At 39.4% G+C, this 106,021-nt stretch overlaps 2 protein-coding genes across 18 annotated transcripts; one reads left to right on the top strand and one right to left on the bottom strand.

Annotated features, from left to right (window-relative positions):
- Positions 1–10,222: 10,222 nt before the first annotated feature.
- Positions 10,223–43,293, bottom strand: NDUFAF5 (NADH:ubiquinone oxidoreductase complex assembly factor 5). 14 transcript variants are annotated; one of them, XM_069547132.1, is made up of 13 exons: positions 42,212–42,904; positions 41,769–42,067; positions 41,232–41,293; positions 39,805–39,845; positions 36,101–36,164; positions 34,170–34,217; positions 32,750–32,853; positions 32,051–32,090; positions 21,288–21,485; positions 17,726–17,786; positions 10,915–10,998; positions 10,497–10,579; positions 10,223–10,334 (listed from the first exon to the last, which is right to left on the bottom strand). In XM_069547132.1, exons 9-13 carry the CDS (start codon positions 21,441–21,443, stop codon positions 10,242–10,244), a joined length of 477 nt encoding a protein of 158 aa, XP_069403233.1. In that variant the 5' UTR covers positions 21,444–21,485; positions 32,051–32,090; positions 32,750–32,853; positions 34,170–34,217; positions 36,101–36,164; positions 39,805–39,845; positions 41,232–41,293; positions 41,769–42,067; positions 42,212–42,904; the 3' UTR covers positions 10,223–10,241. The 14 variants fall into 14 exon arrangements, 12 of the variants coding, with proteins under 12 accessions (XP_069403233.1, XP_069403229.1, XP_069403234.1 ...); XR_011248059.1 differs by lacking the exons at positions 41,232–41,293; positions 41,769–42,067 and adding an exon at positions 13,365–13,461 and having other exon boundaries at positions 42,648–43,293; XM_069547128.1 differs by having other exon boundaries at positions 41,769–42,914.
- On the top strand, positions 42,348–105,522 carry ESF1 (ESF1 nucleolar pre-rRNA processing protein homolog). Of its 4 annotated transcripts, none has more exons than XM_069547104.1 (14): positions 42,348–43,061; positions 44,077–44,761; positions 48,516–48,943; positions 49,519–49,632; positions 52,552–52,652; positions 53,661–53,813; positions 56,432–56,546; positions 58,178–58,322; positions 61,540–61,701; positions 83,413–83,534; positions 91,669–91,756; positions 101,143–101,225; positions 102,633–102,779; positions 104,709–105,522. In XM_069547104.1, exons 2-14 carry the CDS (start codon positions 44,119–44,121, stop codon positions 105,000–105,002), a joined length of 2,595 nt encoding a protein of 864 aa, XP_069403205.1. In that variant the 5' UTR covers positions 42,348–43,061; positions 44,077–44,118; the 3' UTR covers positions 105,003–105,522. The 4 variants fall into 4 exon arrangements, with proteins under 4 accessions (XP_069403205.1, XP_069403207.1, XP_069403206.1 ...); XM_069547106.1 differs by having other exon boundaries at positions 43,040–43,103; XM_069547105.1 differs by having other exon boundaries at positions 43,042–43,285.
- Positions 105,523–106,021: the final 499 nt, after the last annotated feature.

Genomic DNA, 106,021 nt, shown 5'->3' with positions numbered 1-106,021 from the left:
CATCTCACAGGTGTCTGGAATGCGAGCACATCAGAGATGGGATAAATGCAAAGAGGGGAGTGTAGAGTCGGTGAGCCCTGGCTCCAAGACCGGCTGAAGAATGAACTCCTTCGAGGTGGAGCTTGTGAAAATCGCTGCAGATGGGGCAGAAAGGAGGACGACTTGGCGGTGAGCTGTGTCGAGTGAACACTGCCTGAACCCTAGGAGCGGGACCAGGGTGAGCTCATCACGTCCCTGTTTCAGCTCATTGCTCCAAGTGAACACGAGCCAAAGGCTCTGAGAGCAAGCGTGGTTGAGGGTGTTTGAATCATTCAAACGTCTGTTTCTGGGCTTCTCCTCCAGAGCCGGGGCTGTAGCAGCTCCCTCACCCACACCTGGGCGGCCACGTGGTGACTGACCACCGAGCTCCACACAGGGCCTTCCCGCACGTGTCTGTCAGAGGACTTTTGGTAGCAAGAAAAGATGCTGTGTCAGCTTCCCTGTGGCCTGCGGCCAGTCCAGCTGCACGTGAGCCCTGTGAGGGCAAGGGATCGGCCTTCTCCTCCCTGAGTACCCAGGGCTCCACATACAGAAGGTCCTCAGACAGCACTGGGTGACCAACTTGTCCACAGCCCCCTTCCTCACCCCCAGCCCGGGCCAGCTCACCCCCTTCTCTCAGCACAAGCCTGGCACGAAGTGCACAGTGACTCATGGTTTTATATCCAGCACTGCAGCTGGCCCTTCAGAGTTCCCAGCTACAACACAAGGGAGGTTACAATGGAGTTTATCTGTGATTCATAGTTTTCTATCCTTAGGAAAGCTGGTGCTCTATAACTTTTAAAACTCCCAAGGCTGAATTAAACGAAAATCTCTGAGGGTGGGAGCCAGGCAGCAGAGCCTAGGTCGAGGTCTACTGTAACCCACAACATGGAAGTATGCTCTAAACAGATTCAGTGTAAGGTGCTGACTCTGGGTTTCACTAAAGACTCGGTGCTTGGATGGAGAGCTGTGCTGCGGACATTCACAAATGCACCTCCAGCCGGGTGGGTGCGATGGCTGGGCCTTGGCTCTGCTGGGGTTGTGTGAATGACCAGCCCTGCCTCAGGTTGCTGGACAAGATTCGGGAACACCTTTGTTCCAGGCCTGTCTCTCCAGGGCCAGCTAGTGACCTCAGGCAAATGAGTCTCTCTGTGGGACTCAGTTTCCTCGATTGCAAACCAAGAAGACTTCTCTAATGTCTTACAGCGCCAAAGTTTTATAATTCCAATCCAGACTCTCAGTATAACATTAAGATCTATACCAGAAAACGTCTTAAAATCTTTCCATATGTGGCAAGAATAATTTTTTAGGCTGTGAGATTACTTTAATTCTTAGCTTTCTTTTTTTCCCCTGCCACCTAATTAATTTCATTCAGCAATTGTGCCTGTGATTTGATATGGAAACATTATTTTGTGGTGTGTGCTTATGTGAAATGATTTATCCTAATTTGTGTTTTATTAATCAGAAAATAATTTCTAGGTGAAGATAAAGTGCTTCTGAAAAAAGGAATATTCAATCTTCACCTAATAGAATATTTGAGCAAATCTCTTATATTTCAGGTTTGGATTTTGCCATAGACGCAAAACAGCTGTCTGAGGTCCTATGACATTTTTCTTTAAAAAAGGAATAATGACTTTAAGCAGTATCTGTTTATTAATCAGTCTTTTTGTATGAGCAAGAGGAAATTTTATGTAAGACAAATGGTAAGCTATTCAACATCATAATAGCTATCAATAATTTGTTCTTGAAAGCTTCTCTAAAATTCATTCTGTCTGGGATAATAATAGCCAACATATCATGCTTACAATGTGCTAGGGACTGTTCTAACTGAATGTATTATTAACTCATTAGATCTTTACAACTACCTTTTCTGAAGGGTAATGTATCATCTTCCCTCTTTTCCAGAAGAGGAAACTGGGGTCAAGTAACTTGTCCAAGGCCACACAGCCAGAACAACCAGATCCAGAGTCTGTGCTTTTAATCTCGGCACTGGACTGCCTTGAGAAAGTTCATAAACAACTCTTGCCAGTGACTGCATTCTCATAGCTGAACATTAAGTTTTCCTGCAACTATTCAAATTATTCAAAAAGCCTTCACAATGCCAGGAGTTGTGCTAGGCTGTATTTTCCCAAAACATGTTCACAGTCTTGCAGGGTGCCCCTTGATAAAGGGGTTATTGGGTCATTAAATCTGGAAGATGCCATAAGGTATAGCCTCCTGTGGGGCTTCCCAGGCGGCACTAGCAGTAAAGAATCTGCCAGCCATTGCGGGAGACATGAGACCTGGGTTTGATCCCTGGGTTGGGAAGATCCCCTGGAGGAGGAAATGGCAACCCACTCCAGTATTCTTGCCTGGAGAATCCCATGAACAGAGGAGCCTGGCAGGCCACAGTCCATAGGGTTGCAAAAGTTGGACACGACTGAAGTGACTTAGCATGCATGCACACATAGCCTCTTGTGGGAGATTCACAATGTGGGCATAGTAAAGACTCTGAAGCATCTTACAGGAAAAATACCCACTGAATCTTGTGTGACTCAGCTTTTCCAACCATAGTTACCTCTGGAAACTCTTCCTCTCCCCCCTACTCCAATGCTTATCTTCTTTTGTAGGACCTAGTAACACTGTAATTTGAGGGCTATTGTACTGCACATGTAAGTCATCTTATGAGTTTGGCTTTCCAAGCTTGGCACTTATTCTCTGCTGGGCATCATACAACCTAAGAATGGTTCATGTCAGCAGATAACTGACACAAGATAAGCTGGTTAGTGATGGATTCAACAGGCAGGTCTGATTTCAGAACTCATGCTGCCCACTCTCCTGGGCCACCCTGATGTCTAATGACAGCTGGACGCCTTGCCTGCACCAGAGCCTATCATCCCACAGTCTAAGGCCCAGCCATCCTGGTGCAGCCTCGCTGCGGCCTCACATCATGGGTCTTATTTTCCAGCACCAAGCCCTTCCCTGTACCCAGTTCACCTGCCTCCTGCAGCCTGTATCCCCCTGCTCTGTGAGACACTCAGGCTCCACTGGAAACCCAGCCAAGGAGCTGATCCCTGAAATTTGAAGCTGAACTTGCCTGGTGCCCCCACTGCCTGTATTTCCAGGGTCTCATTGCCTCTTGTGCTCACGGGGATCCCCCTGTTGTCTCCCTGGCAGCAAGTCCATCTGGGCCATCTCCGTGGCTGATGAACCCTGATTATAGTAGTGCCACTGCTTAAAGGGTTAACACTTAGCTGAAAGGCAGAAGCTGTGGACAAACATCAAATGAAGGGCTAACAGAGATGGAACTCAGAGACGTTCAAGATGGCCCAGGAGAAAAAGGCACGATGAAGTTGAACTGGATGAAGGTGAGTTTAGAGCGAAAGGGACCCGGAAGAGTTTGAGGGCAGGGGATTCCAAGGGACAGATTCTAGTGCAGGGCTAAGCGTGTTGGAGACCGAGGAGGTTCCAATACACTGGCTGGTACACACTACACTTAAAAGGGGAGAAGAGATGCAGAGAAAAAAGACTAGGGCATCACACAGAAGGCTCTGACCTCCAAAAGAAGGCAGTGTGATAAAATTAAATGCTTCGTCCCATACAAAACCAAAGTCACACTGGCTCTCCCATGTATGTGACCTTGGGGAAGTCATCACAGTCTCTCTGAACCTGTTTCCTCATCTGAAATTTGAGGCAACAGTACTAGCATCTATCTTCTGGAGAGCTGAGATGAAAAGAGAATTGAGCATACTAATCAGAGCCTCAGCACATTGCCTGGCAGAGGTGTAATACCCTCCGGTTTAAAAGGAGGGCTCTGCCAACCCATAGCACCTTGGTACAGGTTAAATGAAGCTGTTTTGGTTGAGAAGTTAAGCTGGCTTCAGTTGAAATCCAAGTTAATGTTGAAAAGACAAGTCCCCAACTGTTAACATGAAGACTGAGCAACTGCAAGGGTGAGAGGGCGATCATGACTCCTCCTGTCTTGGGACCCAGGTCCTCGGACCAAGCTGAATGTTTCTGAACTCACCCTGCTCGAGGGCTCACAGCCATCTTCCCGCCATAATGTGGTGGGGGATTCTCCTGCTCCCCTCAGGGACTCAAGTCCTTATGGCCTTGACTCTCAACCAGTAGGAGGAAGGTGGGAAAAAATAGTTTGAAGAATCCCCTCAGGGACTTGGGAGGCAGGCCTGTGGCCTCCCTTGAGATTGAGAGCCAGACCTTTATTCCACAGGAGAAAACCCTGAGGTCCGAGATGGTGCTGGCCCACGTGTCAGGAACCAGTATGCCAGGACCAAAGCCAGACCCCCCAGCTCCCACTCCCTGCCCTTCCCTCCACTTCCAGTTTCTTGGCAAGGCTGTCCAGTCCTACTCTGGAATTCTCTTCCTCCCCTCCTTCCACGCCCAGCGTCAGCACAGGCTCCTGACCCTGGGGCCTGGGCCCTGGAGCCATTCCTGATTCTTCTTCTGCAGGCCTGGCTCTGACGCACACGCACGAGACTCTGGACAAGAAGTCCAGAGATGGGCCAGACTGCGTTTGGACTACACGCAGTTTATCTTTTTTTGGCAAAGGCCAGCCAAGACCAAGACAGGATTGACTCTGGCTTTTAGATTACCCGTAACCATTTAGTTCTTTAAAAGAACTAAAGAGAGCCTCTTGATGACAGTGAAAGAGGAGAGTAAAAAGTTGGCTTAAAGCTCAACATTCAGAGAACGAAGCTCATGGCATCCGGTCCCATCACTTCATGACAAATAGATGGAGGAGTGGAAACAGAGGCTGACTTTATTTGGGGGGCTCCAAAATCACTGCAGATGGTGACCGCAGCCATGAAAGTAAAAGACGCTTACTCCTTGGATGAAAATTTATGACCAACCTAGACAGTGTATTAGAAAGCAGAGACATTACTTTGTCAACAAAGGTCCATCTAGTCAAGGCTATGGTTTTTCCAGTGGTCATGTATGGATGTGAGAGTTGGACTATAAAGAAAGCTGAGCATCGAAGAATTGATGTTTTGAACTGTGGTGTTGAAGAAGACTCCTGAGAGTCTCTTGGACTGTAAAGAGATCCAACCAGTCCATCCTAAAGGAAATCAGTCCTGAATATTAATTGGGAGAACTGATGCTGAAGGTGAAACTCCAATACTTTGGCCACCTGATATGAAGAACTGACTCATCGGAAAAGACCCTGATGCTGGGAAAGATTGAAGGTGGGAGGAGAAGGAGACGACAGAAGATGAGATGGTTGGATGGCATCACGGACTCGACGGACATGAGCTTGGGTGGACTCTGGGAGGCCTGGTGTGCTGCAGTCCATGGGGTCGCAGAGTCGGACACGACTGAGTGACTGAACTGAACTGAACTGAACCGTTTCCACAGCCTTGTGCCCACCTGAGAGCCTATAACAAGCCCACAGCATCAATAGTCCATCCTGATAACAAGCCATCAGCAGCTGAGGCAGGAGGGACTGAGAAAACCAGGCCGCCGTTGCCTCACTGAACTCCCAAGGCAAGAGCCAGCTCACTCTCTCTTGTTCTTTATGGACTCACTCCATCAGGTTGCTAGAAAATTGATCCCAGGACAGTATTCCTAGGAAATAAAATTTGAAGCCTACTAAATTTCCAACCTAAATTTGAAGCCTACTAACCTTGGGAGGTTAGTTCTACTTCCAGATACCATGGACTCAAACCTCAAGGTAAGCGGATCTCAGCCCCAGGTTTCCGAGGACAAAGGTAACATAGTTTGTGTTGACTTTACACAATTTCAAGTAAGCAGGCTATGTTCAATGCTTTAAGGAACACCGTGGCACACCCTGGGCACCTCTGAAGACAGTGTATTAGTTACCTACCGCTGCCTTCCCGCGTTCGGGAATGGCTTAGCTGGCTGGTTCTGAGTCTGTTGTGAGGCTGCCGTCAGGGTGTCACCTGAGGGTCCGACTGGGGCTGGAGGATGTCTTCCAAGCTGGCTCGCCTGCTGGCAGATCTCAGAGTCCTCTCCAAGAGCTGCCTGATGTCCCTAAGAACGGCACTGTCTCCCAGGGAAGGGATCCCAGACACGGAGAGGAGGAGGTGGGGCCTCTGACTACCTCCTCAGAGGGACACACAGCGCTGCCATATTCTACTTGTTGGAAGAAAATCCCTGAATTCCACCCAAATTCACAGGGAGGAGAATGAGGCTCCACCTCTTGGAGGAAAGAGTATCAGAGAATCTGCAGCACTGTTTCCCTATTTGTTAGCAGCAGTACCTCTGTTACCTTCAAATTAATTTTTTTTTAAGCAGCAAGATAAACACCTGTCAAGTATCCAGGCAGAGAATTAAAGTACACCAATTTGAGGAAGCTCAGTGGTAAAGAATCCACCCAATGCAGAAGTGGGTTTGATCCCTGAATCGTGAAGATCCCCTGGAGAAGGAAATGGCACTCACTCCAGTATCCTTGCCTGGAAAATCCCATGGACAAAAGAGCCTGGAGGGCTACAGTTCATGGGGTTGCAAAGAGTCGGATATGACTTAGCAATACAACATTTGTGAAAAATAACCTGCTTATTAGTTTTCTAAACTAATAAACTTCACATTATTAACCACCACAATAACAACCACCCCACCTTGAGACCCCCTCTATTAAAAAAATGCTCAAAACATTTCTTAGGCAAGAGGCTAAAATAATAATTTATGAAGGAATAAAATATAAGCAGTATGCCAACTATACTTTTCCCCAAATATCTTTTTTTTACATGTTCATTTCTTTCTTATGCAGAAGCCAACTGATGGTTAAATACATAATTTCATCCTTATTTAAGGGATATATACTGAGTTATAAAACCTATGTCTTCAGTATAATGTGAGTCATTCAGTCATGTCCGGCTCTTTGCAAGCCCATGGACTGTAGCCCGCCAAGCTCCTCTGTCCATAGAATTCTCCAGGCAAGGATACTGGAGTGGGTAGCCATTCCCTTCTCCAGGAGGCCTTCCCACCCAGGGATTGAATCCAGGTCTCCTGCATTGCAGGCAGATTCTTTACCATCAAAGCCACCAGAAGCTTGTCTTCCGTAAAGGCCGTACTGTAATTGTTTCCACCTAGTGGATAAACATGGTACTAAAAGGGTATGAAAAACAAAACTGGCTTCACAGCTACTTCATGAGATAAACATCTTTCTATAGTTATAACTTTTTACAATCATGTAACAGACTTGAGGGTCTATGGGTAGCTTCCAGAGCCCTGTTAGACTGACAACTAAGAACAAAAAAGAGTCGGGAGCCTGGCTCATGGGCCTCAGTGGGGTTTGTTATGGGAACCAATTAAGCCCATGCATTTTACTCCAAAGGGGAGTCGTTCTTGTAGAACCTCCTTCCTCTTTCCTACCTTAAACACTGTCCTCAAAACTTCCAATCTAAATTCTAATCTTACACATCAGAAAAGGCAAGAAAAACTGATCCAGCAAGTTAATTTCTGTCAGGCTACTGAGATTGACAGCAAGCGAGAGAAGTGCAGGGAAAGAGACAAACCACATGTTTCTTAGGGTCAGTGCAAGAACAAGCAATGCAGTACAAGTTGTGATAGTAACTGTCAAGTTATAAAGACAAAAAGTTACTAAGTTATTAAGAAAAAAGTTGAAAAGAAATGGTTATGTTCCTATACACTATTTAAGAATGAAACCTATTTTGGAAATACTTCTGATAAGACATTTTTTTAAGTTCTGTGACCTGAAAGGAGGTCCTTAATCACTTGGAAAACATAGCTATTCAGAAAAATTTATTTTCTGAGGGTTCCAAACAATTAAACCTTAATAGATACTTCAAGCAGACATTAACTAAAAAATAATTTTACAGCTGTCACTCACATTAAACAGTAAGTGTCCTCAATTTGTTGTGCTAATTCCTTTTATTTTTGTAGCTTATTTCTAAGAGCTCAAGGTAGAGTCCTCCCCGGCCCCACCCCACCATCCACATATTCTCTGTGGGCATGAAATAAATGAAAGTTAATACCCTTGGTAAGAAACCTCAAACTTTACAGAAAGATTAAAAAGTGAAAGTACAAGCCTCTCTCCTTGCTTCTGCCCACTTCATGCACCTTTGACAGGTGTTCAAACACCAGGACAGGTGCAGACACCTGGTTCCTCAGTCCCTGTCCTCAGCATGGACAATTCTGCATGCATTCTTCAAAAACAACCAACAAACATAAACGTGCATCATTTAGGAACAGACACTGTGGAATGTATCCTTTCCTTAGGGATCTATTTACAATTTAATATGCAAGGGGGGGTGGTTCACTGTTCTCTTCTCCCTTCAAATCTGAGAATTGAACTTAAAAAAAAAAAAAACTCAACAAACAAACAAAAACTTCCCCAAGTTCTGCTTCCTAGGTATTCTTTTTCTTTTAACAACAACAAAAAAACGGACGGTTATCAAGAGTATCCCAATTTCTAATATCAATGAATGTCCCAACTAAACAGAGCAAGAACAGTAATTTCTTTTTCTCCTACAAAATTCTGCTTTTACTGTAACTCAGTCTCTGAAAGGGCACATTATCCACATAGTTGTTTTCTTAAAATTAATTTATTTTAATTGGAGGCTAATTACTTTACAATATTGTAGTGGTTTTTCCATACATTGACATGAATCAGCCATGGGTGTGCACGTGTTCCCCATCCTGAACTCCCCTCCCACCTCCCTCCCCATCCCATCCCTCTGGGTCATCCAAGTGCACCAGCCCTCAGCACCCTGTCTCATGCATCAAACCTGGACTGGTGATTCATTTCACATATAATATACATGTTTCAATGCCATTCTCCCAAATCGTCCCTTCCTCGCCTCTTCCCACAGAGTCCAACATCTGTTCCTTGGGGAGGGAGGTGGGGGGGGGGGGGTTCTGGATGAGGAACACATGTGCACCCGTGGCTGATTCATGTCAATGTATGGCAAAAACCACCACAATACTGTAAAGTAATTAGCCTCCAATTAAAATACATTAATTAGAAAAAAAAGTCTGTTCTTAATCTCTGTGTCTCTTTTGCTGTCTTGCATACAGGGTCATCGTTAGCATTTTTCTAAATTCCCTATATATGCATTAGTATACTGTATTGGTGTTTTTCTTTCTGACTTCACATAGTTTAATTTGACTCAAAATGGAGCTGAATACCTACCGTGTGAGACCCAACCCTGACTGAGGGAGAGCCTGGTGCTTACTGGTAGAGGGCAGGCAGGAGGGGAGAGAGACAGAGAGAAGCAAAGCCTGTAATAACCCCCCAAGGCTGAGGAAGCGGTGGCCTGTGCCCCCGGAATGAAAAGCGCGGCAAGTGACTTGGCACCACCTGGTGCGAACACACCTGGAGTCACTCTGGGTGCCTCGCAGCACCGCCCCACCTGCCCCGCGGCCCTGCAGCCGCCCTCCTCCTCCTGTTCTGCGCTGCTCCCGGTCACTTGGGTCATGACGGCAGGACGGTGGACTTAGATCAGCAGAGCAGCGCCAGAGGCCTGAGACGGCAAAGTCCGACAGCACTGCTCACCACTGCGCAGGTGCCTGACGTGGGATTTCGCCTTTGTAATCCTTCAAAATCCTCTAAAAAAGGACTTAGTTAAGTTCTCCTCTTAACTAAGGTAGAGTGTGAAACGATAGGACTCTCACATGGTGGAGGTGAAAAACAAATAAGATCAGAATTCCGATGGTTGTAAAAAGGCAAGGAAGGATTCAAGAAGATGCTATTCCAAAGTACAAAACTACTCAATAGCTCTAAAGAGGTTCATCATCCTCTGTTCCTCTTTAAAGAGCAAGGAAGACAGTATCACAAATAATTCTGGCTTAAGTATCTTAGAGTAGTTGTTATAAAAGTCTACAATTTTATGCCAAAGAACCAGAAAACTAAAGAATCTACCAACTTGTCCTTCCCCTCATCCCCTCTTCTCCACTGCTAATGTCCTCTCAAAGAAATAACAAAAGCTCAGACAGAGGAAATGTTCATTTATATACATGAACATCTTTGGATTTTTCAGAGAAATACCTTCTTGCTTTTAGGTTGATTCTGCAAACTAGTCTCTCAAATTACTAGATAATAATATCCATATTAAAATAGGAAACATGTGAAATTGAAATCACTACTAAACATAGATGGAGTATTAGGCGATTCTAATTATTAGAAAAGTCTGATGGTAAATAGCTTATATATTGCTTCTTGCTTCAGAATGCAGTAATTTTAGATGTGAGAGTTACCAATCACTGATGAGAAATCTGGACTACATTAACACTGAATAAAAGATTTATTGTGACTTCTTCCCCTGTGACATAAGATCGTTTATTTTTCCAAGCTCTCCAAATGATACGGTTGCCGAACCTCTTTCAGCTGGTTTCGCCTGAAAATAATAAACAGAAAGGCCGTTACGAATAAATATCTATAGCTCTAATTAAACCCTTTAATGCTAGCTTATATTAAAAAAAAATCCCCCACTGTAAGTAAATAAATAAAAAGAAAATGGAAACATCAACACAGGAAGAAAAGTGATCAATATTAATACCTGTGAATCATGATATTTCCATCCTATCATGTAATAGATCTGATATGTGGCAGGCACAGAACCATCCTCATTTCTGTACATTTCTATGAAAACAAATCATGGTTAAATTTTTTTAAAAATGCAAGTAGGAAAAAAAAATCTGTTCAAAAAAAGTATGTCCTCCAAAAGAGAAATGAATATTAGAATACTCATGGGTTTCTGAGAAAGGCTCTTGTGAAAAAATCCTCAACACTGAGAAGCTGACAGTGAAGAAATAGGGCTTTGGGGGAAAAGGATAAACAGTCACAGGATCTGTGTTTTGAGAAAAGGACAAGAAATCTGAAGGTAGCCTAGAAAGGACAATGCGATTTTAGGGGATAAGGATGACAGGGCACGGGACAGTAGTGAGCGTGGCTGGGAGAACGGGCAGCCTCCTTACCTCGGTACACTGCCGCAGCTGCCAGCATCGTGTCTCGGTGCAGGAGGGCTTTTCTATTCCAAGCACAGTTACTCTCACCCATCCCTAAAAACACACTAGAGGTTTGAGATGATTCAGCAAACACCCGAGCAGCTCAATAGCCCAGATTTAATCTTCTCTCATCCAACGGAATACCCGTTTCCCCACCTCTGACAGTCATGTAAGATAATCTCCTTTTGCTCTCAGATCATAGGTAGTGACCCTCAGGCAAAGCTACTTGAAGCTTCTGGGTAGTGAGACAAGTCAAATTCCAGGAGGCAAGCCCCATAAGCACACTTTATTTGGCAGCAATGGACTATGGTAAGCCAGCTGGACCAAAGCAAGGCCACAGGCCCTCCACGTGAGTCATCAGGAGCTGGCAAGTGTCTTTCTAGTGATGCCACGTTTCATGCCCTTTTCAGCGGCTCTTTGAAGAAGGATAGGACATTGGTGCAACACATCACTCCTTCTAAGCCATAAATCTAAGTATGAACGTGAAATCTGCAAGAGGGTTTGAAGACTCATTGAACTGGGGTCTCCTGCGTTGCAGGTGGATTCATTTCCAGCTGAGCTACCAAGGAAGCCTCAAGACTCATTAGGTCGTACCAAAACTGCGTGTTCTCAGATTTTACATTTTACTGATCCCAGATTAGGAAACAATTATGTACATTCTCTTCAGGGGCACTTTTCTTAATGTTTTTAAAAAAGAAATTTTTAGATTTCTTTCCTTCAAATTGATAGCTAAAAGCTAGGATTACGTTATCTTCTTGTTCACTAAAATCTAATGTTATATATTTAATATTTTTAATGAATACAGTCGAATGAAATTACTTTGAAAGCCCACATTTTAAACTAGCTTGCAAAATTAAAAGAATCAAAATTAAAAACCCTTTACATTTATTCTCTATATATTATATGATCAAAAATCAGTTTCTTAGTTTTGTTTTTCTACTTTTAGAAGAGATACCGATAAAATTCCCAATGTCAATGTTCTTTAGTTATTTAAAAGTAATAATCTCCCAGGTTTCCAATGGCCTTATGAAAAACAATCAACAAATTAGGTGGAATGAGTAAATCTGTTTGGTTTCTCCAGTCCCCAAAAGGTCCTTATTATTCCCTAAAATAATAAAACTCTGATACTAAAAGCAATGTGCCATATCCTGTGAGTAAAACAGTCCCAATTCATTAAGAACAAGAGAAATATTATACAAACTAGTATCAAGAGATGAATCGCTATGAAGAGGGTGGATCTTACTCTTGCAGTCATGAAGTAGCTAGATGACCTTAGATCCATCGCTCTGGGGCCTCAAGGTGGCCAGGCTAGATGATCTCTAAAGGCTTCCAACACTAAAATTTTAATGCATTACACAATCCAATATAAAAAAATTATCCCACATAATGACTATCAACGGCAACAAGAGGCCAGAGGCAAACTGGGACTCATATTGGAAGGATTTATTGCTGACGACAATACATGGCGCAGTGGTGCTTTCATTTAACTTCCCACTTGCTATGACTTACACAGTAGAGGCAACACCAGTGAAAAAAAGGTTTAATTTTTTTACTGGAAATACTTAATGCACCAGAAATTCTAAATGCCTTCTACATAACTGGTATTGTGCTGTGCTAAGTCACTTCAGTCATGCCCAACCTCTTTGTGACACTATGGACTGCCAGGTTCCTCTGTCCATGGGGATTCTCCAGGCAAGAATACTGGAGTGGGTTGCTCTGTCTTCCTCCAGGGAATCTTCCAAACCCAGGGATAGAACCCAGGTCTCTCGCACTGCAGGCGGACTCTTTACTGTCTGAGACACCAGGGAAGCCCAGGAATACTGGAGTGAGTTGCCATGCCCTCCTCCAGGGGATCTTCCTGACCCAGCAATCGAACCCATGTCTCTTATGTCTCTGGCATTGGCAGGTGGGTTTCTTGACTACTAGCGCCACCTGGGAAGCGTGAAGAACTGATATACTGGATATACTAATTAAGATTATTAGGTACATTGATTTCTGATACAGAAACTCAAAGACACTAATGTGTTACTAACTGTTGCTAGGGACACCTACCCTTCCCTCACATGAGAATCTTCTCCTTAGAGAGGCAGTGTCATATGGCACACAAAGTCTAGACTTTGGGATCATAATTCCAGCTCTGGCCCTTAAATAACCTGGGGCTTAGCTCTATTAAACTCAAGTTTTAACACCTGCATAACACAGCCTGGTTGACCTTTCCTGGAGATCACCTGGGAAACACATCTGGGGACTTCTGACCAGCTCTGGGCCTTGGGATAACAGAAGGATTTGGGTAACTGTTTAAGACTCTCACAGTGTTTTTAAGGTTAAGTTCAATTGCTTATTTAAAAAAAGGTCTGATTTATTATGGTTTATTAGGAACAATACTGAGTATTGTCTAAAAAAATAACAACTGAACTTACCTTAAAACTACTGTGAAAGCCTCCAAAACTTCTCATATGTTCCTCAGCTGATACACAACTTGTTTTGCAAAATTAGGTCAATGTTCTGGACTTTCTTCTGTGAATGAATAATAGCAGCTTAAATGAGAAACATCACCACCATCAAGAAAAAAGTGTAACATGATGTAAAACGCCGAAAACCCACCAGACGGTAGTACCGTATTCCGGTCCGCAAAGCAGCACCCCTGGGAGTCTGCCGAGCGTCCCCCTCCGGCACTCGCCCCTCAACCACCCTTCTTGCCACGCCAGCTGCCTCGGGGCTCTCTGGGGGACAGTGGCCGACGTCTCAGGATGTGACTGATGCTGCGACCCTGGGCTTAAGCCCTGGCTCTAGCACTTACCCAAGCTCTGCACCTTGGGCTAGTCACTCCTCTGTGCCCAGTCTCCTCACGCAAAACAGGAGAGGGTAACCATGCTAGCCGGTCTCTTCCTCATGAACAGGCCTCATAAACGATGCTGGAGGGTGAGCTTGCTCTCACATCAATCTGACTGTCCCTCCTCCACACGAAATTCTCCCCCCAGACTGCAGGGCTCCCCTGATAAAGTCTAGAAAAGCCTCTGAAGGACTCGCCTACATCACTTCCCATCATCCTCCCATTCTACCTATCTGAGCAATGCTGAATTACGATGCAGTTTCCCAGTTAGGAAAGTGGAGGCTGAATGTCCCCTCTGGAGTCTCCGTGAGTTTACACAGGCCTTTCCCTTGGCCTGGAATGCAAGGCCTGACCCCCAGAGGGGCACCCACCCCTTCCTTCTTCCAGCATGAACTCGCTTCAGCTTAGGTGCTACCTCTTCTGCAGAAGCATCCCTGATTCTGTAAGCAGACTTAGGGATTTTTCTGTGTTTCTCCCTGCACTTTTTAAAAAGAATTATCCCACTTTACAGTTAAAAGCATATGTCTGTCTCTGCGTGTCTCTTTCTCTACTAGAGCGTATGTTCCCTATGATCAGAAACTGTTATTTCCACACTGGCTCATGGTAGATGCTCAACAAACAGTAAGTGAACGAATATAAAATCAACCATTTAATCTTTCTATCAATGTTGATAAATATTATTTTTACAAGTTATCTTTAGATAATTCCTCTTAATCCTCTTAAGAATAAGAAACATTAAAGACTAAAAGACACGATTTGTGTAAAAGGCTTTACAGTAAAGAGAAAAACTCGCAAAGCCGCTTAAAGGTGAATATTAGGCAACAGGTCCTCAAAATATATGACTGATTGAAACCAGCAGGGGGAGGGAAGGTGGGGTTATCAACTGGAAAGGGGCATAATGCAATCTTCGAGGGGCTGAAAAGGTACTAGTCTGTGGTTTATATAATACTTGAAAATACAAGCAGCTGTATGGTTACAATTAGTGCATTTTACTGAACACCTAGGCTAACCCCGATGCTCTGTGAAGACCCAGACCATTTGGCTGGAACCCTCTTCCACTCCGGCTGTCAGACATCAGGCTCCCAGGCCCTCCTCTGATTCAGCAAAGGGTCTGGCACCTGGCTCAGGTTCCCTCTGTACCCCACGTGGTGCCACCACCCTGGAGGACTTCAAGGTTAATAACTGGCAAGCACCAGGGCCTCTAAGACTTCTGAGGCTCTTTACCACCCGTGGGATTCTCCATCACACCACCTCTGCCATCACACCTGTAACGTGTCCTGGACGAGTCAGCACTTCTAAAATCACCAATCCAAACGTCCTATTTTCTGACCATATCCTCCTTCCTTCAAGCGTGTTCATGTCTTTCAACTACGGTCATCCTCTGACCTCTTCTACTTTCTCCCAGTTCATCAGCTCCTCCTCCCCCTTCTTTTTTTCATTACTTCCTTTTTCTTCCAGCTTAGATTTTGCCCTATTATCTCAGTTACATTTTTGGAATTCTTTTTTGCCTTTGTCTTCTTGTTATTCTCAATTAGTAAAGCCCCAAGCCAGACTGATACAACTCTGTTTTGTGCCAGGTCCCCAGCTGCCAGCTATTGTCAGAGAATGTCACAGATGCATCTGACCAACTTCAAATGCATCCTTCAAATTCGACAACTCTCCCTGATCCATTCACCTTCCTATTCTCTACAGTGACTATATAAAATCTCTACTCATTTGCAAACCTCTGACCCTTTGAGTCTCAGTATATGACTTTACAGAGAAGGCAATGGCACCCCACTCCAGTACTCTTGCCTGGAAAATCCCATGGACGGAGGAGCCTGGCGTGCTGCAGTCCATGGGGTCGCTCAGAGTCGGACACGACTGAGCGACTTCACTTTGACTTTTCACTTTCATGCATTGGAGAAGGAAATGACAACCCACTCCAGTACTCTTGCCTAGAGAATCCCAGGGATGGGGGAGCCTGGTGGGCTGCCGTCTATGGGGTCGCACAAAGTCGGACACGACTGAAGCGACTTAGCAGCAGCAGCAGCAGCATATGACTTTACACTCTGCTTGAAGGAGAGTGTCGATCCATCAGATGGGAACCTCCTGTTATCAAACCAAACACCCGTGACCACTGCACTGTCCCTCTTCCCTTCCATGTGGGCCTGTCCAGTCTTGTCCAAGGGCAGCCCTCCTCCTCTGATCTCATCCCCTTCCACCTTCTCGGGTACCTGACCTGATTAATTGTCCTCTCTCTCTCTTCTAGAGTCACTTCTTCTACGGAAGCACTTAGGTTCTTCTAATCAACTGTTCAATAAATTCAAGTCTTAAGATGAAACATAATAAAAAAACTTCAGCCCATCTCCCATCCCTCTCCCCCACTCACACCTGTAACCCTGCCCTCTCTCCCCTCTTCTTCATAATCAAGTTTCTTGAGAAGATGGATGCCTGCTGCCCTAGCCACCCCCTCCATAGGTGTCAACCTACTCCCCTTACCTCCGCCTCTCCCACCAAGCCCATGCCAACAGCAGAGCGCTCCCTGTGGTCACCAAAGCTTCCTCATCTTCCGTCAGTGGACTTTCCTTTCAGTCCACATCGTGCTTCCGAGCAGCATTTGACGCTCCCTTTGCTTTGAACTCTTTAGGGTCTCTTAGTCTAGGTAATACGATCCCTTTCTGCTGTTTCTCCTTAGCACCCTGCTAGCTACACATCCTCAGTCTCTGCAGGCTCCTTCTCTTCTTATGCACTCACTGTGCATTAGGTTTCTAAAGGCTCCAGACCAGGCTGCTTTCTCTTCTCGCGTCAGGCAGCTGCTTCTCATACCACCTATTGACAGTGACTCACAATGTTTACCTGGGCCACTTGCCTCCTCTGAGCTACACAGCCACGCACTCAACCCCTACCTGATGTCTCACCTCAGGGATTTCAGAAGCATTTCCCACACAACATGCCCAGGTATGAATTCAAGAGCTGTGCCTGCTCACACTTGGCTGTCTTCTACTGTTTCTCTATCAGTGAAGGGCACCATCTATCTGGCTGCGAGAACTAGAAACTCAGTGCCAGGTTGGAAATGCCTCTCTCCTTATCAGCCCACATGTAATCCACCAGCAGGAACTGTCACGTTTATCTCCTAAATGTTTCCTGAATCCAATTCATTCACTTCTCACCATCTCTACTGTCACCACCTTAGTCCAAACCACCGTCATTTCTCAGTAAGCTTTACAGCAATGTCTCCCTACTAATTTATCTGCCAATCCACCTAAAAATACAAATCTGACATCATGACCCCTCCCCCATTAAAATATCTCAAGGGGCATTTTAAGAAAAAGACAAACGATCTTAACAAAGGCTACAAGGCCCCCATTTACCTCCCAATTTAATCAGTCCTCTCTTCTTTTCACTCCCTATATTCCGGCCACAATGCCCCTCTTTCGGTTCTCACCATGTTCTCCCCTGCAACAGGGCCTTTGCACATGTCCTTCCTGCTTCTCCCAGTGGCCTCACTTCATTTTTCAGGGTACAGCCATCGCTTCCTCAGACAGGACTTCACTGACTCTCCCAGACCAGGACCTAGCCCACCTAACCCTCTGGCAACCCCCAGTCCTACGGTAAGCCAGCTACTTGCTTTCTTGTGCCTGGATCCGAGCTGCCAAGTGCTGCTCGAGAAAGTCACTGAGGTGTCCTGCCATCCTCACGCACTCCTTCAAGAAAGTCCTGCTGGCCTTTCGTGGGCAGTCACCAAGTTCCCCTACTGCACAGCACCTACCACAAGTCTAGTTTAACATTTATCGTTGTGGCCGCTGCCTCAGGTTGGCTGCACCCAGCTTGTATTAAAAACTCCATCAAGCCAGTCCACTTTCTCCTTACCCAGTGTATCTCCAGGGCTTGGCCCCAGTGCCTGCACAGTCAGCTCGCAAAATACGACTCTCAAAAGGGGCCGAAAAATTCCTTAAAGTGTCTTACCTTGTAAATCTTCCATCAATTCAAACATCCCAGGATAGTTAACTTGAATTTCATCAGTGTCCTATTTAAAAAGAAAGCAGAATCTTCATTTGGCATTCATTACCAAGGATCTAGATCAGAGAAGAAGTCGCAGAAATTCCCCAGACTGATCTCTCACAGTAAGCAGGAATCTTCTTTGCAATCCTCTTTGCAGGTATTATCTCGCTTACACTTGATTTACAAAGATTTCAAATTGCAGGGTACATGCTTGCTATTTTAACAGTAACCTTCCTATAACGTCATCAACTGCTTCTAATTCTCTCCTTGGGATTCACACAAAGTCTGTTCTGTACTCTGTAAACGATCCTTTTCTTCCAGTCTTTGAAAAGTCTTCTAGGACACTATAACTTTTTAGGGGGAGGGTTAGGCTTCTAGACAAAATCTTTACACATGCCAACTTCATTTTTCTCTACATAGTCAATACTAATCTCTCTCTAAATGTGACACCCAGAGTCAAACAGGGTCATCTCCCAAGATGCTTCCATCCTCCTCCCAGTGCTGCAGCAAAACCGCATGGACTAGTTTAGGAACGGACACACAGCTTGACAGACACAGTTTATTTCTTGAGTGACGTGGTGAGCAATGTGTCCCGCTCTTTCTCAAGTTCGATACAGGAGTTCACTGTTGGGACAGTGGCAGAGAGCACTGATGCTCCCCAAATATCCAGGTACTCCTGGACATGTCACAGCCCCACACATGTCTTCTGGCAAAAGAAAAGTGAGGTGGAGGCAGGTAATAAATAGCTAGGGAGCCTTTTCCAGGGCATGTCTGGGGCAGTGACCTTATGGGACACAAGGCCCAGATGGCACAACCATAGGATGGAGATGAGCTGCCCAACCAGAATGGCTGGGATTGATAAAAATTGTGTTAGCCACTCAGATGTAGGAGTCTGTCTGTGATGGAAACTAACCCTGAATATAAAACACTTCCTTTTTTCCCCTGTGCTATCAAAATGCTGCACGTAAGTCAAATTTCATCATATTGGCACTACTTTTGAAGCATCCAGATCTTTTTGTGTTCTGTAGCTTTATCTAATATCTGTCCAATTTTGGACTTAATGTTGCACAGAATCAAGTACAAAACCCTAAAGAACAGTTATCAAAAATACCCATTTTAATTCCTAAAGAAACATACAACAAAATGACCAATTACCATTTTTTTTAAACATTAGAGACACAAAATTACTTAGAAGCAGGAAATTAACATATACTGTTGATGAGGCATGTCAATTAATGCTACCTTATAGACAGTGATTTTACATGTCAAAATCTGAAATGCATAGATTCTTTGACTCAGCAGTTTGACAGATGTGCAGAGATTATGTGTAAAAGAAAATTCATGGCAACAGTTTGAAAGAATATAAAAAACAAACAAACTGAAAACAATCTAAATGTCCATTAACAGAGAAAAGGTTAAATGAAGTGTACCTGTTCAATGAAATACTATATGAAAAGTGAAAGTGAAAGTCATTCAGTCATATCTGACTGTTTGCAACGCCATGGACTACACAGTCCATGGGATTCTCCAGGCCAGGATACTGGAGTGGGTAGCCTTTCCCTTCTCCAGGGGATCTTCCCAACCCAGGGATCGAACCCAGGTCTCCTGCATTGCAGGTGGATTCTTTACCAGCTGAGCCACAAGGGAAGTCCAAAATACTATATAGCTGTCAAAAAAAAAGAACATGGTAGGTATACGTTTGTAGTGGAAGATCTCTAAGACAAGTTATTGACTCGGGGAAAAAAAGACTTTACATAGAAAAAAGAAAAAGAGTATCTATATTGTTGTACATGTATGTTTAAGCAATGTAACTGCACTCCACTCTGTGAGGAAGAGCGTCTGAAAGGACACACACGGCAGCTGACAAAAGGCATCCAGGTGGAGAGGGACGGGGGCGGGGGCGGGGCGGTGTCAGAAGGCAGGAGACCTCCACTCATTTTCGACCTGCTGTGTTCCTCTCTGTCTGTTTTTCTTTTTTTTTCCAAACACATGCATGGATTAAGTTGTATGTGCACTTTTTAATAAGACCATCTCTGGATAGTCCACTTTTCTATGTATTTTCCTACATAGGGAAACTATTTTTAAAAAGAGATTTTAAGATGAAAAAACAAAAGAATTCCTTCTAAGCTGATGCCTACCATTAAACAATACCCTGTGAAAACATTTCAATGAAACCAACTAAAAGCACCATCTCCTTCTCAATCAAAAGAGTACCAAAATAGCCTTGTCAAAGGTCTTATTCAAATCAAGATGAAGGATAATATTCACAGTTTTCTCCTATACTAGTCTGGAGATGATTCTGAAGGGAGATGAGTTTCACTTAGAATGCCAACTAATTAAAAAAAATAATTCATTAAGAGGGTCATATGTGTAAATATAATTATATGATATTAATTTAACTTGATTTCACTTTAAAGATAAAAATCCATTGCAATATAGAAGAAATATATCTAATGTTATATGCAACATAAACCTGCATAATTGATTATATAAAAGCTTATTTGCATAGGAGTTTTTGAAAATTAGTCAGGATGCAATGTAAATATAGCACTTTGGAGACAATGTATATGTCTCCATGAATAAATCTGCATAAAGTTATTATTAAATTACCCTCTAATTTTAAAACTATAGAGAAGATCATATACCAAAGGGAATCTTTCTGGAACACATAACCCACTTTACAACTTAGAAAACTGCATGTTGTTAACATAATTTAGCTTTCTTTTGATGACTCAGGATAGAGGTTTCATCTTTTTCCTCACAGGCGACAACCTTTGAGTCCCCTAATATTCCTGCTGAGCTGTCTGACCAGGCACGCGCTCCTCACATTGGCCCATGAGGGCTGTGTCACCTCCAGTCTAGTGTCTCTTCCCTTCCCTCTCAGCCCCTTCCCAACATCAGAGGCCCTGCAGTCTGCGCCCCTTGCTTTCTGTCAGAGCGTGGACGGATATGACCAGCCATTTTGGTGGGCTGATTTTATGACATATACTCACACTGCTAAGTTGCTTCAGTCGTGTCCGACTCTGCGACTCTAGAGACAGCAGCCCACCAGACTCCCCCGTTCCTGGGATTCTCCAGGCAAGAACGCTGAAGTGGGTTGCCGGTTCCTTCTCCAATACTCACACTACACCTCCTTAAAAAGTTATTTTAATTTTGAGCCTGTCTAACCTGATCTAACCCTGGGCCTCATGAAGGCACAATCTCTCACTTCCGCCTCACTCGACACCACTTTCCTTGAGAGCGGGTGGGAGAGGCCCTGCTGTGAACGCTCCTGACACTGCCTTCCTCCCCATCAGGGATGCTCTGTCTCTCATGGTACACCCAGCTCTGGATCTGAAGGGTCTGATGGACAAGCAGGTCTTAGAAAATAGCCTCCCTGCTAACTGAGGTCCTTTTCTTTTTGAGTTACTTATTTAGGTAACAGATAACTAAAAATTTTACATTCCTACCTTGTGTCAATCAAGATAAAAAAAGATTATTTCTGAACAGTATGATTAATGGGTTACTCGATTCTCTTGATAGTTACCACAGTCAGAGTATTAAAGCCAGCTCTCCCAAGCAGATGTCCTAAGTCATTGACAGCAGTGAAAGGGGAGACGTGCGGAGAAAAGCCCCCTTCCCTTTCTGTTTCCGCTAATTGTAAGGAACACCGGAGTTCAAAGAGCGTGTCACCTCCAAACATTGCACCAATGAACACTCCATCTGGTTTTAAAACATAATGAATCTGTAATAAATACAAACAACAACACGATTCAAAATTTCAGACACAAAATGTTAAAAGAATAACTACATGGAATCTAGATCAGTATTTCATGATTACCATTCTTATTCTGTCAAGTTAAAAAACAGACAATTTAATAAATAATACTCAGACAACCAACTATCAGAAAGACTCTGCAGGATATTATCCTAAAGAAAGATAAACATTTACTGATGGTGTTAATATCTATAAGATACATTATATGCTTTCAAATTTTCTAATAATAGACAAAACTTACTTTTTCAATCAGCAAAATATTGAAAGAACAAGATTTTTGATGTGGTAGGTTACAGAAATCACTGTCCTCCCTGTATCTGTGCCCTTAGACATGTCACTTTGTAACAGCCCCCATTGGGAGAATCTGGACCAGCCCCACGGCTTGCTCTGACCCAAAGAATGCAAAGAATGGCAGTGCCAAGCCGAGGGCTTGATGGCCTTGCTGCTTTCTCCTGCTCTCTAGGAGCCCCGTGTATGGGCCATGCTGTGAACAAGGCTGAGCCGGCCTGCTGAAGGATGACAGCAAGAGACATGGGAATCAGCCAGGAGTCCAGCTGAAGCCATCTGACAGCTCTTGGGCAAGCCACCCCCAGGTCAGACACATGGGTGAACCAAGCCAGACCCAGAAGAATCTCCTAAGTCTGGCCCAAATCCCTAACTCACAAAATCGTGACTTACTTTTTTAAAACACAAAGTTGAGGTGGCTTATTAAGCAGAAAAAGCGAATTTATAGGGAAGCCATTATGATTCACAACTAAAATGTCTAGTAACATTTTAGTTAAATATTAACATATCAGTTAATTTAGTTACACACAGAATTAAGGAAAAGTAACCAACTTATTTTTCAGCTGTAAAACAAAAAACATTTTTAATTGGTAACTTAAAACAGTAGCAACGATCAATTCCAGAATCATAAATGTTTACTCAATCACTCTTGGAACTACAGTCTGTAACTCGTTTTGACTCTACTTTCATATAGGGCAAGGTGAACTCTGAAGTAAATCTGAACCCACATCACGGTAGGCTACTCTAACTCAAGTATATATCTTTTTTAAAAAATTGTTTTTTTTTTTTTTTTTTACTTTACAATACTGTATTGGTTTTGCCATACATTGACATGAATCCACCACAGGTGTACATGAGTTCCCAATCCTGAACCCCCCTCCCACCTCCCTCCCTATACCATCTCTCTGGGTCATCCCCGTGCACCAGCCCCAAGCATCCTGTATCCCGTATTGAACCTAGACTGGCGATTCATTTCTTACATGATAGTACACGTTTCAATGCCATTCTCCCAAATCGTCCCACCCTCTCCCTCTCCCTCTGAGTCCAAAATCTGTTCTATACATCTGTGTATCTATTGCTGTCTTGCACACAGGGTTATCGTTACCATCTTTCTAAATTCCATATATATGTGTTAGTATATTGCATTGGTGTTTTTCTTTCTGGCTTACTTCACCCTCTGTATAATCAGCTCCAGTTTCATCCACCTCATTAGAACTGATTCAGATGTATTCTTTTTAATGTCTGAGTAATACTCCATTGTGTATATGTACCACAGCTTTCTTTTCCATTCGTCTGCTGATGGACATCTAGATTGCTTCCATGTCCTGGCCATTATAAACAGTGCTGCAATGAATATTGGGGTACACATGCCTCTTTCAATTCTGGTTTCCTCGGTGTGTATGCCCAGCAGTGAGATTGCTGGGTCATAAGGCAGTTCTATTTCCAGTTTTTTAAGGAATCTCCACAACTCTTCTCCATAGTGGCTGTAGTAGTTTGCATTACCACCAACAGTGTAAGAGGGTTCTCTTTTCTCCACACCCTCTCCAGCATTTATTGCCTGTAGACTTTTGGATCGCAGCCATTCTGACTGGTGTGAAATGGTACCTCATTGTGGTCTTGATTTGCATTTCTCTGATAATGAGTGATGTTGAGCATCTGTTTGCTAGGCAACCATATGTCTTCTTTGGAGAAATGTCTATTTAGTTCTTTGGCCCATTTTTGGATTGGGTCATTTATTTTTCTGGAATTGAGCTGCGTAAGTTGCTTGTATATTTTTGAGATTAATTCTTTGTCAGTTGCTTCATTTGCTATTATTTTCTCCCATTCCGAAGGCTGTCTTTTCCCCTTGCTTATAGTTTCCTTTGTTGTGCAGAAGCTTTTAATTTTAATTAGATCCCATTTGTTTATTTTTGCTTTTATTTCCAGTATTCTGGGAGGTGGATCATAGAGGACCCTGCTGTGATGTATGTCGGAGAGTGTTTTGCCTATGTTCTCCTCTAGGAGTTTTATAGTTTCTGGTCTTACATTTAGATCCTTAATCCATTTTGAGTTTATTTTTGTGTGTGGTATTAGAAAGTGTTCTAGTTTCATTCTTTTACAAGTGGTTGACCAGTTTTCCCAGCACCACTTGTTAAAGAGCTTGTCTTTAATCCATTGTATATTCTTGCCTCCTTTGTCGAAGATAAGGTGTCCATAGGTGTGTGGATATATCTCTGGGTTTTCTATTTTGTTCCATTGATCTATATGTCTGTCTTTGTGCCAGTACCATACTGTCTTGATGACTGTGGCTTTGTAGTGAAGCATGAAGAAGTCAGGCAGGCTGATTCCTCAGGTTCCATTCTTCTTTCTCAAGATTGCTTTGGTTATTTGAGGTTTTTCATATTACCATACAAATTGTTAAATTATTTGTTCTAGCTCTGTGAAAAATACTGCTGGTAGCTTGATAGGGATTGCATTGAATCTGTAGATTGATTTGGGTAGTATACTCATTTTCACTATATTAATTCTTCTGATCCATGAACATGGTATATTTCTCCATCTATTAGCATCCTATTTGATTTCTTTCATCAGTGTTTTATAGTTTTCTATATATAGGTCTTTAGTTTCTTTAGGTAGATATATTCCTAAGTATTTTATTCTTTTCGTTGCAATGGTGAATGGAATTGTTTCCTTAGTTTCTTTTTCTACTTTCTCATTATTCGTGTATAGGAATGCAAGGGATTTCTGTGTGTTGATTTTATATCCTGCAACTTTACTATATTCATTGATTAGCTCTAGTAATTTTCTGGTGGTATCTTTAGGGTTTTCCATGTAGAGGATCATGTCATCTGCAAACAGTGAGAGTTTTACTTCTTTTCCAATTTGGATTCCTTTTATTTCTTTTTCTGCTCTGATTGCTGTGGCCAAAACTTTCAGAACTATGTTGAATAGCAGCAGTGAAAGTGGGCACCCTTGTCTTGTTCCTGACTTTAGGGGAAATGCTTTCAATTTTTCACCATTGAGGATAACGTTTGCTGTGGATTTGTCATATATAGCTTTTATTATGTTGAGGTATGTTCCTTCTATTCCTGCTTTCTGGAGAGTTTTTACCATAAATGGATATTGAATTTTGTCAAAGGCTTTCTCTGCATCTATTGAGATAATCATATGGCTTTTATTTTTTAATTTGTTAATGTGGTGAATTACATTGATTGATTTGCAGATATTGAAGAATCCTTGCATCCCTGGGATAAAGCCCACTTGGTCATGGTGTATGATCTTTTTAATGTGTTGTTGGATTCTGATTGCTAGAATTTTGTTAAGGATTTTTGCATCTATGTTCATCAGTGATATTGGCCTATAGTTTTCTCTTTTTTGTGGCATCTTTGTCAGGTTTTGGTATTAGGGTGATGGTGGCCTCATAGAATGAGTTTGGAAGTTTACCTTCCTCTGCAATTTTCTGGAAGAGTTTGAGTAGGATAGGTGTTAGCTCTTCTCTAAATTTTTGGTAGAATTCAGCTGTGAAGCCGTCTGGACCTGGGCTTTTGTTTGCTGGAAGATTTCTGATTACAGTTTCAATTTCTGTGCTTGTGATGGGTCTGTTAAGATTTTCTATTTCTTCCTGGTTCAGTTTTGGAAAATTGTACTTTTCTAAGAATTTGTCCATTTCTTCCAAGTTGTCCATTTTGTTGGCATATAATTGCTGATAGTAGTCTCTTATGATCCTTTGTATTTCTGCGTTGTCTGTTGTGAGCTCTCCATTTTCATTTCTAATTTTATTGATTTGATTTTTCTCCCTTTGTTTCTTGATGAATCTGGCTAATGGTTTGTCAATTTTTTTTATCCTTTCAAAGAACCAGCTTTTGGCTTTGTTGATTTTTGCTATGGTCTCTTTTGTTTCTTTTGCATTTATTTCTGCCTTAATTTTTAAGATCTTTCCTTTTACTAACCCTGGGCTTCTCCATTTCTTCCTTTTCTAGTTGCTTTAGGTGTAGAGTTAGGTTATTTATTTGACTTTTTTCTTGTTTCTTGAGGTATGCCTGTATTGCTATGAACTTTCCCCTTAGCACTGCTTTTATAGTGTCCCACAGGTTTTGGGTTATTGTGTTTTCATTTTCATTCATTTCTATGCATATTTTGATTTCTGTTTTGATTTCTTCTGTGATTTGTGGGTTACTCGGAAGCGTGTTGTTCAGCCTCCATATGTTGGAATTTTTAATAGTTTTTCTCCTGTAACTGAGATCTAATCTTAATGCATTATGGTCAGAAAAGATGCTTGGAATTATTTCAATTTTTTTTTTAATTTATCAAGGCTAGATTTATGGCCCAGGATGTGATCTATCCTGGAGAAGGTTCCATGAGCACTTGAGAAAAAGGTGAAATTCACTGTTTTGGGGTGAAATGTCCTATAGTATCAATTAGGTCTAACTGGTCTATTGTATCATTTAAAGTTTGCATTTCTTTAATTTTCTGTTTAGTTGATCTGTCCACAGGTGTGAGTGGGGTATTAAAGTCTCCCACTATTATTGTGTTATTGTTAATTTCCCCTTTCATACTTATAAGCATTTGTCTTACATATTGTGGTGCTCCTATGTTGGGTGCATATATATTTATAATTGTTATATCTTCTCCTTGGATTGATCCTTTGATCATTATGTAGTGGCCTTCTTTGTCTCTTTTCACAGCCTTTGTTTTAAAGTCTATTTTATCTGACATGAGTATTGCCACTCCTGCTTTCTTTTGCTTTCTATTTGCATGGAATATCTTTTTCTAGCCCTTCACTTTCAGTCTGTATGTGTCCCTTGTTTTGAGGTGGGTCTCTTGTAGACAACATATATAGGGGTCTTGTTTTTGTATCCATTCAGCCAGTCTTTGTCTTTTGGTTGGGGCATTCAACCCATTTATGTTTAAGGTAATTATTGATATGTATGATCCCGTTGCCATTTACTTTATTGTTTTGGGTTCGGGTTTATACACCCTTTTTGTGTTTCCTGTCTAGAGACTATCCTTTAGCATTTGTTGGAGAGCTGGTTTGGTGGTGCTGAATTCTCTCAGCTTTTGCTTGTCTGTAAAACTTTTGATTTCTCCTTTGTATTTGAATGAGATCCTTGCTGGGTACAGTAATCTGGGCTGTAGGTTATTTTCTTTCATCACTTTAAGTATGTCTTGCCATTCCCTCCTGGCCTGAAGAGTTTCTACTGAAAGATCAACTGTTATCCTTATGGGAATCCCCTTGTGTGTTATTTGTTGTTTTTCCCTTGCTGCTTTTAATATCTGTTCTTTGTGTTTGAGCTTTGTTAATTTGATTAATATGTGTCTTGGGGTGTTTCGCCTTGGGTTTATCTTGTTTGGGACTCTCTGGGTTTCTTGGACTTGGGTGATTATTTCCTTCCCCATTTTAGGGAAGTTTTCAACTATTACCTCCTCAAGGATTTTCTCATGGTCTTTCTTTTTGTCTTCTTCTTCTGGGACTCCTATAATTCGAATGTTGGAGCGTTTCATATTGTCCTGGAGGTCTCTGAGATTGTCCTCATTTCTTTTAATTCGTTTTTCTTTTTTCCTCTCTGATTCATTTATTTCTACCATTCTATCTTCTATTTCACTAATCCTATCTTCTGCCTCTGTTATTCTACTATTTGTTGCCTCCAGAGTGTTTTTTATCTCATTTATTGCATTATTCATTATATATTGACTCTTTTTTATTGCTTCTAGGTCCTTGTTAAACCTTTCTTGCATCTTCTCAGTCCTTGTCTCCAGGCTATTTTATCTGTGATTCCATTTTGATTTCAAGATTTTGGATCATTTTCACTATCATTATTTGGAATTCTTTATCAGGTAGATTCCCTATCTCTTCTTTTGTTTGATTTGGTGGGCATTTATCCTGTTCCTTTACCTGCTGGGTACTCCTCTGTCTCTTCATCTTGGTTATATTGCTGTGTTTGGGGTGGCCTTTCTGTATTCTGGCAGTTTGTGGAGTTCTCTTTATTATGGAGTTTCCTCACTGTGGGTGGGGTTGTATCAGTGGCTTGTCAAGGTTTCTTGGTTAGAGAAGCTTGTGTTGGAGTTCTGGTGGCTGGAGCTGCATTTCTTCTCTCTGGAGTGCAGTGAAGTGTCCAGTAATGAGTTATGAGATGTCAGTGGTTTTGGAGTAACTTGAGCTGCCTGTATTTTGAAGCTCAGGGCTGTGTTCCTGTGTTGCTGGAGAATTTGCGTGGTATGTCTTGCTCTGGAACTTGTTGGCCCTTGGGTGGTGCTTGGTTTCAGTGTAGGTATGGAGGCATTTTATGAGCTCCTATCAATTAATGTTCCCTGGAGTCAGGAGTTTTCTGGTGTTCTCAGGATTTGGACTTAAGCCTTCTGCTTCTGGTTTTCAGTTTTATTTTTACAGTAGCCTCAAGACTTCTCCATCCATACAGCACCAATGATAAAACATCTAGGTTAAAGATGAAAAGTTTCTCCACATTGAGGGACACCCAGAGAGGTTCACTGAGTTACATGGAGAAGAAAAGAGGGGGGTGTTAAAGGTGACTGGAATGAGATGAGGTGGGATCAAAAGAGGAGACAGCAAGCTAGCCAGTAATCACTTCCTGATGTGTGCTCCACAGTTTGGACCACTCAGAGATGTTCACGGAGTTATACAGAGAAGAGGAGAGGGAGGAAGGAGACAGAGGTGGCCAGGAGGATAAAGAGGGAAATGAAAAGGAGAGAGACAGATCCAGCCAGTAACCAGTTCCCTAAGTGTTCTCCACTGTCTGGAACACACAGAGATTCACAGAGTTGGGTAGAGAAGAGAAGGGGGAGGGAGGAGACAGAGGCAACCTGGTGGAGAAAAAGGAGAGTCCAAAGGACGAGAGAGTGGTCAAGCCAGTAATCTTGCTCTCAAGTAAAAATGGGTACTGAAGATTGGGTTTTTAAAGGTACAAAATTGATAACAAATACCAAAAAGCAAAGATTAAAAATCTAGAGTAGAGGTTGGATTTTCAAAAATACAATATTAAAGAAAAGAAGAAGAAGAAAGGAAAAAAGTCACAAGAATTATTAAAAAACAACAACAACCACAAAATATATATATATGTGGTGTTTGCTTTAAAAATAGGGTCTCTTTTTTTTAAGTAATAGTAGGTTATAAAAATAAAAATTAAAGGAGAAACAGAGGACTTAAAAATTTTTAAATGTTAAGAAAAAAGAAGAAAAAACAAACAAACAGAATGATCGTAAAAATAGTAAAGGTATATTTGGGACTTTCTCTGGTGTTGTTGTGGGCAGTGTGGGGTCAGTTCATTTTCGGATAGTTCCTTGGTCCGGCTTATATTTCCCAAGACCTATAGGCCCCTTCCTATGTAGTTGGTACTAACGACAGGGTTTTAATCTATTGCACCTGTCACTTCCAAGGCGGTTCCCTCTGTTTTAGCTTCTTCTGTTTGCTGGTCTCTTCAGTGTCTGTTTTCTGCCCTGACACAAGGGGGGTGGTGGTGGACACATTTTTTTTTAGCCTCACTTGTTCAGTCGCGCTGTGGGGAGGGAGGGCTGCTGCAAACAAATAACGCTGGCGTGTGCTCGCAGTATCTCAGCCACCCTGGGCCTGCCCCCACTCATGGCGCACACCGCTCAGGCTCTAAGATGCTCCGCCAGGAACCGTCTGAGGCCAGCCCTGGGCTGCATGCACCTCCCCGGTCTAAGCCGCTCAGGCTCAGGCACTCAGGTAGTCCTGAGGCACAGATTCGGTTGGGCCTGCATTTTGTGCCCTTCCCAGGTCCGAGCAGCTCGGGTGTTTGGCGAGCGTGGTCGCTGTGACTTATCACCTTTTCCGTCCCTGCTGCTCAGTTTTCTGGGTGTACAACTGGTGCCCCTTCTTAGGCGGATGGTGACTGTCCAGAATCCCAAGAAGTCTTAGTTAGCAAAGAAGCCTGCTTGCAGTTTGGTAGTTAATGTCTCTCTGGGGCTGCGATTGCCCCCTTCCAGCCCTGGCTGCCTGTCACCGGAGGGGGATGGTCTGCAGCCCGCTAGTTCTGTTCAGTCCTTTGTTCTGTGCACGGTCCTGGTGGTGTCTTATGTTAGAGCTTTTCGTGTGGTAGCTATCCCACAGTCTGGTTTGCTAGCCCAGTTAGTTCGCTCTGGTTACGCTCGGGGCATTCCGTCCCAATTCTTAAAAGGCACTGCGCCTCCCTGCCCAGCCCCCGCTTGCTAGTGGCAGATGCAGGCATCTGAGCTGCTTCTCCGCTGGGGGGGTTACCGTTGGGCTGGTAATCTGTTGGTTTTAATTATTTATTTTTCCTCCCTGTTATGTTGCCCTCTGTGCTTCCAAGGCTCGCCATAGACTCAGCAGCGAGAGTGTTTCCTGGTGTTTGGAAACTCCTCTCTTTTTAAGACTCTCTTCCCGAGACAGAGCTCCCTCTCTACCTCTTTTGTCTCTTTTTTCATCTTTTATATTTTTTCCTACCTGTTTTTGAAGACAATGATCTGCTTTTCTGGGTGCCTGATGTCCTCTGCCAGGATTCAGAAGTTGTTTTGTGAAATTTACTCAGCGATGAAATGTTCTTCTGATGGATTTGTGAGGGAGAAAGTGGTCTCCCTGTCCTATTTCTCCACCATCTTAGGACCGCCCACCCCAAGTATATATCTTGAATGCGTATTTAAAATATTATGAAACAATTTTATATAAAACAGTATATAAACAAACTGACTGTAAAAACCTTTTTCCTTCTGTCCCTTCAGTGTTACTTCGTTCTCTTGCCACCAAACTCTCATAGAACTAAAGTACTGAAAATTATCAGTTTGTTTCTACCTCAGAAGGCTTATCAGTTCCCGTGGATTTCACAAGAATGACTTCCCAATCTCTACCTTGAGTCTGGACAGCTTCCCAGGATCCTATATTTATCTTTTGGCTGCTGGTGCCATAGAGATTTGTCTCTTGGCAAACATACCCCCTGCCCCTCCCCTCAGCATCCCACATACAGAACACATATTCTCAAACCAACTCCCCTTTCCAACTGCTATATTTCTGTTAATTACCATCTTCTAGTCCCTTTATCTGATCATTACCATTCTTTCCCCTACTCTTACTAATTATCTCCAGTCATCCAGACTCAAAACTTGAAGGCAAGCTTTCACTCCTGACTCTTCAATCTTCAGTGCTAACCAGCCACCAGACTGTTGATTCTTACTTTGCAGAGTCCTGAAGACCTCTCTCTTCCTTTTATCTCCACAGTCCATGGGGTTGCAGGGAGTCAGGCACGACTGAGCAACTGAACAACAACTGCCACCTAGGTTCAGTTTATTTCATGCTTGGACCACGGAAACAGTCTCTCTTCAACTTAACTGACTTTCTGCATCAGTTTTCTATTTAGCAAGATGAAGCCGTCTTGCAGCATTATTTCACATACATAAAACAGAGCAGAGTGACTGGCAAACAGTACATGCGTAAGATACGGTAGTTACTCTTCTGCCTAGCAGCTTTTTAATCATGTCACTTTCCTCTTCAAAATGTGCTAGTGGCTCTGGACCACATAAAGAATAAACTCCCAATTGCTTACCCTGTCACCAAGTCCTCTGACTTTGGTCCCGATATTTCTCATCTACACCTGGCACTATACTCTCCTCCCCCAGGCTTCCTCTCTGTCCTTTTGGGCTTCCCAGTCACTCACATGTCCCATCTATCCTAGGATCCAGCCTTCCTGGAATGCATGCCCACTCCAAATACAACCTGTCCTTTCAGGCCCTGTTCAAGAAACTTCTTCCTTTTGAAGCTTCCCTAGGCAACTCCAAGCCACAGTGATCTTCTCTCCTCTGAACATAATGCTTTTACCCACCCCTTCCTTACCTGATTGCTGATAAATATCAACCAACAAACATTTATCAGCACTGTCTTAGTATAAAGCATGGGCGAAGTACAAATGGGTTCCTACCCACAGAAAATTTATAGACAATTAAGGAAGAAAAGAAAGCCACACATAAAATTTCTTATGATAGCAATACTATTTTGAATAAGTTTTAAACATTTATGAAAACTTTAGTAACATCTCCATAATTATATTTCTAGAATTCTCTGGGAGCGGGGAGTCACTCATATACTTCTTAACACGGCAAAGGGTGTCAAGTGTATCCAGCCCACAGAAGATAATAAATTTTTGATTTGCTTCCATTTCCAATTGTCAAAAATGTGAAATAGAAACCATCTATAAGTTTCTGTGTAAAAACAGGCACATCTATAATTTGCTAATGATAAACAAAATAACATAGGCTATTAGAAACAGCACTAAGTTTCTTACCTGTTCAAGTGCTCTAGGAAGGTCATTCACCCAGTGCAAACTAAAATACGAAAGCACATATCTGTTTTAGCTTAATCTGTATAATTAATTAGTACAAGAATCACTAATATAGCAAGCCACAGAAAAGGTGTAAGTTTGGATGTTTGAAAGTGCACATCAAAATTCACGGATTGTTGGGACTTCCCTGGTAGTCCAGTGGTTAAGGCTCTATACTTCCCATGCAGGGGGCCTGGGTTCAATCTCTGGTCAGGGAACTAAGATCCTGAATGCAGTGGCCAAAAAATAAATTCCTTAAGAAAAAAAATTCACTGACTGTTTTCATATAAGTTTTAAAATAAAAATATTAGAGGATGACCTTCCTTTTGTCACAGGAGAAACTTTTAATATTACCTTATAACTTTAGAGCATAACATACCTATTTTGAGGGCTTCCCAGGTGGCACTAGTGGTAAAGAACCCACCTGCCAATGCAGGAGACTTAAGAGATGCGGGTTCGATCCCTGAGTCAGAACTCCTGGAGGAGGGCATGGCAGCCCACTCCAGTATCCTTGCCTGGAGAATCCCATGGACAGAGGATCCTGGTGGGCTACTGTCCATGGGGTCCCACAGAGTCAGACATGACTGAGGTGACTTGGCACACACACATGCATATCTATTTTAACATACATATATTTTTTTAAAGTACAAATGGATTACCAACCTTAAACTGCTAACCACCAGGTCAAATGTATTTTCTCTGAAGGGAAGAAATTCTTCGTCAGCTAAAACGCTGACAGTAGGAATTTCTGTTTCTAGGGCATTTTTCTAAGGTTAAAAATAAAAGTTCATAAACACATTTATATAACATCTTAATTATTAACACAATCATTGTTTGTTAAACATAAGTCATGTTGTATTTACTTGACAGTTTCTAGTTCTTAAAAATTGAAGAAGCAGCCAAAGAGAAAGCACTAAAAAAATATATCTTAAATGACACTTAAGACTGGCCAGAAAAAATGGCTATCTGGTTGGAAAAACAAATGGGATAACGACACCACACCAAACCAAATCTCAGAAAGCTGAAAGTCTCAGTGGAATAATCAAAGCTGAAAAAAGTACTAGGAAAATATGGGTGCACACTTTAGACTCTCAAACGAAAATGCCAAAGTAAACATGACTCAAAAACCAGAAACTATAAAAGGAAACACGGATACACTTACTGATAAACTGATCAAAAACTTCTAAGAAGCAATAAACAATGTAAACAACATGTTTGGGAAAAAATTTACAAAATACATGAAGAAAAATTAATATCCCTAGAAGACACGTTCTTACAAACCACCTAGAATAAGAACAGCCAAGTAGAGAGAGGACCAAGGGACAGGCACATCACAAAATTACTGACAAAACGCACAAATTAAAAAGTACTCATAGCCAAAAGATATCAACAGCTACTTGGTTGCTCTAGCAATCGGAGAAATGCAAATAAAAAGGACAAAACTCTACTTTTCACCTATTAGACTGACAAAGACAAAATAACTGGCCTATGGTTGCCAACGAGGAGGAGGAAAGAGGGCTTTCATTTAATACTGTTGTTCAGTCTTCAAAGGGCAGCCTAGAGGTGGATATTCAAAACTGAAAGGTGAACACCAATGAATCCATATACTCCACTCTTGGGAATTTATTCCCAGGGAGAAAAATAAATCAAACACAGAAAGTTGCTTTATATGAAGATGCTCACCACAGTGTTGGTTATTGAGAAGCTACAAATTTAGTAAATAAAGCATGGAATATTCCTACACTGGAATACTACATGTGTGTGTGCATCCATCACTCACTGATACAAAAGAATGACGTGTTAGCATAATACTGTTTGTATAAAGCTGTGATGGGAGACAGCTATTTGTCCACAAAGACACAGATGAAAATGTCACCAGCAGTTGCCTCTGAGTGGTGGGATTAATGGTGATTTTTCCTTTCCCTTTAGATTTCCCACACTGTTTAATTCTTCTTTATTTGTAGTATAATCAGAAAAAAAAAAAAAAGAGCTCATTTCATTCTGAAGGAAATAATAATAAAAAGTACAGAACTAAAAACCAAACTAGGAGATCAGAAACCAGTAGCACTGAAAAGCTACCTACCAAAGCATTTTCTGCAATGTCTGTTTGGAAAAACTTTCCAACAGCTTCCTGCAACGCAATAAAGTTGATCAGATAATACAAAAAGACAAGCAAACAAGAGAACCCAGTAACAAAACAAAACAACTGTTGAAACTGCTGAAGGAAAAAGTGATTAATTTGATTAATTTTCACCTCTGTAAGGGTATTTTTCTGAATATAATTAGTATGGTACACAAACACCTTTAATAACACATATTATGTTACACAGAATTAAATGTTTGCAGCCAACCATATATGTAACATATTTAACAGTATTTAATAAAATAGAGAACATAGGTGTGAATAATCAGCATCTTCAGTTTACTCCACTGGGATAAGGTTTTACATGTTAACTTTTCCATAATACGCTAAGAGCTAGTCCTCATTCTTGTGACACAGAAGATCTGGAATGGTTTTCCTGCCTTTAGTTGTTATTGCAAGAGACTGCAAAGAGTAAAGAAAGACCTAACTAACACAGATGCTTGGGAGGGCCTCAGTGGTTTCACTCTCCCCTCTGTTTCACGCATCCTTTCTTCCTTCCCAAAGCAAAGGGCATCACAATACTTCTTGCCCAGCTGGCTACTTTCCACCATGCCCTCTCTTCTCCAGGAGCCTGCTCTTCCCTCCACTACCTCTCCAATCTTCAGTCTCTATCTTCTGCTGCTTCTTGCCTCACCTTACAACAGGAATAAGCTTCCCAATCTTGCAAACTCCTCACCTCGACCCACCTTACGGCTGTCTTGTTTGTAATCCACCGCACTACTTCTCGCCGAGTTCCCCTCGGTTCTTGGTGATCTGTTTCTACCCTCACTGCTCTACTCACATGCTTTGTGGAAGATTCCTTTCTATACACTGGCCCCGAGAGCTTACCTATCACCAAGGTCTGTAGTTCTACCTGGCCTCCTCTACATTGCTGCCTTTATATCCTGCTGTCTCCACACTGGCGGCTGGCCTTTCTCTCTCATGCCTACACTTGCCTTTGACACAGCCCTCTAATTGGTCTGTTTCTCTACACTCTGTCTTCTTCAATCCCTCCTACACACCATCCCCAAACCAACCTTCCTTAAGCATCACTGATCACACCCTACAGCTTGCCACTTCTGCCTTCCCTCCAGCCATGCCTTACATTCCAATCGCTATGAGCACCATCCCAGATTCTATCAAACCTCCGGTCAGATGCTGTGCCTTTCAGAAGTCTCGGTCATATGAACTCCACTGATTTTCCTTTCCCTTAACTCCTGTTGAAGTTTAATGACTGTACCAATTCCACAGCATTTATTATTATCAATGACAGTGTTTTCAGAGACTTATCACATAGCCCTCCCCTGTCTTGGTGCAAGTGTACACTTTTTCGTTAAGTAGATTTGATATAGAAATCCCACTTTGATCTGTGTCCAGCATAGTGTCTATTTAGAGAGGCTAAAACAATTAATGAATGTTTTTTGGTCTGAATTACAAAGTGAAAAATAAAATAGTATACATATTAATAAAGACTATTTATACTTAACCACACACAAAAACTTCTAACCAAATGATAAAGTGACTATTTTTCATAGCTAAAAAAAAAATAAGCTTAATCACTTGTCCCAAATGAATGTCAATGTGATTTTTATTGTGATTTATAAAAAATATTTGAACAAAGTGGGAATCACACGCAGTGTATCGTATATAGACTTAGAGAAACTACCAGTGGGAATGCTGTATAAAATGGATTCAAAGAAAAAATCATTTAAGAAAAAACACAGGAGTAGACATAAAACAAGCTTTGGTTCTATCACTTAAAAAATAACAAATGAGCAATTCTGATGTCATCAAAATCTAAATATGATACAAACTTAATATTTTATTAAGAAAGTTTTTCCTTAAAATTGGCCAATTTTATTTCTCTAAGTTAAATCATTCAATAAATATACCTTATTCAAGTGTTCTGCTATATAACCTCGTCCACAACCAACATCCAAAGCAAGATGGAAATCTCTGAAAAACAGACACACAAGTTATGCTTTGTCTCTAATAATACAGCCCCCATAAAGTAATTATTAAAGACAAATTTTTCTTAAGAAAAAAGATTCTTGTGAACACAACTGTCAAACAAGCCCTATCATCTGCCTGCTCCCTCACATCACCAGATGTCTCCAGCAGAGAATACACTGGGCATGGCAAGGCTGTCCAGACAAGCCGCTCTTAGGGCCTCCCAACCAATGGCTTTCCACAAGGTTGCTCCACGACATGGATCTGAAGAACTGATTTAGTGCAGGTACTTAAACAGATGGGGAAACAATGGAACCAGTGACACACTTTATTGTCAGGAGCTATGTTAGGCATTACTGACAAAATAGAGGCACGGCCCTAAACCCCCTCCCTTTGTTCCGTAGGCACGGACCCAGAACGAAGAAGTTAGGCTTTGTGGTTCTGACTTGTTTTTTCCTTTCCTCAACTGAGTTGACTGAAGAGAATATTAAGGTGCTTATTGTTTTTGAGAGGAGCAGGGAAGGCATAAAGCCTTCTGCAGCTGTGCTCAAAGAATAATTCATAAAGTTAATCACTGACATTTGTTCAAGGACCTTTACAAAAGAGTGTTCCAGGGTGAGCACAGAGGCCGCAGCTTGAGACCATGATAGGGATTCCTATCTGAAGCCTATTTGTGAGAAAAGTGTTTATGGCAAAGGAGTTTGCTGAATTTAGGGCTTAGAAATAATTAAGAGTTAGAAGCTAAAGATTTAAGGATTGCTGTAATGTTACAATATTCTACTATAGCTTATAAAAATTAGGGACTTTAGAGATATTATTAGCTAGAAGCCCTTTCTAAGAAATAGTGAACTTAGGATACTAGGGGAAAACGGGACTTAGAAAGATAAGAAATAAACTGAGGAAAGTGGTATGCAGCCCAGACATTAGCCTGAGTTACAGTATATTCACAAGAACACATGAGAAAAAGTAGATAAGAGAACCGCTGAGGAAGGAACTCCTTTTGAGAGGCAACAATGATTTTTGGAGAAAAATAAATCTGGGTCAATGGGAACTAAAAATATCAAACCTCTGACCTAATGCTTTTGTAAAAGTATAAAAGAGAATCATAAGCTTGAAATAAACAGGCAGTCCAAGAAAACTGAGAGGCTGCCTCAGTTTCTCTCTCGCTGACACCACCCATCCCTTCAGGTTGAATCCCTGGCTGCTGGAGCTGGACTCCGGCACTTTATTTTCTTGGGCTCCAAAATCACTGAAGGTGGTGACTGCAGCCATGAAATTAAAAGATGCTGCCTCCTTGGAAGAAAAGCTATTACCAACCTAGACAGCATATTGAAAAGCAGAGACATTACTTTGCCAACAAAGGTCCGTCTAGTCAAAGCTATGGTTTTTCCAGTGGTCATGTATGGATGTGAGAGTTGGACCATAAAGAAGGCTGAATGCTCAAGAACTGATGCTTTTGAGCTGTGGTGTTGGAGAAAGACTCTTGAGAGTCCCTTGGACTGCAAAAAGATAAAACCAGTCAATCATAAAGGAAATCAATCCTGAATATTCATTATAAGGACTGATGCTGAAGCTGAAGCTCCAATACTTTGGCCACCTGATGTGAAGAGCTGACTCACTGGAAAAGACCTGGATGCTGGGAAAGCCTGAAGGCGGGAGGAGAAGGGAACAACAGAGGATGAGATGGTTGGACGGCATCACTGACTCAGTGGACATGAGTTTGAGTAAGCTCCAGGAGATGATGAAGAGGGAAGCCTGGCGTGCTGCAGTCCATGAGGTTGCAAAGAGTTGGACATGACTGAGCGACTGAACAACAATTTTAATATGATAATATACTCAGACAAAGAATGAAGAGAAGTTAATGTAATTAACATGAAAATATGCGGCATACCTATCAGGAACTTACTACTTATCCCTATTTCTCAAATTTGTTGCGGCAGCAGATAACTTAGAAATTACTATGTGAAATACTATGAAATATAACACGATAAACTAAAACCCAAATAAACCATCAACTAAATAACAGCTTTTACTGAAATCTTATCACGTTCAAATCAGTGGGCTAAGCGTACAGTTAAGTATGTCAATCCAAGGTCATTCAGCTAATAAGCAGCAGTCAGACTTGAATTCAGTCAGAAAGAATCCTGACTAGAATTCTTATCCACTATGCTATGCTGTCTCCTCCAAACATATCGTCTCATACTAAATCACTTTACATATCCAATTGTGAATCACACGTTTAGGAAAAATTTGTGACAATTTTTAAAGAAACTTCATGCACTAATAAATTTTTTCCTATTGGAACTGAGAGTCCCTTTGTTATTTCTATTAAAAACCTATGTCACAAATATAGAACACCAGTACACAGCTGGAGAACCACTGGTGAGAGAATGTCTAATATACCTAATGCCCTGTGTCTTGACTGTGAACACAGGCAGTGTGACCTGGGAAAGCATACAGCCTTTGCAATCACAAAGACATGAGTTAGAATTCTAGGCTTGCAATTTACTGGCTCTGTGACCACAGACAAGAGATTTAATCTTGCTGGATCTCAGTTTCCCCATCTATAAAATGGGTTGGTATGAGAATTTTATCCAGCATGTGAAGTATTTAGCACAGTATAAATGTTCAACAATAGTTAGGAGTTATTAATATTATTATCATGGATTCTAACAGTATTAAGTGAGCCTGAGATAGCACAAATAAGACATTTAATAATCTATTGTGTTAGTTTTAAAATATAAACATAAGATCAGTATTGACAATAAGCTATTCTTGCTAATAATAGAAGGTCAGTGTAAGACATTTTAGATTGGTATTTTTAATAATTTAATACCAAAGAGTTAACTGTTATTTTAAGACATGCTTTTCTAGCTGCAATCACAGTTTTCTCCACAGACTTGTGTTTTGCTGAGTATTATGACGTAGAAAGATTACAAAATTCAATCTGATTTGGAAAATGTAATGTTTCATTTATTAAATCACAAATGACCTAAAATCCAGGCAAATGAATGACTACATCACAAAGAATTAGCTACTTTTCGGATTTTTAAAATAATGAAACTAATGAAGCAGATGAAATGAAGGTGGCTTTTGCAACAATGAAGAATTTTCTTTAATTTTATGAAACTGATTCACCTCATGACTCTTTCAAGTAGCCAGGATATATCTAAAATATGAGTGCAAGAGTTTGTGATTTTACAAAATTTCTCTTTTTTAACATAGACAAATGTAATAAATTCATCCCATATTGGTCTAATTTAATGGATGTCTTTTACACAGAAGAGCACAAAAAGTGATTTGCTAATATCACAGAGCAATTCTATAGCAAAACCATTATTTAACTGGGGTTCCTGCCACCTGTGAAAGTGAAAGCATTTAAGTCTCCAAAAGTTGTGTTGAAAGTTAAAGTGTTAATCGCTCAGTCATGTCAGACTCTTTGTGACCCCATGGGCGGCAACCTGACAGGCTCTCCTGCCCATGGGATTCTCCTGGCAAGAACACTGGAGTGGGTTGCCATGCCTTTCTCTGAGGGATCTTCCCAACCCAGGGATCCAACCCCAGTCTCCCACACTACAGGCAGATTCTTTACCATCTGAGCCGCCAGGGGAATTGATTGTATTTTATTATGACAGTCATCACTTACCTGGCTATGTCATACACTCGATCTGCAATCCGACTTCCAACCTGACAGATTACAAGAGGGAATGATGTACAAAAGTAAAGATGAGTATGTTTAACAGAGAAATAACACTTTTCCCAGTAATCAACAAGCCATAAGTTACTTATATTTCAACATGCTGAGTTCCCTTTATCCCTTTTTCAATTTGACCTCAGCAACTTTTAAAATTCTGAATGAAGTGAAGTGAAGTGAAGTCGCCCAGTCGTGTCCGACTCTTTGCGACCCCATGGCCTATAGCCTACAAGGCTCCTCTGTCCATGGAATTTTCCAGGCAAGAGTACTGAAGTGGGTTGCCACTTTCCTCTCCAGGGGATTTTCCCGACCCAGGGATTGAACCCAGGTCTCCCGCAATGCAGGCAGACGCTTTACCATCTGAGCCACCAGGGAAGCCCCAAATTTTGAATAGGAATTCTGAATAGGAACATATAAATAAAAATAACCAGGGAAACACATTGAGTTAATTACCTCAGAAGTCAATTCAAGGAAAGAAGACTAAATTCTGTATATCTATGACTTTATATTTCATGTGCTGCAAGAGTGCAAAGACAAAAAGCAACAGGATACCCTAACTTAAAAAAAAAAAAGCAACAGAAACATAACAAGCATATCATCCACAGACATTAGTGTGAGGTGCGTGAAAGTGAAAAATTAGTTAGCTGAGGATTATTACAGATCAATGTATAAGTGATAATTTAATACAACTAATTATTTGTTAACTATTAACAAATTTTGTGGAACTCCTAAATGAATAAATAACTTTTCTGAGCAACATCTGCAAATTAGAAATCAGCCACATTTAAAGAAACCTCCTCAATCTCAAGCCAATTTAAAAGAGGTCATAAGGCAGGTGCCTCCTTTTGCTCGGCTAGCTTCATGCAGCAGGAATAAAGATGTGGGAGACTAATATTCCCCACATTCCACTCATTCCCTGGTAAACATCACAGTTTCTACAGGGACTTGAAAGTTCAGAACAGAATATATGTGTATTTTCTTTGGGAGGTGAGGTAGGGAGGAAGGGTAAGGGAGAAGGGACAGCAGAAGTCTTTTCCCAGAGGAGTCCACTTTGTGCATCATTACTGATATGAATACCTTTTGTTTATTATTTTAAAAGACTCTCGTATACTTTATCTCATTTATTCTAGTCCTAAACAATGGTGAGGCCTCAGTCAAGTTGTAATCCAGGTGCCTTTCCTGGAAGAGAGGGTCTGGAAACTCACATCTTCTGAATATTTATATGTGTCACCCTGAGAACAGAATCAGTCATTCGATTTGACCAGGACCTGCACAAAGTTCTGTCCAAAACAAGAGCTCAGTAAGTGTTGGCTGCAATGGCTTCAAAGGGCTCATCACACTTGATTTCAATTTTGGTCTATCCCTGAAGAAGCACTTACATAGGCCTGAGCTCTGTGCTGCCTGTTCAGAGAGTAGAAACTGGCTCAAGTTCCTCGTTCACCTGAGTAAAGAGGAAGAGGTCTCTCAAACCAGCACAGATAAATCAGAGATCTTAATTCATAAAAGATGAATCAGATTCCATCACTTCATTGCTGAAAACCATTCAACAGCCTCCCATTCCTCTAGACTCTAGAGCTATGTTGGCCAAGAGAAAAACAATCAGAGCCACATGAGCAACTTAACATTTTCCAGTGAAAGTGCTGAAAGTGTTAGTCACTCAGTTGTGTCCGATTCTTTGTGACCCCATGGACTGTAGCTCACCAGGCTCCTCTGTTCATGGATTTCTCCAGGCAAGTGGATTGCTATGCCCTTCTCTAAAGATTTTCTAGTGGCCATTTTAAAAAGAGTAAAGAAGTTGATTTTCACCCAAAATATCAAGAGTTTCAACGTGTAATTAATATAAAAATATATTAAGGAAATATTTTACATCCTTTTTCCATATTAATTCACTGAAACCCACTGTATTTTACACTTACTGGAGGGAGGAGCCTGGTAGGCTGCAGTCCATCAGGTCGCTAAGAGTCGGACACGACTGAGCAACTTCACTTTCACTTTTCACTTTCATGCATTGCAGAAGGAAATGGCAACCCACTCCAGTGTTCTTGCCTGGAGAATCCCAGGGACGGTGGAGCCTGATGGGCTGCCATCTATAGGATCGCACAAAGTCGGACACGACTGAAGCGACTTAGCAGCAGCAGCAGCAGCACATCTCAAAGGGCCATTTCAAGTGCTCAAAAGCTGCATGTGGCCAGAAATTACCACATGGAATGTACAGCTGAGATAGAGAAGAAAATCCAAAGTTCTTACCCATTAAGGCCCTCCTGACCTGGACACTCCCTTACCTCCCACTGGAGCTTTCCTGGAGGCCTTGACAAGGCCCTTTGGGCTTAAGGGCCTCTGGGTTCGTCTTCCCCTTTACCTGCAAAGCTTTCCCCCGACATCTCCCAGATCCCAGCTTGATTAATTTCTTGCCTCGTCGTGTGCCCCCGACCAGCGAAGTCGCTTTACTTCTTTACTTCACTACCTGGCTTTACTTCATTAACTGAAATTACGTTTCCGGTTCACTGTCTCGTCTCTCACAAGAATGAAATCTCTTGAGGGCAGCGGTCTTGCTTTGCCCCAGGTACACCTGTAACTCAAGTATTAATACTATCTGCCAAGGACATGAATGAATGAATGAATCGCACCTTGCAAACACCGGAGCCCGGCCCCTGCGCGGTTACAGCAGAGGCCCAGACAGGCAGGGCGGCCTCTCAAGGTCACACGGCGAGGTGGGGGCGTTCAGGTCCTGGCCGGAGCTCCGGGACCCGAAGTCAAGGCGCTGAGCCACCCTCCGCGCCGTCTCGCAGACTCACCTCCTCCTTCAAGTAGTCGAACTTCATCGGCTCCGGCTGCCGGGCCGCCCAGTTCTTTTGCTTCCTCTTCAAATCCCGATCGAAGATGTTGAAGGCTTTGGGCGAGGCACCACTCGGGGAAGAGGCGCCAGAGGCCACCGTCCTGAGGCCGAGGTTCTTCACGGGGACCCCGGCCGCCGGCAGCCGCCGCCACGAGAACCGAAGCGGGGTGAGCAGAGGCATCTCCAGCGCCTACACCCCTAGCCGTCTCAGTTATCGAGCGCATGCGCCAAGGCTACGGCGAGGACGCCGGAGCACTTCGCGGAGGGAAAGCGGAGGCAGTTTGGCCCAGTTCGCGTGCCATCACGGCGGCGTGTCTCGCAGAGGATTGTGGGTGTGGGGCCCCATGTGACGGCGTGAGAGGATTCGGAGTCGGTGAGTGGAGTGGGGCTCCAGGAGAAGAGGGACAGAGCCAGTGTACGACAGATTCTCCGGGTTTACGAGCCCCGCGCTTTTCCTCCTTGCCTTTACGACCCCTCTCCTCAAGCTTCTTTGCTCCTCCTCCAGATCGTGTTGAGGGACTTGAGCCCCAAAGCGTCTCTCAGGTTTGGGAGCTGGGAAGGAGGTCCTAGTTCCCTGGTGTTCTCGGCTTTACCCGGGTGGGTAGGAGGGGCAGGTGGGCACCGGAGATGAGGGCGGGCGACCGAGATGAGGTCAGGTCGCCTTCCTGTCTCCGAATATTTGCCGTAGATCAAGTGGTTTCGTTCTAAACATCTATACGCTTTACCTCTGATAGTTGAATGAAATATTGTTTACCCCACAAGGCTGTTCTGAGGGTCAAATGGTTAATGGTGCGTCATAGTCAAGCCTTGCTTTTGGAACAAAACACTGCTACTTTGTATTTGTTAACTAAGAGAGAGGCTTTACCTGGTTCACGAAGGGTGGTCATATACAAAGAGGGGGAACTTTGTGAACTAAACCTGAATTCATTTGGTTCTGTTAACAGCCTGGTCGAAGTAAAGGCTGTTCTGAATAAAATGAAGTCAGGATTAACGGAGAGAATGGGACCAGAATGTGAAAAAAAAAATAAGACCGAGACTTAAGGATATTTTAATCATATTAGCTTTTACTTGTAACACATACACATATAAAGTAGAAATATGGGATATCTAAATGAGGGCAGTTGGCTAGTAATCATTTGCCTCCCTCCATAAAGACCTGGAATTCTGCTTGGTTTTGCGTTAAGTTTATTTCTTCAAATGCTGTACTCAAAAGAAGATTTTCTGATAGTTTTTCTTTTCTGCATGTGACTCAAGATTTGTTCGGGAAATGAAATTAGACCTCTTATTTTACTTAATGTAGCTTAGAATATAGTATTGTGAATTAATATTTTCCCATAGCATCTTACTTAATTCTGTTACTGACCTTTCATTATGATTTTATTTTTTAGTATTTGATTTCTTCAGGCATTTGTCCAGTTACACATTTAAAAATGGCATCTAAACAAGAAATCATGAGTGACCAACGGTTTAGGCGGGTTGCAAAGGACCCAAGATTTTGGGAAATGCCAGAAAAGGATCGAAAAGTCAAAATTGACAAGAGATTTCGAGCAATGTTTCATGACAAAAAGTTCAAATTGAATTATGCTGTGGATAAAAGAGGACGTCCCATCAACCACAGCACTACAGAGGACTTGAAACGTTTTTACGACCTTTCAGATTCTGATTCCGATCTCTCTGATGAGAATAATAAACCATTGAGTCAAAAGAAAATGAAGAAGAAAAAACCCCAGACTATAAATGAAGTAGAATCAAAAAATCTTGTTGAAGATAAAAAGAAGAAAAATAAGAAAATTCATCAAAAGGATTCTGGAAATAAGAATGATTTGGATAACTCTGAGAAAATTCAGAAAATGAAAACCTCATGCAAATCTAAGAAGATAGATTCAGTAAGTCCTGAGAAAGATAGCAAAGAATTTACACAAAAAAGTACAAAAGGGGAAAAAAACACTGTTCAACATAGCACAGACTCGTTTCCCAAAGAACAGCTAAGAATGGTAGACTCAGGCACCTCTGAGATTGTTCAGTCTCCCAAGGTCAAGTATTCTGAGACAAGAAGAAGAAAAATGCAATCAGGTTGGTTTGAAAGAACTAAGGAATCTTTGTTTTTATATTGTTTATTCTTATACTGGTCTTTTAAAAAGGAAATATGTGTAATAAGTATTTTCATAGTATCATAGGAGTGGTCAGATACTTATTTGGAAGTATAAAGCTATGAAAGATAATACACCATAAGATAATTTTTTATTTGATGCCATAATGGCTAGAAGAGAGACAAAAGTATGAGTCTTGAGGCTAAACCAGTGATTTTAATTTGTGGTGAGCACTAGTGACAGCTGTGTTCTCTAACTAGATAAAGTGTCGCATGATCTCATGATGGGGTAAGAAGAGATGTATCTGAAGAAAGAAAGTAGAGTGGGATACTCAGGCATTGCTTCATTTATTCAGCTACTTTTAGTAGCAAATATGTGGCAGATAGAACATCAAGACATGATTCCTCCCATCTTAGGGCTACTGCTAGTTTAAGTGATGCCTGTGCAAAAATTAGAGAAACATACACCCTTCTAGACCCACAGAGCTTCCAGCGCTCACAGCGTGGTGAGGACAGTACCTTTGAGGGAAGCACAGCCTCTTTTCCTCGAAAAGACACGCTGTTCCTGCAGGTTGTGTGGCTTGGTGATTGGAGTTTGGCTTTGATTGTAGCCCTTCTTGACCCTTTGAAAATCAGCTTTTGCAAATAACTGCTTGCAACACTATGCAATAGCCCTGATCTGAAGCAGTACTGTCCAATAGAAGTCTATAACTTTGAATATTCTATTGGACCCATTAAAAAGAAACCAGTGATTAATAGATACATGAATATATTCTATTTAACCTAATATATCAAACACTATTTCAATATGTAATCAATATGAAAATGTAATAGGATATTTTACATTCTGTTTTCTTACTATATCTAGTTGGACGAACTGTTTTTTGGGTGCTGTTACCATATGTGGTTGCTGGCTACCATACTGGATAGTGCAGATATAAAGTAGAAGAAATCAGAACCATAATACATAATAAGTTTAAGTACCATAGAAGAAAAGGCCTCAGACTTTGGAGGAAGAGGTCACTCAAGATACAGTAATTGGTAAAATTCATTGGTGAAGTGCTATTTTGGTTGGAGTTTAGAAGAATACTCTGGAATTTGGAATCCAGAGTATCCTAAATGGATAGAACTTTTTGAGCAGACGTTTGATTGGGCTTGTTGAGAAGAGATGAGTATTCCTATTTGATGAGATAATATGTCTGAAGGGATGAGTGAATAATAAAGCTAGAAATGATTATTTGATACGAAGTAAGAAATGTCTGATTCTAGTTCATGTTTACAAGTTTTCTAAGCTAATTAGAATTGTCCTATCTGGCAGCAGAAAATTTTGAGTATTGGTATTGCTGATCATTGGTGTTGTAATTGAAAACTGGTGATGTTCAGATAACGCAGACAAAGGGTGGTTATGGTGTCAGTACCCTAGCAGGGTAGGCATCGAGAAGAGACAGAAACGTCTTGACAGGCCATGGTCACATGGGGAAGGTAGGAAGTATCAGGCAGTGGACAGAATTTGAAATAACAGGGACTGAGGGGTTAGGAGTGAGATCTCATTCCATTTGTAGAGGAACCAGGCAGCAAACTGACGTATAGGGAGAAGGGATGCAAGTCTGGTTACTGAAAATGGAAAATAAAATCAGATTGGGAATAGTAGCAAGGTTGGCCTGATGCTACATTTGTGAGCTATGTTAGTCTAGCTTCCTTTGAATTTCAGTAGATTTAGGGTACTGGGTTAATATTTTACGTTATCTTAAGTTTCTCAATAACCATGAGAAATTAGGTTACATTACTTAGGAAACAAGGTTAAAGTGATTTATGTGAGGATACACAGACCTGTAACTCAAGTCTTTGAGTCTTTCTGCCCCACCTTGTTGCTTGCTGTAATTTTCATTGGTTCCTCAATCCAGAAAAAGCATTATCTCTAAGTAGAGATTAAGTGACTCCACATATCACCATCTTTTGCTCATTATTATTCATCACTTACCATTCCAGCAACTGCTATATACAAGGGGCTTTTTTAAGTGCTGTGAGGTAAAGGTGATGTGAGGAGCTTCAGTTTGATATTACTTGTCATTTTAAAATGTTCCCCAGCATTTGTGTGCTTAAGAATTTAAGTAAATAATTAGACGTGTGCAAAGAACGTGGACTGTAGCCCTGTTTTGAAATTTTAAAAATGGTAACATAAGTCATTAGTGAAAGAACATGCAAGTGAGAGTCTCTCAGTCATGTCTGACTCTTTGTGACCCCATGGACTGTATAATTCTCCAGGCCAGAATACTGGAGTGGGTAGCCTTTCCCTTCTCCATGGATCTTCCCAACCCACGGATAGAACCCAGGTCTCCCACACTGTAGGCAGATTCTTTACCAGCTGAGCCACAAGGGAAGCCCAAGAATACTGGAGTGGGTAGCCTATCCCTTCTCCAGTGGATCTTCCCAAAGCAGGAATCGAATCGGGGTCTCCTGCATTGCAGGTGGATTCTTTACCAACTGAGCTGTCAAGGAATCCCTTAAATGAGTTATGATACATCCAAATATGTCTGTGACAAATGAGCTATAGCTCACAAATGTAGCATATGACCATTTACAAAATAGGTTACAAAATTGAGTAGATAGTATGACCAGCTACTTAAATTAGTGAGCATATTATAGAAAACAAATTTACAGAGTTACATACCAAAATAACCAGCCAGTTACTTCTAAATGAAAAGTTACTAGTCATCCTTATTTTCTTCATTAAACCATATTTTTTTGTTTTTCTTTTGTAATCAGAGGACAAATAATATAAGCATTTAAAAAAATAGGTAAGTAAGTAGTAGTATTTGCAGTCGCTACCAGAGCAGTGCCATCTAGAAACAGAGGCAGTTATTTTTGTATTCCCTCATTGTTTATTTAATAGGTTATTTTTGTTTGTTTCTTTATATTCCCTCATTATTTAAAATAAGATTTTGTACACAGTGGGCCTTGAACAAATATTTAGTGAATGAACAAATGTTATATGAGTATACTTGATATTGTCAAAAATATTAAAATACTAGATCATTTAATTTGTTCAGTTTGTTATACGACCCCAAATGTGATATATGTGTACCACTGTTAAATGTGAGACGATATCTTATCAGGTGATATTTAAACTTTTTTTATATTAATAGTTACGTGGTTCAACATCTTAGGGGGAAAAAGTAACCACCACATCACAAATACATGAAATCTGTGACTTCAGGGATATTGTTTAGAACAAGCTGCTCATTTTAATTTTAAAAAAATTCAGCTTCATGAAAAATGTCAGTGATAGGCAAAAATCATGAAAATTACATGATAATAACTGATGCTTAAGAGATACTGCAATACTAGATAGAAATGTGTTCCCAAGGTGTTATTTTAAGCAAGTTGTTTAAAAATGAATTCTGATGCTTATCTCTTACTAATTTACTTTCATAATTGTGGTAGTTTTCTGATCCAATTTCTAGAACTTAGGTTAATGCCCTTTTTTGGCTTTTTCACATCTGCTGGTTAGTTTTCTTTTATGATGCCCCACTCTTGTGATACTAAAATAAAGCTTAGTTCCTACTCTTTCTCCTAACAAAACTTCATTTGGTTAGGCATGAATTTTGCTGAATTTATATTTTCCTTTAGTCTGCTTCATGGAAATTATATTTTTACTGGATTTGAGGTCAAAATAACTTGGATTTAATATAATTCATCGTTTACATTTTCTTAATTTCTCCTTTGACCTTTTTGCAGTGGTTCCATTCATAATGGCAAGAGACAGTGATGGTCATGAAGAGTCAACAGGTGGTAAAATGTTTGACAAAGATGCTCTGGAGGAAGATTCAGAAAGTGCTAGTGAAACAGGAAGTGATGAAGAATCTGAAGATGAAATTACAGGCATTTGTAGGGCTGCTGCTGCTGATCTTCATGATGAAGATGATGATGAAGATGATGAAGATGATGATGATGATGATGATGATGGAGGAGGAATTGAAAATGAGGAGGAAGATGATAGTGAGGAAGATGATGAAAGTGACAGTGGCCCTGATCTTGCGAGGGGCAAAGGAAATATTGAAACCAGTTCTGAAGATGAAGACGATATGGCAGATTTACTTCCAGAGGAATCTGGTTTTGAGCATGCTTGGAGAGAATTAGATAAAGATGCTCCTCGGGCTGATGAGGTAACCTTTTGAATAAATAAGATTATTTTGTCAAGAGTACAAGTAGCTGTTATGTGTGGTAGTATTAATGTAATGAAAGTAATAAGGAAAAGCTTTATTGATAAATAATACTCTTGATGGTGATTCTGGTTAAAACTTCTTGATACAGAATATACCTATATAAATGTCTGTTCCAGCAGTTAGGGGTGAATTTCTATATAAATAATTAGAAGTCATGTGAAATTTTTAGAAAATTGTTTTAACTAGAAGTGTGTATCAGTTCCTACTGTACCTATTAGAAATGCTATAGATTAATATATTAAACTTTCCTACTCCCTCATGGGTGGCAAAATAGCTTAATAAACTTGGTAGTTAAAGAATCAGCTCATCCTCATGTTCTGATTCAAGAACTAAGAACCAAATAAGAGTGCTTTTCTGTTAGTGTTGCTCATCTGAAGTTTCCTTTTACACACTGAAATCACTTAGATAAATGCTATATTAATGATTTCAGGATAGGCATTATATTTACTGTCTTAATTTTGCAAGCATTGGAAATGATATAGAGTATATAATAAGTAATTTTTGTCGTTTTTTAGATTACGTGTCGATTAGCAGTTTGCAACATGGACTGGGATAGATTGAAGGCAAAAGATTTGCTGGCTTTGTTCAATTCATTTAAACCTAAAGGAGGTGTTATATTTTCTGTAAAGGTGAGAATTTACTTCAAATTTTGAAGTATTTCTAAGCATTCTAAGTTAAATCCCTTTTTTTAATAGTCATAGTTTTCCTTTTAAGGAAAATAATTAATCTGAAAGTTGTTCCAATACAGTTAGACACAAAACTGATGAAACAAGTGTGAAGGTAAGAAAGGAACAGGTAAAATTATTGATCGGTTATATGATTGTGTTTAATTTTGAAAACCAAAGTAATCAGTTGAAAAGCTATTATAATAAAGCTCAGTAAAGGGACAGGGTATTCATTACTAACATTAACAAGTAACATTCTATTTTTACTAACAGCAGAAATATATAAAAATCTTACAAATTACCTTATAAACACAACCTATATGTAGTAAGCTATCAGTTCAGTTGCTCAGTCATGTCCAACTCTTTGCGACCCCATGAATCACAGCACGCCAGGCCTCCCTGTCCATCACCATCTCCCGGAGTTCACTCAGACTCACATCTATCGAGTCCGTGATGCCATCCAGCCATCTCATCCTCTGTCGTCCCCTTCTCCTCCTGCCCCCAATCCCTCCCAGCATCAGAGTCTTTTCCAATGAGTCAACTCTTCACATGAGGTGTCCAAAGTACTGGAGCTTCAGCTTTAGCATCATTCCTTCCAAAGAAATCCCAGGGTTAATCTCCTTCAGAACGGACTGGTTGGCCTTCCTTGTAGTCCAAGGGACTCTCAAGAGTCTTCTCCAACACCACAGTTCAAAAGCATCAGTTCTTCGGTGCTCAGCTTTCTTCACAGTCCAACTCTCAAATCCATACATGACTACTGGAAAAACCATAGCCTTGACTAGACGGACCTTAGTCGGCAAAGTAATGTCTCTGCTTTTGAATATACTATCTAGGTTGGTCATAAGTGTTCGTCCAAGGAGTAAGTGTCTTTTAATTTTATGGCTGCAGTCACCATCTGCAGTGATTTTGGAGCCCCCAAATATAAAGTCTAACACTGTTTCCACTGTTTCCCCATCTATTTCCCATGCAGTGATGGGACCGGATGCCATGATCTTCATTTTCTGAATGTTGAGCTTTGAGCCAACTTTTTCATTCTCCTCTTTCACTTTCATCAAGAAGCTTTTTAGCTATAACAATTGATAAATAATATATGAAAAATTGTAAGATACTGATTTCTAGTAAGCCCACATAGTGATTTAGGCTCTAGACTTTGCGGTATGACAGACCTGTATTCAAATCTTGATTCTGACACATGCTATATGATCTTGTGCATTTTATTGATTATTTCTTAAACGTATTTTCTCCTCTAAGTAGATATAACAGTAGTATTTCTTAAGGTAGTGGTAAGGATTCAATGAAAAGCAGATCATATGAAGTATTTACTACAGTGCGTGAAGCAACTCTAAATTACTGTTGTTCAGTTTAAATATTTAAGATATCAGTTCTGTAGTTTTAGTATGCTAAGTCACTTCAGTCGTGTCCGACCCTGTGCAACCCCAGAGATGGCAGTCCATCAGGCTCCCCCATCCCTGGGATTCTCCAAGCAAGAATACTGGAGTGGATTGCCGTTTCCTCCTCCAATGCATCAAAATGAAAAGTGAAAGTGAAGTCACTCAGTCGTGTCCAACTCAGCGACCCCATGGACTGCAGCCTACCAGGCTCCTCCGTCCATGGGATTTTCTAGGCAAGAGTACTGGAGTGGGGTGCCATTGCCTTCTCCAGTTTTAGTACAGTTTCAGTCAAAATCTCAGTGCAAATTAAAGTTAAGAAAAAGGTTGCCATTAGTTATCTAAAAGAATAAACAAGTGAGAAGGACTCATAAGTCTTTGAGAAATCATACCAGTATAAAAGGATTTACCCTACCAGTTACAGCATCACAACATTTTATAATGTTGCAGAAGTTTTCAGGTTTGGGTAGAGCATAGGGACAACTGAGGCTTCCCTCATAGCTCAGTTGGTAAAGAATCCACCTGCAATGTAGGAGACCCCGGTTCAATTCCTGGGTCGGGAAGATCCCCTTGAGAAGGGATAGGCTACCCCCTCCAGTATTCTTGTGCGTCCCTTTTGGCTCAGCTGGTAAAGAATCCGCCTGCCATGTGGGAGACTTGGGTTCGATCCCTGGGTTGGGAAGGTCCCATGAAGAAGGGAAAGACTACCTACTGCTATTCTGGCCTGGAGAATTCCATGGATGGTATAGTCCATGGAGTTACAAAGAGTTGGACATGACTGAGCGACTTTCACTTTCACTTCTCCCAAATGATAGTCAGATGAAGTAAGGAAAAAAATTAAAAATCAAACTGTAGGCAGAAACGAAATAGAATGGTGTTTTTGTTAAATTTTATATTTTAGGAGATGAGTAGTAGGAATCACTGGACTTATAAAGAGGAAAAACCACAAAGAATCAACATGTGACTGCATATATGCTAAAAACTTCTACATTGAAACCCGTTATGGTTTACATCTGTTGCCCTGTATCATCCTGTCTCACATGCATTGTGGATTAATTATTTTTAAATATAGTATTATTATTTATAGACATATTAGAATAAACCTGGCTTGGCTTCATAGAAAAAAACAAAACCAGACTTGTTTTATGCAACTTAGATTAGTGAGAAAAACTTGGATTCCCTAGTCGATAAATTACATATTTCAGACAACTGAAAAAAGCATACATTAGTTAATAAATAAATATTAAGCCTGGTAGTAAAACACTGCAGGTTAATAAGATTATATTTCCTCTCAAAAGTAGCCGGGATTAAAAAAATACCAAAGATTTAATGCAAATTATTTTATCCAGTCGTTGTTCACACATGGGAGCATGTGTGTATGTGCCGTTCTTGCTGTTTGCATTCTGTCCAGTTGTTTAGCTCCTGACCTTCAAAGGTCTGTATATTTTGAGAAGAGGGAAGTATAAATTATTTGATCTTGTTTTTTTGTGTTTAGATATATCCTTCAGAGTTTGGAAAGGAGAGGATGAAGGAAGAGCACATTCAAGGACCAGTGGAGTTATTAAGCATTCCTGAAGATGCTCCTGAAAAGGACTGGTATTAAAACACTCTGGAAAATAAAACTAAACCTCATATGAGTTTGTGTCACTAATTCCAAATTCTGGTCACTTTCATAGTTGGAACTAAAGTTTATATTTGTACCATTCATGGTTAAAACAGGTTGCAAAGAAAGTTAAAGTCTCCCAGAAGTGGCACACTATTCCAAACACATTTTCTGTATAAATATATATTTCTGTATTCATGAAAGTAATTATTGCAGTTTTGAAAAACATTTCATGGTTAGGGTTAGCTGAATCAGTTAGCTGAATCATGGTTACCTGAATCAGTAAGTTTTGCTTTTTTTCTTAGATGTTGATTTCTATGTAAAGGGCATTGAAACTATTTACCTCCAAATTATATAATTTTTCTTAGTTAAATAGAAAAATATAAGAATGCAAGAATAGTAAAGTTCTTAATCATCATAATGTAGAGAAATAAATTTTAAGTACTTTTGAATCCACCAGGTGGAGCTATATGTGCACTTAATAAAAATTGGTGGCAAATTTTTATTTGCCGGATGAAGACCCTCAAAGAATATGCTATAGTTAAGTAAGTTGAACTTAAATACCATTTAATGTTGACATGAATAAAGTTTTACAAGATCAGGTATTTGTTTATCATAAAAGCTAATGCTTTCCTAGCATCTGTTACACCGCAGTGGTCCTCTTCAGTGGATTTACTTGAGAAAGCTGTATATGGTAATAAAACAAACAAAAAATAATCTATTCTAAAAATTAAAATTATAGGTAGCCACATGTAATTCTTGCTTTCCTTTTCTAAATACAAAATTCCAGTCAAGATCCCTAGTCTGTGCCTTGTCAAAATAATAAATTGCGCTTAAGTATTTAATGTGAGGCAAGAAGGCTATTCATAAAGGAAGATGGATTATAATAAAAGCCAGTTTGTAATATGTTTTTCTTGGAACAGTTACATTTCTTTTTTACAAGGAGAGAGGTATTTGTGTTCCTGTCTAAGTAAACCTAATGAGTTTTTCCCCCTTTTCAGGGCCTCTAGAGAAAAACTGAGAGATTATCAATTCAAACGACTGAAATACTATTATGCAGTAGTAGACTGTGATTCTCCTGAAACAGCTGCTAAAATTTATGAGGATTGTGATGGCCTGGAATTCGAAAGTAGTTGTTCATTTGTAGATCTAAGGTAATCAGTGTGTGTGGTACCAGTTCAATCTTGTAGCACAATGTAACTGTAAGAACTGAGATATGAGAATTGGTAATGCTGTCTGTTGTTTCATTTTCTAAGAGGATTTCTCCCTTTTAGTAGAATGCTCTTGTAGAAATCACTCTTTAGAAAGAAAACTGAAATGAGAAAATGCTAAAGTGTTAGATAGAAGTCACCTCACATTTATGTGCTTTCAGATCTGTCAGATGTATTTTTAGGATGGCAGGTTTTATGTAATGATATTTCTTGGCAGCTGTCTTTTAAAACTAGGGAACCAGAGTGAAGTATCGAAAGCATTGAGGTGGAGGCAAAGGAATTTGCTAACAGACTAGTGTCTCTCGATCTGTGCTGTCTAGTACAGTAGCCAGTAATCATATCTGGCTTATTTACATTTAATTAAAAACTTAAAGAATTTAAAATTCATCTGCTTAGTCACACTGGACACATTTCAAGTACTTAATGGCCCCATGTTGGGCAGAACAGAAACAGAACTTTGATGACATCATCATAGAAAGTTCTGTTGGACAATGCTGATGAGTAGATGGTCTTGCTGGCCTTGTCTTCAGACTTGGGCATTATTTCCACCGTGTGCTCAGGATTCACTGACCCAAGCTGAAAAACCTTACATGGTTGGGAATGTCCGTTCTAAGGAAACCAGGAAGCTAAACTGTCGTGTCATTTTATCATTAGCCTAGTTCCTTGAACCCAGTAAACCATTCTACTGTGACACTGTCAGTAGAAATCACTTTTTTTTTAAGATATTTAATTTTAAGTTATCAGTATACTAAGGCTTCTCTGGTGGCTCAGACAGTAAAGAGTCTGCTTGTAGTGCAGGAGACCTGAGTTTAATCCCTGCATCGGGAAGATCCCCTGGAGTAGGAAATGGCAACCCACTTCAGTATTCTTGCCTGGAGAAGTGCATGGACAGAAGATCCTGGCAGCTTACAGCCCATGGGGTCACAAAGAGTTGGACACGACTAAGCAACTAATACTGGAGAAGGCAATGGCACCCCATTCCAGTGTTCTTGCCTGGAGAATCCCAGGGACGGGGGAGCCTGGTGGGCTGCCATCTATGGGGTCGCAGAGTCGGACACGACTGAAGCGACTTAGTAGCAGCAAGCGACTAATACATAGACACATCCATATATTAAGAGCGTGCTTCACAATCATTGATTCTTTTTTTTTTTCTTTTTTGTTCTTTGTTCTACCTCTTGAACCTCCCTCCTGCTAGAAATCACTTCTTTGTATCTAAGTTTGTTAGAGGCTTTCTTGTCAAGATGAAGTATTTTAGGGGAAGAAAAAACTGCATCAGTTGATAGTCACTGGCTTTCATACTTCAAAAGCATTCTGACTCATAGAAAAATACAATTAAAATTTTTTGAAAGTTTGGGGTAAGATTTTAGCATGGTTAAGTATATAGCAAGAAGGACCTATCTCATCAAACAAGCTGTTTCCTTTTCTTTTTAATAATTTCAAAAGGAGGTGCTTGTTTTAAATGTATTAATTGTAGTTACTAAACATTAGAATGTCAGACCGCCTGTCATGAGTTCATGTTTACATGTTCTCAGGATCATTTTGTTCTTTCTTTTCCTTTTTGGGACATTTCCGTGCAGTGTTAGAATAACCTCTGGCAGTACCTAGAAAATAAGATCAATCACCATGGAAAAAACTTACATACCCTGTTTTATTTTGTCGTATATTTTATTCATAAGAGAAAATTGAGTTTTCTGCTGCTATCCTACTATCTAGGGAACTCTTTATTCATCTACCTCAAAATCATGCCTATTGACAGTGTTTAAAATATTGGGCTCAGATGGTTATGTTTCTTCTACTAAATCTATGCAAAAGTGTATGTGGTGGAGGATATTCTGTAGACCTAATGAACCTTAATTTTTCATTCCTTCCCTCAAATATCATTTTTGGTATAATATATAGCTCATGCTTTTTTGTGTGTGTGAAAATAAAATTTATAAAAATGATAGAACCTAAATATAATAATCATGGATCATTTCTCTTTGCTTTTTTCCTCCCATTCATTAGCCTGATGGCTAAGAATTGTCAAACAGTTACAGTAGCTAATTTACATTTAACTGCTATTGTTTGTGATAGAAATTATAAGATAATATTAAAATTTTTAGTGTTGAAGAATCAGCCTTAAGCTTTTCATTATTTTAGTGATATCTTGTTCGTATGATACTTTATTTTCAGAGTACTTCCCCTTTAATAATTTTGTCTGATCTTCAGAATATCATGAAGCAAGTCACTGACTATGTTATCAGGAATCTAGGTCTTTTTGAAGCATGAGGGACTCATGTGTGTTTACACCAGACTCACATTAACTGACTCCTAATGCAGGGTTTCTACCTACAGAGTTCGCTTAGATTTAGTGGAATTACAGATTTATAGCTTACGGATTTCAGAAGTTTTGTGCCGAGATTATTTCTAACATTGTCTACTTCATCTGCATGTGTGTTCTGTAGAACCTCTATGTGGTTCATATGTATAAACTATACTCAATTAGAAGACAGTCTAAACTCTGGTTGTTTATCACTGCAGCATATGTTTAAATGAATTCATTTTTTTCCTTTGTTTCTTAGGTTTATACCAGATGATATTACTTTTGATGATGAGCCCAAGGATGTAGCCTCAGAAGTGGATTTAACAGCATATAAACCAAAATATTTCACATCTGCTGCGATGGGAACATCAACGGTATTTCTTCACTTTAGAAAGTATATAGCTGGACTCTGTTGCTTTCAGAAAAGACTTTGTTATTTACTTACATCATCTTTAGAAATGGAAAGTATTCAAAGTTTTAATGCATAAGTACAAATAGAAATGAAACACAAGTCTATTTGCATTTTTATTTACCCCATCTATTTGAACCTGTTTCCAGATTTTTGTTATGCCTTTAAGCCTGAGTCAGTTACCTGCAAATGTTTCTTTTTCCTCTTCTATCTTTCCCATACAGTCTTACTTACCTAGATTCTTTAATAAGTAATATGTCAGTTATTAATATCCTAGGGAGTAGGGGGAGGAGCTAACACTACTTCAAATCACAGTTAGAAGCAGTGCAAATTTAAAATAGGAACACATTTTTTTCTGCAGATATGACCCCAAATTGTAAAAACAATTGAAGTAGAATAATTCTGGACTACTCAGTGTCACATTCATGCTTAATAATAAACAGCCAAAAGATTTTTGTTGAATTAGTTTGTTACTTAGCTGCCTAGCTTATCTGCTCTCCTGCCCCATGTACCTTTTACCCACAGCTGAACTCTGCAGCAGCCACACAGGCTTCTCATTGCCTTTCTTGTGACAAACTACCATGCTCTTCTGAGGCCAGCCCGGTGGCAGAGAGCTGGTGTATCTGCCACCCACAGCCTGCGGATGCTGTGTGGCCTTGATTAGTTACTGAGTATAGGGAAACCCCACCAGTGTGAAGTCTGAAAGATTCAGTCACATAAAACCTAAGATCGTATTATTTTTAAGCCTAAAAACTAGGCAGGCCTATCCAGCCAGCCAGTCTTGAGTTCCTATGGCCTGGCTGTATCATCCACGTCTGTCTCAGTTTAGAAGTGATTTTGTGCTCATCAGCTTAGTCTTAATGATCAGAATGGAATAATTCTGAATTGTGGAACTAGCAGTAATTTCTCCAACAATGGCAGTTATTTTAAGGATTGGATCTCTTAGTTAATCTGGGGAGATTAGCCTGAGGGGGAAAAAAAAGGTAAGGATGTGGAACCCGCCCCGTGATGGAGATTAAATCTCTAACAAGACTCAGAATGGGGGCTTCGTAGAGGACAGGAGCATGTCCCCAGACCGATTGTGTTAAAGATAAATTCCTGTGTCATGAGGGTTTCCTGTACTTTCAACCAGTAAATGCCTTTGTAATCAGTGGCTTTTAATCTCTTTTGGAAAAAGGACCACACTGAGATTGTTGTAAAAGCTTTATCAGTAAATTTCAGTTTGTAGACCTCTTGAAATGCCTAGAACTCCAGGAGAAAAACATGTTTTGACTCATTCATAATAATGTTAACTTTTTCACTAGTGCAGTTTCTTATTTTCACCACAGTCAGTCCATATACTGATGAATTTTTACTTCCAGTAATAAGGTGCCTTGCATATAGTAGAGAGTTAGGATACAGGCACAGGTTAACTGAAATACTTCCCTTTCCACAGGTAGAAACTTTTGCTTTAAGCATGTTATATATTATTGATTTTAGTATGTCTTTATTAGTTTACTGTTAAACATCCACGTTAACAATAAGTATTCTTTACAAGTTTGGGTTGCTGACATTTCCATTTTTATATGTTTATTTTTTCTTATTCATTGGCGGAAGGTGGAGATCACTTGGGATGAGACTGATCATGAAAGGATTGCAACACTCAACAGGAAATTTAAAAAGGAAGAACTTTTGGATATGGATTTTCAAGCCTATTTAGCTTCTTCTAGTGAAGATGAAGAGGAAATAGAAGAACCACAAGGTATTTGTTTGTCTTTTGGTGTTCTACTTTTGTAAGCATTTGAATACTTAATCTAGACTTACTAATGACAATATGTCTTTGGCAGTAGCTTGAAAGAGAATATCTAATCCTTAAATTGTCTGTGAAGTATGCTCACATGTACAGTATTATATATACTTGTAGATAGTAATTGAAGTTTTTTATTTAGAGATATTTTCTTAGCCTGAATTTCTCTAACCAAAGACACTTTTTTTAAAACCCTAACCTCAACAAAAAAAAGGGTCTGGTCTTTTAGACGACACATGATTCTTACAGTTATGCAATCACCTAAACAAGTAAAATGCTTTATTACCATCCCTTTTTTAAACTAAGAGCTTTTGGATTATTTTTTACATACCATTTTTCTGCTTAGTTAGTTTACAAAGTAGACTCTTCTTGTTCATTTAGTGATTATCGTAGAAATCGTGGCTTGCATCCTTATTAAAGTTGAATACTAATTAATATTTTTACCCTCCTAGAGAAGACAAGGAATCTTAAAAGAACTTTCATGCTGTTCTGTGCACTTTACTTCTTAAGTACCACAGGACATTAATATTACTGTTCGGTTTGCATTTACTCACATTTTCCCTACTTCTTTTGCTCCTTGTTCTTTTCTAAATCTCATACTTCTGTTTGGGATCATTTTCTTTCTACCCTAAGTATATCTGTGGTAATTTCCAAAATTGAGTTTTAGTATAGTCTAAAAATGTCCTTATTTGGCCTTTATTTGTGAATATATTTTCATGATTAAAAAAAAAATTCTAGGTGGACAGTCCTCTTGTTCCCACATTGATGGTAATATTCTGCTGGCTTCTGAATTTGTTGTACTTTCTTCAGTCTTTTGAAGGTTGTCTTGATTTTATTCTTTGCATGTAAAAGTTTTCTGTTTCCTTTTGTCTTTCTGCAGTTTTAATATGAACTAAGAATAGATTTTTTTAATTTATTATGCTTGGGGTTTATTGGGTTCCTTGTATTTGTGGCATGGTATCTTTTAATCAATTTTGAAATGTTTTCAGCCATTATCCATTCAGGTATTTCTTCCCCCTTCCCTGGGACGCCAATTAAATACATATTGTATCTTTTCACTGTAACTTCCATGTTGTTTCTCTCCTATATTTTTTTAATCCACTGTCTTTTTATTTCTCTGCTAGTCTACTTCTGGTTGATCCTTGCCCTGGAGTATATCTTTCGGGGTCCCTACTAAATATGGGGTACTAGTTGGTTTTTTAACTTTTGTCTTACTGGCCTGCGAGACTGCCAAAACTGTTGGTTAGTCTCAGGGCTATTTGTTTGGTAGACCAGTACGTGCATTCAGGGCAGTGGGGCCCTCTCGATAATGATCATCTTCTCCTTAATTTTGATTTGGTAATTCTTCACTAACTTATCAGTTCTTTGAAGTTTTCTTCTTTCTTTTTAAAATAACTTTGAGGCTTGGGTTAGATTTTCTTTGCCCCAGTGCCTTTCTTTTCATAGCTATGAAATGGGGATCATAATAGTACCTGCTCATGGTTGAAAAGATTGAGATAATATATATAGTCTTAGCATACTACCTCATATCATATATTTTTACTTCTAAAACTTTAAGGATTAATGGCTTTTTGTTTGAAATGTACTAATTAAGTTTTTAAAAACATGCATTTTTCTTCAGTATTTTAATTGATTGCAAGCTTACCATAATCTATAATTTAGTACCTCTGATAGATGCAGTAGTATATCTGAATTCTTTGAAGTTACTGGATGTTCCTGTTGTAGTTTATAAGCGGTCATACCAGGGCTTCTTACTGTTACAGTTTTTTCTCACTCCTTGTATAGAAATAAGTCTTTCACAAAGTATTGTCCTTGAATTGGGAGAAAACAGACTTACATGAGTTAACCCACATTTTAGAGCTTCAGAAAGTAAAATTTTAGTACTGGAAAAAATCAATTTAAAGTAGGCCATCAGAGACTTACCACTAAAATTTCAACCTGGAAGCAGCTTGCTTCTAATTATGTTTTCAGAAGTAAGCTTTTAATAGAAAGAAATACATTGCCATTTTGTTAATGCGTTCCTGATGTTTTATCCATTGAATTACGGGATACATGACAGAATTCCATCCAAGATTATTATTGTGGCATAAAGCACAAACAGGAAAAAAATGAATTTCAGCTGTTCAAGTGAAAATGTAAAAGTGTGATAGGATGGAAAGAATGTTGTGGACTATTTTTTATTCATTCAGAGGAAAAAAAACCTATAAAAACATTTATTTAACCAATTTTTTTCACATCACCTTTTGAAAATATAAGGACAATCTGTTAACATTGATGTTTCACAGCTAAATGCTTAATAATATCAGACGTATTTAGTGACCAGTTAGCTATAGCTCATAGAAGAGAGTCTTCTGTAAAGTTTCCCTTTACTGAGGACATTTACTCAATTCAGTTAGTCTGTATGTTTTGCATTAAAACCTAGGTTCTTAATTTATGTTTTGATGTGGAGAATTACAGTGGAAATACAGAGCAAACAAACTTTTCATGTATTAGTTTTCTTTGGTATTTGTTGCCCATGAATTTTATACTATTCCTTTGTATTATGATTATTTTTATAAAATTGGGAAATGGAAATGTGAAGCTTTTCTGCATGGGAAAATTAAATGCACAAGCTTATAATTTGTTCATTTTTATTCTTTATGTGCTAATGAGACCCTAAGAGTAAGCATGCTTGTTGATTATCAGGTGGAAAGGACTCGTTATTCTTTGTTTTAGATAACAGCAGCTTCCTTTATCTGTGTCATTGAACAGCTAAGTCCATGTATCAGATGCATCCCAACACTACTCAGACTCCTTTTATTGACCATACATGTGTTAGATGGTAGGAGACAAAGGGGGAAAAAATGCCATCCCTGCTATCTTGCTTATAGGGTGGAGAAGTTCAAGGATGTTACATGACTACAGGATTATTTTGAGATATAAATTTTAATAAAAACAGTGATTCTCAAGTATACTGTTATCACCGTACTAACTTATATTGCAGCTGATTTTTATTGTAAATAAGATTTAAGTCATTTAATTCATTTTGTGTTGTTTAAGTCTGATTTTTATATTCTGTTGTTACAGTGTATCTGACAGCTTTGAGAAGAGTGCTACAGTGACTGAAATTGAACAGTGAAGTTAGAAGTGATATTATTTCTGTATATTAAGTGAAAATTGATTTTTTTGTTAGGTGATGATGGAGTCAGTGTAGAAGAAGATGAGAAAACAAAAAAAAGTCAGAAGGATGATGAAGAACAAATTGCTAAATATAGGCAACTCTTACAAGTTATTCAAGACAAAGAAAAAAAAGGCAAAGAAAATGATATGGAAATGGAAATTAAGTGGGTTCCAGGTAAGAATTAGATACTAACCAAATGTTCACTGTTTTCCTTCATTTGGGGACATCAGATAGAAAAGAAGGTCAACTCTTTGGAAACATTAACTTTTAAAAAAATCACATTTTCAGGAATGTTTTCATGAGGAAGTTAATATGATATTTGCATACATCATTTAATTTACTTCGGGACTACTGTTTTAGACTCTTACTGGCTTATTCTTGGTTTCTTTAATTTACTCACTATAAATTACCGATTTATGAAAGTAGCCCTTTCCTAGGCTTGATTCCAGTGTTCTCAGAATATAGAAACTTGATTCCAGGCACCATGTATTCTAAAGTCATTAAACTTCTTTTCCAAATATGTAATTCATAAGTGGATTTTTCTCTAGTAACCACTAGTAGACTTTACTTAGTGAGGATTCACTAACACAAAATATGTAATACGTAGTTTTCCATCTCAATTAATGCAATTTTAAAATATTCTTGGATAGTCCAAGAAGTATATATAACATTATGATTTTTATAACTGCCTTGAAGGATTCAGGAACTTTTTAGAGTAGTAAAATACTACTACGATAATAATTAAAACCTTGTCAAAGCTAAACCAAGGTAAGAGGGTAAATGAGGGGTATTTTCTAACATAGGTATTTTTTCTTAACAATCCTGGGCAAATCAGCGTGTATCTTTGTGAATAATACTGTTTTTGCAAATTACTGCTTTTTATATATATCTTAAAGATAAATACAATTTTGGGCAATGATTCAATTATTTTAGCCTCAGTTTGTCTCTAGATGAAAGAATACTGTTAATAACACCATTGCTTAAAAGTTAAGTGTTCTGGATTCATTTAATTCTGTTTCTTACAACTCATTTGTTTTTGCACTGAGAGTAAAATATCTGTTTTCATAGATTTCATCGATTTCATCGATATTTGAGGATAGATCCTTAGAGTAAATTTATCAGGATGTCCATATGTCTCCTACATGTTCTGTAAGAATTCAGTGCTGTGTTTTAACTCGTTTGTTTTAAATGTTTGGCTTTTGCAAGAAGTGGTGGAAAGAAAAAATGAAGTTTAGTAGTATTAGCATATGAACAGTGGCTAAGGGAACACAATTAGTGTAGCCTGGAGAAGAAAAATCTAAAGTGACTTAATATTTTCAAGTACTCGCATGATAAGTATGTAAATGAAGACTTAATCTCAGTTACTATCTCTGAAGTCAGTGTTTCACCAGTGGATAAAAGTTGAATGAAAGGTTTCAATGTAGTATAGAGAGGAATTCTCTGTGTTAGAATTGTTCAGTAAAAGAGCACGGAGGCTGCATTAAGGGATTGTCAGTAAGTTTCGCAGTAAGGCAGTTTGAACCTACCACTCAGAGGTGTGTGAAGAAATTTTTTACTTGAGGTCCTTGGGTTAATGATTCTAAGAAATGTTGGAGTCTATCTTTTAAATCAAATATGTTGGAATTGTAGCTTAATTCAAATCTTAGGATGAGCTTATTGAATGAAGATATTTTAAATGAATGTACTTTAAATTGAGATATTCAGGTGATAATATAAGAAAGAAGATTTAAAATAAATTGATTGAAAAGTTTTCTATTAAATATTTTAGAGAGATATTGAGTGGACCAGATATAGCTTTTGTGTTTATTAATATAGTTTATATAGTGAAAAATACCAAAAAGTGATGTGTAGGAATATTTAAGCAATACAGTTTTCCTAGGATAAACCTCACTTAGTCATGGTGCATTATCCTTCTTTTGATTCCTAGGCTCAGTTTAATAATGTTTTGTTAAAGATTTTTGCACTTGTGTTAATGAGGAATACTTGCCTATAGTTTCCATTTCTTGCAGTGTCCTTAGCTTTTGTTATCAGGGTAATGCTGACCTCATGTAATAAATTAGCAACTGTTCCGTCTGATATTTAGCAGTACATTTTTATCTTGACTTTGCTATTTGTGGATGTGATATTAATGTCATGTAAAATATTTTGAAATATAAAATGAAAAATTATCATCTGTAATTCCATTTCCCTTATTCAGCCACTGAGTGATTAGGTAGATTGTGGTTTAATTTATCATTTCTCTATTGGTGAATATTAAATAATATTTCTAATATTAATCATATTTTAATCATATTTCTAATCTTTCACTTCAGTAGGTCCATGGCATTGAAAAGAAATGTGATCTAAGGCTGTTACAAATCCCAAAGCCAAAAATATCAGTACTTTCTTAGATTTCTTCACTTTCATCACCATTACTCTTTTAGGGTCTTTTACTTATAAAAACAATTTTTTTAACAAAGATGCTCCTCCTCCCTCCCCAGCCCCCTGTTTTAGAAATGTCAGTGCATGTGAGAACCTGCAGAGACCACAAGGAGAGAAGCTAATGCTGGCAGTCAGGCTCACTCGCCAGTCAGTAACATGACTTCCTCACTCACATAGCAACTTGACATATGCTGTGGATCAACCTGTGGTTCTCTCACAAGCTGCTGAAACTACCAGTGTCCAAGCCTCAAATTTAAATCTCAGATGCCAAGGATCTAGAATGTTATAAATAATCTATAGCTTTTTCCATATTTTGAATTGTTTTCATAGGATAGCTTCCCAGAAATAGAATTACTAGAAAAGGACACAGACACTTTTTGTGTCTTGAGATTATTACCAAATGCTTTCCAAAGGGGTTGTACCAGTTTTTAGTGCCTTCAACAATGATGAAAGTGCCAGGTTCATGGAATTATCATCAACATTCACAATATAATTTTTGCTCTTAGTTGAACGAAGGAAAATTGATATTCTGCTATATAATGCGTTTTTTTAAAGTCTTTAACCACAGTATTTTTTGAAGGCCCCATATAGGGTATTATTAACCTGTAGATCCTTGGTGTGGTTGTGCACACGAGTAAGTGTGTGCACTTTCTGTGTGTGTGTGAAGGTAAGGGGTCTGTTACTCACTGACATGTTAGATGAGATAAATGAACTTCTCTTTCAGGATCTCTGTTTACTTATTTGGAAAGTGGGGCTAATAATACCTTTCTGGCTTAACGAGGTATTATAAATGTACTTTCATAGTACAGAGTACTATTCATGTCATAGGTGTATTTTGTTGAATTTGTGTCTTAAGGAATGTATGTTCCCGGTAACAATTACCCTGAACCACGGAACTTTTTTGATGTTATACTTCAGTAAACCACAGAGGGTCAGTATAAGATTGTACTTTATCGCACATCAGTTTTTCTGTGACTTGAATTTCCCAAGTATTAAACTCTTTAGAAAAATAACAAGTACTCTTAATAATCATTAACACTTGTTGAACTATGGCTTCAGTTCAGTTCAGTCGCTCAGTCGTGTCCGACTCTTTGCGACCCCATGAATCGCAGCACGCCAGGCCTCCCTGTCCATCACCAAATCCTGGAGTTCACTCAGAGTCGCGTCCATTGAGTCAGTGATGCCATCCAGCCATCTCATCCTCTGTCGTCCCCTTCTCCTCCTGCCCCCAATCCCTCCCAGCATCAGAGTCTTTTCCAATGAGTCAACTCTTCGCATGAGGGGGCCAAAGTACTGGAGTTTCAGCTTTAGCATCATTCCTTCAAAGAAATCCCAGGGTTGATCTCCTTCAGAATGGACTGGTTGGATCTCCTTGCAGTCCAAGGGACTCTCAAGAGTCTTCTCCAACACCACAGTTCAAAAGCATCAATTCTTCGGCGCTCAGCTTTCTTCACAGTCCAACTCTCACATCCATACATGACCACAGGAAAAACCATAGCCTTGACTAGCCAGACCTTAGTCGGCAAAGTAATGTCTCTGCTTTTGAATATGCTATCCATGTTGGTCATAAGTTTTCTTCCAAGGAGTAAGCGTCTTTTAATTTCATGGCTGCAGTCACCATCTGCAGTGATTTTGGAGCCCCCAAAAATAAAGTCTGACACTGTTTCCCCATCTATTTCCCATGAAGTGATGGGACCAGATGCCATAATCTTCGTTTTCTGAATGTTGAGCTTTAAGCCAACTTTTTCACTCTCCTCTTTCACTTTCATCAAGAGGCTTTTTAGCTCCTCTCCACTTTCTGCCATAAGGGTGGTATCATCTGCATATCTGAGGTTCTTGATATTTCTCCTGGCAATCTTGATTCCAGCTTGTGTTTCTTCCAGTCCAGTGTTTCTCATGGTGTACTCTGCATAGAAGTTAAATAAGCAGGATGACAATATACAGCCTTGACGTACTCCTTTTCTTATTTGGAACCAGTCTGTTGTTTCATGTCCAGTTCTAACTGTTGCTTCCTGGCCTGCATACAGATTTCTCAAGAAGCAGGTCAGGTGGTCTGGTATTCCCATCTCTCTCAGAATTTTCCACAGTTTATTGTGATCCACACAGTCAAAGGCTTTGATATAGTCAATAAAGCATAAATAGATGTTTTTTCTGGAACTCTCTTGCTTTTTCCATGATCCAGCGGATATTGGCAATTTGATCTCTTGTTCCTTTGCCTTTTCTAAAACCAGCTTGAACATCAGGAAGTTCACAGTTCATGTATTGCTGAAGCCTGGCTTGGAGAATTTTGAGCATTACTTTACTAGCATGTGAGATGAGTGCAATTGTGAGGTAGTTTGAGCATTCTTTGGCATTGCCTTTCTTTGGGATTGGAATGAAAACTGACCTTTTCCAGTCCTGTGACCACTGCTGAGTTTTCCAAATTTGCTGGCATATTGAATGCAGCACTTTCACAGCATCATCTTTGAGGATTTTAAAGAGTTCAACTGGAATTCCATCACCTCCACTAGCTTTGTTCGTAGTGATGCTTTCTAAAGCCCACTTGACTTCACATTCCAAGATGTCTGGCTCTAGATGAGTGATCACATCATCATGATTATCTGGGTAGTGAAGCTCTTTTTTGTATAGTTCTTCTGTGTATTCTTGCCACCTCTTCTTAATATCTTCTGCTTCTGTTAGGTCCATACCACTTCTGTCCTTTATCAAGCCCATCCTTACATGAAATATTCCCTTGGTATCTCAAATTTTCTTGAAGAGATCTCTAGTCTTTCCCATTCTGTTGTTTGCCTCTATTTCTTTGCATTGATTGCTGAAGAAGGCTTTCTTATCTCTTCTTGCTATTCTTTGGAACTCTGCATTCAGATGCTTATATATTTCCTTTTCTCCTTTGCTTTTCGCTTTGCTTCTTTTCACAGCCTTCTATTTGGAAGGCCTCCCCAGACAGCCATTTTGCTTTTTTGCATTTCTTTTCCATGGGGATGGTCTTGATCCCTGTCTCCTGTACAATGTCATGAACCTCATTCCATAGTTGATCAGGCACTCTATCTATCAGATCTAGGCCCTTAAATCTATTTCTCGCTTCCACTGTATAATCATAAGGGATTTGATTGAGGTCATACCTGAATGGTCTAGCGGTTTTCCCTACTTTCTTCAATTTCAGTCTGAATTTGGTAATAAGGAGTTCATGATCTGAGCCACAGTCAGCTCCTGGTCTTGTTTTTGTTGACTGTAGAGAGCTTCTCCATCTTTTGCTGCAGAGAATATAATCAATCTGATGTCGGTGTTGACCATCTGGTGATGTCTTAGCTTGACTTAAAAAAAAATTTAGACTGTTTAAACTTCCTGTCTTTTTACATTGGATTGCACAATATAGTGGGCTTCCCAGGTAGTGCTAGTGGTAAAGAACCTACATGTCAATGCAGGAGACGTAAGACATGCAGGTTCAACCCCTAGGTCAGGAAGATCCCCTGGAGTAGGGCATGGCATCCCCCTCCAGTATTCTTGCCTGGAGAATCCCATGGACAGAGGAGCATGGTGCGCTACGGTGCATAGGGTTGCAAAGAGTTGGACACAACTGAGTTGACTTAGCACGCATGCAGTATAGTAACGTTAGGAGTTTTAATTCCTTAAGAGTAAGTATAACGAGAGGCAAATAACAGGTACATGGGTGTAATAACTAGAATGAACTATTCTTTCTGTTGATATTTTAGTTCCTCATGGATGTGAGAGGATGTTATTAATGTTATAAATAATTTAAAATGTTAAATTATAAGATTTTTAAGAAAAGCTGTAATTCATTGTTTTGATGTGGGGTGTTGTTTCCCATCTCATTGTGTTGCTATTAATAGAAAAGTATCCTATCTGACTCATTTTGATGAGCAGAGAAGGTGACACATGTAATTAGCATATTGAGCCTTCGTTAATGAACTTGCCTCATTGGGGAATTTGTGATATACGTAAAAGTGAAGCATAATGAGTTTTATCTCATAAATATATAATAACCTCTCCTGTATTAATAGTTCAGTTAATCTGTGTGATAATTTTTTGCTGTAGATAATGCAAGCTGTATATTTTGACCTTTAACATTTCATCCAGAATATGAACAGACGTGTTCATAATGACATGTTTCTTTCTCTATCATCTTAAAGGAGATTGTTACTGTTGTTTAATTGCTGAGTCATGTCCAACTTTTTTGCAACCCCAGGTGCCTGTAGCCTGCCAGGCACCTCTGTCCGTGGGATTTCCCAGGCAAGAATACTGGCGAGTCCCAGGTGCCATTTCCTTCTCCAAGGTATCTTCGCGACCCAGGGATCAAACTCATGTATGTTGCATTGGCAGGCAGCTTCTTTACCACCGAGCCACCTGGGAAGCCAGTATATAGCTCACCTGTTGCTAAGCATTCACTTTTATTTGGCCTAGGTTGACAGGGAAATAGATGTTTGCAAGACTAGGTGTGTGTGTGTGCTCAGTAACGAGTCATGTCCGACTCTTTGCAGCCCCATGGACTGTAGCCCGCCAGGCGCCTCTGTCTATGGAATTTTGTAGGCAAGAAATAGTGAAGTGGGTTGACATTTCATCCTTCAGTCTTCCCAAACAAGGGATGGAACCTGTGTTTCTGCATCTCTTGCGTTGACAGGGGGAGTCTTTACCACTGAGCCACCTGGGAATCCCTAAAGGAGATTAGTATGATTAAATGTCCTCTGTTTCTTAGTTACCTGCTGATTAATGGACACTGGTGAAAGGACATCTAGTCTTTTTTCTATTCAGCATCTTTCAGTGCCTAAGCTTTCCTTCAAATACTTATGCCAAGAACCATTCTAGATACCATTTGTATGAGCAAAACATAACAAATCCTTGACTTCTTAAAGCTTATATTCTGGTTAAGGGGAGACAGATAAGTCTTTAGTAGGAAAATATTTAGAAAGTAGAAGCCTTCCCAGGTGGTTCCGCAGTGAAGAATCCGCTGGCCAGTGCAGGAGACACAGGTTTGATCCTTTGGTTGGGAAGATCCTTTGGAGAAGGAAATGGCAACCCACTCCAATATTTCTTGCCTGGAAAATTCCATAGACAGAGGAGCCTGGTGGGCTACATACCATGGGGTCACAAAGAGTCAAGAATGACTGAGCAACTGAACAGCAGCAAAAGGAAGTAGAGGTCAGAGGGTGAACCGTGAGAGGAGAGTGTGCAAGCAGAGGGGTGACAAGTGACTGGCTTTGAAGCTGTGGCTTATATATTGTGTTTGAGGAGCACAGCGAGAGCAGTGTGACCGCAGGGAGGGCGTGAAGGAGAGAACAGTGGATGCGGTCAGAGAGGTGACAGGGCCAAGTCAGAAGGGCTTGCAGGCCAGTTTTAGGCCTTGATGTCTTCACCGAGTGAGATGAGAAGCAATTGGAGTGTTTGAGCTAAGGAGCAGTGAGATCTGACTTGGGTTTTTTCCCAACTTTATTGAGATATAATAGACATATGTTACTTTGTGAGTTTAAGGTGTACAGCATAAATGTTTGTTTCTGGTATCTGTTCTTTATCATTTGTATTTCCTTTTCCCCATCTTTATCCTGTCTCCCTTTTTGTATTCAGTGACCCAATGGGAAGTGTAAACAGACTGTGACCATGGTATTATTCATTCTTTATTTAGAAATAAAATGTTTTTGAATTAGTTGGGCATCCATTTTACTAGGCAGCCCAGCTTCAAACAGTTTAATTTCATACTTCTCAAAATCTGTTCACTATTTACTTTTGGCTATGTGTATATCCATTATTTGAGATAGTCACAAAAAAATGGTTTTTTGGTCAAAACTTTTAAAATAATCAGATGTTTAAAATTTTGAGTTCATTGTAGAGGAGAGCATTAAATGGAAAACTGAACTTCAAATAAGCTGAAAAGAGTTTGCATTTTGCTTCATATTTTGGTCAGGGGGAGGAAACCAGTTTGCAGTGTACTGTTGTTACTTGGCCACAGCTAGTTGATGGCTCAGATTTTAAAACTTAGGTGTACACTCCTTCTGTAAATCATCCAGTTAACAGATTGACTGTAAGGGCCTTGTAAGGTAATAAGCTGAAACTTCTTACTGTGCAAAAAGGGGAAAAAAAAACCAATAAACATTTGAATCATTTGTGGAATGTGTCGTAAAAATGAGAAGCAGCTAGAGTTATCTAAAAGAACAATGCTAGCACATTTTCTCCATAGAGTTGCCAGTAAATTTCTTAGAATTTCCTGGGTTATTTTAAAGATAATTTTCTCTGTTGAGATTTAATTTTTTTTTAACTTTTCCAGGAAGCTTTAAAAAAAAATCTAAAGCAAAACTGAAGATATTTTTATAATAACACTATTTTCAGAAAGTGCTCAAGATTCTCATACGTTTAGAAGTTTTAGGTGAACTGGTCTGCTGTTTTAGGATCCCAGTTAAGTATGTAAGTCAATAAGGGCCTCTGGTTGCCAGCGCCTAGGCCGTTGCTCTTCATGTGGTCCTTCCGTCTCTGCATGTGTATCACGTCAGTTGCGCCATTTGCATCTGCAGCCACAGCTTCCAGACAGTAGTACTTTTTTGGACTTTGCCTTAGATTTACAATCTGCCTGAAGTTGATTCAAGAGCAGAGAGTGTGTTTCATGTATTGTTTTCCCACAGCTATGCTGATTTGTTTGAAGTTGTGAATTCTTTGGTCTTGAAAGCAGAGCTTTTGCTTTTTCTGTTTGAGGTTGTCCCACATCATCATTCTATATCCTAACTGCCTGGCTAGCAAACTGTCATTTTTCTCACACATGTTCCATATGTTATTTTGACAGAATTCACTCAGACTGCTTTCAGCAGTTTCATTATTGCTCATCTTTTTTTTTTTTTTTGGTCCCCCTAAAACTGAAAAGCCATATATCCTTACACTACTTTAACACATTCGGTTTTTTCCCCAATTTTTTTGTGATAAAATACACATAGCATAAGCTTTACCATCTTAGGTGCATTTTAAGGGTATAGTGCAGTGGTATTAAGAACAGTCATACTGTTGTGCAGCCATCATGACCATCCATTTCCAGAAGCATTTATGAAACTACATCTCTATATCCATTAAACAACTCTTCATTGGCCATCCCCCAACCCCTGAAAACCACCATTCTACTTTCTGTCTCTCTGATTTTGGCTCCTGTAAATATCTCATATAAATGGAATCCTAAAGTATTTATCTTTCTGTCACTGGCTTATTTCAGTTAGCAGAATGTCCTCAAGGTTCATCCGTGCTGTGGTATAAGTCTGAATTTCTTTCTTTCCTTCTTAAGGCTGAATACTATCCCATGGCGTGTGTGTGTGTGCATACACTTTGCTTATCCAGTTCATCCACTGATGGGCTGGATGCCGTCCAGCCGTCTCATCCTCTGTGACCCCTTCTTCCTCCTGCCGTCAATCTTTCCCAGCATGAGAGTCTTTTCCAGTGCATCGGCTCTTCACGTCAGGTGGTCAGAATATTGGAACTTCAGCATCAGTCCTTCCAATGAATATTTAGGGTTGATTTCCTTTAGGATTGACTGATTTGATCTCCTTGCAATCCAAGGGACTCTCGACGGTCTTCACCACAATTCACCAAGACCTAAGCATCGTCAGCTTAGATGGTCATAAAGTATATTTCACTGTAGGTTACTGTTATTCCTTCTTTCTGTGGAAGCATAGAGAGATTTAAAAATATTTTTAAAGTAATTTATTTGTATGCATAATTTTGAGCCAGAAGCACAGACTTCTCAGCATGAGCGAACATTTTGGTCCATGGCCAGGATCACATGTATGACAATGTCTAAGAAGCCTGTCTTCTGAGAAGCCTTCTTCTGTTTAGTAACCTGTTCTGAAGGTTTCAAAAAAAAAAAAAAGGGCAAGGGAAAGCTTTTGCGTATTTGCTGTTGAATACTACAGGTTTCTAGGCATACATGTTGTTAGTGTTCCAAAATTCTGATATCTTTTGGGACACAAAGAATGCTTGACCTGTCTTAAATTAGTAGATTTCTGTCAATAGAGAATCCCTACAAATTGCAACAACGCTCGCTTATAAAAACAGCCATGGATATAAATCGAAGTCCTAAATTTTCTAAATTTTAATGTTACTTTCATTCTCTGTTAACTCTTATTCTATGATTTTTTCAGTGTTGCAGTAGAGGACATTGCCAGTGAAATAAGATCTGGGGTAATTGCAAATATTAGAAATGTTGAAAGAGTAAACCTTAAATGATACTCTGCTTCAGAGATTCCACCCAGCATACCACCTGTGAGTTTCTGATTTGCCCAAGGATTGATCCCTTTCTCCTTGAGGCCAACCAGAGACTCCAGCTGCGTTTCCTCCTCTGATTGTCTCCTGTTTACTCCATTGTGCCGTACAGCATTATTTTATGTATCTATCATCATAGGAAAAAGATTGGCAATACCCTGCTTTACTAATAGTTATTTGGGAAGTCTTTTTAACAGTAGTCTGGTCCGAATTACAGTTTACTTATATAAACTTATCCCAGTAAAGGTAGAAGAAAATTCTTAAGAGTGTAGCAGCAAGAAAAATCTAGCTAGTTAAATGCTAGTGAGGCCAAAGTGCTTTTCATTTCTTTTCATTTTTCTTAAAGACGGGGTTTTTTGGTTTAATTGATTTAGAAATGCTATTTTGGTTGTACTGCAGCCTCGAAATGCCATTATGTTAGTAGCTTCTCTAGTCTCTCCCAGGGAGGAAAACAGACAGCTAAGTTTCAGGCCATTAGTTTATAGGTGGAATTTTTTAAAAAGTGTATGGATAGGGACCTTCTTATAATGAAGTTTAGGATAACGTTAGTAGTTTACTGTGATCGTGGAAAGAGCACAGAGGGCTTACATCAGAAGATCTGAGTTTAAGGACCTATAATTTTGATGGGAATTGAATGACAAAGGTTAGTGAAAGTGTTTATTAGCACATAGTTGTCAAAGAGTGAACATTCACACACACACACCCTTTTTTTTTTACACTTTATTGTGGGGAAGAAGAACATAGACACAAAAGGTAAACACAGTGTATATATACAGTTTAAAGGAAAAAAATTAAATGAATACCTGTGTATCTAGCTTAAGAAAGAACATCACCAATGTCTGCAGTCCCTGTTACACCCTCCTGCTTCTCCCAGAAGAAAATGTGAAACTACATTCCATGTTAACCATTCCCCTTTTCTATATGATAGCTTTACCACTCATGCATGTATCCTAAAGTCTTTATTTAGTTTTATTAATTTTGAAGTTTATGAAAGCATCCTCTGTGTATTCTTCTGTCGTTTCTTTTTGCTATTAACATTTTATTTTTGAGAGTTATCAATAATCCATATGTGAGGACATGGTCCATTAATTTTCACTGCTGCATAGAATTCCTTTATGGATATATCACATCTGTTCTGTTGCTGGCTATTGTGGTATTTTGCTCTTATAAGCAGTGTCTTTGTGAATATTCTTGGACTTGTCACCAAGGTATATATAGAACTTCTTGGATATGTGTCAGATTTCTTGGTTGTATAGCATACTCACAATTACCTTAACAAGGTCATGCTGGATTGTTTTCATAGGTGCTTATAGCATTTTACTCTGACTGGTAGTATGAGTTTGCACAGCTCTGTATCCTCACTGTTAAATGGTAATTGTCGGGTGATTTTTTTTCAATTGAGTATATAAGTAATGGTGTTTCATTATGGTTTTAATTTGTGTGTTAGGCTCAAAAATTAGTTGAGCTCTTGCTGTGTGTGCCAAACTCTTCTCTAATAGCACTAAACAAAACAGACAAAGATCTAGGCGTTTGTGGAGTCCTCCATTTTAGTGTGTGCATTGAGGGAGAGCAGGGAGGAACGGAATTAGTAAACTAATAAATGGGTAAAATAATCAGATGATGATTAAGGGCTGTGGAAGCAAAAGGATAAGACCTGGATAGGACATGGGAAGTTCAGGGGTGGGAGTGGGTAGCAATGTGAACAGGACAGTCAGGGAAGGCTTCATTGAGAAAATGACATTTGTATAAAGAGCTAATGGGAAGTATGTTGTACCTTATGTGTTATCCTGGGAAAGGACATTTCAGGCAGAGGAAGCAATAAATGCAAAAACCCTGAGGGGAACGCATTTCTGATTTGTTCAGGAATAATGAGGCAGAATGAGCCAGGGAGTGGATAGTAGTAGAAGGTGAGGGCAGAGAGGTGGCCGGATCACAAAGGGCCTCTGATGATCTTTAGCTTGTACTAGAAAGACAATGGGAAATGGAGATGATATGGCCTGACATGTTTTTAAAGGATTGCTCAGACATTTGCCTCATTACTAATGAAAAAAATATTTTTTTCCTGCTTTCTTACCTGTGAAATACCTATTCATATCTTTTGATACCATTTTTAGTGTAGTGTTCTTGGTGCTTTAGTGATTCTTAGGAGTTCTTCCTGTATTTGGCGTTCTCCTATATTTTGGGCTCATCTTTTATCAGTGGCATATTTTGCACATAACTTTTTCTAGTTGGTGATTTTCCTTTTTATTTCCTCTATAAAGTTCTTTGCAGAACAAAAGTGGTATAGGCAAATGTACTAAATGTGTCCTTTTATTCTTATGAATCTCTAGTTCATGTGAGTTCATTAATTACAGTCTTTGGATTAGGACACTCTTATCATTGATCCAGCATGACTTTCTTTTGTTTATTTTTAGTAAATAATAAGTGAAAACACTACAAAAACTAGAATTTTGCAACAACTTAAATCCATCCATTTGCTCTCTCCTGCTTCTCATTGCCTAAGAATAACCATCGTCCAGATTTCAGCATTCACTCCTTTGCTCTCTGTTGTATATGTTTTTATCTCATTTATTAAATATTTCTAAAAAGTATGGGTACATATAAAGAATGAAGTGCTGATGCATGCTATAAAATAAATGAACCTTGAAAGTATTATGCTAAGTGAAAGAAGCCAATCACAAAATGGCACAGATTTTATATTGAATATCCAGCACAAACCATAGAGCTAAGTGGTTGAGGGGTGGGCAGTGTTGAAGTGTCTTGAACGCTTCAACCTGAAGGGAGGGACTTGAACACTTCAACCTGATGGAACCTGAAGAAAGAAAGGTTCCTTTTTGAGAAGAATTAAATGTTCTAAAATTGATTGTGGTGATGGCTGCATATAACTTTGAATGGACTAAAAACCATCGAATTAGATTCTTTAAATGACTGAATTCTGTGGTAAAGCTCTTAGGTGTATTAACATTGGTGTGAAGGGTGGATTTGTATCATTTGGGACTGATTTTTTACTTTTAAGTGCTTGATTTATCAAGAGTTGATTTTTTTTTTAATGCTATAACGTAGAAATTCAATTTCAACTTCTTCAGCATGGCAGATCCTTTTAATTTTTTTTATAGAATAAATCTCTCCTTACCCCCAGAACTTAGACATACCACCTCTGTCAGGTACCAGAGTTTCAAACCTGTAAGGATCTATTGATTGGGTCCCTGATTTATTGGTCAGTAAGTTACTCTGCCTAACCCTGGGCCACTAACACTTTCTAAAACTGGATAGAGAGCTTTACTGATTCATACACCCACCCTTGCCCTAGGCTGACTGCTCTGTGAAGAAACCAGATGCCCCCACCACCATAAGCAGCAAGTGCTTGAACGTGCTGCCTTGTGCAGACCCTTCAGGAGAGAGCCAGGTTTCAGTTAGAGCAAGAAGATGCAGAAAGCGTTCAGAGATACAGTGGTTGGGGTTTTGCTGATGATGTACCGTGAATTCCGGAGAACTCGGTGATAGAGAACTGAAGGGAGAGGCAGCTGTGACAGACGAGTGGGTGTGTGGATAACTTCTGAGAATAGACTGTGGTGAGGCTGTGACTGATGAGAATTAGGGAGGGAAGAGTATCTGCTGTTGCCATGGATGCACCAGCCTTGTTGTTCTATTGCTCAGTCATGTCTGACTGTTTGCAACCCCTTGGACTGCAGCAGGCCAGGCTTCCCTGTCCTTCACCATCTCCTGGAGTTTGCTCAAACTCATGTCCATCAAGTCAGTGATGCCATCCAAACATCTCATCCTCTGTTGTCCCCTTCTCCTGCCTTCAATCTTTCCCATCATCAGGGCTTTTTCCAATGAGTCGGCTCTTTGCATCAGGTGGTGAAGCTTCAGCATCAGGCCTTCCAATGAATATTCAGGGTTGATTTCCTTTAGGATTGACTGGTTTGATGTCCTTGCAGTCCAAGGGACTCTCAAGAGTCTTCTCCAACACCACAGTTTGAAGGCATCAATTCTTCAGTGCTTAGCCTTTTTTATTGTCCAGCTCTCACATCCATACATGATTACTGGAAAAACCATAGCTTTGACTATATGCCAACCTCTTAATCCTTTTCTAGGGAGGGGCATATTTACCTTATATTCAAGGCTTCGCCTTGACTCCTCTTGATGTGAGGAGGCCTTTACAACTGAGGCCAGTGTAACTAAAGAATATACTGTTTTAATCCCAGAGCCCAGGGGCCCACTTCTGAACCCTGTCATGGAAAGAGTTGACCTTATTCCACAGTGCTGTCTTTGTCCCTGGCTTTTAAAATACTTTCATATTCTAGAGTTTCACTATGGTATATATCTAGGTCATTTTTTGCTTGGTAGCTTTAATCTTGCTTAGAATGAATTGGATAACCAGAATTCTGAAGATCAATAACTCCCCATTCATTTAAACATTCCAAAAACTTCTTAGCCCTTTTCTCTTAAAATATTACCTATCCGTCATCTTTATTTTCTCCTTCTGAGAATCCCATTTGATTTGTGTGGTGCGTTCTCATTCTGAATCTAACTCATGGCTTCCATACCTTTGAGTCTGCTCTGCAGCTTGCTAGGTAATTTCTTCAGTTCTTTCTTTCAGTTCATTAATTTTTTCTTTACCTCGGTCTGCTGTTTATCTTGGTTGACTTTATAATTTTAGTTGTTTTTCATTTCTAGAAGTTTTTTCCTTCCTCTAATCTGTGTTATACCTTTAATAATCTTACCTTTTAATTTCTTTTGTTTCTCTAAAATGTGCTGACATTTTATTTTTTATAATTCCAAAATCTTTAGTCTTTGTAGGTCTGACTTATTTTGTTTCAGTTTACTCTGGTTCGTATTGAATTTTGATTATGATCTCATTGTTCTTGGATCTTTCTTTACCTATGGGAATTCTCAGAGGCCTGAGTCAAAAAAACATGCTTCTTTTAGAGAGTATTTGCCAGGTACCTAAGGGCACTCCCAATCCTGGACCAATTGAAACCAAATTTTTGGATTAGGGTTTTGGAGCCACACAAATAGTGTGAATCCTAGCCACAAACCCATGGATCTGTGGGCCTGTGGTTATAAATTCTCTGAGGGAGAAAATATGTTTCTACTTCTTTTGTTCTGCCCGTGGCCAAAGCCAAGAAAGGCGTGTATTCCTTCTAAACTGTTGGAGGAGGAGCATCATCTCCTAAAGGACCCTGGCCTCGTGGTGGTGGTCTCTGCTGAGACCTGCAATCAGTTTGAGTTCCAAACTCAGTCCCCTGCCTCCTTGGCTAGCAGCCCATTAAAACCCAAGATCCATGCTGAACCAGAGCAGATTAGTGTATGTCCCCAAGGAAAATCCCTACTTCTAAGCTAGTTAAACATTTCTCTTTGAGCTTTCTTATTTTGACTAGATTCCAAAAAATTCCCTTAGCTTCCTTATGTCTTAGCCATTCATTTAAGTTTTCATTTATTTTCTACCTTGTCTGTAAACATTATGTATAAAAAGTGACAATAGAAAAGTAGTTCTTCAGTCTTCTTTGCCACAAATTAAAGAACAGAATGGCTTCATCAGACTTGGCCAGAGTTTTACTCTGTGAGTATTAAGGACAGCTTGCTATTATGTACATTATGATCACAAGCTACTTGAAAGGCAAAGACAACATACACATAAAGTACAGACAAATACAGGAAACAATAGCTTCCTAATGAAGCCCAAATGTCTTGTATTTGAAGTCAGCTTTGTAAGAACATTTGATTCTAAGAAGCAGGGACAGCTCAGTTCACAGTGAAATGAATATACTTGCAAATGGAAGACATCCTTCTTATGGGAGAGTAGAAAGGGTTTCAGAAGAGGGTAGAGGATGATAAACTCAAATTCAAGGCAAATGTAAACCAGTTGCTACCCACTGAAATGGCTTCTGGACAGTGAACAACAATGAAAAGCCTTAACGTCTATTCATTTAGTGCATATTTTGGAATGTCTTCTTTGAATACCTCATTGACTGTTTTTAGGAGAAACAGAAAAATCGAGTGTTACGTGAGAAGCCTTCCCAGTCGAAGTAGCTTACCTCTACTACTCTCTTCTCTTCATCATAACTGTCTGTGTTGTTTCCATGTAGTAGATGTAACGGTATTCTGACAGTGTTAAGTGCATACAGAGAGCTTTTGTTGACTCTGTCTGGCTGATTGTTAAATTCTGTTATTTACTATTGTTCCCAGAGCTAGTTGTTATTTTACTTTCTAATTTCATGAATTACTGCTCCCTGTCTGTAAGGTTGGGAACAAATTTGGCTTATGTATCCCTTCAGTTGCGCTTGCATTCATTCACCAGAGCATGTGCTATGTAGTAGGCCCTCCACTAGCATAGGGTTACCTTTGTTGGGGTTAAAAAAAAAAAGCAAGCTGCAGCCTCTGCCATCATGGAGCTTGCAACCTAGTAAGGGAGATAGCCATTAATAATAGTTCACACAAATAAACATAAAGTTGCAACTGTGTTAAATAGAGCAGAATAAAAGAATATATACTGTAAGAGTTTAGGAAAAAAAGTTACAGAAGTTCAGATTATGAACCAAATTGTGAACAATGTTCTAAACAACTAAAACAAATCTTGAACCAAGTTGAAAACACTTCAAATCTTCATCTTTCTCATTATAAAGATTTGTAGTTTTGCATATACGATATACTTAAAGGATAAGTAAATCTCTCTCTCCCCTCACCATTGGAGAAAACTGACCAGTTTGAAGGGGTATTTTTGATGTCAGTGTTCCTCAGGGCATTGTTGGTTATTTTCCTCTGAAAACCCTTACACCCAGAGTGAATTCCTTGTTGGAAGTTCAGTTGGTGATGGTAGTTAGTTACATTTTAGAAGCTACTTTTGGAATTGAGTATTACCATGGCCTCTTTTAAACATACAACATACATAAATAAAGATTGAACCATAAGTGTTCATAAATATTTTCAGTGGATCCTGAGTTCTCACATACATTTTTTAAAAGTGCCAGTTTCAGCCTATATCAGAAATCTTAAAATATTTTATTTTTATAAATAAAACCAACTATAGTACTTAGTTGAGTTGTTATAAGTTGTTATTCATGTCCTGCCCTTTGAAGACTTTTCAAAATTTGAAATGAGCTAGGTCAGAAGAAATGTATATTCTTATTTTAGTGGCTTTTGAAAGAATATTTGAAAGTATTTTTGTGTGTATGCAAACTGCCAAGATAATTCTGAATAAATTGCACTTAAATTATTATTGTTAAAATAGAGTCATCTGTGTTCATGGTTGGTTTTAAAGAGTTTCTCACCTCTTATTTGTAGGATTATTGATGTTATTTTTCACTAATTCAACAGCCCTTGACTATATGCTTAAAATTTTTAAAAAACAAACTTGCACAAAACTAGACATTTATAATGAAGTTGTTTTTCAGTCATAGTGGCTGCTCTCAAATGAGGCTAAAACTGTTCGAAGAATGTTCTTGTGCTTATGCCAAGAGGCTTCTGGGATGGGCATATTTTTAAGAATTTAGAATATAAACAGCTGTGATCTGTGGCAAAGAGATTTAAATGACCTCATGATGACAGCAAGAACAAAGCATTTTTAAGTTATCGTGGTGGTGTATTAATTCATTGCAATGTGTTTGTCATTCTGCTATTTTGGTGTATTAAGTGAGAGCCAAGCAAAAAATTTCAGACTGGATTTAACCGAAGATGCTATTTCTTTATTGTTATAAACAAAATAAATACCAGAAAAATATTTCCCAAGAATGATATTTCATGAATTATTCTAGAGCTTTAGTTCCTTAAAAAAAAAAAAAATTCATGAACAACTTGGGGATGAAGGCCATTTATTTAGATCCTAAAGTTTTGATTCATTTTCTGTTGGAAAGACTATGTTCCAAACATGAAAGATCAAACACTTGGCTTACAATAAGAATTCTTTCTTCAAGACAGATCAATTAAGTGCTTATTAAGTACTTACTATGTGTCTGGCGCTATGCTAAATATTATGGAATACAAAAGAAGGTGACTTTAGCTGCCTTTGTTCTGGTTGAAAGAAAAGGCATACTCAGTTGAAATTGCTAAAGTAGGAAAGACATTGTTGTAATCAAGTACCAAATAAAATAATACATAGTTTATGTGAGACAAATATTGAAATACAGCCCTTCTTTTCAGAAGTGACTTCTAATCATTGTCAAGAACAGTGGTTCTCAACTCAGAACCACTGAGTTGACATTTTTCTCCCCAAGAGGACACTGGCAATTCTGGAGAAATTTTTGATTTTCGTGACTGGAGCTACTGGCAACTAGTGTGATAGACCAGATACATTGATTAACATCCTACAATGCACAGGATAGTCCTTCACAATAGAATTATCTGGTCCAAAATGACAGTCATACTGAAATAAGAAACCTTCATGTAGCGCCTACAAATGTCAGGACCAGTAAGTCTTGAAGTTGGGAGACAGACTCCCGCCTTCCTCAAGACCTCTGTTGTCCCGTAATGCTGTTTGCCTGAGACCCTTTGGGTCCTTCCACAGAAATGAGCGTTGAAGATCTATAAACTTTTGAATATTGTATACAAGTTTTTCTAGTACAGTGTTTCAGAGAGAGATTCCATAGTTCTTATCAAATTATAAGGATATCCATGCACGTCCCCCAAAAAATGTCAGGACCCAGTCATCACGTTGGAGTAGTTCTTAGAGATTGAGACCCATTAAACCAGTGGTCTGGTCGTGTGAAAGAAACACGTTTCTTAACATCATGCCTAGATAGGAATAAAGTTTATGTTTCGAGGATTAAAATTAACCATAGAAGACATTTTGGTGGGGTGGGGGACTCTAAATGTATTGCTTAATTTAGTATTTTGGAATAGTAAAATCTGTCTTCATGTTTGAGGAAACTGTAGTAGAATACCTTAAAGATTATTATTTAAACATATAACAGTACTATGCATTTAGAATTTGACTGGACTGTGTGCTGACCCACAGGCATAATATATAAATTATTTTATTTCCTATTTGAAACCAACTTGTTTTGTCAGGATTTGTTGCTTTTTCCCAAGTGAGTACCAGTGTTTACATTTCCTAAGGTGCTTTGTATCTGTTGCTTCAGTCAGAGATCTGGACATGTTTTCTACAGTTCACATTTCTCCTAAAAACTGCTTAGTAAAGTGAACTATGTTTTTCTTACAAGAAACATTTTTGAATTGAGAGTTGAGTTTCTAATTTGGCATCCCATAAATCAGAGTATTCTCATAAATCAGACATGTAGCAGTAGTGTGTCGTAAAAACTAATCTAAGTAACCTTGAGTATCAGTTCAGTTCAGTCGCTCAGTCGTGTCCGACTCTTTGCGACCCCATGAACTGCAGCATGCCAGGCTTCCCTGTCCATCACCAACTCCCGGAGTTCACTCAGACTCACATCCATCGAGTCGGTGATGCCATCCAGCCATCTCATCCGCTGTCGTCTCCTTTTCTTCCTGCCCCTAATCCCTCCCAGCATCAGAGTCTTTTCCAGTGAGTCAGCTCTTCGCGTGAGGTGGCCAAAGTACTGGAGTTTCAGCTTTAAGCATCATTCCTTCCAAAGAACACCCAGGACTGATCTCCTTTAGAATGAACTGGTTGGATCTCCTTGCAGTCCAAGGGACTCTCAAGAGTCTTCAACACCACAGTTCAAAAGCATCAATTCTTTGGCACTCAGCTTTCTTCACGGTCCAACTCTCACATCCATACATGACTACTGGAAAAACCATAGCCTTGACTAGACGGACCTTTGTTGGCAAAGTAATATCTCTGCTTTTTAATATGCTATCTAGGTTGGCCATAACTTTCCTTCCAAGGAGTATGCATATACCTTAATGCTTTTCTAAGTTATAGAAATTTAGAGATTAAGTCTTGGTTTATAAGCCAAAGAGGGGATCTTTGAAATCATCTGTTCCAGCTGTTTCATGCTATTCTTTGGGGCTTAGGACCCAAAGTATGGCTTTCAGTTCTTTTGTGCATTTGGACTTTTACCAGATATTTTCTTTAAGAGGAAAAACAGTGTATGTGGGAGGAGGAAGTTGTATGCTTCTGATCCAGCCCAGCTGCACTTTGCAGATAAGGAACCTGAGACCCAAAGCTTTAGATTTTACTCATGGACTATACGTTTCTTTATTCTCGATCAAACGAGCATTTTAGATGGATCTGGTAATAGTACAGAGGATAATTAGGAGTTAAAAGTCTAGCTGTATATAGCTTCCTTATTCTGTGTTCTTAGGCAGGTTGCTGAATATCCTCAGTCTCAGTATACTCATCAGGGAAGAAGGGAATTATATCCTTAGAATGGTTTTCACTTTCTTAGAATTTAGAATGTATCTGGGAAGATGATCTGGATTGACCTTGTCTCTCAAATCATTCCATTAATTTTGTAATGGATTTTGTGTTCTCCAAATATTAAAGACCCCTCTTTCCAAACTGAACATGATCTTCCAAAAATACTCCAAAATAAACATTTGTTTTATCAAAGGTCACACAGTCATTATATTTCCTTTACTGTGGCAGTAGTAAGGTTTTCATGAACTGATAGATCAGCCTTGGGGCTTTTTCTTTCTTCTCATCCCTCTCTAGCTATTGCATTAGCCACTGAGAAACATTTCAGGAACCGCAGAATATAAGGAGCAAGAATCCTATACAAGCAAATAACATCACTGAAAGAACTTAAACCATACAAAGTGGAATCTGAACTTGATGGCCCTTTTGATCTTAAAGATGTGTACTCACTGAATGAGTGCTTGATAAGAAATTACAAGAATTCTTTCCTCCTGGGGTATTTCCACAGAGATTGCCTTAGTAATCAATTTTTGTTACTCACCTATAGTTTCCAGGGAATATAAGCTTTTACTTGGGCAACAGAAGCAAGTAGAAATAACTGTGTTAAAGACAGTTGCCTTTAGAGTCTCAAGTGGTTAAATTACATACCAAGAAATACAGTTTGAGCCTAAGTAAAGGAGTTTTCTTTAGTAGCTTGACCATATATTTAGCTGCTGGGTTGGTTAGTTTATCTATTTTGGTTTGGTTAGGTTTATAGTTGTTTGTTTTTAGTAAATAGCTCTGATGTAAGTTGATACTACATTACTCTGTGACATTGGAGTATTGCATTTTTTCTTATTTCTCTAGTAAATATATTAAAATAATCCTTTTTGGTTAATTACATCTTTAAGTGAGTGAAGATATAACATTTTAAACTAAACTATTTGTATTTTCCCTTATAGGCCTTAAAGAAAGTGCAGAAGAGATGGTCAAAAACAAATTGGAAGGAAAGGATAAACTGACCCCTTGGGAACAATTTTTAGAGAAGAAGAAAGAGAAAAAAAGACTGAAAAAGAAACAGAAGGTATCAATAATTGTGATTGAATAATTATTGAGCAGCCACTAAGTATCAGAAGGTACCAGTGCTTGGCACCCATTGTCTCATAACGTAACCACTCACTGGGGTTGGTTAAGTGTTCTCTGCAAGGCTACACAGTGATGCATGAAACCTGTAAAAGCCCAGAGCCACTGTAAATGCTGTGCTCTAATATTTTGCATTTATGTGCTACCTCAATAAAATGCATAGTTTAGTAGATTTCTAGATGTAAGGCAGTTTGATTCTGTTCTGTGTCTGTGAGAGAGATACAGACATTTTTACTTGAGCATATAGAGAGAGAGACAGTTTCAGAATGAATGAAATTTTTTTCTGTATATTTCTCAAGATGCTTTTTTCACTATTGCTGAAATTTTTCAGTATTTGTGTATAGATCTTTTAACATATTGTCATTAGATCCCTTTTTTGAAGATATTTTGTCTGTGCTAATATATTGTCTGTGTTAAATCTGATTTGACTCCCATGATTCAGAAATAACATCTTTCCAGAGTTAGAGTCCTTAGTAATAACAGACACATTTAGGGTTCCTGCTGATAAAAATACTCTGTCTTGTCAATGAAATGCAGCATCCTAGCAGTTCGTTCATTATCTTAACATTATATCACTACTCAGAGAATTTTACAACCTGAGGAATCTTAAATGATTACTTTTAGTCCAACCCTGATGTTTTATATTGATAGTTGTAGGAAATGAAGTGATTCATCTAAGAATATGCACCTCGTTAATTGCCAGGCTGATGCCAGACTCCAGATCTCGTGCTCCAGTGCTCTTTCTATGCACTGTATTGTTTCTCTGCTCTACAAGAACTGCAGTATTGAAAGAGGGCTTCAGAACTGAATGATGCAGTAGAGTGATTTTTGTACTCCTTTTATACTCCGTGTCTCTGGAAATGGATAGAAAAATGAGGAAATGAGGTCAGAGCCCTGCCTGTATTGATATTCTGCCTCTCTCAGGCAGTAAAATATCTTTAAAATGGAATAATTCCACAAGTTATTAAGCCATCAGTTTAATGGAAGACTTCCAAGTGGGTCTTCATGGGTTCAGTAAAATAGTCACTCTTCTGTGAGACATTTAGCAGCTGTTTGCTTTGATTTTCGTTTGATTGGTACTTTGATATTATCTTGTGCTTTTTGCTTTTCCTTTTATTGAGCTTAGACTGGACTAGTATCAATGATATTAAAAATAGGTTTGCTGAGTGCTCAGTTTGTTCTAGACTGAGTGCTGGACTTGGTGATTCAGCAGATCTCTTCCATCTCATGAGATTCTCCACGTACAGGGAAATCTGAAGAACTCAGATTAAAAATATTTTCCCCCAACTCTTTGTCACTTCAGTTTGATACTGAGAGATTATTACTGAAGAAATGAATACATGTTTATTTGCCATAGTTGATACAGCTGTAATTTAGATCTAAAAGAACAGTTTTTAAAAATGTAAATAAATATGTAATTAGATATCTAAATATTTTAGAATCTTTGCTATAAACATCATATTACTGCTAAACCAATTATAATAATTTGGTGAAAAATTCTTAAAAGTCCTTGTTCTTAAAAGGATCAGTTCAGTTCAGTCGCTCAGTCGTGTCCTACTCTTTGCGACCCCATGAATCGCAGCACGCCAGGCCTCCATGTCCATCACCATCTCCCGGAGTTCACTCAAAATCACGTCCATCGAGTCCGTGATGCCATCCAGCCATCTCATCCTCAGTCGTCCCCTTCTCCTCCTGCCCCCAACCCCTCCCAGCATCAGAGTCTTTTCCAATGAGTCAACTCTTCGCATGAGGTAGCCAAAGTACTGGAGTTTCAGCTTTAGCATCATTCCTTCCAAAGAAATCCCAGGGTTGATCTCCTTCAGAATGGACTGGTTGGATCTCCTTGCAGTCCAAGGAACTCTCAAGAGTCTTCTCCAACACCACAGTTCAAAAGCATCAATTCTTCGGCACTCAGCCTTCTTCACAGTCCTACTCTCACATCCATACATGACCACAGGAAAAACCATAGCCTTGACTAGATGGACCTTAGTCGGCAAAGTGATGTCTCTGGTTTTGAATATACTGTCTATGTTGGTCATAAGTTTTCTTCCAAGGAGTAAGCATCTTTTAATTTCATGGCTGCAGTCACCATCTGCAGTGATTTTGGAGCCCCCAAAAATAAAGTCTGACACTGTTTCCCTCTTCGTTTTCTTTTTTTTTTTTTTTTTATTTTTTTTTTGCAAGGACATAGTACACAGTACTATTATTTTGGTGAATTCTCTAGGCAGCTGGTGAAAACAGCTCAGGTCTGGCTGACATGCCAAACATACCGGCCAGTCACAGCAGAAATCAATTCTGAGGCACCATTCACTTATTCTCAACCTGGGCTGCACGTTAGCAGAGCTCCGCAAGGCTGCACTGGGTGAATGATCCTCCCTGAAGTTGCGCTGGTGGCACTGGTAGAAACTGGAATGGTCTAACTCCTTTCAAGATTTCAGAAAAGCCTCAGCCCCGGTGAGCTAGTGTGGCTAGTTCAAACAGAAAAGCTCCTTAGCGGCTGGTCCAACTGAAAGTAGACCAATTTGCTGAAAAATAGTTCTCAGAAAAAAACTTTATCAAAGTATTGGTTTACGTGAGACTTATTTCTATAAAAGTAAACCTTAGGGGGTCCCTGGTGGTCCAGTGGTAAGGAGTCTGCACTCTCACTGCCAAGGTCCAGGGTTCAATCCCTGCTCAGGGAACTAGGCTTCCACAAGCCAAAAAAGTAAATCTCATATAGAATTTATATTTTTGAAAGCAACCCAAAATTTACCTTATTTTGGAGAATGACAATGTATGTATTTGAAGGCTGTATACATCACAAATGTTATAGATTTTTAAAATAGTAGGTGAATTTCTCTAATTCAACTCAGGGAAAAGATATTAATTATTCATTAAATTTGTGAGGTGAATAAAGCTTTCAAACCATGAGGAAGAATAATAAAAAGGTGGTAAAGAGGTTGGGAATCTTTAGCCTACATGACCAAAATGCTGAATAATAATGATGATGAATATATTACATGTTAAATGAGTATGAAGTGAAGTGAAGTGAAGTTGCTCAGTCGTGTCCGACCCTTTGCGACACCATGGACTGTAGCATACCAGGCTCCTCAATCCATGGAATTTTCCAGGCAAGAGTACTGGAGTGGGTTGCCATTTCCTTCTCCAACCCTCTTCGTTTTCTAAATGTTGAGCTTTAAGCCAACTTTTCGCTCTCCTCTTTCACTTTCATCAAGAGGCTTTTTAGCTCCTCTTCACTTTCTGCCATAAGGGTGGTGTCATCTGCATATCTGAGGTTATTGATATTTCTCCCGGCAATCTTGATTCCAGCTTGTGCTTCTTCCAGTCCAGCATTTCTCATGATGTACTCTGCATAGAAATTAAATAAGCAGGGTGACAATATACAGCCTTGACGTACTCCTTTTCCTATTTGGAACCAGTCTGTTGTTCCATGTCCAGTTCTAGCTGTTGCTTCCTGACCTGAATACAGATTTCTCAAGAGGCTGGTCAGGTGGTCTGGTATTCCCATCTCTCTCAGAATTTTCCACAGTTTATTGTGATCCACACAGTCAAAGGCTTTGGCAAAGTCAATAAAGCAGAAATAGATGTTTTTCTGGAACTCTCTTGCTTTTTCCATGATCCAGCGGATGTTGGCAATTTGATCTCTGGTTCCTCTGCCTTTTCTAAAACCAGCTTGAACATCAGGGAGTTCACGGTTCACGTATTGCTAAAGCCTGGCTTGGAGAATTTTGAGCATTACTTTACTAGCATGTGAGATGAGTGCAATTGTGAGGTAGTTTGAGCATTCTTTGGCATTGCCTTTCTTTGGGATTGGAATGAAAACTGACCTTTTCCAGTCCTGTGACCACTGCTGAGTTTTCCAAATTTGCTGGCATATTGAATGCAGCACTTTCACAGCATCATCTTTGAGGATTTTAAAGAGTTCAACTGGAATTCCATCACCTCCACTAGCTTTGTTCGTAGTGATGCTTTCTAAAGCCCACTTGACTTCACATTCCAAGATGTCTGGCTCTAGATGAGTGATCACATCATCATGATTATCTGGGTAGTGAAGCTCTTTTTTGTATAGTTCTTCTGTGTATTCTTGCCACCTCTTCTTAATATCTTCTGCTTCTGTTAGGTCCATACCACTTCTGTCCTTTATTGAGCCCATCTTTGCATGAAATGTTCCCTTGGTATCTTCGATTTTCTTGAAGAGATCTCTAGTCTTTCCGATTCTGTTGTTTTCCTCTATTTCTTTGCACTGATCGCTGAGGAAGGATTTCTTATCTCTTCTTGCTATTCTTTGGAACTCTGCATTCATATGCTTATATCTTTTCCTTTTTTCCTTTGCTTTTTGCCTCTCTTCTTTACACAGCTATTTGTAAGGCCTCCCCAGACAGCCATTTTGCTTTTTTGCATTTCTTTTCCATGGGGATGGTCTTGATCCCAGTCTCCTGTACAATGTCATGAACCTCATTCCATAGTTGATCAGGCACTCTATCTATCAGATCTAGGCCCTTAAATCTGTTTCTCACTTCCACTGTATAATCATAAGGGATTTGATTTAGGTCATACCTGAATGGTCTAGCAGTTTTCCCTGCTTTCTTCAATTTGAGTCTGAATTTGGTAATAAGGAGTTCATGATCTGAGCCACAGTCAGCTCCTGGTCTTGTTTTTGTTGACTGTAGAGAGCTTCTCCATCTTTGGCTGCAAAGAATATAATCAGTCTGATTTCGGTGTTGACCATCTGGTGATGTCCATGTGTAGAGTCTTCTCTTGTGTTGTTGGAAGAAGGTGTTTGCTATGACCAGTGCATTTTCCTGGCAAAACTGTTAGTCTTTGCCCTGCTTCATTCTGCATTCCAAGGCCAAATTTGCCTGTTACTCCAGGTGTTTCTTGATTTCCTACTTTTGCATTCCAATCTCCTGTAATGAAAAGGACATTTTTTGGGGGTGTTAGTTCTAAAAGGTCTTGTAGGTCTTCATAAAACCGTTCAGCTTCAGTTTCTTCAGTGTTACTGGTTGGGGCATAGACTTGGATAACTGTGATATTGAATGGTTTGCCTTGGAGACGAACAGAGATCATTCTGTCATTTTTGAGGTTGCATCCAAGTACTGCATTTCAGACTCTTTCATTGACCATGATGGCTACTCCATTTCTTCTGAGGATTCCTGCCCGCAGTAGTAGATATAATGGTCATCTGAGTTAAATTCACCCATTCCAGTCCATTTTAGTTCGCTGATTCCTAGAATGTCGATGTTCACCCTTGCCATCTCTTGTTTTACCACTTACAATTTGCTTTGATTCATGGACCTGACATTCCAGGTTCCTATGCAATATTGCTCTTTATAGCATCGGATCTTGCTTCTCTCACCAGTCACATCCTTAAAAGGATAGTAATACCAAAATGAACATTCTTTAGGGTTTGGCAGGTCTTCTTCAGCATGTAGGATAATGTTTAGCAATGTGCATTCTAAATGTTTTTCTTTCTTTTTAATATAAATTGATTCATTTTAATTGGAGGCTAATTACTTTACAGTATTGTATTGACTTTGCCATACATTGACATGAGTCCACCACGGGTGTACATGTGTTGCCCATCCTGAACCCCCCTTCCCACCTCCCTCCCGATCCCATCCCTCAGGGTCATCCCAGTGCACCCGTCTTTGACACCCTGTCTCATGCATTGAACCTTGACTGGTGATCCATTTCACATATAATATACATGTTTCAATGCCATCTCCCAAATCATCCCACCCTCTCCCTCTCCCACAGAGTCCAAAAGACTGTTCTATACATCTGTGTCTCTTTTGCTGACTTGCATACAGAGTTATCATTACCATCTTTCTAAATTCCACATATATGCATATACTGTATTAAAGTTTTTCTTTCTGACTCACTTCACTCTGTATAATTGGCTCCAGTTTCATCCACCTCATTAGAACTGATTCAGATGTATTCTTTTTAATGGCTGCGTAATACTCCATTGTGTATATATGTACCATAGCTTTCTTATCCGTTCATCTGCTGATGGGCATCTAGGTTGCTTCCATGTCCTGGCTATTATAAACAGTGCTGTGATGAACATTGGGGTACATGTGTCTCTTTCAATTCTGGTTTCCTTGGTGTGTATGCCCAGAAGTGGGATTGCTGGGTTGTATGGCAGTTCTATTTCCAGTTTTTTAAGGAATCTCCACACTGTTCTCCATAGTGGCTGTACTAGTTTGCATTCCCACCAACAGTGTAAGAGGGTTCCCTTTTCTCCACACCCTCTCCAGCATTTATTGCTTGTAGACTTTTGGATCACAGCCATTCTGACTGGCGTGAAATGGTACCTCATTATGGTTTTGATTTGCGTTTCTCTGAGAATGAGTGATGTTGAGCATCTTTTCATGTGTTTGTTAGCCATCTGTATGTCCTCTTTGGAGAAATGTCTGTTTAGTTCTTTGGCTCTTTTTTTGATTGGGTCTTTTATTTTTCTGGAATTGAGCTGCAGGAGTTGCTTGTATATTTTTGAGATTAATTCTTTGTCAATTACTTCATTTGCTCTTATTTTCTCCCATTCAGAAGGCTGTCTTTTCCCCTTGCTTATAGTTTCCTTTGTTGTGCAGAAGCTTTTAATTTTAATTGGGTCCCATTTGTTTATTTTTGCTTTTATTTCCAGTATTCTGGGAGGTGTGTCATAGAGGATCCTGCTGTGATGTATGTCGGAGAGTGTTTCGCCTATGTTTTCCTCTAGGAGTTTTATAGTTTCTGGTCTTATGTTTAGATCTTTAATCCATTTTGAGTTTATTTTTGTGTATGGTATTAGAAAGTGTTCTAGTTTCATTCTTTTACAAGTGGTTGATCAGTTTTCCAAGTACCACTTGTTTAAGAGATTGTCTTTTCTCCATTGTATATTGTTGCCTCCTTTGTTGAAGACAAGTGTCCATAGGTGCATGGATTTATCTAAATATTTTTCTTAAAATAACAGATATTGTAGATTCCTGGGGATAAACTCCATTTGGTTAGTGTGATCTTAGTTTGCATATATTCTGTTTACTTTATAGACTTGATTTTTTTTTTAATTTAAATATACTAATTTAGTAAACTGTTCAAATTTGATTAAGGAAAATGTAGCCAATTGATGTGCCTAAAATTAGTACAGAAGTTTTTGTGAATGGATTATAGATAAAACAAATTGTTGAAATTGTGTGATGAGAACAGGAGGTTCATTATACCTTCCTTCCTGCTTTTGTATTTTTGAAGTTCAAAACAAAGAATCATTTTCTTTAATTAACCAGCAGATAAATTGCATTAAATAATGATTTGAAAGATAACCCACAATGCACTTGTTCAGTCATTAAGTCATGTCTGATTCTTTGTGACCCCATGGACTGCAGCCTGCCAGGCTTCCACAGTGAACTACTTCATGCTATTGTTAATCACTGCCATTTCTCAATTTTGTTGGAGATTAAGGCTCCCTCTCTTCACTGATCACCCATCTAAAAGTATTCTTTTCCTTGAATGTGTTTTATTTTTGTCTCTTCTGGAACTTCCTATCTTTAATTATTATTAATATATACCTTTGTTGTTTAGGGCTTCCCTCACAGCCCAGTCAGTAAAGAACCTGCCTGCAATGCAGGAGACCCAGGTTCAATCCCTGAGTCAAGAAGATCCCCTGGAGACGGGAATGGCAATCCACTCCAGTGTGCTTTCCTGGAGAATCCCATGGACAGAGGAGCCTGGCAGGCTACAGTCCGCGGGATTGCAAAGAGTTGGATACAAGTTAACGACTATACCACCACCATACCTTTGTTTATGTGGCTAATTTCTTTTAATAGATCATAAAATTTTTGAAGACAGAAACCATATATCTGATAACTGTTGTCTCTCTCAAAAGCCCTATATAGTTACTGCATTTATAAAGTATTCCATAAGTGTTTGTTGAACAAACAAAAGAGTTAATCAGAAGTTATTTTGTATACTTAGCCATTTTTAAAAACTAGTTTAACTTTAGATTGAACTACTTGATTTAAAAGAAATTAGGTTTTTCTTCACATTTGTTTTGGTCCTTACAGTAAACTGTATTTATTTTTCTATTCATTTTTAAGGCTCTTGCTGAAGAGGCCAGTGAAGATGATGTTCCCTCTGATGTAGATATGAATGACCCATACTTTGCTGAAGAAGCTAAAAAAATAGGTAAGCCAACCCATAGTTGTAATTTTCAGTTGGAATCTAAAGTGAAAAAGGTAACATGGGTAGAAACCATGTAAACTATGCATTCTTTCAAAATCCCTAGAATTTGTGTAGCTCCCTAGTGGCTTATAAGCAAGTTTGTCCTGTTAGGTATAACCACTGATCAGATAGGAGGGTCAGCATGTCCCCTGTACATACAAGAAGTAATTTCATTATAGGAGGCTTTGGGTGAACATGATTAATTTCATAGTTTTCTAGGGATTCCTTTCTGGATTCTAGGTAGGTTGATTATAAAAGGATGAGGAAATGAAAGAAGTCATATCTTTGTGTGCTTTCACTGCTTTTTTATAACACATCCACTCCAGGTCTCTCTTTGCGAAGTCTGTGAAGAATTGAAAGTATGGAATAAATCCATGTGTGTTTATGTGGATATGTTAAATTTTTTACATGGCTTGCATGTGTGAAACGTGTACACAGTGTGAAAACTCTTTGGCTCCAGTTGACCCAGCATCTATGTTTCATTTTATCCCATTTCATTTATTCTGCTTCATGATTAGCTTTCATGTAGCTGAAAAGCCAGCTTCCTCCTCTTTTCCCTTGAATCCGTAAATAAACTCTCAGGTATCTGATTTCCAATTTCCAAGGAGCCTTGTTTCCATTGCACATGCACCAGTCAATTCTTTCCTGAATGCATTCATTCTTACCTTTTTCATACGTGTAAATGTGTGTGTGTATAAATATGTGTGGTAAGGCTCAGACCATACTTGGACAAGTCAGTACAGGAACACTGGAAGCTTTTTCCATTTGTTCTCATGCATTTTGCCCTTCCCTGCTCTGCATACCACACACATGAACCCCAAAGGCTTGCTCCTGGAGCAACTCCAAGCTGGCATTGTAAAGAGAAGGATTTTATGAAGTTTCCCTCCTTCTCGTCCCTTGTGACTAGTGGGCCAGAATAGTTCTCTACAGGAAAGTCAAAATTGCTCAAAATTATTTCCTGGTTGTTACAGCCTTTTAGTACTGATGTTTTATTGATGAAAAGGGGGATCAAGATGAATAAAGTCTGTTATAGGATGTGAGATTCTTAGGAATTGGAAAGGGAAATGGAAACTTAGCATATTCTTCTTCTTATCATACCTGAGCAGTCATTTCTAGAAGATGATGGATTTTAGCCTTATCCTCGCATTTCAGGAAACCAAGTTTATAATGGAGAAATGTGAAGCATTATCGTTTCCTTGTTCTCATTCCAAAGTGCTTCATTTGGCTTGTGAAATCTGGTCAAACTGCAGAACTCAGAGTAGAATTCAGAGTAAGTTATGTAGCTTGGTGGCTTAGGGTAGCTTGTTTCTTGGAATCAGCACATTTAAATTGTGAATAGTGGGAGAGGGCAAGGGTGGGATGATTTGGGAGAATGGCATTGAAACATGTATAATATCATATAAGAAATGACTCGCCAGTCCAGGTTTGATGCAGGATACAGGATGCTTTGGGCTGGTGCACTGGGATGACCCAGAGGGGTGGTATGGGGAGGGAGGTGGGAGGGGGGTTCAGGATGGAGAACACATGTACACCCATGGCAGAGCCATGTTGATGTATGGCAAAACCAATACAATATTGTAAAGTAATTAGCCTCCAATTAAAATAAATTAATTTAAATTAAAAAAATAAATGTGAATAGTTTCCTTGAAAGTATCAGAAGTTCCAAAGAAAAATACAGATAAAGTTTGCTTATTTTCAACATACTTTTGATTTCAGAATACTTCCTAGAAATAATAATTTATATCTTGTTTTCTTTTAAGGAAAAAGTGATTTTTTAAAAAAATTTACATAAAAATTAAACCAAGAAATGGTCTCACCATATGTTTGTTCATTCATTCTGTCAATGAATATTTTTGAGTGCCTTCCAGGTGCTAAGCATTCTGGTATGCTAGAGATATAGTACTAATAATACAAGCAAAGTTGCATCCCTCAGAGTTTATGGTTTTAGGGAAGGGAAGACATGAAGTGGTAGTTTAGTCATGAAGTCATGTCCAACTCTTGTAACCTCATGGACTGTAACCCACCAGGTTCCTCTATCCATAGCATTTTCCAGGTAAGGCTACTGGGTTGCCATTTCCTTCTCTGGGGGATCTTCCCAACCCAGGGATTGAACCGGGTCTCTTGCACTGCAGGCAGATTCTTTACAGGTAAATAAATAAGAATGTTATGAGAATATGATCAGTGTTCTAAAGGAACTAATCAGTAGGATAATACAGAGCATGTACCTGGGAAGAAGAAAGAGAGAGGCTTTCTTATATAGGGTGGGTGAAGCAAGCTTCTTGGAGATGGTAACATTTGAGCTGAGACCTGCAGAATGAGGAGGAGTCAGGCATGGAGAGCTGGGGGAAGGAGCATTGCAAATCAAGGGAAAGTGGGTAGACAGCTGTGAGGTGAGAAAGAATGTGTGGTGGAATTGAAGGACACCATTGTGGCTGGAATCTGCAGAAGGGCAGTTTAGTATGAGGCAGGGCCTTGTGTCACAGCAACAAATTTGGATTTTACTCATTGACAATGGAAGGGCCACTAAAGGATCTTAAAAGACGCTCCTTGGAAGGAAAGTTATGACCAACCTAGACAGCATATTAAAAAGCAGAGACATTACTTTGTCAACAAAGGTCTGTCTAGTCAAGGCTATGGTTTTTCCAGTAGTCATGGATGGATGTGAGAGTTGGACTATAAAGAAAGCACAGAACGATTGATGCTTTTGAACTGTGGTGTTGGAGAAGACTCTTGAGAGTCTCTTAGACTGCAAGGAGATCCAACCAGTCCATCCTAAAGGAGATCAGTCCTGGGTGTTGATTGGAGGGACTGATGTTGAAGCTGAAACTCCAGTACTTTGGCCACCTGAGAGCCGACTCCTTTGAAAAGACCCTGATGCTGGGAAAGATTGAGGGCAGGAGGAGAAGGGGACGACAGAGGATGAGATGGCTGGATGGCATCGCTGACACAATGGACATGGGTTTGGGTGGATTCTAGGAGTTGATGATGGACAGAAAGGCCTGGCATGCTACAGTTCATGGGGTCGCAAAGAGTCGGACATGACTGAACAACTGAACTGAACTGAAAGGGTCTTAAAACAAGGATGTGACATGGTATGGTGTGTATGTAAGCCTACTGCTCTGAGTCCTCCAAAGAGAACAGACTGAAGAAAGCATGGTGAGAGCTGAGAGACCAGGCTTTTGCAGAGGTCTAGACAAGAGGTGATGGTTAGTCTAGACAGCTTACTAGTAATAATATTGGAAGAAGGAAACTGAATGGGATTCTAGATATATTTTGGAGGTAGACTTACCAATTTTTTATTTGGATAAGGAAGAAATTTAGCATAGCTCCTAGATTCTTGTTTTGAATCTCTGCAGTTGTGGTTGTTGTTGTTCAGTCACTCAGTCATGTCTGACTATTTGTGACCCCATGGACTGCAGCATGCCCGGCTTCCCTATCTTTCACCGTCTCCCAGAGCTTGCTCAAGGTCATGTTTATTGAGTTGGTGATACCTTCCAACTATTTCATCCTCTGTTGTCCCCTTCTCCTCCCACCTTCAATTTTTCCCAACATCAGGGTCTTTTCCAGTGAATCAGCTCTTCGCATCAGGTGGCCAAAGCTTTGGAGCTTCAGCTTCAGCATCAGTCCATCCAGTGAATTTTCAGGGTTGATTTCCTTTAGGATTGACTGGTTTGATCTTACAGTCCAAGAGACTCGTGAGTTTTCTCCAACACCACAGTTCAAAAGCATCAATTCTTTGGCACTCAGCCTTTATAGTCCAACTCTCACATCCATACATGACTACTGGAAAAACCATAGCTTTGACTAAACCCACCTTTGTCAGTAAAGTGATATCTCTGCTTTTTAATATGCTGTCTAGGTTTGTCATAGCTTTTCTTCCAAGGAGCAAACATCTTTTAATTTCGTGGCTTCAATCACCATCCTCAGTGATTTTGGAGCCCAATAAAATAAAGTCTGTCACGATTTCCATTGTCTCCCCATCTGTTTGCCATGAAGTGATGGGACCGATGCCATGATCTTAGTTTTTTGAATGCTGAGTTTTAATACAGCTTTTTCACTCTCCGCTTTTACCTTCATCAAGAGGCTCTTTAGTCCCTCTTTGCTTTCTGCCATAAGGGTGGTGTCATCTGCATATCTGAGATTATTGATATTTTTCCCAGCAATCTTTGATTTTAACTTGTGCTTCATCCAGCCCAGTATTTCTTGTGATGTACTTTGCATATAAGGGGAATAAGCAGGGTGACAACATACAGCCTTGAGGCACTCCTTTCCCAATTTGGAACCAGTTTGTTGTCCCATGTCTGGTTCTAACTTGGTTGTTGACCTGCATACAGGTTTCTCAGGAGGCAGGTAAGGTGGTCTGGTATTCCCATCTCTAAGAATTTTCCACAGTTTGTTGTGATCCACACAGTCAAAGGCTTTCTCATAATCAATGAAGCAGAAGTAGGTGTTTTTCTGGAACTCTGTTGCTTTTTCCTGTGATCCAACAGATGTTGGCAATTTGATCTCTAGTTCCTCTGCCTTTTCTAAATTCACCTTCAACATCTGGAAGTTCTTGGTTCATGTACTGTTGGAGCCTAGCTTGGAGGATTTTGAGCAATGATGTTTTCTAGCATGTGAAATGAGTGCAGTTGTGTAGTAGTTTGAACGTTCTTTGGCATTGCCATTCTTTGGGATTGGAATGAAAACTGACCTTTTCCAGTCCTGTGGCTGTGATAATGTTCTTCTATTTACTGAGTTAAGGAGAATCTTACGAAAGGATCAGTAGTATGTAATTGGTCTGAGATGTCAATCAGATATCTACATGAGGTATTAGGTTAACATTTATATATGAGCCTTGGAGATCAGCTGAAAAGTCAGATTGCAAATATATACTTAGGAATTTTTAGCTTGTAAATAGTATTTCAAACCACAGAATGAGAGGTAGGAAGCATTGGTGAGAGAGGAGGATGCAGGTTTGGGCACTGAAGTCAAGAGCCTGCATAAAGTACCCTATCCTGGAGAAAGGTTTACCTGGAAGGTAGGAAAGTTTAAGAAACTGAGAAGGAACAGCTGTGAAATAGGAAAAGTGTTTGTGTTTGGAAGGGTATATAGTTCAGTTCCCACAGTTGAGCGGGACAGAGACATTTTAAGCCAGATAGAGTTGAGTGTGTTTATAACACCTTTACCCTAGGCAGTCCCAGAGCTAACTTACACACTGTTTAAAAAATATGGAGAAATCGAGCTCACTGACTGATGCCAGACCTGATATTTGGCTCGGGTTAGGAGCCAACATGAGTACCAGAAATCTTTTTTAGTTCTTCCTTCTGTTTCTTCCCCATACACTGTAAATTTGCTGTTCTTTCTATTTTATTTGAAGATGCAAACTCAATATTAGATGAAAGTTTTGAAAATGTACTTCTAGAATGAGTTAAAACATTTTTTTTTTTTTTTTGTAGAAGTGAGATGGTGGGATAATGTGCTTATTGCTATCTTAACTGCATAAACTGTAATAAGATTTTGTTTTTTAAGAAGTAGAAGTGAATTAAAGTATATCACATGTAAATATACCCTATTAGAGTGTATCTTTTGTCTTGACAACTTTAGATTATCTAATTTGATAAAATACCAAGAAAATCTAATAAGGTGAGATTTCCTGGCAGTCCGTTGGTTAAGACGTCATACTTCCAGTGCAGGGGGCACAGGTTCAATCCCTAAATGGGAACTAAGGGGGAACTAAGATTTCACAGACCACACATGACGGAAAAAAACAAAATTTAGTAAAGTATATGTATTTGGTTCATTCAGCCAGTATGGTGAGTACTTACAGTATACTACTCATATATTGTTTTATAGTTTACAAATGCTTTTAGAAGCATTTTGTAACTCTTCAAGTGCATTGTAAAGACCAGAGCCAGGATCCATATGTGTCAGAGCTGGACACAAGGACTTGCTGGCTTTCCAGGCAAGGCCGAATGCCTTGGTTCAGAGGAAGATACACAGACTGTATATTGTATCTGATTATGAATCAGCACTCTTGGGTGCAGGAGCTTGCTGCTAAGTGTGAATCATTAGGGGACTTACCACTCCCATCTGGTCAGTACGAAGACCAGTCTGCCCTCCAGTGAGTTCTCTTAACTGCTGTCCCACAAGAAGTGCTCAACTGAACACTCTGAAAGAACTTTTTTACAGGAACAGTTCTCTGACATTACAAGTAATGGAAAATGAAATTATTAAGATAACATTTCAGAACGGGGACTTTCATTTCCCCTGTAGTCTTCATCTAAATTAGGTCTGAAAACTTTCCAAAGGGAAAATGCCTTTTTTTTTTTTAATAAATAAATAAAGATTTGCCCGCTTACTGCAATCTTGTTAACAGTGCAGAAAGGGTCTCTACACGTTATTTATCTTCAGACTAAACAGTTCAGTTTAGCACACAGTAAATTCTTCTTGAGCAAAGAAATTTTCATCACAGTAAAATTAGATATCATTTTTAGTCCCAACCATCTTGGAGATTTTTTTCCTCCTTTACTGAAGTCTTCCTTTCAAGTTTATTTTTATGGCTTTTCATCAGGTTGTTATAAAAATCTGAAACAGTTCATTGTGGGCTCTTTGAAATGATTTCCCACAGCTGTGTGTGAAGATCTTTGTCTCCTTCATGTGTTAATCAGGCACAGCCTGATGTTCTCCCGCGCCGCAGGGAGATCTTCTGCGTGTGCCACTTGTCTGTTCACTTCAAAAGGAGCCCTGGCCTTACGAGGACAGGAGCAGAGGCAGACTGAGGCTGTGGGAGTCAGACGCTAGGAGAGTGGAGCCTTGAGGATGCTTTTATGTGTGTGTGTGTGTGTACATACACACACGTACGTGCATGCACTTCACAGCAGAGAAAAGGCTATAATCTCAAAACAGATAGATCATTCCCTGAAAAACATTTGTGATAAGGAGCACAATCTCACTTAGAGAAAAGACTACATACAATAGTGTTTCTTCTTGAAAGTGCAGACAGATAGATGCCTTGGTGGCAGTGAGCGGTGAACCTGGCCACACTTTATACACCGTCATCTTCTCTCAGCTGGGCAGGGCTGCCCCTATGCAGAGGGCTAGTGCCCACAAGGCAGCTTCTAAAGTGGTTCAAGAGGGAGGGGACATATGTATTCCTGTGGCTGGATTATGTTGATGTATGGCAGAAACCAAACAATGTAACACTATTTACAACTATTATAAAGCGACTATCCTCCAATTAACAATAAATAAATTTTTAAAAAAGGAAGCTTCTCTTGACTTCTTGTTATCCCCCACTAGATGGGTTATTCAGCCATCATTATATGTTCTCTGAAATTTATTATTTCACAACAAAGTGCTTTTTAAAAGGAAAGAACTACTCAAGGGAGAGTGACATTTGGTAGTGAAGGGTAGAGTGTGGCGGTGGCCAGAGCCTGAACTGGAGTGCTAGGGTCTGACTCACGGTTCCTTTGCTTACTCAGCTTGAGACAGTCACTCAGTCTCTCTCTGTTTCAGTTTCATCAACAGCAGAGTGAAAATTGTAATAAATAATAGAATCTACATCATAGGGTTTTTGTGAGGATCAAAGTAGTTCATATATAAAAGGAAGGAAAGAGCACTATTTCCAGATGCATGGTAAGTGCTGTAGCAGTATTAAATTGTTACTGTTTTCTAAAATAGTAACCGCTGGTTTCTCTGCATTGGAAGGACAAAACTGAGCTCATCCAAATGCAAATAAGACAGTGTCCAGTAGCTCAGAGAGTGACTTCACTTTCACTTTTCACTTTCATGCGTTGGAGGAAGGAAATGGCACCCCACTCCAGTGTTCTTGCCTGGAGAATCCCAGGGATGGGGGAGCCTGGTGAGCTGCCGTCTATGGGGTTGCACAGAGTCGGACACAACTGAAGCAACTTAGCAGCAGCAGCAGCAGTAGCTCAGAGAAGGCTGACATGATGTAATAACATTCAAGAAGGTGGCTTTGTGGATTCTGAACCTTCTTACTCTTTAGTCCTCACAGTAACCCTAGATGCTAGGTGAAATTAGTTGTTATAATCCCCACTTCACAAAGAAGGGCACAAACACGAATGCTGTAGCTTGAGTGGAGTTGAGCCAGAGCTTAAACCCAAGCCAGGCACTCCAGACTCAAGTGCTCTTAACTGCCATTGGTTACTACCTCTCCTTCAGGAACATCTCATCTAGCATCTTGTGGTCTTCAGAAGTCCCTGCATCCTTGGAAGTTTTTCTCATCAGGAGCCACTTTTACCATAAGTAATTTTGTCTAATAATAGACACAGGAAGTTAAACAAAGATCAGCTTTGTCTTTGGAGAAGGAGAAAGGGTTTTGTTAAACTTTTACTTCCAGGTAGTTACTGTCAAATTGTCACTAAACAGGTGAATTTTTCATTTTGCTGATGAGTTTTAAGAGTTTATATTTTTAAATTACTTTTTTTCCCTTTGATCTCGTCTATTGTCCTTATGCTAAGAAAATGTTTCTTCTACTTAATATCAGGTAGCTGTTCCCCTGTGTTTTCTCATAGGTTTTTTAGTGTTTAACTCTTTAATACATCTGCATTTTGTTCTTCTGTGCATTATTCAGTATGGCTCCTAGGTTGGGAAGATCCCCTTGGAATAAGAAATGGCAGCCCACTCCAGTATTCTTGCCTGGGAAATCCCGTGAACAGAGGAGCCTGGTGGGCTATAGTTGATGGGGTTGCAAAGACTCAGACATGAATGAGTGACTGAGCACATGCACACAGCTATAGCTCAAGGATTATTTTGCAGAATAGAACAAATTGCCCAGCACCAGTTATTGAATAATCCCTTCTTTTGCCAGTAATGTATGATGCTACATTTTATTAAATACTAAGCCATACTGTGCTGTTTTTCTCATTGTATAGTTACAGCATTTTTTGTTTTTTTCACTTTGTAGTACACTGTAGCATACTGTATCACTAGTAAATCAGATCTCTCATTTTTTGCAAAGATTTCCTTGAATAAAATTTTATTAAATGTATATATATTATGAGAGGATACTGAATTCTATCTAGTGGTTATTCTGTTTCTGCTAAAATGATCTTGCAAGTTTTCTTTTTAATTGATGTAGAATTATACATTACTTTCAGAAGAAATTCCTTTTTTATAATATTCACTCATCATGTCCAGACTATTATTATTCTATTCATACCCATAGTCATCTCAGTAATACTTTTTTTTTTAGTTTCTTTAGTTTCTATATGTTTATTGGTAAGATTATTTCTAGATACCTTGCATTTTTGTTATAAACAAAATTTTTAAAATAAATAGTATAAGCAAATTGTTGTTGTGATAGTCATAATTTTTAACCCTTCTATGTTGATTTGTTGTGCCAGGTATAAAAGAAAAGAAAAAATCAACAAAGTCTGCAAAAGATAACATATCTCCAGAGGAAGAAGCTGAAATAGAAAGACAAAAGGTAATGGTCATGTTTACATTTTTAATGGACAAGTGATGTGTACACTTCAAGTGAAGGTGTCCATATGAGTTTCCAATATGTCTAATAAAAAATAACTGATTTTAACAATGAAATTTATAAATATTTTAGCAGCATAATTTTAAAATACCTCCCTTTCACCAAACATTTCTCCAAGTACAGAGTTAAAGTTTAGTTCACACCCAAGGCATGTCCCTTTGTGATTAAGAGGAAAATATCTTATCTTTTAAAACCCTTATTATAACTGACAATAAAGGACAAAACTGACAATAAGAGATAAAAATACTAATATTAAAACCTCAAAATAATATTGACATGGTTTTAATTCAGTCTGAATCTGTCCTGTAATACAGAGTTTGCTTTATGGCTTGTTAAATGCTCCTTTCTCTCTTTTTATCATTGAAAGTTAATGTGCAGAATTAAAGCCTTTCTTGGAAGTGTAGTGAATATTATCCTTAAGCACCTCCACATAATCCATGGCACAAAGTAGTATGTGTTTTTGCTGAGACAGGAGTTGGAGTCAGCAGCATTCCTGAGTCTGATGTTCACAGCACTGTCTAGGAGGGAGCCAGACTGGTCACCTAAACTCTGCATCTTAATGCATCTTTTATTGCATATGCAATAGTGTTTATAGAGTTAAGGAACACAAAGAAAATCTTTGTTTGTAGGAAATCATTCTAAAAAGAAAGCCAACTGTAGGTACCAGTCATGGAAAGGAGAGGAAATTAAAGCAGTCTAAGTGGGCAGTGGAGGAAGATTGTATTTTCTTTAGCATGCATGGTTGTTTACTTGATTCTTGAAGATTTACATTTAATCCCATGGTCAGTAGAAAATACCTGTTGAGTGGAAACAGGCATTATATTAGATTTCAGAAGCAAATATTAAGATCTTGCCTTCATAGAAGTATATCAATATTGGAAAAGTAGAGGCAAAATCAGCAAAAGAAAAACAGAATTCATTGTTCCTAAAGCACATATTTGGAAAGTCTAGTCTGTATCAAAAACTACTACATGTTTACGAGATTTAGTGTCTGCTTAAAAAGACTAAAGTGAAAATGAGAAATTTTTATTTGGGAAACTTGAGGACTTTTGTTTCTACCACCTACAGATCAGTTACATAATGTGAAATACGGTCTGGTTTTTAGATAAAGCGTTCACCCCTCTCCTGTTGTCAGTGATGTTGCTCCAAAAAATTACACCTGTTACTGTACAGCGGTCTGTGGATTTCTTTATGAGTTTAGTGAGCCATAGTCTGTGATGGTAGACAGGTGTCATCCCAGAGCACTGATGACTGGCTTCTCCTTTTCTGAGGGGATTTCTGTGCTCCATATTCCTGTCTGAGGAAAGAAAAACACTGTCGTATATTTGAACTGTTTTTTTCTCTCCGCAGGCTGAAATGGCTTTGCTTGTGATGGATGAGGAGGAAGAGAGCAAGAAACACTTCAATTATAACAAGATTGTGGAGCACCAGAATCTGAGCAAAAAGAAGAAAAAACAGCTCATGAAGAAGAAGGAATTATTGGAGGATGACTTTGAGGTAACCAGTGACAAAAGTCATTATTCTGTTAAAAGCCGGCGTTGAATCTAAAGTCAGCTCTGTAGATAAAAATTGGGCTTGGCCCCTTGATCTCAGGAACGACCCAGAGATCGTGTAGCCAGAGCTACCATCTTTTAGTCCAGTATAACCAGTTCATCCCAGGGTGGTTCTTTGAGCGTCGGGTGAAGTAGTAGGCTTCTATTCTGGTAGCTATGCTGCACCAAAATATGTAGCTTTTAGTGTTAGAATCACATGCAGTGTGATGCTCACACTGGGACAGTTCTACATTGTTAAGCCTGACTGCAAAGTAGCAGATTCACATCACACTGTGTGCAAGGGCCAGTGCAGTAGGCGCAATTTTTTTTTTTTTTTTTTGGCTGCGCGGGGTCTGTGTTTCACTGCGTGGGCTCTTTGTTGCTCTGCACAGGCTTTCTCTAGCTCTGGTGAGCAGGGGCTGCCCTGCAGCTGTGGTACTCAGGCTTCTCGTTGTGATGGGTTCTCTTGAGGAATATGAACTCTACGGTGCATGGGCTCGGCAGTTGAGGCACGTAGGCTTAGTTGTCCAGTTTGTGAAGTCTTCCTGGACCAGGGATCAAACCCACATCCCCTGCATTGGCAGTCAGTTTCTTAACCACTGGACCACCGGGAAAGTCCCAGGCCACACTTTTTTAATTGCTCTGTTTCTTGTTTCCACTGTTCCCTCTTTTCCCTCTTTTTTTGCTAAGTACATATTTCTAGTGGCCACACAGTCCCCACACATGAGTTTGAGTCCTGTACAGAAAACCTACAGACAGCTATCAGGAACTATTTGATGACTTCCATCCATTAGCATGGAAGAACAGACTCAGAAGAAAATGGGAGAGATTTTGAATTTGTCTAGAGAATTGAGAGAAGCATACAGATAACTTATAAGCAGCATTGAGAGGGACTTTGAGACCACTGTATAACTCTGGTTTCTGTAAGTCAGCTCCAAGTATGGTGCTGTTCCACTGAATCAATTTTTGTTAAATTAGTTTTGTTAGAAAAAGTTAAAAGCAGAGAATGATTTATAGTCAAATCTTGTATTACGATAATTAATCATCATGCAGAAAATGATGTCTTATTATGCATGATGACCATCACGTATAAAGACATTTTTTTGTGAGTGTGGTAGTAGTATCACGCCTGTGGTCCTTATTACAAATAACTCTACAGTCCGTCTCTGGGTGGGCTCTTTTTCACAGGGCAATGATGAGTGGCAGTGAGGGAGTCATGCTCACTTTCTGTCTGGTCACTCCTGTGCCCGGCAATACTTGAAGGCCTGGCTGGAGCTAAGAGTATGCTCTTAAAATGTGGGAACGCAGTGTTTTTGTAGAACAATAAAGGATAAATTTGGAGCTTGTATCTGATCAGATCTTAGTCTTGGGGGTACCATCTTTCCCATTATGGTCTGTAAATCTGCTGTATGAGTCACTCTCAGTAGCTGCTCATTTTGGCACCAAGGTTGAAAAAAATAATTTATTGTGCAAAGAAGGCAGTGACTTCGCCTGAAATTCCAACAGGAGATACCATCACTGGCTTAATTATCTCAGCCAGAAAGAGGTTTCACACTGTAAGCACAGGTGAGCTTGCATCTCCTGTGGTAACTCCTGCAGACAGCCTAAGAGGCTGAGGTAGTAACAGGCCACTGTGTAACATATAGACTGTGGTAATTCCCTTCCAAGGATATTGTCATTGTGTGATAAGAACCGTGTGCCCTGCACATGTGGTTCAAGAATAAAGCTAAAAACTTCATTGAAGGTCTGTGGAGGAATGGCTTTCTAATGAGTCAATGCAAAATACATTTGTATTTTTTATCATCAACTCACTGACTTTTTGAACTCTGGTCTCATTTCTAGGCCTTTTGGTTTACTAATTTTATGTATCTATACTTTCCTTTTGGGTTTGCAGGTCAATGTGAAGGATGCAAGGTTTCAGGCAATGTATACTTCCCACTTGTTCAATTTGGATCCTTCAGATCCTAATTTCAAGAAGACAAAAGCTATGGAAAGAATCCTTGAGGAGAAAGCCCGTCAGAGAGAACAAAAAGAACAGGGGCTGACTCAGGCAACGAGTGAAAAGGAGGGTGAGGTTCAGAAGGAATCACACAAGAGGTCCATTGATCCTGCCTTGTCAATGTTGATTAAATCTGTAAAAAACAAAACAGAGCAGTTTCAAGCAAGAAAAAAACAAAAAGTCAAATAATTGTATGTTGTTTCTTTTTGAATTGAGAATGTAGAAAGTATACAGAAGCGGTGGAAGGATTACTTATTGGGAATAGTCAACTTTTCAAGAATATAAGTAAAATCTGACAGTCATATAATTTATTTTCCTTGTATAACAGACCAAATTATGAATGGTTGAAAGATTTGTACTGTATATTTCCACAAATTAATCATAATCAATCCAGACTATAAGGTTTATAAAGTTTTAATATTTTTTACTCTTTTAGGTTTTTTAAAGACTGTTTACAATTCCTATACAAAAAATAGAGTACTGCGCAAATCTTGAGTTGGAATAAGAGTTGGGAACAATTTGAAAATATGTACATGCAATACATTAATTTCTCTGGAAGCAGGAGGCAGATTTAGATACTTGTTTAAATAATTTATTTTTCTAGTCATAATGAATAGAAGCCAGTAACTTTCTTTGCTGTTTGGTCATGTTTATTATAGTTTGCTTATTAATTTATAAATAAAAGTTTTTATTATTTTGAGTACACTGATTTATTTCATCTTATTCACTTCAAATAAACTACTCTCTGGAAAACTATCTAAAAACCTAACTAACTCTTTAAGCGTACATCTCCATGAAAAGGCAGTTCCAGGTTTGTATTACTCATAATTGTATTTGAAATATTTGTGAACTCTGTGATGGTTTTTCTAATTATAGTAACAGGAAGTCTTTCTGTCTGCCCTTCAGATTTTTGGAATGCCTGGAATGGTAGATATGCTGCTGTAGAGTTTAAGGAATCTTAATTTTTTAATTAAATTAAAACACACCTTTGAGGCCTTAATACTCCTGGATCTCATCTGGTCTAGAGTTTATAAACTGTTAACTGACCACTTAGAAATAGGTGTGCTATATAGGTAAATGAAAATTTAAAAACCCAAAATGATCACTTGAGGAAAAAAAAGGCAGTAGGAATTTGGCCAAGTTTTTGATTAACAGTAAACTTGACATTATCGGTACAAAAACTCAAGCCCGCCAATGTACTATATATT

The sequence above is a fragment of the Ovis canadensis genome, chromosome 13, assembly GCF_042477335.2.
Source record: "Ovis canadensis isolate MfBH-ARS-UI-01 breed Bighorn chromosome 13, ARS-UI_OviCan_v2, whole genome shotgun sequence".
Classification (NCBI taxonomy): Eukaryota; Metazoa; Chordata; class Mammalia; order Artiodactyla; family Bovidae; genus Ovis; species Ovis canadensis.
This window is presented reverse-complemented; position numbering and strand designations above follow the sequence as displayed.

Coding starts and splice junctions, on each gene's coding strand:
- NDUFAF5 (XM_069547123.1), bottom strand. CDS start 42,869: ATGCCTCTGCTCACCCCGCTTCGGTTCTCGTGGCGGCGGCTGCCGGCG. Junction 39,846..42,647: donor TCGACTACTTGAAGGAGGAG/GTGAGTCTGCGA, acceptor GTAATCTGTCAG/GTTGGAAGTCGGATTGCAGA. Junction 10,335..10,496: donor GGAAATATCATGATTCACAG/GTATTAATATTG, acceptor TATTATTTTCAG/GCGAAACCAGCTGAAAGAGG.
- ESF1 (XM_069547104.1), top strand. CDS start 44,119: ATGGCATCTAAACAAGAAATCATGAGTGACCAACGGTTTAGGCGGGTT. Junction 58,323..61,539: donor GGAAATAGAAGAACCACAAG/GTATTTGTTTGT, acceptor TTTTTTTGTTAG/GTGATGATGGAGTCAGTGTA. Junction 61,702..83,412: donor GGAAATTAAGTGGGTTCCAG/GTAAGAATTAGA, acceptor TTTCCCTTATAG/GCCTTAAAGAAAGTGCAGAA.